The 144,179-nt window shown below is 51.0% G+C and overlaps 2 protein-coding genes and 1 long non-coding RNA gene across 3 annotated transcripts in view; 1 reads left to right on the top strand and 2 right to left on the bottom strand.

Annotated features, from left to right (window-relative positions):
• Positions 1-10,882: 10,882 nt before the first annotated feature.
• Positions 10,883-16,175, top strand: LOC140723748 (uncharacterized). Its single transcript, XR_012097957.1, has 4 exons — positions 10,883-10,992; positions 13,147-13,311; positions 15,744-15,886; positions 16,071-16,175. It is a non-coding gene; the product is annotated as an uncharacterized lncRNA (long non-coding RNA).
• Positions 16,176-33,730: 17,555 nt separating this feature from the next.
• Positions 33,731-94,790, bottom strand: LOC140723755 (NACHT, LRR and PYD domains-containing protein 3-like). Its single transcript, XM_073038297.1, has 15 exons — positions 94,458-94,790; positions 53,738-53,941; positions 52,529-52,760; positions 50,584-50,787; positions 46,597-46,693; positions 43,847-44,278; positions 43,105-43,271; positions 40,767-40,938; positions 40,607-40,672; positions 37,291-39,028; positions 35,445-35,531; positions 35,119-35,289; positions 34,793-34,963; positions 34,470-34,637; positions 33,731-34,307 (listed from the first exon to the last, which is right to left on the bottom strand). The coding sequence occupies exons 5-15, from the start codon at positions 46,604-46,606 to the stop codon at positions 34,220-34,222; spliced, it is 3,270 nt and encodes a 1,089-aa protein (XP_072894398.1). The 5' UTR covers positions 46,607-46,693; positions 50,584-50,787; positions 52,529-52,760; positions 53,738-53,941; positions 94,458-94,790; the 3' UTR covers positions 33,731-34,219.
• A 34,347-nt stretch (positions 94,791-129,137) lies between these two features.
• LOC140723743 (C-type lectin domain family 9 member A-like) overlaps positions 129,138-144,179 on the bottom strand; it is a 29,022-nt gene continuing 13,980 nt past the window's right edge. The window contains exons 4-8 of the mRNA XM_073038288.1: positions 142,670-142,786; positions 139,396-139,500; positions 136,055-136,197; positions 135,635-135,699; positions 129,138-130,100 (exon numbers count right to left, since the gene is read on the bottom strand). Of these exons, the coding sequence (XP_072894389.1) occupies positions 129,908-130,100; positions 135,635-135,699; positions 136,055-136,197; positions 139,396-139,500; positions 142,670-142,786 (623 nt within the window). The 3' untranslated portion in view covers positions 129,138-129,907. The remainder of the gene's footprint in view (positions 130,101-135,634; positions 135,700-136,054; positions 136,198-139,395; positions 139,501-142,669; positions 142,787-144,179) is intronic.

Raw genomic sequence — 144,179 nt, 5'->3', positions numbered from 1 at the left:
CGCGACCACAGCCGGGAATGTAGAGAGGGCGTCTAGTTCTGTTGGTAAAAACGAAATCAAGTCGTAAGAAAGAGATGACATCGAGGCAGCAGACACAAAATGCTGGAAGAACTCAGCAGACCGGGCAGCATCTATGGTGAAGAATACAGACGACGTTTCGGGCCGAGTCCTTCCAGCAGTGACCTGGGGTCGCTAGGTGTTGAATCATGGAGGGCACGGATATTGAAATGCTCGGGAAAAAAACATCTGATCGGAATTGTATACAGACACACAAAGAGGGGTCAGGATCCGGCCTACAAAATACAACAGGACACGGGAAATGCCAAAAGGGCAATGTCGCAATCGTCATGGGGGCGACAGTATGCGGGTAGATTAGGAAACTCCGGTCGGTGCTGGATTCCAGGAGGGGTTTTTCCAGAGGGCCTACAATCTGGCTTTTAGAGCAGCTCGCGGCTGAGGCCAACTGGGTATCGGGTATTCTGGACTGGGTGTTGGTCAGTCAACCGTGTCTGATTGGAGAGCTGGAGGGAAAAGAACACTCGGGGGCGAGTGATTATAACATCAAAAGTTTCATCCTTAAATTTGAGTAGAAGAGGCTCAGCTCCAATGTATCAGTGCTACAGTGGGGGGAAATACAGATGTCTGAGGGAACAGTTGGCCAGAATCGGATGGAGAAGAGCCCTGGCAGGGATGACAGCACATCAGCAATGGCTGGAATTTCTGGAAGCAATTCAGAAGGAACAGGATATGTACATTCGAAAGAGGAAGATCTATTCTCAAGGAAGGCTGGCACAATCGTGGCTAACAGACGAAGTCAAAGACCACATGAAAGTTAAAGAGAGGGCATATATTGGAAGAAATTTTTCTTGGGAAGTTGGGCGACTGAGAAGCGTTTAAAAACTAACCTAACGTAATTTAAAAAGAAACTAAAGAGTTAAAGATGGGATAGGAAATTAAGCTAGACAATAATTTTAAAGAGAATGCCTGAAGTTTCTTCAGATGGATGAAACGGAACGAGGTGGGGAGGTGGGCGTAGGACCGCTGGAAGATGATGCTCGACAGTTCGTAATGGTGAGAAAGAAACAACAGATGGAATGACACGAGTCTTCACTGTGGCAGACACGACCAGTAGGATGGAAGTTATAGGTGTCAGGGTGCCTGAAGTGAGAGAAGTTACCATCACTGGACAGAAGGTTCTTGCGATACTGAAAGGTCTGAAGTTAGTTGAGCCAGCTGGAGTTGGTGCTCTACACGCCTGGGCTCTGAGGTGGCTGAGGAGATCGTGGAGGCATTAGTAATGACCTTTCAATAATCATTAGATTCTGCAATGGTTCCTGAAGATTGGAAATTGTGAATGATACTCGTTTCTTCAAGAACAGGTAAATGCAGAAGAAAGGAAACTCTAAGCCAGTTAGTCTGAGCTCAGCGGTTGGGAAGGCATTAGAGACCATTGTTAAGGAAACTCTGGGCCAGTTAGTCTGAGCTCAGCGGTTGGGAAGGTATTAGAGACCATTGTTAAGGAAACTCTGGGCCAGTTAGTCTGAGCTCAGCGTTTGGGAAGGTATTAGAGTCCATTGTTAAGGAAACTCTAGCCCAGTTAGACTGAGCTCAGCGTTTGGGAAGACATTAGAGTCCATTTTTAAGGATGAGGTCGCAGGGTATTTGGAGGCATATGGGAAAATCGGCCAGAGTTTCTTTGAGGGGAAAAGCTGCCTGATAAATCTGCTGTGATTTTTGATGAAATAACATGCAGATCCGCAAAGGAGAATCGTTTAATGTCGTGTTCTTTGGATTGTCAGAAGGCCTTTGACAAGGTGCTTAACAAGCTACGAGCTCATGGTATTGCAGTGAAAATTCAAGCATGTATAAAGCTGTGGCTATTTGGCAGGGGGCGAAGAGTGGGAATAAAGGGAAACGTTTTTTTTATCTGATTGACTGCCGGTGACTCATCCTGTTCCACTGGGGTCTGTGTTGATACTTTCCACATTCTGTGTCAATCAGTTGGATAATAGAATTGTTGGCTTTGTTGCAAAGATTGCAAACTACAGGAAGATAAATGGAGGGGCAGGCAGTTATAAGGAGGTAGAGAGTCTACAGATGGAATCGGACAAATTAGGAGAATGGTCAAAGAAATGGCAGATGAATACAGTTTTGGGAAATAAAAGGCCACGCATGTTGGCAGAAGAAATGAAAACGTAGACAATTCCGTAACTGTACAAAATAGGGAAAATACAAACGGAGGCTGACACTGACAGGGACTTGGGAGACCTTGTGAGGATTCCCTGAAGGTTAATTTGCATGTTGAGTCTGTGATCAGGAAGTCCAATGCCACGTGAGCATTTATTTCCAGGGAAATTTAACGCAAGGATTTCACGTTCTGAACTCATAAAGCAATGCTGAGGCGTCACGGGCAGTATTGAGACCAGACCTGGGCCGCTTATTTTACCAAGGCTGTGCGGAAACTGGAGAGGGTTTTAAAGGGGGTGCACAGAAATTATCCCGGGATGTAAAGGATTGTCATATGAAGAGCGTATGGTGGCTCTGGGTCGGTATTCAAAGGAATTCAGAAGGATGAGGGGTGACCTCATTGAAACCTCTCGAATGGTGAAAGGTTTTGCTAGAGTGGATGTGTAGTGGATTTGCCGTGCGCTGGGAGAGTCAAAGACAAGAAGATACAGCCTCAGAATAGAGGGACGGCCTTCATTCACGTCCTATCCCTCTGAGTTACACTGAGTACAGGCTCAGAGCCATGAAATGTTCTCCATTTGACAAGCCATTCAATCCCGGAATCATTCTTGTGAACCGCCTTTGAACCGTCTCCGATGTAAACACATCCTTTCCTCGATCAGGGTCTAGAAACCGCCAACATCGCTCCGAATGAGGCCTCACCAGTGTCTTATAAAGTTTCAATTTTTCAAACTTATTTATATATTCTGGACGACCCGAAATGTATGATTTCATCACAATCGCCTTCTTTTCCGCAAATTCAATCTAAAAGTTAACCTTAAAGGAGTCATGCACGAGGTCTCCCAAATCAAAGATATTTCAGTTTTCTCTCCATTTAGATCCAGTCTGATGGTTGACACAGGTCTGCAGATCCCTATTGGGAAATCATAGAGGACTGACACCTTGGGAGGGTTCACACACCTGAAGGACGTTCTGACGTTGTGCCTGAAACAGAGATGACAGAAGACGAGGTGTCTACTCATCCCTGCCCTCTCTTTCACCACTGATCATCTCCATGAGCTCCTGACTCCTCTGTCGTCTCCGTCACACTCTCCCTCCCCTAAACTCCTCCTAACTCAGTCACCCCTTTGCTCCACTGCACCCTTCTGCCTCATTCCCGACCTCCACGACACAACTCTCTGTTTGCTCGTACCGCTCCATCACCAAATGCCCTCCAGATCTCTGGCGGCAACCCGGCCCTTCTTCTACAAATCTCCCTCTCTCTGTTCACGTGATTTTCCAGGAGGATTGGGGAGTTTTGACGCCTAGTCTTACATCATTTTCTACTCGATATCGGTCCCTCGTTTCTGAGCCTCTCCACAGTTCTGTGTAGATAGGCCGATTATTTGGTTCCTGTCGTGTGTGCAATGTCACCAACCCGGTCCCGACCACTGCTCGCCTCTCCTTCCTTCCTCTTCCTTCTGCAACACAACAGCTATCAGACACACACAGACACAGACGCGCAGTCTCCGAGGCAGACACACGAGTCAAGACTTCTGCAACGGCCAGAGGTAGGGAGATGGTGGGGAAGGGAGGAATTGTGAGGAGGAGAGAAGGAGCGGGTGAGGGCTGAGGGTGGGAGTTGAGAGATACGGAGGGCGGGTGGTGAGGGAAGAGGGGAGAGAGGGACGAGTAGGGGAGAGGGAAGAAGGAAATGTGTGGTGGTGGAAAGGGGAAGCGAAAGAGGGTGTGGAGGGAAGGGAACGAGAAATGAAGCAGACGGAGTGAACGGGTGAGGAGGGCGGGTATTGGGGGAATAGGAGAAGGTGAGAAACGGCTGCGTGTGCCGAGTTAAGAAGCACAAAACCCTTCCCCACTCTCGAAAAGTCGGAAGGGGAAAGTGTAGTGGGATATGTGGAAGGAGAGCGAGTGGGATTAGGAGAGAAAAGGGGAATGGGAGAGAGAAAGGAAAGGAAGAAAGAAAGGAGAGAGTGATAAAAGCAGGAAGGTGAGAGCGGGAGAATGAGAGAGAGATGGAGTGAGAGTGAGATGGATTGAGAGAGAGAGAGAGAGAGAGAGAGAGAGAGAGAGAGAGAGAGAGAGAGAGAGAGAGAGAGAGAGAGAGAGAGAGAGAGAGAGAGAGAGAGAGAGAGAGAGAGAGAGGGAGAGAATGCCGTGCGATTAGGGAAGATAGAGGACAAGAAAGTCGAGTGTGTGCTGGGGTGTGTCCTTTGGCCAGTCACTCTCCAGATCTCTCTCCTCCCTCTATTTCTCATCACCCCGCCCCGCCACTCTCATCTCACTCAACCACACTCTCTCACACACACACACAATCTCTCTCCTCCCCGCACTTCCTCTCTCATCTCTGTCCCTCTCTTTATCGGCTATTCATCAGGTGTTAGTGGACCACGGTGTCCCACTACGGGTTTCCTGTCCCGAAGGTCCCATCCCTTTCAGGAGATCAGAGACTCGACAGGATGGACGAGAGCGAGACCTACGAGAACATGCGGATCACAGGAACGGACCCACAAGCTCCTTTGGGAGGTGAGTAGTGCAGAGAAAGCGAGACAGGTTACCGCTGTTTCTGACCCCGGGAGTATGAGATAGGATAGCGTGGACGGAGCTACTCTCCATGGCTAACCCCGGGGATGTGGAGTGGTCGGTCGGTGCTGAGGGCGCTTTACTCGGTTTCTGACCCCAGGAGCTCATGACCAGTCTCTGTGAAGGGAGTTTTAAAGCTGATTTATACTCTGCGTAGTAGCCGAAAGCGTAGCCTTTGTAAGTGGCCTGCGCCGTTGTGAACTCTGTGAATATCTGTGCCTTGGTATGTTGGCGTCTCTCTGCAATTCACCAGTAAAACGCTAGATGGCGGTGTGGTTTCTATGCCTCCCAGCCACTGATCCGGGATCTGTGAAGGGACAGTTTTGAGGGAGCTGCACTGTGTTTCTGTCTAAGAAATGTGTGATAGGGCTGTGTGGAGAGAGTTTCTCTCTGTGCCTCAACCGTGAGTGTGTTGTATGAAGGTGTGGAGGGAGATTCACTCTGCGTCTGACCCCGGGAATGTGTGGTGTGACGGTGAGGAGGAAGCATCTCCCAGATTCTCACTCTCAGATGCTCTGTCCCCAGCTGAACCGGATGTATCGTACGTGCAAATGAATATCACGGCCACCTCGGCGCCCCGGGTTCGGAGAGATGGAGGTCAGTTTCACCTTTGTTGGTTTGACTGTGTTTAGGTGACGTGTCGGTTCCTTTCGAGAGATCTCAGGGCAAAGGTACAGTTGGCCCCGATAATTCGCCGCTGCAGAATACGTCAGAGGGAATTCGTGATATAGACCATGCTGAGGGAGCTCTGTGGGAGGGTCGGTGTGGAGGGAGCTCTGTGGGAGGGTCGGTGTGGAGGCAGTGCTGTGGGAGGGTCGGTGTGGAGGCAGTGCTGTGGGAGGGTCGGTGTGGAGTGAGCTCTGTGGGAGGGTCGGTGTGGACGGAGCTCTGTGGGAGGGTCGGTGTGGAGGCAGTGCTGTGGGAGGGTCGGTGTGGAGGGGGCTCTGTGGGAGGGTCGGTGTGGAGTGGGCTCTGTGGGAGGGTCGGTGTGGAGGTAGTGCTGTAGGATGGGGTGTGGAGGGGGCTCTGTGGGAGGGTCGGTGTGGAGGCAGTGCTGTGGGATGGGGTGTGGAGGGGGCTCTGTGGGAGGGTCGGTGTGGAGGGGGCTCTGTGGGAGGGTCGGTGTGGAGGTAGCTCTTCGGGAGGGTCGGTGTGGAGGCAGTGCTGTGGGAGGGTCGGTGTGGAGGGAGCTCTGTGGGAGGGTCGGTGTGGAGGGGGCTCTGTGGGAGGGTCGGTGTGGAGGGAGCTCTGTGGGAGGGTCGGTGTGGAGGTAGTGCTGTGGGATGGGGTGTGGAGGGGGCACTGTGGGAGGGTCGGTGTGGAGGCAGTGCTGTGGGATGGGGTGAGGAGGCAGTGCTGTGGGAGGGTCGGTGTGGATGGTGCATCGTGAGGGGATGTGTGGACAGAGCCCTGTGGGATGGGGTAAGGAGGCAGTGCTGTGGGAGGGTCGGAGTGGATGGTGCATCGTGAGGGAATGTGTGGACAGAGCCCTGTGGGATGGGGTGAGGAGGCACTGCTGTGGGAGGGTCGGAGAGGATGGTGCATCGTGAGGGGATGTGTGGACAGAGCCCTGTGGGATGGGGTGTGGAGGGAGCTCTGCGGGAGGGTCGGTGTGGAGGGAGCTCTGCGGGAGGGTCGGTGTGGAGGGGTGTCTGTGGGAGGGTCGGTGTGGATGGTGCCTTCGTGAGGGGATGTGTGGACAGAGCCCTGTGGGATGGGGTGAGGAGGCAGTGCTGTGGGAGGGTCGGTGTGGATGGTGCATCGTGAGGGGATGTGTGGACAGAGCCCTGTGGGATGGGGTGAGGAGGCAGTGCTGTGGGAGGGTCGGTGTGGATGGTGCTTTCGTGAGGGGATGTGTGGACAGAGCCCTGTGGGATGGGGTGAGGAGGCAGTGCTGTATGAGGGTCGGTGTGGATTCTGCCTTCGTGAGGTGATGTGTGGACAGAGCCCTGTGGGATGGGGTGAGGAGGCAGTGCTGTGGGAGGGTCGGTGTGGATTCTGCCTTCGTGAGGGGATGAGTGGACAGAGCCCTGTGGGATGGGGTGAGGAGGCAGTGCTGTGGGAGGGTCGGTGTGGATGGTGCCTTGGTGAGGGGATGTGTGGACAGAGCCCTGTGGGATGGGGTGATGAGGCAGTGCTGTGGGAGGGTCGGTGTGGATGGTGCATCGTGAGGGGATGTGTGGAGAGAGCCCTGTGGGATGGGGTGAGGAGGCATTGCTGTGGGAGGGTCGGTGTGGAGGGAGCTCTGCGGGAGGGTCGGTGTGGAGGGTGCTCTGTGGGAGGGTCGGTGTGGAGGGGTGTCTGTGGGATGGTCGGTGTGGAGGGTGCCTTCGTGAGGGGATGTGTGGACAGAGCCCTGTGGGATGGGGTGAGGAGGCAGTGCTGTGGGAGGGTCGGTGTGGATGGTGCCTTGGTGAGGGGATGTGTGGACAGAGCCCTGTGGGATGGGGTGAGGAGGCAGTGCTGTGGGAGGGTCGGTGTGGAGGGTGCATCGTGAGGGGATGTGTGGACTGAGCCCTGTGGGATGGGGTGAGGAGGCAGTGCTGTGGGAGGGTCGGTGTGGACGGTGCCTTCGTGAGGGGATGTGTGGACAGAGCCCTTTGGGATGGGATGATGAGGGAGCTCTGTGGGAGGGTCGGTGTGGAAGGGGTGCACTTGGACGTACGGTGAGCATTCAGCACATTGGAACCGGGGGGCGGTGTTTGGTGTGGTTGGTGCCTTCGTGAGGGGATGTGTGGACAGAGCCCTGTGGGATGGGGTGAGGAGGCAGTGTTGTGGGAGGGGGCGCTAAGGAGGGGATTCTCTGGGAGGCGTAGAGTGGTGGGTGAGGCGTGGAATTCGGTGAGGAGGATTTGCTGTGGGAGTGGTCGCTGAGGGGTAAAGGACATTGAGGAGGGAGCACGGTGGGGAGCACGGAGCGGAGGGCACTCCGTGGGAGGGCTCGAAGAGGAGGGACCTCTGTGGGAGGGTCGATAAAAACGAAACAGCATTGGAGGGGTGGTGATGAGGGAGGGCCACGGAAGGAGCGGAAAGGAGGCAGCGCTGTAGAAAATTTGAACGAATCTCTCAACTTTCGAACCACCTTTTTCTCTCTGATCTCTCCGTCTCCCTCTCTCTCTCCTCCTTTCCGCGCTTTCTCTCCCTTATTCCACTCCCTTTTCTCCTCTCATCTGCCTTCCAACACCCTCCCCCGCACACATCTTTCATTCCCCTCTCAACTTCTCCATCTTTTCCAGCTCTTTCACCCACTTCCCTCCCTTGCCCCTCTCTCTGCTCACTCACTCTAATTTCGCACATCTATCCAAAATACCTATATCTCTCTCTATCGGGATCTCTCCCCATGCCCTTCCCCCTCTCCTCTTCCAACCTATTCCCCTTCTCCCCAATTTCAACCTCACTCCCCTTACCTCACTTGCCCAACTCTCCAAACTCGCACCTCTTTCACACTCCCCCTTTCTCCCTTCCTCAGCCTCGCACTCTCCTTCGCACTCTTTCCCTCATTCAATGCTCATTCTCTCACCTCCGGCTATCTCCGCCCCCCTGTCAAACTGTTCACTCCCCTTCGCCCCATTTTCCGCATCTCCCGCTCCGCAAGCTCTTCTCTCTATCTGTCCCTTCTCCTTTTCCCCTCTCTCACAATCTCTCTTTCTAATCCTCTGTTCCTTACCCTCTCGGTATCCCACTTTTCTTCTACACTCACTCTCCTACCTCCCTCTGCTCTCTTTGCTTTCTCTCGTCCCTCTCCCTCCCCTCACTCTTACCCTCTACCTCCGCTCTCTCTTCCTCTGCCACTCTCTCCGTCTCCGCTAAATATTCTCATTCCAATTCTCTCTCTCCTATATTCCCGCTCATTGCCTCTATCGCTCACCACTGTCTCCTCTTCTCTATCCATCTATCATCCTCTCCCCCCCCCGTGTTCCCCGTTCCCTCACATTCTTTATCCCTGACTCTCATCCTTCCCCCTTTTACTTAACCCACACTTCCCCTACTCTCCTTTCGCCTTTCTCCGCCCCCTCTCTCTGTCCTCACTCCTCTTTCTATTACCTTCTCTCTATTCCTCCCTCGCTTTGGGTTCCAGGCGGACTGAGCTCCACCTACGCAGAGGTGAACTTTCCGAACGACTAGCCCGTCATCGATGAGGATCAGGCTCCTCCCATTGCCGCGGGACCCCGTGAGCTGCCAACCAATGCCCAAACAGGTCAGAGTTCACAATTATGACGTCACTATGGACAGATCATACGTTATATGCAGACCTGTGTGTGTTTTTGTAAATGCTGCAAATTTCTCTCCTTCATCCACTTTCCTAGCATCTCGTTCCACATACCGACCACCATTTGGGTACAAAAATTAGTCACTTGGGTGCCCAATTAAATTTCTTTCCTCTCTCACCTTCGCCGTGTACGCTCTGGTCCGTGACTGTAGCTGATGTGACCCACATGGTTTTGTACACCTCTGTAAGGTCACCCGTACGCTCCAACGAACAAAGCCCCTCTGTGAGGTCACCCGTACACTCCAACGAACAAAGCCCCTCTGTGAGGTCACCTGTAAACTCCAACGAACAAAGCCCCTCTGTGAGATCACCCGTACACTCCAACGAACAAAGCCCCTCTGTGAGGTCACTCCTAGGATCCAAGGAATCAAGTCCTGAACTGCCCGACATCACTTCATAACTCAGTCCCTCGAGCTCGGGCAACATCCTGGTAAATCTCCCTCTGCACTCTTTCCAGCTCAGTTACATCTTTCCGCAAGCAGGGCGAACCAAGACTGAGCACCGAAATCCGAGTGCCTCCTCGCCGACGTCTTGTACAACTGGGATGTGACCTCCCGACTCCCGTACTCAGTGTCCTGACTGATAAAGGCAAACGTGTCGAACATCTTCTTCACCAGCCTGTCGACCTGTGACTCCCGTCCTCCTACAGACTCCTTCATTCCTCAAAGCTCCCTGTCCTCCAGCAATCTTCACGTCGTCTGCAAACTGCAACCGGCGTATTAATTCAAGCATCCAAGTCTTTGACAGAATAGAAGAATAATCGGTCACAACAAGACCCTGTGGAATAACACAGGACACCGTCAGCCAACATGTAAAACCTACAGCACAACACAGTCCCTTCGGCCCACAAAGATGTGCCGAACATGTCCCTACAATAGAAATTACTAGACTTCCCGTTCGCCCTCTGTTTTTCTAAGTTCCATGTACTTGTCCAGAAGTCTCTTAAAAGCCTCTATTTCTGTGTGGGGTATCTATCCATGTTTCTATAAAAGACCCGAGGGTATCTTACCCTAAATGAGATACAACGTTGGGAAAAAGTATGCGTGCACACATTAGTGGGAGAAATGAACGGGCGGACGATTGTTTAGATGGACAGAAAATTCAAAATGCAGAAGTGCAAAGGGACTTGGATACCCTGAAGGTCAGTCTCCAGTTTGAGTCGGGGGTGGGGAAGGCGAGTGCAATGTTGGCATTGATTTCTAGAGGTACAGAATATAAGAACAGGGATGTGATGTTGAGGCACTCGGAAACCACACTTGGAGTATTCTCTGCGGTTTGGGACTCCTTATGGATGTGCTGACATTGGAGAGGTTTCAGGGAAGATTCACCAGAATGGTTCCAGGAATGAGAACGCTACTCTATGAGGAACATCTGGAGCTTTTGGGCTGTATTCCCTGGAGTTCAGGAGACAGTGTGGGGGGGGGGGGGGGATCTCACAGAAACTTTCCGATTGTTAAAAGTCATGAACAGATTGGATATAGTTAGTTATTTCCGTGATAGGGGAGTCTAGGACCAGAGGTCACGACTTCAGGATTGAAGATGGTCCATTTAGAACAGAGATGCAGCTAAATTACGTGTTAGTCAGAGACTGGTAAAGCTGTGGAATTTGTTGCCACAAGCGGCTGTGGAGGCCAAATCAGTTGGTGCATTTAAGGCAGAGATCGATAGTTTCTTGATTAGCCGGGATATCGAAGGGTATTTGCAGTATGCAGGGGGAGTGGGGATGACGGAAGAATTGGTTCAACCCATGATTAAATGGCGGGGCAGAATTGAATAACCGAATGGCCTACTTCTGCTACCATATCTTATGCTCTCATGGTCTTGTGGTCTCTCCACAGCTGTGCATGAACAGCAGCCGAAAGTGAAGATCGGAAATGTACCGTTCCGTCAGATCTGCCTACTCTGTCTAGTTATAGGCGTCTTCCTCGTGATAGTGGCCGGTCTCTCGATCCATGGTGAGTGGAATGGTCTCCCGGTGGAGTCAGACCATAAATAAAGAGAGTGGAAGGAATTGTTAACTGTGATAAAAACACTGCATTTACCGCAACAAAATCAAGACTCGTCCTGAAACGCCATTCACTATAACATCAACAACGCTGTCAGCGTCATGACGTTCAACGATACACAAATACACTCCTACCGCGACACTGACACGACAATCGCCGTCACACACACACACACACACACACACACACACACACACACACACACACACACACACACACACACACACACACACACACGTGGCTGTCACACTAACCGCAACTTACCCCTCGCTGTAACATCGACATGTCCCTGACCGTGTCACTGATAAATCCCTCAAGCGACACCGACACAAACCTCACAGTGACACCGACACGCTATTCACCGTGACACTGAGACACCGTGACACCTTCACGCTCCTCAGCGTGATCCGCTCCGCACCGCATCGTGAAAAAGACTCAGAGACAGTATCGCTCCTCAGCATAAAAACCGATGCACCGCTCGCTCAGGCAATTCCCCACACCTCACCCTGACACAGGCAAACCCCTTAACATGATTACCGACACCTAAATTCACAATGACTGCGACATAGTACACTCTGTGACACGGACACACACCTCACCGTGACCCTCTCACACCCACCGTGGCCATGACATGTCTCTCACCGTGACACAGACATACCCCGCTCTATGAGACCAGCACACCCCACACCATGACACAGATACTCCACCCACGGTGACACCACAAGCCCCCCACACAGACATTTTCCTCGACTTGACATCGAGATACACTTCATTGTGATCCGGCACACCTCTCGCCGGGGCACAGAATCTCCTCACAGTTTCCTCACACGCCCCTCACAGCAAATCGGACATGTAACATCAGCATCTTCACCGGGACATTGATATACACCCTAGTGTGACACAGACACGTCCCTCACAGCAAATCGGATATGTCCAGCCTGATACTGACGCAGACCCCCATTGTAACATCAACAACATCTTCACAGGGACATTGATACACACCCTAGTGTGACACAGACACGGCCCTCACAACAAATCGGACATGTCCAGCATGATACTGACGCAGTCCCCCATTGTAACATCAACATCTTCATCGGGACATTGATATACACCCTAGTGTGACACAGACACGTCCCTCACAGCAAATCGGACATGTCCAGCATGATACTGACACAGACCCCCATTGTAACATCAACATCTTCACCGGGACATTGATACACACCCTAGTGTGACACAGACACGCCCCTCAAGGTGGAGCCGACGCCTCTCACTGTGCCATCAGCACCTCCTTCACTGTGACACCCTTCACCGTGACACTGACACAACAAAATAATAATGGTGCATTGCTCCCTCATGTCGATAGGGTGGTGAAGAAAGCTTTTGGTATGCTGGCCTTTATAAATCAGAGCATTCAGTATAGGAGTTGGGCTGTAATGTTAAAATTGTACAAGTCATTGGTGAGGCCAAATTTGAGTATTGTGTACTGTTCTGGTCCCCGAATTATAGGAAATATGTCAACAAAATAGAGAGAGTATAGAGAAGATTTACTAGATTGTTACCTGGGTTTCAGCACCTGAGTTATAGGGAAAGGCTGAACAAGTTAGGTCTTCATTCCTTGGAGCGTATAAGGTAGAGGGGGGACTTGATAGAGGTATTTAAAATTATGAGGGGGATAGACAGAGTTGACGTGGATAGTTTTTTTTTCCATTGAGAGTAGGGGAGATTCAAACAAGAGGACATGAGTTGAGACTTAGGGGGCAAAAGTTAAGGGGCAACACGATTTTTTTTTTTTACTCAGCGACTGGTTGCTGTGTGGAATGAGCTTCCAGTAGAAGTGGTAGAGGCATGTTCGGTATTGTCATTTAAAGTAAAATTGGATAGGTATGTGGACAGGAAAGGAATGGAGGGTTATGGGCTGAGTGCAGTGCGGTGGAAATAGGTGTGAGTAAGCGTTGGGAACGGACTAGAAGGGCCGAGATAGCCTGTTTCCGTGCTGTAATTGTTATATTGTTACATGGTTATAATCTCCGTGACCCGTTCGGTAGCGTGACGCTGACTCACGTGTCACTTCAAACGCTAAACTTCCTTTACCATCTCTCTCAGTATCACAGATTCGTCAGTCTAAGGAAACCTACCACCGTAACTACCATGAGTTAAACTCAACCCTTCAATCCAAGCTTTCTACGCTCAACTCTAATCTGTCCGACCTTAAACAAATGCACAGCTATCTCCGTCACCAGTTCTGTGAATTGTTGACCAGCAGAAGAGGTGAGGCATCATCCCCCTCTTTCACCCACTCCTCATCACAGGGAAGGCATGGAGAGAGAAAGCGTCACTCTGTGCTTGATATTGGGAGGTGGGAAGAGATGGTATGGAGGGTGATTCACTCTATGTCTGACAGCCGGAGTGTGTGATGGGGCCGTGGAGAGAGAGATTCACATTGTGCCTGATCAAGCTGTGTGTGATTGGTCTTTGTAGAGGATCTAAATTCTGTTGTCTGACCCCGGGAGTTTGTGAGGGGCGGTGTTGAGGGAGCTTTCCTCTGTGTATGACCCCGGGAGTGTGTGAGGGGCGGTGCTGAGGGAGCTTTACTCTGTGTCTGACCCCGGGCGTGTGTGAGGGGCGGTGTGCAAGGAGTAGCACTCAGAATCTGACCCCGGAAGAGTGTGACAGGGCGGTGTGCAGGAAATTTCACCACGTCTGACCGCTGGAATGAGTGTCTGTGTCTGACTCCGAGAGTGTTTGATGGGATATTGCAGATGGAAGCTTCACTCCACGTCTGACCCCGGGCGTTTATAAAAGGCAGTGTGCACGGAGCTTCACTCCACGTCTGACCCCGGGCGTTTATAAAAGGCAGTGTGCACGGAGCTTCACTCCACGTCTGACCCCGGGCGTTTATAAAAGGCAGTGTGCACGGAGCTTCACTCCACGTCTGACCCCGGGCGTTTATAAAAGGCAATGTGCACGGAGCTTCACTCCACGTCTGACCCCGGGCGTTTATAAAAGGCAGTGTGCATGGAGCTTCACTCCACGTCTGACCCCGGGCGTTTATAAACGGCAGTGTGCATGGAGCTTCACTCCACGTCTGACCCCGGGCGTTTATATAAGGCGGTGTGCATGGAGCTTCACTCCACGTCTGACCCCGGGCGTTTATAAAAGGCAGTGTGCACGGAGCTTCACTCCACGTCTGACCCCGGGCGTTTATAAAAGGCAGTGTGCACGGAGCTTCACTCCACGTCTGACCCCGGGCGTTTATAAAAGGCAGTGTGCACGGAGCTTCACTCCACGTCTGACCTCTGGCGTTTATAAAAAGCAGTGTGCACGGAGCTTCACTCCACGTCTGACCCCGGGCGTTTATAAAAGGCAGTGTGCACGGAGCTTCACTCCACGTCTGACCCCGGGCGTTTATAAAAGGCAATGTGCACGGAGCTTCACTCCACGTCTGACCCCGGGCGTTTATAAAAGGCAGTGTGCATGGAGCTTCACTCCACGTCTGACCCCGGGCGTTTATAAAAGTCAGTGTGCATGGAACTTCACTCCACGTCTGACCCCGGGCGTTTATAAAAGGCATTGTGCATGGAGCTTCACTCCACGTCTGACCCCGGGCGTCTATAAAAGGCAGTGTGCACGGAGCCTCACTCCACATCTGACCGCCGGAGTGTATAAAAGGCAGTGTGCACGGAGCCTCACTCCACATCTGACCGCCGGAGTGTATAAAAGGCAGTGTGCACGGAGCTTCACTCCACGTCTGACCTCTGGCGTTTATAAAAGGCAGTGTGCACGGAGCTTCACTCCACGTCTGACCTCTGGCGTTTATAAAAAGCAGTGTGCACGGAGCTTCACTCCACGTCTGACGCCTGGAGTGTGTGATGGGTCCGTGGAGAGAGAGATTCAATCTGCGTCTGGCCATGTTAGTGTGTGATCGGACGGTGCAGGGCTCTTAAATCTGTGTCTCACCCCGTATATGTATGATGCGACTCTGTGTTTGACACAGTGTGCGTGTGATGAGAAGCTAGGTCGGGAATGGGGGTGGGTGAGAGTTTGGGGTCGTGTGTGTGTCTGACACATGGAACGGTGACGCATGCCTGGAGAGGAGAAATGACAGAGGTATACAAGATATTAAGTGGAATAAATAGAGTGGGTATCCAGCGCCACTTCCCCAGGGCACCACTGCTCAACACAAGAGGACATGGCTTTAAGGTAAGGGGAGGGAAGTTCAAGGAAGATATTAGAGGAAGGTTTTACACTCAGAGAGCTGTTGGTGCGTGGAATGCACTGCCTGAGTTAGTGGTGGAGACAGATACACTAATGGAATTTAAGAGACTATCCGACAGGTACATGGAGGAAATTATGGTGGTGGGGGGGGGGGGGGTTATATGAGAGGCAGGGTATAAGTGTCGGCACAACATTGTGGGCCACAGGGCCTCTACTGTGCTGTACTATTCTATGTTCTATTCACTCTGTGACTTGACCCCAGGAGTGTGTGATGGATGGTGTGGAGGGAACCTCACTGTGTCTGATCCTTGTTAATTTACGATGGGACGTTGCGGAGTGATATTCACTCTGCGCCTGACTTCAGTGCGCGTGATGGGGCTGCGTGGAGGGAATTTCGCTCTGTGTGTGATCCCCGGTGTGTGTGATGGGGAAGTGTGAAGGGAGTTTCACTCTTTGTGTCACTGTTCTTTGTCCCTGATTTTCAGAGCAAACGTGTTCCAAGAACTGGGTCACAAATAAAGACCGGAGTTATTACGTATCCACGATAGAAACATCTTTCCAAAAAGCGATTCAAGAATGTTCAAACCGTTATTCAAGGCTGCTGGAAATCAATTCAAGGGATGAAGCGGTATGTGTCACAGTACGAAAAGCTCCCACAGTAACACAGGAATCATTACACACTCGAGGGATCCGACACAGAGTGAATCTCCCTCCACACCGTCCCATCACAGATTCCGGTTATAATCTATAGAGAGAAGGTACGTAGATCGTTTTCATTTCTTAGCATTAATCAAGTAAATTTACCTTCCCAGCTCTTTGTATCCCACAATCTTCTGGACAACGACTCTGGATTCTGGATTGAAAAATGCGAAAACGGGTGAGATTATCACTAATCTGTGGGGTGAAAATTGGTTATTGACGTAGTCCTGACGGGAGAAAATGGGATTAGTTTACGGACTGAAGTAGTTTTGTCGTAAAAGGGAGGGGCATTGAGATTTGTTTGTAGACTGTACGTTGGTAGGGGTTAGCGTGGTACAATGGGAACATTTTGGGGAAGGACACTGCAGTGGGAATATTTCGGAAACTGCCAGGGGTAGTGGGGAGTGATCAGTGACAGAGATTATTTTGGCCCTGACCCATGTGAGTGATTACAGCGCGGTGCAGTGGGATCATTTTGGAGATAGTTGCCGGGCTGTGATGAAGGGAGCAACAGTGGGAATAGTTTAGTGAAAGACACGGATCTGAGGGGTGAGAGTAGGACAACTGGAGTAGTTTGGAGACCGATGCAGGGCGGTGGCACACAGTGGGGTTAACGGAATTAGTTTGCGAACTGAGGCAAGGATATGGGGGAGAGGGTGCCAGTGGTATAAGTCTGGAGGCGTACCAGAGGCGATGGGGAGAGCGCGGTGTAGTGGGATATGTCGGGAGACAGACACGAAGGTCTGGGTAGAGGATGGGGCAACGAGATGAACCTGGAACCACACAGGGCTGAGGAAAGAGTGTGGAACAGTGGGATTCATTTCGGGACAGCCATAGGTCTGTGGGGAAACTATGGGACCGTGGGGTTTGTTCGGGGACTGAAATAGATCGGGGGGGAGGGTGGGCCTGTTCGATTCGTAGGGGCACTGAAAGGGGACTGTGGTGAGAAAGCGGTTCGGTGGGTTTAGTTTGGGGGCTACGGGGCTGTGGGGATACATCGGGTCAGTACAATTAGTTAGGGAACTGACGCAGGATTGTGGGGAGACATTGGGACCGTGGTATTTTTCTGGGTACCGGCCCGGGGCTGTGGGGAGAGAGTGGTTGAGTGGGATGAGTTTGGGAATCGAAAGGGGACTGTGGTGAGAAAGCGGTTCGGTGGGATTAGTTTGGGGGATACGGGGCTGTGGGGAAACATCGGGTCAGTACGATTAGTTAGGGAACTGACTCAGGATTGTGGGGAGACATTGGGTTAGTACGATTAGTTAGGGAACTGACTCAGGATTGTGGGGAGACATTGGGTCAGTACGATTAGTTAGGGAATTGACTCAGGATTGTGGGGAGACATTTGGTCAGTACAATTAGTTAGGGAACTGACTCAGGATTGTGGGGAGACATTGGGACCGTGGTATTTTCTGGGTACCGGTACGGAGCTCTGGGGAGAGAGTGGTTGAGTGGGATGATTTTGGGGACTCACACAGGCAATTTGGAGAGATCGAAATAATGGGATTTGCTTGGGGGCGGTCTCCGCTCGGGTTCTCTACTGCAGCTGTTTTGTTTTTTTTCTCTGATGGAATTGTTTAACACTCCTGGATAGGAATGTGGGCCACAGTCTCCTGTACAAGGGGTCCTCTGAATCGCCCGTCTGCAGTCAGTGCGTAAGGAGTAACCCTTGTGATGGTAATTGGAGTTTCATCTGCGAGAGGTCGGCAACTTTGTTCCCGGATGTTCCTGAAAAGATCCAGGATCTCTGTCAACAGCCAGTGGAGTCGACATGAATCAAGTGACTACCCCCATTTTCTCCTTCTCTCCCCTTCACTCTCACTCCTAAATCCTGTCAAATTCCCTCCCCACCCTCTCTGCCCCTCCCTCCTACTCCATCTCCTCCTCTTGTCGCCATCATATTCTCCGCACCAGACACCGACATACCCCTCTCGCCGTCTATCCCCTTCGTTCTCGCCATTCCCCCCGTCCCGCTCTTCCCCGCTCCCTCTACCCCTCAGCTCCCCTTATTCCCTGGAACTTTCTCCGCCCGCACTTTCTCTGCTCCCTCTGGACTCTTCTTTCACCTCTCTCCCTTTCCCTCCTCAGGAACTCTCTACCTCCACTTCCCGTTTAATCTAAACCCTCTGTCTCCCTGATCTCTCACTCTCTTTCTGTTTTCCACTCACTCTCACCTCAATCCTGTGCCGCCTGGTTCTCGATAACCCAACCCTGGGTGAAGGTCTGTGCTCATTCCCTCTGTCTGTGCCCCTCTCGTGTTTATGGAACTCTGTAAGGTTATAACTCCGCTCCAGGGAAGAAAGTCCCAACCTTCCCTCCCTCCCACCATAACTCAGTCCTCCGAGTTCAGGCAATATCCCCGTAGATCTCCCTGTACAATATATCCAGTTCACTTGCATTTTTCCTAAAGCAGGGCGGCCTCACCGACATCTTGTACCACGGCAACGTGACCTCCCGACTCCTGTACTCAGTGTGACTGGTGAAGACCAGCGTGCCAAGTGTCTTGTCCACCCTACCGGATGTTTTCCAGCGGAATCGCTATTTCAATTATTATCTGAAACTTATATAACCTGGAATTTGTTATTTTGCAGCATCGATCCGGCGCAAAGATGTAGAATCAATGTAAATTGCAAAAAAATAAATAAAATAAAAACCTGAAAAATTTGGAGGTGGTGCACATCCGTTGGAAAACGTGGTGCTGGAGGGCAAGGAGGTGTTTCCGAAGCGTTGAGTGTTCAGGCTTCTCTACCTCCTGCCCGATGGTGGTATTGAGCAGAGTGCTTGTCCCGGGGTGAGGGGCCTCGCTGATGGATGCCCCCTTCTCGAGGCATCGCATCTTGAAGATGTCCTCGATGCTGAGGAAGGTGGTGCCTTTGACGCTGGTTGAGTCTCCATTCCTCTGCACCCTCCGGTGACTCTGTCCCTTGCGAGGTTTATGCAACTCTGTAAATTTACAACTACTGTCGAGGGAATAAAGTCTCAACCTTCCCTCCCTCCCACCATAACTCACTCCTCTGGGTTTCGGCCATATCCCCGCAGCCTCCACACCAGACGGCGATGCTACAAGTCTGAATGCTCCCAACGTCCATCTGTAAACATTTCCTGGTATTCAGTAAAAGGCAAAATCTTCTCAATTTCCTGACGTTGCAACACCTTCTGTAATCAGAGAGCTATGGGTGACGGTGAAGGGAAGTGTAGATTATGGTCTGGAATACTCTCAGACTCAGAGTAGAAATGAACAAGACGACGGTGACAGAAATCAAAGATTAGATCACAATCTGTAGCGTTGGAAATGCTAATACAGCACGAGCTCTTTAACTGCTGCCAGACAATAATTGGCAGTCGGAGCCTTAAAGGGAAAATGACAGCTAACTACACTCCTTGAAATGGAGGTTCCGAATCTTGGATGCCTGCCGATGAAGACACTTTCTTCGTGTTTACATGCCCAATGTAGATCCTCTGAGATGCTGACACTCAGCAACACAGGAACTTCAAATACGATCATAGGATAGAGAGGCAGAATTAAGCTCTTTGGCCCATCGGGTCTGCTCCGCCATTTCATGATGGCCGAACCATTTCCCTCTCAGCCCCGATCTCCTGCCGTCTCCCTGTATCCCGACATGACCTGACTAATCAAGATTCTCTCAACCTTTTCCTTAAATATTAAACGTTAACCTTCACAGTCTGCTGTGGCAACAGATTCCATAGGTCCATCCCAGTAAGGCGAAAGAAATTCTCCTAATCTGCATTATAAAATGACGTCCCACTATTTTATGTGCGCCCACTGGCCTTAGACTCTCCCAGCAGAGGGAAACCTCTCTCGAAATCTACTTTACCGAGGCTTATAAGCATTTAATCGGTTTCAACAACACTAAGCACCACCCTCCCACCTCCTCACGCTCCATCATTCTTCAGTCTCAGCCATGAAACTCCCCTGGTTTGATAACCGTTTCAATCCCGGAATCATTTCCGTGAACTTCCTTTCAACCCTCCCCAATGCAAACACATCCGGCCGGATTAGGTAAAGGACCCGGAACTGCTTACAATCTTCCGTGAGACCTCACCAGTGCTTTATAAAGCCTCAACTTTACATCCCTGCTTTTGTATTCTAATCCTCTCGATATGAATGCTACATTGCATTTGGCTTCCTCGCCACCGACACCCCCTGCAAATTCATCTTCAGCGAATCCAGCACAAGGACTCCCAAGTTTCTTTGTATCTCAAGTGTTTGAATTCTCTCTCCATTTATAAAACAGTCTGTGTCTTTATTTCCACCACCAAAGTGCATGACCATACACATCCCGACACTGTGATCCATCCGCCGCTTCTTTCCCCATTCTCTCAATCTCTCTGGAACATTTTGTAGCCTCTCTGCTTCCTCAGCACTATCTGTAGATCGGGGATTTCACTGCCGATCTGCACTGACTGAGGTTTCCCGATGAGGAGGACAGCTGCCCGGTGTTGTATTGTCCAGGTGGTCCAGTGACCAGTGGGGAGCGAACAGGGTCGTATCGGATGTAGACCTATTGTGCTCATCGTCAGGGTGCAGCGTGTCCACGTCCTTGCTGGAGAAGAGGTTAACTCTGGGTATGACCCGACTCTCAAAGCGCTTAATCACAGCATTGTGAGTGTCACTGGGCAAGTGTAGTTGAGGAAGCTCACCCCACCCTTCTCGGGCATGGTGTCAATGTCGGCATTTTCAAGTGGGGGGAAATTTCGTCTGCAGCAGTGAGGGATTGAAGATGTCCTCGGAAATTCCCGGTCCACTCTACAGTCCTCCTCATCTCCGTCACCTTATCCCTCACCTACACCCCTCCCCGTCTCCGTCACCTTATCCCTCATCTACACCCCTCCCCATCTCCGTCACCTTATCCCTCATCTACACCCCTCCCCATCTCCGTCACCTTCACCCTCATCTACACCCCTCCCCATCTCCGTCACCTTCACCCTCATCTACACCCCTCCCCGTCCCCGTCAATTGAATTAAATTGAGGTTATTACATCCATGCTTCATATACATGAGGAGTAAAAATCTTTAGGTTACGTCTAAATATGGAATGTGCAATTTATAGCAATTTGTAATAAACATTGTGTACAACAGGACAGTCAATATAAATTGGAAATTCAGTTGTATCAGCGTGAATTAATCAGTCTGACGGCCTGACGGAAGACGCTCTCACGGGTCATGTTGGTCCTGTGTTTTTGTTGCTGTGCTACACGTTCTCAGATGGTAGCAGCTGGAAGGGTTGGTTGTTGGGGTGACTCGGGTCCCCGAGAATCCATCACGCCCCTTTTACACACCTGCCTCTGTCAATGTTCTGAATCGTGGGAAGTTCACATCTACAGATGCGCTGGGCTGTCAACACCGCTCTCTGAAGAGTCCTGCGATTGAGAGAAATACGGTTCCCATACCAGGCAGTGATGTATCCACTCAGGATGCTCCCTATTGTGTCCCTGTGGAAAGTGCTAATGTTTTGGGGACCCAGACCAGGCAGTGATGCATCCACTTAGGATGCTCCCTATTGTGTCCCTGTGGAAAGGTCTAATGATTTGGGGACCCATAACAAACTTCGTCTACTGTCTGAGGTGAAAGAGGTGCTGTTGTGCATTTTTCACCACACAGCTGGGATGTACAGTCCGCGTTAGATCCTCGGTGATGCGAATGCGAGGAACCTAAAGCTGGTCACCCTCTCTACCGAAATCCATTGATGTCAATAGAGCTCAGCCTGTCTCCAGTCCTCTTATAGTCCACAAACAGCCCCTTTGTTTTTGCGACATTGTGGGATCTACACCCCTCCGCTTGCCTCTGCCATTCCCTCTCTCCCCAATGCCCATTTTCCGTTGTCGACCTCATTTCCAACAGCCCCAACGTCTCCGTTACTACCCACTCCCACCCAAACACCTCCTTCTCTGTGATCACAGGGAATTGTGGGGAGAATGGGGGAGAGCTGACGTCCCGTGTTACACTTCCTCCTCACCATCTGATATCGATCTCTCGGGCTGAGCCTCTTTGAGTTTCTATGTGGACCAAGGATTGCGTGATTGGACGGTGCGGACGAAGCGCCACCTGGTGTCTGACCCCGGGAGTATGTGCTGGGTCGGTGTGGAGGGAGCTGCACACCGAATTGGACCCTATTAAATGTGTGATATTTCAGTTGCAGGGACCTTAACCCTGTGCTTGACCTTGGGAGGTGTGTTTGAACCGTCAGATTTCCGTCAGGAGCAAATTCTGTGGGAAGGGGAGAGAGAGGGAAGAGAGAAAGTTGTGTTGAAAGGATAGGGGAGAAAGGAAGAGGAGAGATATTCAGAGACGGCTCAGTAAGGAGTACAGTGAGATGGAAAGGCAGAGGGATAGAGAGAGTAGAGAGACGGAACGAGCTGGAGAGGGAGAGAACAGGATAGTCAACAGGTGATAGCAGGAGTTTGAGAGAGAGGACATAGAGATATAGGGAGAGGAAGTTGGTTGAAAAAGATATATAGGGACGGTGAGAAAGAGAAGGGTGTAGGTTGGAGGGAGAGGGAGTGGAGAGGGAGTGGTGTTTGTTGAAAACCCTTCTGAGTTTCTCTGAAGCTCCAGCTTCGTTTGGCAAGACTCTGTTTTTCCGTTCGCTTTGCTCCCACCGGCTGTCTGCTGGGCTGACGTCACTGCTGTTTATTTTTGTTGTTGCTGTCTTGACGAAGGGCCAGTACGGGTGGTCGCACGCCTTCAAGGTGTCTCTCAAATACCTGCGCTCCCTGTCTTTAGCTGTAATATTTGTGGGCTGACACTCGGCGCCGTGATGTCGTGTTCTGATAACCAACAATTATGTTCTAATGGGTGATCAGAGTCAAACCGTAGATGGTGATCCGTCTGTGCTGGTTTCCTGTAAACTTCAATATCCAGATGTCCATTTCCTTTGATAAGGACTCCACAGTCTAAAAAAGGCAGTCCATTGTTCTCGACGCGTCCGGTGTAAATTTAATGTTTTCATCCACCTAGCTGATGTGTTCTGTGAATGCTTTTGCGTCATGGAGTTTGAGGTTAACCCTATAACAATTACAGCATGGAAACAGGCCATCTCGGTCCTTCTAGTCCGTGCCGAACGCTTAATCTCACCTGATCCCACTGACCTGCACTCAGCCCATAACCCTCCATTCCTTTCCTGTCCATATACCTATTGATTTTTTCATGACAATATCGAACCTTCATCTATCATTTCTACTGGAAGCTCGTTCCACACAGCTACCACATTCTGAGTAAAGAAATTCCCCCTTCTGTTACCCCTAAACTTTTGCGCCCTAACTCTCAAATCATGTCCTCATGTCCACTTGTTTGAATCTCTGCAACTCTCAATGGAAAAAGCCTATCCATATCAACTCCATCTATCCCCATAATTTTAAATACCTCTATCAAGTCCCCCCTGAACCTTCTACGCTCCAAAGAATAAAGACCTAATTTGTTCAACCTTTCTCTGTAACTGAGATGCAGAAAACCAGGTAACAAATCCACGTCAGCGTAGAAGCTTGACCCAGGTTTCATCACCATTCCTGAGCCAATGACCGTGGAATGTTCCAGTTCCCTTGGCTTGCTAATGTCTGATAAAGATAGCGAGGGTCAGATATTGTGTGTGTGTGTGTGTGGGGGGGGGGGGGATAGAGATGTTACAGTTATATTACGGTGTGGGCAGAATGCAGAGAGTTATAGAGTCCGAAAGGGGGAGATAGAGCTGTTACGGTGAGGGGGGAGAATAGACAGAGAGGGTGAGATAGAGAGAGATAAACACGGCGTAGCGGGTAGGGAGGCAGGAGACAGAGACACGGAGTAAAGAGTGAGGATAGAAAGGGAGAAGGGAGGTAAAGCGAGCGAGGAGGGAGAGAGAGATGCAGAGGAGCCGGAAGGCGGGTAGGGAATTGCGGAGGGAGGAGGCGGGGACTCCACTCTGGCCCTCACCTTTCCGAGTGCCGGGATGTACTTGTCCTGGTTTTGTGAGTCTTCACGGAGAGACAGAGACACAGTCAGACACGGCAAGAGAAGGGGGGAGGGTCAGGGTTACTCACGCACCTGGGTGATTGTCCCGGGGCCGCGGTTTCTCATGGAAAGAAGGGATGAGCCGGAGCAGTGGAAGCGTCCGATGATCAAACCAGGAACCGCCGGGGCGATGTAAATCTCCAGGACCATGGAGGGTCTGTAATAGTGACACAAATCCCTCCGACAGTCCCTCCAATTCCACCTCCTTGCTCCTGTCCTCTCTCTCTACTCCCCTCCCTCCTCACTCCCCTCGCTCAAATTATTTCCTCTCTCTCCCGCTCATTCGAGAAATCTCTCCCTCCATCGTCATTCTCTCTCCTTCACTCCTCCCTTCCATGAGCCCCTCTTCACCCTTCCCGCTCTCCCTTTCGTCCTTCTTCTCCTCTCCGTTCCACACATTCCGTCTCTTATTCTCTCTCTTTCACCCGTTTGCTCGCCCTTTCTTTACTCCCTCTGTCTCTCAGTCCCTCTCCAACACTCACTAATCTCACGTTTGCCGTCTCCATCTCGCACTTTCCTAGGTCACGCCTCACACTCCTCCTTCTCTCACCCTCTCTAACCAGACTGCCCCCTGTTACCCACTTCTCTCTCTCTGGCAAAACCAATCTCTCTCCCTCCCCCCTATCTCCCCACTCTCACTATTCATTGGCCCGCCACCCTCGACTCACTGGATCACCCTCCTCCACAAACTCTCTCCTCCCCCTGCTCTCTTTATCAGCTGCTCATCCGGTGTTTGTTTGTGTCGTTCTGATCCCCGTATCAACACGGGCTTCCTCTGACAACGGTTACTTCCCATCGCTGAGCTCAGAGACGCAGAGGATCCTCGACAGGAGGACTGAGCGATGCTTCCATGAATGCAAAGTTCGTCAAGATGGAATCGCGGTCTCCTTCCAGAGGTGAGTGGGGCAGAAGGATGAAGGGAGAGAGCCCCATTACGTGTCTGATCACGTCTGCGTTTGATCGGATAGGTGGAGGGAGATTCGCTCTCTGTCTGAATCCTGGAGTGTTTGCTGGAACGCTGTGGACGGAGCTTTACTCTGTGTCGGAATTCCGAAAGAGTGTGATGAGACGTTGTGGAGGGAGATTCACTCTGTGTCTGACCCCGTGAGTGTGTGATGAGACGGTGTGGAGGGAGATTCACTCTGTGTCTGACCCCGTGAGTGATTCCTGGAACGGTGTGGAGGGAGATTCACTCTGTGCCTGACACCAGAAACATCTGATGGAACTGTGTGGAGGGAGATTCACTCTGTGTCTGACCACGGGGGTGGGTGATGGAAAGGTGTGGAGGGAGATTCACTCCGTGTCTGAACCGGGGTTGTATAATGGGACGGCGTGGAGGGAGATTCACTCTGTGTCTGAACCCCAAAGTGTGTGATGGGACGGTGTGGAGGGAGATTTCTTCTGTGTCTGACCCCGGGAGTGTGTGATGGGACGGTGTGGAGGGAGATTCCTTCTGTGGTCTGACCCTGGGAGTGTTTGCTGGAACGGTGTGGAGGAGATTCACTCTGTGTTTGACCCCGGGAGTGTGTGATGTGACAGTGTGGAGGTAAAATCACTCTGTGTCTGACCCCGGGGTGTGTGATGGGACGGTGTGGAGAGAGATTCACTCTTTGTCTGACCCCCGGAGTGTGTGATGGGACGGTGTGGAGGGAGATTCACTCTGTGTCTGTCCCCGTTAGTGTGTGATTGGACCTTGTGGAGGGAGATTCACTCTGTGTCTGAACCCCTGGAGTGTGTGATGGGACGGTGTGGAGGGAGATTCACTCTGTGTCTGACCCCGGGAGTTTGCGATGGGACTGTGTGGAGGGAGATTCACTCTGTGCCTGTCCCCGTGAGTGTGTGATTGGACGGTGTGGAGGGAGATTCACTCTATGCTTGATCCCGGGAGTTTGTGATGGGGCGGTCTGGAGGGAGATTCCTTCTGTGTCTGACCCCGGGAGTCTGTGATGGGACGGTGGATAGGGAGATTCACTCTGAGTCTCACCCCCGGCGTGTGTGTATGGGCATTGATGAGGTTCTCCGTGTCACTCTTTCTGTCTCACTCTCTCTCCCTGTGCCAGTCCGGACAATCCCCACCTGCTCCCTCTCTACACGTCCATCATTTCCAAAGATACGTTCTCTTTTCCCCGCGCATCTGACTTACAATGGAGAGTGTGACCGATCCCGATTGCGATGATGAAAATGGTGACGATGACGTACCTGTCCTGCGGGGGCGCCTTTCCAGGAAACGGAACAGTGGGCCGCTTTGTTATCGGATATCCGTCAGGTGCGAGTTCAGTGCGGGCGAAAGAGATTGGGAAGAGAGAAAGGATGAGAGTGAGGATGCTGGAGAAAGGGAGAGGGCAGAGTGAAAGAGAGGGCTGAGTGAAAAGCACATTGAGAAAGATACGGATAGTGAGAGAGTGTGTAGAGTGCAGAAGCGAGCTGGTCAGAGGAGTGAAATTGAAGCAGGCTTGGGACATTCATGGAGGATAGAGAGAGGGGTTAGTGACGGGGAGGCAGAGAACGAATCGTATAATAAGTTTAGACCGAGAGAAACGGTCTCAAATTGAGTGGGAAGGCAGGAAGCTTGAGAAAGTGAGAATGGGAGAGGGAGGAGAGCGGTGAAAGGAAGGAGGATGCGGATAGGAATGGTGTTGGAGAGAGAGAGAGAGTGGGGAAAGGGCTCATGGGCAGGGTTAGAGAGGGGGGGATAGAGGCGTAAAAGAGAGTCGGGGGAGAGAGGAATATGGGGAGAGAGATGACGAATGGTGGTCGTAGAGGGAGAAAGGAGACGATAGAGACGGTGATGATGGCGAGAAGGGTAATATGGAGGGGGAAGAGAAAGTTGGAGACGGTTGTAGAGCGAGGGTCTGTGACAGATGCAGATGTACCTGTGGGGGAGAGACAGGAAGTGAAACGGATAGGGAATCCGTGGCTGGCGGCCACGGAAAGAGAGTGAGAGACAGGGAGGAAGAAGCGTGAGGACGGAGAGGGGAGGAACCGTGAGATGGAAAAGATCGGATAGGGAGAGGGAGGCAGAGTGGGAAAAAAACTTCTGATTTAAATCGAGAGGAGAGTGAGACAGCGAGGGTGGAAGAAGAGGTAGGGCAGACGATGTTGTTGTAGTGAGTAGAAGAGTGAGGTTCCGTGGAATCGACTCTATCCCTTACCTTGTCGTGCGCCGCCATCTGCCAGGATATTTCCGTCCGGATTTTCCGAGCCTTCACAGAGAGGCAGAGACCCACAGTCAGAGACGGCAGGAGTGGAGGACAGGGTGACGAGGCAGAACTCTCCCAGTTGTTAGCCAACCCGCAACCCTCGTCACTTCGAACATCCCCCTCTCACCACTCTACCCCGTCTGTCTCTAACTTCTCTTTGAGAATCTTCTCCTCCTTCTGAGCGTGGGACCCACGAGGCAGGGGGAAGAGATATTCTTGCCTTTATTGTTCAACCCCACCTGCACCCTCTACTCCACTCCTGATGTTGATCCGAAGCTCCAACCTGTCCGCACGATAACTCGACAACGATCCCTCCCCACTCTCACCCGGTTCTTATCTCCTTCTGTCCCGTTGCTGATTGCCTCCCCCTCTCGAAACATTAATTCCCTCTCACGCATCTCCTCTCTCCACTTCACTCCCATGAACCTACCGCTCTCACATATCGCTTGCATGTCCCTCCCTCCCCCTCTCTCCATTCCCTCATCCTCTGCACCACCATTCGTCCCTCTATTGCAAAACTCGCCACTTGCTCTCCTCGCCTCTCCACAAAGAACAGCAGAGGACAATCGGAAACTCATCCTAACGCCGAGATACAAGTGAAAGGAGGTGCGCCGGGCGGAGGGAGTGGGTGGGTGGGGTCCCTCTGTCTGAGGTGAAGGGAGGGTGGGAGGGATGGATGCAACGGTGGGGAGATATGTGTAGGGAGAGAAAGGGAGTGATGAGGGAGAGTGGGGCAGAGGTAGAGGGAGGGGTGGGGTAAAGGGAGAGGGAGAGAGGAGTGTGGGGAGTGGGAAGTGGGACAGGAAGAGAATGGCGAACGGCTGAGATATGTACAGTGGGAGGAAGCGGAAAGGGGAGGTTAGGGAAAGGGAAATGAGTGAAAGAGGTGACGTAAGGTAGCGGTGGAGTAGGGAGGGAGGTTGAGGTACAGCAGGAGGGAGAAAGAGAAGAGGGAGAGAGGATCGTGCGGAGTGGAAAAGCGGATACAGAGGGCGGGATGGAGGGCAGGAGCGATATTGGGAGGGTTGAGAGAGAGGCGAGAAGTGTGGGGAAGGAAAGAAGCAGGGGAGTAGGATGTGGGAGAAATGGAGGGGTGTGGTGGGGCGAGAAGGTGAAGGCGACAGAGGGAGGGAGACAGATGAGGGAGGGGACCAAGGGGACGGAGGCAAGTGGTGGGGCAAGGAGGGGACAAAGCAGATTTTGGAGGTGGAGGAGAGAGAAGGGGAGGTGAATATAAGTGTGGGTGAGCGAGTGGGAGGGAGGAATGAGGTCACGGGATCACTCATTTTCCGCCACCTCCGTGAATCATTCCCGCATCCCCCGAATTAGCGCGACGCCGTAGGCATCCTCTCCCGTTCTTCGGTGCGGCAGAGGGATTGCCCGATAGAGGACCGGTATGGACGTTCCCTCTCCTCCTCTTTATCCTCTTCCCCACTCGTCCCCCTCTAATCTCCGTCTTCCCCGCTCTGACCCCTTCACGGCCTCTCTGGCGCTCTGTTCCTCGCCTTCACGGTCCTGTGTGAAAGGCGGCCGATCCTGTAGAGGGACATCGGGAGATGAAGGGGGTGAGAAAGGAGGTGGAGCGTATAAGGTGGAGGAAACTCGTCCTTGGAATCGAGGCTCCTGGGGAAGTCCGGAAAAGCTGCCTGGCCTCCTCAATTCCACTCGTCCTCCTGCCCCGGAGGGAGGTGACTGCCCACCAGCGTGGAGCGATGCCCGTGTGGACAAGACGGCGTGGAGCTCCCTCATCACAGCGCTCCGGAGGGGAGGCTCCTACGGAGTGGGCGGGTCCCAGCTCGATATCGGGAACTGTGGAGAGCGGAGTAGAGAGGGAGGGATGGAGGGGAACGTAGGAAGGTTGTGAGAGAGAGATGGCAGGGTGCTACGATCGACGTAAATTGGAGGATGACGGAGGAGAAAGAGGAAACGGGAAGGAAGAGGTGAAGGGAAGGCGGACAGGAGTGGGGAAGGGAAGGTAGCTGTGGGAGAGGGTGTTGAGGTGAGGGAACTGGAGAGGTTGGGAGGTGGTGGGGAGGAAGGGAAGGCAAGGAGGGGAGAAATTGCAGATACGGGCGATGTTGGGAGAGGAGAGAGAGAGAGGGAGATTGGCAGACGAAGGTGGGTGGGAGTGGGCAAAAGGGAATGAGGAAAGACGTGTTGCAAAAGAAGGGGGAGGATTGTATGGAGGAGTAACGAAGGGAGGGAGGGATAGAGGGCGAAGGAAGAGAGGTGGAGGTCGGGCAATTAGAAGAAGGGAGAGAGATATCGTGAGACAGCTGGAAATCCCGGGCTAAACGTTAGCCAATTTACAAACCCCCCCTCCCCCCCACCCTCGGAAATGCGGGGAGCTGTGGTCGGGATGCAAGGGTGGTTCGGCCTCACTCTCCGCCACCTCCGTGAATCATTCCCGCAACCCCCGGATCAGCGCGACTCTGTAAGCATCCTCTCCCGTTCTACGGTGCGCCAGAGGGATTACCCGATAGAGGACCGGCATGGAAGTACCCTCTCCTCCTCCTTTTCCTCTTCCCCACTCGACACCTCTAATCTTCGTCTCCGCTGTGACCCCTTCACGACTTCTCTGGCGCTCTCTTCCTTGCTCTCTCCCTCCATCGTCTACATTCCTTCTCCCTCACCCCTCCCTTTGCAGCACTCCGCTTTCCTCTCCGTAACAATCTCTCTCCCCTTCCTATCCTCCTCTCCGCACTTCTCAATTCATCTCTCTCTCTCTTCCTCACGTTAAACGCGCCCACATTTCTCTCTCTCTCCCAATCTCCTCCCCCTCTATTTCTCTACCCATCTTCCTCATCCCCTCCCGTTTTCTCATCTCCATCATTATCCCTTCACTCCTACCTCTCTCCCATCACTTCCCTCAACCCCCGCAGTCCACTGCCACCCACTGCCACCCCTCTCTCCATCCCCCTCTTTCTCCTCACTCTCACTACTCTTCCCACCGCCACTCTTACCTCTGTCGACCACCCTCTAGTACACTCTCAATCCCTCACCACGGCACCTCCCCACCCCCAGCTCTCGGTTCCTCTTTATCAGCTGCTCAACTCGTGTTTGTTGGCGTCGGTCTGACTCCCTTGTCAACACAGGCTTCCTCTGACAACGGTTGCTTCCCCTTCCTGAGCTCAGAGACGCAGATAATCCTCGACAGAATGGACGACAGCGAGACTTACAAGAATAAGAAACCCACTAAAAATGCCGCACGGGCTGCATCCCAAGGTGAGTGGGGCAGAAAGACGGAGGGAGGGAGTTTCAATCTGAGACTGACTCCGAAAGCGTGTGATGAACAGTATGGATGGAAACCCTTCTGCGTTCGACCACGGGGGTTTGTGATGGCGCAGTGGGGAGGGAGATTCACTCTGAGTCTGCGATATCTACCAAAGCCCCCTCGTCTCTGTCACACCCCCTCCCTCCCCAAACGCCTCCCTCGCCGGTACCCACCACAGCCCCCTCGTCTCTGTCACACCCTCTCCCTCCCCAAACGCCTCCCTCTCTGTGTTGACAGGGATTTGTGGAGAGAATGGGGGAGAGTTGAATTCTGGAGTTAGACTCCCCCCTTCAACCGCAAATCAATCTCTCAGTTCTGAGCTTATACTGAATGGCCAGAGAGGACAGTCGGCAGAGAGGGAGAGTCGCTGTTTCATAATACCTCACTGTGTTACCGGACCGAGCAGAAGGTGCTGCACTCTGTGTCAGATCCTGGGAACGAGTAATGGGACGGTGTGGAGGGAGATTCACTCTGTGTCTGACCCCCGAGTGAGTGTGATGGGACGGTGTGGAGGGAGATTCACTCTGTGTCTGACCCCGGGAGTGTGTGATGAGACGGTGAGGAGGGAGATTCACGCTGTGTCTGACCCCGGGAGTGTGTGATGGGAAGGTGCGGAGGGAGATTTACTCTGTGTCTGACCCCGGGAGTGTGTGATGGGACGGTGTTAAGGGATATTCACTCTGTGTCTGTCCCCGGGAGTGTGTGATGGGGCGGTGTGGAGGGAGATTCACTCTGTGTCTGACCCCGGGAGTGTGTGATGGAACGGTGTGGAGGGAGATTCACTCTGTGTCTGACCCCGGGAGTGTGTGATGAGACGGTGTGGAGGGAGATTCACTCTGTGTCTGACCCAGGGAGAGTGTGATGGGACGGTGCGGAGGGAGATTCACTCCGTGTCTGACGCCGGGAATGTGTGATGGGACGGTGCGGAGGGAGACTCACTCTGTGTCTGACCCCGGGAGTGTGTGATGGGAAGGTGTGGAGGGAGATTCAATCTGTGTCTGACTGCGGGATTGTCTGATGGGACGGTGTGGAAGTAGATTCACTCACTGTCTGACCCCGGGAGTGTGTGATGGGCCGGTGCGTAGGGAGATTCACTCTGTGTCTGACCACAGGAGTGTGTGATGGGGCGGTGCGGAGGGAGATTCATTCTGTATCTGACCCCTGGAGTGTGTGATGTGACAGTGTGGAGGGAGATTCACTCTGTGTCTGAATGCGGGATTGTCTGATGGGACGGTGTGGAAGTAGATTCACTCTGTGTCTGACCCCGGGAGTGTGTGATGGGACGGTGCGGAGGGAGATTCATTCTGTGTCTGACGAATGGAGTGTGTGATGTGACAGTGTGGAGGGAGTTTCACTCTGTGTCTGACCAAAGGAGTGTGTGATGGGACGGTGTGGAGGGAGATTTACTCACTGTCTGACCCAGGGAGTGTGTGATGGGACAGTGTGGAGGGAGATTCACTCTGTGTCTGACCCCGGTAGTGTGTGATGGGACGGTGCGGAGGGAGATTCACTCTGTGTCTGAACCCGGGAGTGTGTGATGGGATGGTGTGGAGGGAGATTCACTCTGTGTCTGACTCCGGGAGTGTGTGATGGGACGGTGTGGAGGGAGATTCACTCTGTTTCTGACCCCGGTAGTGTGTGATGGGACGGTGCGGAGGGAGATTCACTCGGAGTCTGACAACGGGAGTGTGTGATGGGACGGTGCGGAGGTTGATTCACTCTGTGTCTTAACCCGGGAGTGTGTGATGGGACGGTGCGGAGGGAGATTCACTCTGTGTCTGACACCGGGGGTGTGTGATGTGACGGTGCAGAGGGAGATTCACTCTGTGTCTGACCCCGGTAGTGTGTGATGGGACGGTCCGGAGGGAGGTTCACTCTGTGTCTGACCCCGGGAGTGTGTGATGGGACGGTGTGGAGGGAGATTCACTCTGTGTCTGACAGCGGGAGTGTGTGATGGGACGGTGCGGAGGCAGATTCACTCTGTGTCTGACCCCGGGAGTGTGTGATGGGACGGTGCGGATGGAGGTTCACTCTCTGTCTGACCCCGGGAGTGTGTGATGGAACTGTGCGGTGGGAGATTCACTCTGTGTCTGAACCCGGGAGTGTGTGATGGGACGGTGCGAAGGGAGATTCACTCTGTGTCTGACCCCGGGATTGTGTGTTGGGACGGTGTGTAGTGAGATTCACTCTGTGTCTGACACCGGGCGTGTGTGATGGGACGGTGCGGAGGGAGATTCTCTCTCTGTCTGACACCGGGAGTGTGTGATGGGACGGTGTGGAGGGAGATTCATGGGACGGTGTGGAGAGAGATTTACTCTGTGTCTGACCCCGTGAGTGTGTGATGGGACGGTGCGGAGGGAGATTCACTCTGTGTCTGACCCCGGGAGTGTGTGATGGGACGGTGCGGAGGGAGATTCACTCTGTGTCTGACTCCGGGAGTGTGTGATGGGACGGTGTGGAGGGAGATTCACTGTGTTTCTGTCTCCGGGAGTGTGTGATGGGTCGGTGTGGAGGGAGATTCATTCTGTGTCTGACGAATGGAGTGTGTGATGGGATGGTGTGGAGGGGGCTTCACTCTGTGTTTCACGCCGGTATTCCATCCTCCATCCGTCTCGTACTCGGGACCTCAGTGACTCACGTCTGATATTCGAGCCGATATTAACTGTCTGCGGGGTACAGGAGGGGGACGGTTAGCCAGGAAGGGGGTTAATTTGAGACGAGATCCTGGGCACCCAGACACTGCCAGACCGACCTCCCTCAGCCTGGAGCTGAGACGCTACTGTGTCGGTGTGAGGAGCTCCGACCCACTGTTCCAGTGCACAGGGTGCGGGGGGCAGCAGAAACCTCAAACAAACTCAAGTCCGACACCAAGGCAGGAAGTTACAGCGGTTTATTGATTTCATCATGATAAATGCAAATTAAACAGTATGTGAGCTGCTGACTTGCGGGAATAAATTAGCTGTTGTAGCGATGTACTACATACAGAGCGAGAGACAACGGCACGCAGTCGGTAAGTCTGTTCCAGACTAGTTTATTCAAACTTCGCGGCGCTGGATTTTAATCCCTGGTTCCCGCCCTGTCCGGGCGGAAATGACGTCAGAGGTGCTCCTTTGCGCTGGCGATTTGTGAGCCGGCGCGCCTGCGCAGAAAGTGGGTCGCCAAACTGTTCCCGGACTCACTCACAGTCACGCAGAATTAACTGACCGGTGACAACGGGTGACAGGTGGATTAATCAGTCCCGTTCCTCACCGTCATTCTGCATCGCCTAAGCGATACTTATAAAATCACACTTCAGGGCCGTGTCCGGGATCGCTGCATATCCAGGGTCACTGCCGAAATATTTCTCTGTTGAACATCATTATATCGGCCAGACTGCCGAATGCACCGTCCTCTGCAAAGGGAGCAAAAGGATTCTATCCCTGGATAATCACACCCCGGGACACCGGTGTCCCTGACTGAGCCGCGGCCCCCCGGGCTCCTCCTGTCTGTGTAATGCCCCGGGGTGTCACGCGGGAGAGTCTCGAACCCGCACATCCGGCGGAAGCTGCGCCGCTGGACAACAGGCGGAAATACGTCACTGCGGGAACGCTTCCGATATCACCGAGCTCGATCCCGGAGCCAGTTCCGTTAAAACCGTTGCGAAGTCCCCCCGGCGCGTGGCCATTACAGGTAAGGGCGGGATTTAAAGGGTAGGGGGGAGTTAAAGGGGAGAGGGAGTTAAAGGGGAGAGCAGGGAATCGGCTCCATCCCGCGGGCGGGGATGTTGACACATTCAGATGTTCACACGATCACTGTCAGTCCGCGTCTGACTTCCCGCAGAGATCTCAGATCCTTCTCCCCGGTCTGACTGAACCGATTCCCGTCCAGCCTGAAACAGATGGGAGAATGAAGATGGAATAAACATTACACAACAGTGTCAGTAACAGGGGACTGGGGTTAATGCTTCAACAACACTCACAGACAAATATCACCAGAAAACCCGCGGATCCGCTGACATTTTATCACATTGAACATTAACACAAACACTCACTCGATCCAATTCAGATTCGGGCAGGTCAGTATGAGGCGGCGGAGAGCGGGGACAGATCGGTCTGTCAGCGAGTTTAATCCCAGATCCAGCCCCGTAAGTGATGGGTTTGTACTGAGAGCGGAGGCGAGATCGTCGGTCCCAGAATCTGTGAGACTGACATCGTTCAGCCTGGAGATGAGAGAGAGAGAGGGTGAAGGACACAGAGAGACAGGAGACGGTACAGATCCCCAGTGTTTATCAATAACACAATTATTGATCACATTAATGTTCAGTGTCAGACACCCAGTGACTGTAAACACAATCTCCCACAGTCTGGTACTTACCGCAGTTTCTGTATTTTACACTCCGGGTTCCTCAGAGCCTCAGACACCAGTTTCACTCCTGAATCTCCCAGTTTATTATTACTCAGGTCCAGCTCCGTCAGTGTTGGGTTTGTACTGAGAGAGGAGGCGAGATTCTCGGCCCCAGAATCTGTGAGACCGACCCGGTTCAGCCTGGAGATGAGAGAGAGTGAGGGTGAAGGATACAGAGAGACAGGAGACGGTACAAATCCCCAGTGTTTATCAGTAACACAGCTACTGATCACAATAATGTTCAGTGTCAGACACCCAGTGACTGTAAACACAACCTCCCACAGTCTGGTACTTACTCCAGTTTCTGTACTTTACACTCCGTGTTCCCCAGAGCCGAAAACACCAGTTTCACCCCTGAATCTCCCAGTGTATTATTACTCAGGTCCAGCTCTGTCAGTGATGGGTTTGTACTGAGAGCGGAGGCGAGATCCTCGGCCCCAGAATCTGTGAGACCGACATCCCTCAGCCTGGAGGTGAGAGAGAGTGAGGGTCAAGGACACAGAGAGACAGGAGACGGTACAGATTCCCAGTGTTTATCAGTAACACAATTATTGATAACATTAATGTTCAGTGTCAGACACCCAGTGACTGTAAACACAATCTCCCAAGGTCTGGTACTTACCACAGTTTCTGTATTTTACACTCGGGGTTTCCCAGAGCCATAGACACCAGTTTCACTCCTGAATCTCCCAGGTCATTGAAACCAAGTCTAAACACAAACAGACAATTTGATGAACAAAGTGATTCAAACCGTGGGTCTGGGTCTGAGGGGATTTCTCTCACGCGGATATTTCAGGAAACATTAAACCCTTCAGTAAATCACCGATTGGATTTCGCATCACTGTCAATGTCCCTCACTGCCCAGCTCCAGGGTATTCACCCAATGTCAGTAATTTAGTCTGTTGCTGTGACCCTGTGAACTCACATATTCCGTCTCATTCACCATTGGCTAGAAAAGTGTTACTGATCACAGAGTGTCAGAAGGGGCAGGGTTGAAGGGGATATAGTCCCGCAGTGAGGAAGCTTTTTGAATCGGGAAATGACGATGGGAGATGGAGGAAGAGACCCCACCTGAGTGAACGGGTGGAAAGACACAAGTGGAAAGGAATGGGGGAAAGAGATCCCACAGGAGAAATGCGGATGGTGACAAGAGATCCCACAGGAGGAAGGGAATGGGGAAAAGTGATCCCAAAGGAGGAAGGGGGTGGGGAAAAGGGATCCCACAGGAGGAAGATGTGGAAGAGAGATCCCACAGGAGGAAGGGGATGGGGGAGAGAGATCCCACAGGAGGAAGAGGAATGGGGAAAAGAGATCCCACAGGAGAAAGAGGGATGGAGAAGTGAGATCCTATAGGAGGAAGTGGAATGGGGAAGAGAGATCCCATAGGAGGAATGGGGATGGGGAAGAGAGATCCAACAGGAGGAAGTGGATTTAGGAAGATATATCGCACAGGAAGAAGAGGGATGGGGAAGTGAGATCCCACAGAAGGAAGGGGGTTAGGGAAGAGAGATCCCACAGGAGGACGGCGGATGAGGAAGGGAGATCCCACAGGAGAAAGGGGGACGGGGTAGAGAGATCCCGCAGGAAGAAGGGGGATGCGGAACAGAGATCCCACAGGGGAAAGGCGGGTGGGGAAGAGAGATCCCACAGGAGAAAGGGGGATGGGGTAGAGAGATCCCGCAGGAGGAAGGGGATGAGGAAGCGGGATCCCATAGGAGGAAGGGGAATGGCGTGTGAGATCCTACAGGAGGAAGGGGAATGGGGAAGAGAAATCACAAAGGAGAAAGTGGATTTGGGAAGATATATCGCAGAGGAAGAAGGGGCATAGGGAAGAGAGATCCACGGGAGGAAGGGTGATGGGGAAGAGAGATCCCTCAGGAGGAAGGGGGATAGGGAAAAGAGATCCCACAGGAGGAAGGGAATGGGGAAAAGAGATCCGACACGAGAAAGGGGGATGGGGTAGAGAGATCCCACATGAGGAAGGGGGATGGAGAAAAGAGATCCCACAGGAGGAAGGCAATGGGGAAAAGAGATCCCACAGGAGGAAAGGTGATGGGGAAGAGAGATCCCTCAGGAGGAAGGGGGATGGAGAAACGGGATCCCACAGGAGGAAGGGGAATGGGGAAGATAATTCACACAGGAGGAAGTGGATTTGGGAAGATATATCGCACAGGAACAAGGGGGATGGGGATGAGTGATCCCACAGCAGGTACGGGGGTGTGGAAGTGAAATTTAACAAGAGGAAGGGTAATGGGTAAGAGAAATCCCACAGGAAAACGGGGGATGGGGAAGAGAGATCCCACAGGAAGAGGGGGGATGGGGAAGAGTGATCGCACAGGAAGAAGAGAGGTGGCATTTGTCACAATTCATCTCAATCTGATTTACTGCAGTTTTACCCAAATCCGTTTACTTTGAAACAGCACAAGGGAACAGTTTCACAGTTCAGAGTGAGAGATGAAACAAGTTACTTCAACTCCTGGCACTTGTGCAGCCCGGGTCCCAGCCGCTGGAGTCCTTCACATTGGATGTGGCAGTTCCACAGGTCGAGCTCTTTTATTGTATCAGAGAGTCCGATGACATGAGACAGTACCGCGCAGTCAATAGGGGTCAGTGGCAATTCACGTAATGAAAGTGTTTTCATAGACCCCAGTGCGGCCTGAGCCAGATCACGATTCTGAGACTCAAACAGGTAGTGCAATGTGTTCAGGAGGCTCCTTTTACTATCTTCACTCCTCGTGTTTCCACTCTGGCGTTTAACCTCCTCCTTCACCCAGTCAATCACCCCGCAGGTTGTTTGATGAGGAAATGGACCGAGAAACTCCTCCAGTCCCCGAGCTGTCATTGGGTTGGAGAGACCAGCAACGAAACGGAGAAATACCTCAAATCGTCCATCTTCCGTCTTGTGGGCTTCAGTGAGGAATTTCAGGATATCCTCGGGATGTACAGTCAGGAATTGTGCGACTGCAGCTACAAACTCTTGGATGGTGAGGTGTGGGAATGTGTACACCACGCTCCGGGCAGAATCCTCTCTCTCCAAAAGCTCCAGCAGGAACCCGGACAGGAACTGGGAAGGCTGCAGATTGTAATTGATCAAATCTCCATCTGTAAACACAATCTTCTTCTCGGACACTCCTCTGTAGGCCATCTGACCAACCCTGTGTAACACATCACGGGGGCTCTCAATCTCACGGCCGTGGTTTTTCAGGATATTGTAAATATAGTAGGAGTACAGTTGAGTGACGGTCTTGGGAACTCGCTGCGGGTCCCTGACTCTTTGTGTGAAGAAGGGGCCCAGTGTTAGAGCGAGGATCCAGCAGTAGGAGGGGTTGTAGCTCATGGTGTACAGGATCTCGTTCTCCTGCACGTGTTTGAAAACAGCTGCTGCCACCATCTGATCTTCAAAATGCCTGATGAAATATTCCTTCCGTTCCTCACCAACAAATCCCAGGATTTCAGCCCAGACACCGATCTTCGCTTTTTCCAAGAAATGTAACACAGTGGGGCGGGTGGTCACCAGCACTGAACACCCTGGGAGCAGCTTGCCCTGGATTAAACTGTACACTATGTCAGACACTTCACACCACCACTCGGGATCTGGGCACTGGTGCTTGGGTTCTGTATCTCTCCGACTGTCCGCAAAATCGATTCTGTGCTTGAATTCATCCAAGCCATCGAATATAAACAGCAATCCCTCTGGGTTCTTCCAGACCTCTCTCAGGATATTCCCAAAGTAAGGATACTGATCCAGAATCAGTTCCCTCAGGTTTATTCTGCAGTTGATAGAGTTTAAATCCCGGAATTTGAAACTGAAGACAAACTGGAACTGTTGGAATATTTTCCCGGCGGCCCAGTCATAAACAATCTTTTGTACCATTGTTGTTTTCCCGATTCCTGGCACTCCGGCTACTGCTGCGGAACTGCCAGATTTGGATTTACTCCGGGAAAAACTGCTGTGGAATAGCTGTGCAGTCTGTATTTTTTCTAACGCTCCACAGAGATGTTGCTCTCTATAATCCTCGTGGTCTCTGCCTCTTGCCAGCAGCTCGTGTTCCACCAGTCTCCGATCTCGAAGAGTAGAAATGACGGTGAGCTTTGTGTATCGATCATCCAGCTGGAAAACCTTCACCTTCTCCCTCATCAGGATCGTGTTCACTCTCAGTGTTTCAGTTTGTGCCCGCAGAGTCTCCTTGTGTTTCTGTTGAATATCTTCATGGGAACAAAAACATATTCAAAATGTTAACTAGCTCAACTGACAAAGAACTTTATAACTACATTTCAATATTCAGTGTTTGAGATTATATGAATTAATTCAATGCTTCGATGGATATTAGGACAGAAAGTAAAATTCTGTTCACAGACACAGGAACTAACAGCGATGGTTGTCTCAGAAAAATGTCCAATCCTCATATTCTGACACTAATTAATGATTAAGGTGAACATTCCCCTGATATCCTATTGCAATCCTGACTGCACTTCAGTTACAATATTTCACTATATTTAAAGCATTGTTTGCATCATTAACAGACGATGTTATTGCTGACCTGGTGTGGAAATATGGAGAGCAGGACACTGTGCATTTTGGCAAAGCTACACACTGGGGAGTCACAGGTGTCCACTGCAAACACCAATGGTGTCAAAACAGGAACAGAACATGCGGGAAATGGGGGTTTCTTTACTTAGAGATGTTCCTGATTTCGAAGAGCGTCAGCATTCAGAGAAGGCAGGATAATGGGGTTAAGAAAAATTGCAAAGCAAATTCACTGAGCTGAATGGCTTAATTATCTTCCTAAGTCTTATGGTTTTAGGGAGCATCTAGAGTATTGTGTTCACTTCTGATTGTCCAGCACTGGGAATGATTGGAGAGGGTGCAGAACAGGTTCACCAGGATGTTGCTTGGATTCGGTGCCATGTGAGGCAAGTAGAGGTTTGAGAAACTTGGATTGTTTATTCTGGAGTTAGAATAGAGATCTGCCTGATGTTTATAAGATTGAGAGATAAGATTTTGGGTCGAGAGCCTGTATTTTGCTTTCAACTTGGGATTGATGGCTCATACCAGAGGGCATTTGGTTATGGTGAAATGGGGTAAATTTAGAGTACATGTGGGCAGATTTTTCACAGGGTGGTGTGTACCTGGAATTTACAGCCTGGGTCGTGTTGGAGGCAACTATGTTATAGATGCTCCAAGAGATACGTGAATGTGCAGGAAATGCGAGGGTATGGTCAATAGCATAAGAGAGGATAACAAAGTGTTTCTTTTGTTCTTTCCCAGATATATAAAGAGTAAAAAAGTAGAGGGTTGATATCGAACCGCTGGAAAATGAAGTTGTAGATTTAGTAACGGGTGCAAAAGGAAAGGTCAGACATACTCTGTGGAAGTCACTAGCAGAATTCCAAATTGTAAAGAGCATCAGCGGACAGAATTGAGTGCAGCTGCTATTACGAAGGAGAAGGTGCTTCGGAATCTGAAAGGTCTGAAGAGAGAAACGTCACCTGGACTGGGTCATACAGTGTGTCAGGAGCCTGTCTGGGGTGTGTGGGGATTTCCAGAGCGTTAGGACCCGGAGTGGAGGGTTCAGAGACACAAGGACTGGATTAATACATCAACAGCTGGAACAGCTGGAAAAATACGCTTTACAATGTTCAGGCTGCAACGAGAGATGATCTGAATTGTAACCTGAAACCAGAGATCGGCGAATGATTGATGGTGGATTTTCGTTCCCAGATTCTGCCAAGTCACAGTCTAACATTTGAGATGTGGTTTGAACTGAGCATTTCATCACTCACCTGTCAGTTCAGTGGGTAACTCAGACAACCCTTGTGCGATGTTCATGTATTCCTCTGGGTCAGGACCTGTTTAAATCAAAAAAAGAGTTCATGAAAACAGAACTAAAATAATTGCAACCATTTAATGTGCCTTTGGGTTCAGTGCGTGTTTTTAACATACCGAGCTCCTGTATTTCCCTCAGTATCCTGTCCAACTTCGGTAACTCAGTCCTCCACATCACAAAGGATTCCCACATCGCCCTCCGGGCCCGGGAGCCTTTGCCCATCACCAAACTGAGGAAGAGTCTGGAGCTCTCTGTCCGGTTTCCCTTCTCTGTCAGTTCAGTGACTTTCTAGAAAAGCAAACAATTAATTTATTGTGGAGTAGATGGACAGACATGGCGAATCTCACAGATTAATATTCATCCTGGATTAATGAGCTGAGGTGAATTTGACCGACGGTCCTGATAAGATGCAAAATTAATTTTAGACTGAATGCCTGTTCAACAGTCCAGATATGCAGCCCTTGCACTTATGTCATACAACGATATGACTATTACAGCACAGTAACACAGTCCGTGCCGAGCGCTTACTCTCACCTAGTTCCATCTACCTGCACTCAGCCCATAACCCTCCATTCCCTTCCTGTCTATGTACATATCCATTTTTTAAAATGACAATATTGAACCTGTCTTTGCCACTTCTACTGTAAGCTCATTCCACACAGTTACCACTCTCTGAGTAAAGAAGTTCCCCCTCGTGTTACCCCTTAACTTTTGCCCCCAACTCTCAACTCATGTCCATTTGTTTGAATCTCGCCTACTCTCAATGGAAAAAGCCTATCCATATCAACACTATCCCCTCATAATTTTAAATGCCTCTATCAAATGCCCCCCCCCTGAAACTTCAACGCTGTAAAGAATAAAGACTTAACTTGTTCAACCTTTCTCTGTACTTAGGTGCTGAGACCCAGGTAACATTCTAGTAAATCTCCTCTGTACACTCTATATTTTGTTGACATCTTTATGAATAATTCGGTGGCCAGAACTGTACACAATACTCCAAATTTGGCCTTACAAATGCCTTGTACAATTTATCTTTACTTCCCAACTCCTGCACTCAATGCTCTGATTTAAAAAGGCCAGCATACCAAAAGCTTTCTTCACCACCCTATCCACATGAGATTCCACCTTCAGGGAACTATGCACCATTATTACTAGTTCACTGTGTTATACTGCACTCTTCAACGCCCTACTATTTACCATGTGTGTCCTATTTTGATTAGTACTACAAAAATAAAGCACCTCAAACTTATCAGCATTAAACTCAATCTGCAAACTTTCAGCCCACTCTTCTAACTGTCCTAAATCTCTCTGTAAGATTTGAAAACTACTTCATTTTCCACAACGCCACCTATCTTAGTATCATCTGTATACTTAGTAATCCAATGTACCACCCCATCATCCAGATCATTAATGTATATGACAAACAACATTGGACCCAGTACAGATCCCTGAGGCACACCACTAGTCAACGGCCTCCAACCTGACAAACAGTTATCCACCACTACTCTCTGGCATCTCCCATCCAGCCACTGTTGAATCCATTTATTACTTCAATATTAATACCTAACGATTGAACCTTCCTAACTAACCTTCCGTGCGGAACCTTGTCAAAGGTCTGACTGAGGTCCGGTACACTGATAAATACAGCAGGTGTGAGAGGAGAAGGTGACTCTGAACCTGCAGTTCCCAGTGCTCCCCACCTGAACAGCCGAAACAGATCTACTGAAGACAAAGGTCTGACTGAGGTCCGGTACACTGATAAATACAGCAGGTGTGAGAGGAGAAGGTGACTCTGAACCTGCAGTTCCCAGTGCTCCCCACCTGAACAGCTGAAACAGATCTACTGAAGACAAAGGTCTGACTGAGGTCCGGTACACTGATAAATACAGCAGGTGTGAGAGGAGAAGGTGACTCTGAACCTGCAGTTCCCAGTGCTCCCCACCTGAACAGCCGAAACAGATCTACTGAAGACAAAGGTCTGACTGAGGTCCGGTACACTGATAAATACAGCAGGTGTGAGAGGAGAAGGTGACTCTGAACCTGCAGTTCCCAGTGCTCCCCACCTGAACAGCCGAAACAGATCTACTGAAGACAAAGGTCTGACTGAGGTCCGGTACACGGATAAATACAGCAGGTGTGAGAGGAGAAGGTGACTCTGAACCTGCAGTTCCCAGTGCTCCCCACCTGAACAGCTGAAACAGATCTACTGAAGACAAAGGTCTGACTGAGGTCCGGCACACTGATAAATACAGCAGGTGTGAGAGGAGAAGGTGACTCTGAACCTGCAGTTCCCAGTGCTCCCCACCTGAACAGCTGAAACAGATCTACTGAAGAGAAGTCAGAGATCAAAGTCTTTAATGCCAGGTAGAACTCCTAGCAAGTACAGGAGATTAATATTGATCACTATTCCCTTTGATACCAGAAGTTCAGTGACAATACTCTAAATACACTCACCTCATTTTCTTCTCTACTGAAATGTCCCTCCTTTGTCAACATCCAACCGAGTCGTTCAACTTTCTCTTCAATTGCATGTTTCAGTCTCTCCCTGTAGAACTTTGTCAGTTGGTACAGTCGATACTCGCCCCCCTCTGCCAGGAGGTCGGAGATTGTAAACTCTGGCTCTGCGAATATAAAATGGGAATGTAGTCACAAACTCAAATATCGCTTGTCTCCACTGCTTCACCAAACTCAACAAACCAGTCATCTCTTGAACCTCAATGTTTACCTGCTTTCAGCTGGAAACACGTATTTTGCCCTAATCTCCAACACTGGCCTTAAAAAACCGACCCATCAATGCGCTGTGCTAGACGTTCCCAGAAGGAACCCATTCACCAGAAACCTGTCTCTCCCACGGTCCCTCCCACTCACCGATTTCAGTTTAAAATGGGCAATATATGTTGGGACTGTCAATGATAGTCGCTTCCCAGAGATACTCTCTCTATCCTGTCGAATACATTTCCCATAACTCATATCCTGGACATACTCTCTGATCCGGATAGCTGCATTTCCTCCGATACACATCCTGGAAATCCTCAGAACAGGTAGGACATTTCCTGTAGTGCGGTAACCGGTGCCACACTACACTGCATGCACCACGACCACACTTTCCCCTCTCTGACCAACCCTCCAACAAGGAATCACATTTACCCACTTCCCACCTCATTCTGCGAACACATCACCCTCATGCTTCACTCACCCACTCCCTGTTGGGCACTTGACAATTCCGTGTTTAATGAGCTTCCGAGCTGACAGGCAGTCGCTTCACTTGTGCCGGTTCCAGGGTCCTGCTCAGTGTCTCTGACGTCACTGTCTCTGGGCTGACAGGCAGTCGCCTCACTTGTGCCGGTTCCAGGGTCCTGCTCAGTGTCTCTGACATCACTGTCTCTGGGCTGACAGGCAGTCGCCTCACTTGTGCTGGGTCCAGGGTCCTGCTCAGTGTCTCTGACGTCACTGTCTCTGGGCTGAATTTGCTCCTCCTCCTCTGCGGCCGGACCGCATTCCATTGGGACATTGCTCTCAATCTGACCCTGCTTTGGAACCTTGCTTCCCGTGTCCCGATCATCTTCCCCCGATGAGCTGCCTGGTAAAAGCCTCTTGAGTACTTTCTGTACCCGATTTAATTTCCCACCTGCAGTAAATGATGAATTGCAGGTTTAGAGTGATTTATGCTCGAACAAGGATTCACAACGGGTGTCTGCAATGGGGCCGGGACTCCGGCTGACCGGATTTGGAGTGAGACTGAGCTGGTGAATGTGAACCACACATCCTGCCAGGTGACCATCCCCGTAAGCCAGTGAGTGGACACATCGACTCCCAGAAAAAGAACTGGGTAGACACAGTAATACTGATATGCATTTGTTGAACACACCAATAACCAGCGGTTATTAATGGAACGGCATCAGCAGATACCGGGAATTATCACTGGGATTATCTCCCACAGACATAAATCTCCCTGGATCACAAACTGTCCAGTCACCTGTATCACTCACAGACAAGCCACTGGATTACTCGTAGTCCGATCTTCCAGATCAAACGTTCTCCGGTTGCTTTGTCACACACTGTCTTGTCCCCTGGGTCAAAGACTGACCTCTGCCTTGAGATGGACAACGTCCAGTCCCCTGGGTTACAGATTGAACATAACCTTGAAGCCCATGATGCCTGGTCCCCTGGGTCCCATCCCGTCTCCTGAATAATAATTGTCATGTAGCAACTATACAATTCATTGGCAAAGGGAGAGTCGTGCGTGCAGTTCCAGTAGCTAAACAAAATCTCACTGAGAGAACTTTGCATTTGCTAAGGATGCAGTTGCTAACAATCTACAGGATGGATGTGATTCAGCTGGGAAGAGTGTCGGGGAGATTCACAAGTACGTTACCGGATGGGTTTGTTTGTTATCCAGTTCGGCTGGGACAGTTTGTCCCGGAACACGGGAGCTTGAAGGGTAAACTTGCACACGTAAAACAGAATCAGAATCAGGTTTATTATCACCGGCATGTGACGTGAAATTTGTTAACTTAGCAGCAGCAGTTCAATGCAATAGGTAATCTAGCAGAGAAAAAAATAATAATGAATATTTTTTTTAAAAAAAAGTAAACAAGTAAACCAATTACGTATATTGAATAGATTTTTTTTTAAATGTGCAAAAACAGAAAGACTGTGTATTTTGAACAAAGTTAGGTAGTGTCCAAAGATTCAATGTCCATTTAGGAATGGGATGGCAGAGAGGACGAATCTGTTCCTGAATCGCTGAGTGTGTGCATTCAGGCTTCTGTACCTCCTCCCTGATGGTAACAGTGAGAAAAGGGCATGCCCTGGGTGCTGGACGTCCTTAATAATGGACGCTGCCTTTCTGAGACACCGCTCCCTGAAGATCTACAACTTCCGGCAGCTTCTCTCGGTCCTGTGCAGTAGCCCCTCCATACCAGACAGTGACAAACCGATGCAGACCACAAATGAAGTGTCTCCTGATCCTCAGCCATTTCCAAGGCTAGCAATGTTCTCGGCTCGGCTACAGAAAACAGAGTTCGGAAAACTCCCCTCATCTACTTTGCGCAGCGAGGGGGGAGTTGAGAGCTGCCCTGACAAAACATGAAATGTTGTATTATCGCACAATCTTTGAAATCCACGAAATGCTCTTGTCACCTGCCTCTGAATTTTGTAAATGAAAGTTGAAGATGTCTTTCACCTCTAAACAGGCCCTGATGTGCAACAAACCCTGAACCTAGATAATGTTGTAGGGGTGGAACTGGACTCTCTGACGGTGGTGTCTGAAAAGAGGATGCGGTCCAAGTTGCATGCCATCTTGGAAAATACTCCCCTCCACTCCATAATGTACTGGTTAGGCACAGGAGTACATTCAGCCAGAGACTCATTCCACCGAGATGCAACACTGAGCGTCATAGGAAGTCATTCCTGCCTGTGGCCATCAAACTTTACAACTCCTCCCTCGGAGTGTCAGACACCCTGAGCCAATAGGCGGGTCCTGGACTTATTTCCACTTGGCATGATTAACTTATTATTATATATGGTTTTATATTGCTATATTTCTACACTATCCGTGGTTGGTGCGACTGTAACGAAATCCAATTTCCCTCGGGATCAATAAAGTATGTCCGTCTGTCTGTAGACTTTTACATAACAAACAACACCGCTGTCACATTCCTGTTTGTGTTTCACTCTCAACCTGCTGATTCAGGGTCTCCGGCTCCTTTCACTCAGGTGAAGCTTTGCCTGGTGAGTGGAGTCATTCGACCATTACTGGTGTCAGGTCCCTGCGCTGGAACTGTTGGACCGATCCATTACACAAATCACTTTACCAGTGGGATCAATGACACTGCTTGATGAAACTTTTTCTCTGCCCTGTTAGCGCCTGTGTAAGCTTCTTCATCTGAACTATTGTGCACCAACAGGGCAGAAGTTTAGTTATAAAGGTCCAGGTGAACATACCTGTAGCCATTCTGATTCTGACTGATGGTTGTTGATTGTCGTCGTCTTGTTTACACTCTGATCCCGGTGCAGGACAGCTCCACTTGCTGGTGATGCCCTGAATTAAACACAACAAGCAGACAGTGAGTCAGAGAGAGTTGGATTACTTTGCAAATGTGACAGTACAGCCATTCACTGTATCAGAGCCGCAGTTCGCATCAACTCCCAAACCATGTCTGTATGTCTGTCCAGTGATATTTAGAGCATCCTTCCGATAGAGGCACAGAGAAACAGAGCACAGATACTGACCCTTCAGCCCATCGAGACAATGCTGACCACAGTGTACACTGAGATGGTCCTAATTTTCTAAGTTGGGCCCGTTTTCCTCCTGGCCTCTTCCTTCCATCTTCACATCCCAACTGCTTCTGGAATTATATAATTGTGTCTACCTCATCCACTTCCTCTGGCAGTTCCCGCCACATAATCACCAGCCTCTGCATGAAACCGTTGCTGCTCGGGTTGGTTTTGGAATCTATTTCCCATCCTCTGCCCATTTAGATCCCCTATAAGCGACGATAATATTCACCGTGAGTACCATCTACTAATTGTCTGTCATCGGTGAAATTTCTGGTCAAGCCTTGTGCACTTGCATTCTGATCATTGCTATCAAATAATGAAAATCAAATGTCCCAACCTGTAGCCTCGCGGTACACCACTAGTTACCCGCCTCCACTCTGAGGAGAAACCTTCATCCACCACTCTTTGCTTGCTAGCTGCAAGGCAACTTTTGAACCCAACTAGCTGTGTCTCTGTACCGCATGGGATGTTATCTTCCAGACCAAGCTGTCATGAGGCAGCTTGCCAATGTACAATACCCACTCCCCCACACTCATTGACAATCATCTTCAAAAATGTTAAAAAAGTATTGTTGAACACAACTTTCCATGCACAATGCCATGGTGACTCATGATCGGTCTTTGTTGAACTATGTAGATATTCTGTGTGTGACTGGTACATATTGTGGAAAATTGTCTCCGGCACCTCACTTTTTTTGCTTATTTCGGGTTACCAGGCAAGGTTGTCCTCTTAGTCCATTATTATTTGATATTGCGCTGGAACCTTTGGCAATTGCTATTAGAGAATCACCTAACATTTTTGGCATTAATCGCGGGATGGATATCCGTAAGTTATCATAATATGCAGACAACTTGTTATTATACATTTCTGATCCTGAGAAATCCATTACTGCAGTTATATCATTGTTGGCTCAGTTTAGTAATTCTTCCGGGTATAAATTGAATCTTAATAAGAGTGAATTGTTCCCCCTAAATAGGCAGGTTCCAATTTACAGAAATTTGCATTTTAAATTAGTTACTGTTTATTTTATATACTTAGAGATTAAAATTACAAGAAAAAGCATAGGATTTTTTTAAGGTTAATTTTTTACCCTTAATTGATCACATTAAATATTTGTTTACAAAATGTTCACCATTGTCTTTATCATTGATAAGTCGGATTAATGGTTTTAAGGTGATTTTTTACCTATGTTCTTATATATATTTCAAGCGGTACCAATTTTTATTCTGAAATCTTTTTTTGACAATGTTCATTGAAAAATTTCTTCATGTATTTCTGGCAGAATAAAAATTCTAGGTTAGGTAAAAGACATTTACAGAAGTTAAAAAAGGACGGTGGATTGGCATTGCCAAATTTTAGATTTTATTGCTGGGCAATTAATATCCCATATTTGATATACTGGTCAGCGACAGTTCGCCGGTTGAAAGTCCGATAGTCCGCACACATGCGTACCCTTCTCATCTTCTTCCGGGCCACTACTATGGGGGACGCATAGGGGCTTCGAGACTCAGTGATGATTCCAGTTTCCTTCAACTTGCACAAGTGTTGCTGCACGTCTTCCACATCTGCAGGGGCCAGTCGCCGTGACCTCTCTCTGAACGGGGTGTCCTCAGTCACTCGAATGATATGGCGAGTGCTCTTGGAGCAACCCACATCGAATTCGCCAAGAGAAAAAACATCTTCCAGCTTCAAAGTCTTCTCCGCCAGCCTGCGTTTCTGCTCCGGCGACACAGGAGAATCCCCAAAGTTAAAGGCCTCAGCGGTCAGCTTTCCTCTGTTTTCCAATCCATCCCCCTCGTGGGCCTCACAGGGGCGTTAGACATTACCGTCACCGGGAACAAATGCGCCAGCGGGATCCCTCTCTTAAAGGTGATTTCTCCTGCCGTAGTGTTCCTGACACTGACGGCCATCCGTCTCGCAGGTACCACCGCTGGCCTCTGCACTTCGGGCCTCACCAGCACCCCCGCCGGAAATCGTGTCTCCCCCTCGAGATCGTGCGGGGCGTCTACTATCAGGGCTTCGCCCGCCGGCACTCCGGGGAATCTGAGGGTCCCCATCACTAGTGCCACCTCCCCTGCCGTATCACTTTAGACCTCCCTTGCGTACACCACACCGACACTCGTTTGCACTCAGGATCCAGCTCGAAACACCGCTTGAAACACTGGGTGTACCGAGAGGGTCTCCAGAAAGTTCTCCAGCGCCTTCTCCTTACCGGCTCCCAGGAGCCGTTCACAAGAGGGGAATTAGTCCCCAGCAGAAGGGCAGAGCGACACCTGTTTCCACCGGGTCCGGACAAACCAACACCGGCGTCTCAATGGCTTCAGACACTCCCTCATCGCCCTCCGAGAATTCCAATCTCACTGACAGGTACACGGATAATCACTGTCTCTTACACCCGAAATCTCCAGTGCCTCAAATGGGGTTACTGACAAGTGCTTTAGATATTTGTTGTAGAACGGCCGGTGCAATAAGGTAACCTGACATCCTGTGTCGAGGATGGCTTTTGCGTAAACTCCCTCTATCGGTAGGCCCACGCTTGGGCTTTCGCTGGTCCCCTGGCTGATTTCTAGCAATGTGTTCCTCCAGAGACCCCAGTCCGTTCCCTCACTGAGTCTCTCCTAAGTTTCCCGACTCCTCTCCGTTCTTATTCGCCCGGGAGCTTGCCTACCTCGGGACGTCTTGTCTCTCACAATCCCTCCGAAAGTGTCCCCCTTCGCCACAGCTGTAGCACACCCCTGACTGTTCACATTCCCGCCGGAAATGCCCCTCTTTCCCACAGTTATAGCACACGCTACCAGTCGCCCCTCCTCTCCCGGGACGCCCGCCACTACCAGCCCACTGCGCTGGTCGTCCCCCGAAGGCTTACTCTCCCTGTCCATCCCCTCAAACAGGGGTCCCTACTCCCCTGGGACCCCTTGGGTTTCTCGGACCTCAAACCGGCCAGCACTTCCTGCAACGTTGAGGATCGCCCCCGGTGGCCCGACCCCATTTACGGCCCAACGCGCTCTCTTCCTTCCTGTACTACAGTAAACAATGTTACAGTAATTCTGGAGTTCGACATTTACTATCTGGAGTCAGATCTTTACCGGAAATATACCAAAAATCGGCTACTCAGCCCATCCATCGTTCTGCCCCGTACAATAAAATCATGGCTTTCGCACCGTAATGTCGCCTGCCGCCTGTCTCTTTCTGTAACCGGTCAGCCCCCCAACCCCTTTTCCCACCACCGCCCCCACACCCGCTGTTCACTGTGTGCCGTGGCCTTGAACAGAGTCAAAATCTTTGCTTCTACAGGATGTCGAGCGGATCCGTTGGAAGCACCCAGAATAAACACAGTCTCAAAGGAAAAGATAACATGAATTCATCTGAAATGCCAAGTTTTCGAAACGGGAAACGTGTTGTCCTAACAGAGTTTTGACACACTTGCTTTGAAATCGGAACCCTTGGTTTCAGATCCGTTTTTAATCGTGGCAGAAGCTGTGAAAAATCTCAGTAATGCTGACAAGAAAGTGTAGGATCACAAATCATATCGCCGCCGGAAGGGGGTTAAAATGGAGCGAATAAGTTATTGATCACCGATGCAAAACACAGATCATGGATCGATTTGAAATAAAGATCGGAAACAAATATCAGAAGCTGAATTATTCTCACCTGAATTCGCTAAGAATATTCAGTCTCCGTGTGGATATATTTTCAAGTCGTTTTCTTCCAACTTCATAGCAGAGAATCGGGCGAGGAGCCGGTGCTGCTGTTCTGTGAGACTCACAGCGCGACTTTCTGTGCGCAAGCTGCTGCCCGTCCGCAGGACGGATTCCGAGACGCAGACATTCCTCGGATCAGGGAGCGGCGTTTCTGCTGAAAACAAATCCAAACGGTTCAACATTCCTCCCCTCCCTTCAACTGTCAGCAAAGCAGGCTTAATGTTGTAGTCAAATCTTACTGTACCAGGGGGATATCAATAAGACTCGGTGACAGAGGAGAGAAAGTTCCCCAGTGTCAGCAATCTGAATGCCGACTTGTCACAATTGTTATCAGACTTTGTGAGTTTCCAGTATTCTAATTTATCTCAACCCTTAATCATCTGTGGATTTAATATCTTTCTTTCTAAGAAAAATAAAAATAATGGAATTAGCCGATCTGCCGCATTCTTAACTGAGACAATCCAAACAGTAAAATCTCACGTTTTCTCTGTTGTTTTGAGTAGTTAGTTTTAGTGTGTGTGTGTGTCTGTGTGTGTGTGTGTGTGTGTGTGTGTGTGTGTGTGTGTGTGTGAGTGAGTGTGTGTGAGTGTGTGTGCGTGTGTGTGTGAGTCTGTGTGTGTGTGACTGTGTGTGTGTGTGTGTGTGTGTGAGTGTGTGTGTGAGTCTGTGTGTGTGTCTGTGTGTGTGACTGTGTGTGTGTGTCTGTGTGTCTGTGTGAGTGTGTGTGTGTGTGTGAGTGTCTGTGTGTCTGTGTGAGTCTGTGTGTGTGTGTGACTGTGTGTGTGTGTCTGTGGGTGTGAGTGTGTGTGTGTCTGTGTGTGTATGTGTGTGTGACTGTGTGTGTGTGTCTGTGTGTGTGAGTGTGTGTGTGAGTGTGTGTGTCTGAGTCTGTGTGAGTGTGTGTCTGTGTGAGTGTATGTGTGTGTGTGTGTGACGGTGTGTGTGTCTGTGTGTGTGTCTGTGTGAGTGTGTGTGTGTGTGAGTGTGTGAGTGTGTGTGTGAGTCTGTGTGTGTGTGTGACTGTGTGTGTGTGTGTGTCAGTGTGTGTGTGAGTCTGTGTGTGTGTCTGTGTGTGTGACTGTGTGTGTGTGTCTGTGTGTGAGTGTGTGTGTCTGTGTGTGTGTGTCTGTGTGTCTGTGTGAGTGTGTGTGTGCGTGAGTGTGTGTGTGTGTGAGTCTGTGTGTGTGACTGTGTGTGTGTCTGTGTGTGTGAGTGTGTGTGTGTCTGTGTGTGTATGTGTGTGTGACTGTGTGTGTGTGAGTGTGTGTGTCTGAGTATGTGTGAGTGTGTGTCTGTGTGAGTGTATGTGTGTGTGTGTGTGTCTGTGTGTGTGTGTGACGGTCTGTGTGTCTGTGTGTGTGAGTGTGTGTGTCTGTGTGTGTGTGTGTCTGTGTGTGTGTGTGTGAGTGTATGTGTGTGTGTGTGTCTGTGTGTGTGTGTGTGTGTGTGTATGTGTGTGTGTGTGTCTGTGTGTGTGAGAGTGTATGTGTGTGTGTGTGTGTGTGTGTGTGTGTGTGTGTGTGAATGTGTGTGTGTGACGGAGAGAGAGATAGAGATGAGAGGGAGAGGGAGGGAGAGAGAGAGAGAGAGAGAGAGAGAGAGAGAGAGAGAGAGAGAGAGAGAGAGAGAGAGAGAGATCAGAGACGGAACCCAGCCCCGTGGGACATTTCGGATGTCACTGTCGGTGTGTAACGTTCTACAGTACTGACTCAGTAGAAACCAACAGGACAATGTTTTGATTGAAGGTAATGACATCGCTTCTCCTAATCCGTTTGCTCAGTGATTAATTCGTTAACTTGAACATTTCAGAGCTGCTTCCAGCCATTGAAATCCCTCCCGGTCCGAACCCCGCTGTGAACGCTCCCTGGTTCTGAGGAATTGGAGACAACACTTACTGCGATGTTGAAACCGGACGGAGTTCAGTGTGGTCCCGGGTGAGCGGTGTGCTCACCATGTACAGAGATTTCAGTCTAAGCTGCTCCCTCCGAGGCTATTTGTTTATACAGTGTCCGTCGGGCATTACAGATACACTGGTCCGATTGAGCTGGAATAAGCGTACATGGCCGCAGTTCTGGTGCGCGCACCCTCGGCGGCCCGGGGTATGTCCGACAGCGGGGGGAGACGGAACTGCGGGCAAATAGAGGAAACACAGACAGGAATATCAAAGGCCGCGTTAACCGTCTCTCGCGGACGCAGGTAGGTTCTGTGTGAACTTCCGCGTAGGTCAAACAATTTCCCTCCTTGCAGTTCCATCACAACCAATGAGGCGGAGGTTCTTTGTTTAATTCAGCCAATCCCAGACCGAGGATCTGATCCATCTCGGGTTCTAGGAGGTTCTGAGCTCCACCCTGTGTGAGAACGGGGCTTCCCAGCTCAGGACGAGTTTCAACTCGAACATCCCTCACCTGTCCCGATGCAGGGCGTCGCCTTCTGCCTTCAATGTTTGTTTTTATTTCGGCGACAGGTACTTTATATATGTGATGGTTCGTAATTGTTATATAGTTTTCCAGTAACTCTGGAGTCAGATCTTTACTGTCAATATACCACGCAGAAATCGGCCACTCGGCCCATCCAGCCTTCTGCCCCGTACAATAAAATCATGGTTTTCGCTCCGTAATGCAGCCTGCCGCCTGTCTCTTTCTGTAACCGGTCAGCCCGCCCACCCCCCTTTTCCCAGCACCGCCCCCACCCCCGCTGTTTACTGTGTGCCGTGGCCTTGAACAGAATCAAAATCTTTGCTTCTACAGGATGTCGAGCGGATCAGTTGGAAGCACCCACAATAAACACAGTCTGAAAGGGAAAGATAACATGCATTCATCTGAAATGACAAGCTTTGGAAGCGGGAAACGTGTTGTCCAAACAGATTTTTCACACGCTTGCTTTGAAATCGGAACCCTTGGTTTCAGATCTGTTTTTAATCGTGGCATAAGCTGTGGAAAATCTCAGTAATGCTGACAAGGAAGTGTAGGATCACAAATGATATCGCCGCCGGAAGAGGGTTAAAATGGTGCGAATGAGTTATTGATCACCGATGCAAAACGCAAATCATGCATCGATTTGAAATAAAGATCGGAAACAAATATCAGAAGCTGAATTATTCTCACCTTAATTCGCTAAGAATATTCAGTCTCCGTGTGGATATATTTTCAAGTCGTTTTCTTCCAACTTCATAGCAGAGAATCGGGCGAGGAGCCGGTGCTGCTGTTCTGTGAGACTCACAGCGCGACTTTCTGTGTGCAAGCTGCTGCCCGTCCGCAGGACGGATTCCGACACGCAGACATTCCTCGGATCAGGGAGCGGCGTTTCTGCTGAAAACAAATCCAAACGGTTCAACATTCCTCCCCTCCCTTCAACTGTCAGCAAAGCAGGCTGAATATTGTAGTCAAATCTTACTGTTCCAGGGGGATATCAATAAAACACCGTGACAGAGGAGAGAAAGTTCTCCCGTGTCAGCAATCTGAATGCCGACTTGTCACAATTGCTATCACACTTTGTGAGTTTCCAGTATTCTAATTTATCTCAACAACTAATCATCTGTGGCTTTAATATCCTTTTTCAGAAAAAAATTATTTGAAAGAACCGATCAGCCGCATTCTTAACTGAGACTATCCAAACAGTAAAATCTCACGGTTTCTCTGTTATCTCTGTAATTTTGAGTAGTTAGTTTTATTGTGTGTGTGTGTGTGTGTGCGCGCGCGCGTGCGTGTGTGTGTCTGTGTGTGTGTGTATGAGCGAGAGCGAGAGAGAGAGAGATCAGAGACAGAGAGAGAGAGAGAACAGAGAGAGAAAGAGAGAGAGAGAGAGAGAGAGAGAGAGAGAGAGAGAGAGAGAGAGAGAGAGAGAGAGAGAGAGAGAGAGATCAGAGACGGAACCCTGTCCCGTGGGACATGTCGGATATCACTGTCGGTGTGAAACGTTCTACAGTACTGACTCAGTAGAAACCAACAGGACAATGTTTTGATTGAAGGTAATGACGTCGCTTCTCCTAATCCGTTTGCTCAGTAATTAATTCGTTAACTTGAACATTTCAGAGCTCCTTCCTGCCATTGAATTCCCTCCCGGTCCGAACCCCGCTGTGAACGCTCCCTGGTTCTGAAGAATCGGAGACAACACTTACTGCGATGTTGAAACCGGACGGAGTTCAGTGCGGTCCCGGGTGAGCGGTGTGCTCACCATGTACAGAGATTTCAGTCGAAGCTGCTACCTCCGAGGCTATTTGTTTATACAGTGTCCGTCGGGCATTACAGATACACTGGTCCGATTGAGCTGGAATAAGCGTACATGGCCGCATTTCTGGTGCGCGCACCCTCGGCGGCCCGGGGTATGTCCGGCAGCGGGGGGAGATGGAACTGGGGGCAAATGGAGGAACCACAGACAGGAATATCAAAGGCTGCGTTAACCGTCTCTCGCGGACGCGGGTAGGTTCTGTCTGAACTTCCGCGTAGGTCAAACAATTTCCCTCCTTGCAGTTCCATCACAACCAATGGGACGGAGGTTCTTTGTTTAATTCAGCGAATCCCAGTCCGAGGATTTGATCCATCTCGGGTTCTGGAAGGTTCTGAGCTCCACCCTGTGTGAGAATGAAGCTTCCCAGCTCAGGACGAGTTTCAACTCGAACATCCCTCACCTGTCCGGGTGCAGGGAGTCGCCTTTCTGCTGAAGTCAAACAAACACGTTCGACAATTTGCCCCCACAGGATTTCTGAAAGTCTTCAGTCATATATTTTCCGAGAGCTTCGCGATTCCGGAGAGTTTTTGACATTGGTAACATTAAAAAATTATTAATTTCCCATTCGCGCAGCTGTCGCCACAAGAAACCTGTGGCCCACGGTTGACATCAATTCACAAGGAACGGTTGTTGATCCACATCTTGTCAGACACATTCGTGGAGATTCTCCCTGTTAAAAGTCACCTATTGCGTTCGGCTCGAAGTTTGCTGAGGGAGCGGGTGATGGACAGATTACAAATGGGCCTGGAGGGACTGACACACGGAGGAGTGCAAACACCCTGGGGACTGGGGTGTACATCACTCATAGTAGATGTTGGTTTTACAATTCATGTCGGAAAATATCTCCCGGCAGAAGTTTAGATTGACTTCCGGGAGAGAGGAAAGCGAGGGGAAAGTGAGGATGGTAAGGAGGGATGGTTGAGGATGGTGAGGAGGGATGGTTGAGGATGGTGAGGAGGGATGGTTGAGGCTGGTGAGGAGGGATTGTTGAGGATGGTGAGGAGGGATGGTTGAGGATGGTGAGGAGGGATGGTTGAGGATGGTGAGGAGGGATTGTTGAGGATGGTGAGGAGGGATGGTTGAGGCTGGTGAGGAGGGATGGTTGAGGATGGTAAGGAGGGATGGTTGAGGATGGTGAGGAGGGATGGTTGAGGATGGTGAGGAGGGATGGTTGAGGATGGTAAGGAGAGATGGTTGAGGATGGTGAGGAGGGATGGTTGAGGATGGTAAGGGGGGATGGTTGAGGATGGTGAGGAGGGATTGTTGAGGATGGTGAGGAGGGATTGTTGAGGATGGTGAGGAGGGATGGTTGAGGATGGTGAGGAGGGATAGTTGAGGATGGTGAGGAGGGATGGTTGAGGCTGGTGAGGAGGGAATGTTGAGTATGGTGAGGAGGGATGGTTGAGGATGGTGAGGAGGGATGGTTGAGGATGGTAAGGAGGGATGGTTGAGGATGGTGAGGAGGGATTGTTGAGGATGGTGAGGAGGGATGGTTGAGGCTGGTGAGGAGGGAATGTTGAGTATGGTGAGGAGGGATGGTTGAGGATGGTGAGGAGGGATGGTTGAGGATGGTAAGGAGGGATGGTTGAGGATGGTGAGGAGGGATTGTTGAGGATGGTGAGGAGCGATGGTTGAGGATGGTTAGGATTGAATGAACGGCGAGAGGAGTGAGCGGATAATGAGCTTTAGGCTGCTACGTATTCGACGACGTCGGATGGTCGGGCGGCAACTGTACCGAGCACAAAATGGCCGCCACCCATGATGAGGTGGACGGCAATAAGGTCGGAGCGAGGGCACAGGGAGCTGCGGGGATCAGGAGTGACGGGACTGGGAGAGTTGGCCAGTGATTCACTCAATACTGGCGGAACGGGGAATGGGGTGGTGAGGTTGTGGGAAATTGCGAAATTGCCGCCCGCTGAGGATAAGATGGATCACGAATAAGGGAATGGGAGAGAGAGCTCTGAGTGACGGGATAGCGAGGCTTCACTGCCCTTCATAATTTAAAACACTTCTGTAAGGTCGCTGCTCAGTTTCCTACATTCCAGGGAGTAAAGACATAGAGTGGCATCCTCTCCCCAGCACTGAGGCCTTCTGGCCCTGACAACACACTCGCAAATCTTCCCCGCACTATTTCCACTTTAATCAAGCCTTTTCAAACATAGTAGCTAGAACTATACTTTGTCCTGCAAACACAGTCTCGCCAAAGACTTTTACAAAGGCTCCATAGTGGTTAACACAACTCTTTACAGTTGGAACTACCCGGTTTCAACTTTTGAAAGTTTTTGAGAGTTTGCAGGTTCTCACCGTGATCACATGGGTTTCCTCCGGCTGATCCGCTTTCACCACAGTCTGAAGACGTGCAGGCGGGCAGCTTGTAAATTGTCCTTTGACAAGATTAGGGTTAATTCAGGGGACTTACTGGGCAGCGCGGCTCATGCTATCTCAAAGAGAATAGTGTCCCAACTCCTGCACTCAGTACCCTGACTGCTGAAGGACAGCGTGGCAAACACCCCTTCACAGCCCCGTGTCGCCGCAGTGAGTGAACTCATCAGTCCCTCTGGTCTCTGACAATCTCAGACCAGGAGCTCCCAACTCCTGCACTCAGTACCCTGACTGCTGAAGGACAGCGTGGCAAACACCCCTTCACAGCCCCGTGTCGCCTCATCGAGTGAACCCATCAGTCCCTCTGGTCTCTGACAATCTCAGACCAGGAGCTCCCAACTCCTGCACTCAGTACCCTGACTGCTGAAGGACAGCGTGGCAAACACCCCTTCACAGCCCCGTGTCGCCGCATCGAGTGAACTCATCAGTCCCTCTGGTCTCTGACAATCTCAGACCAGGAGCTCCCAACTCCTGCACTCAGTACCCTGACTGCTGAAGGACAGCGTGGCAAACACCCCTTCACAGCCCCATGTCGCCGCAGTGAGTGAACTCATCAGTCCCTCTGGTCTCTGACAATCTCAGACCAGGAGCTCCCAACTCCTGCACTCAGTACCCTGACTGCTGAAGGACAGCGTGACAAACACCCCTTCACAGCCCCGTGTCGCCGCATTGAGTGAACTCATCAGTCCCTCTGGTCTCTGACAATCTCAGACCAGGAGCCCCCAACTCCTGCACTCAGTACCCTGACTGCTGAAGGACAGCGTGGCAAACACCCCTTCACAGCCGCGTGTCGCCGCATCGAGTGTACTCATCAGTCCCTCTGGTCTCTGACAATCTCAGACCAGGAGCTCCCAACTCCTGCACTCAGTACCCTGACTGTTGAAGGACAGCGTGGCAAACACCCCTTCACAGCCCCGTGTCGCCGCATCGAGTGAACTCCTCAGTCCCTCTGGTCTCTGACAATATCAGACCAGGAGCTCCCAACTCCTGCACTCAGTACTCTGACTGCTGAAGGACAGCGTGGCAAACACTCCTTCACAGCCCCGTGTCGCCGCATCGAGTGAACTCATCAGTCCCTCTGGTCTCTGACAATCTCAGACCAGGAGCCCCCAACTCCTGCACTCAGTATCCTGACTGCTGAAGGACAGCGTGGCAAACACCCCTTCACAGCACCGTGTCGACGCAGTGAGTGAACTCATCAGTCCCTCTGGTCTCTGACAATCTCAGACCAGGAGCTCCCAACTCCTGCACTCAGTACCCTGACTGTTGAAGGACAGCGTGGCAAACACCCCTTCACAGCCCCGTGTCGCCGCATTGAGTGAACTCATCAGTCCCTGTGGTCTCTGACAATCTCAGACCAGGAGCTCCCAACTCCTGCACTCAGTACCCTGACTGCTGAAGGACAGCGTGGAAAACACCCCTTCACAGCCCCGTGTCGCCGCATCGAGTGAACTCATCAGTCCCTGTGGTCTCTGACAATCTCAGACCAGGAGCTCCCAACTCCTGCACTCAGTACCCTGTCTACTGAAGGACCTCGTGGCCAACACTACTTCACAGCCCCGTGTCGCCGCATTGAGTGAACTCATCAGTCCCTCTGGTCTCTGACAATCTCAGACCAGGAGCTCCCAACTCCTGCACTCAGTACCCTGACTGCTGAAGGACAGCGTGGTAAACACCCCTTCACAGCCCCGTGTCGCCGCATTGAGTAAACTCATCAGTCCCTCTGGTCTCTGACAATCTCAGACCAGGAGCTCCCAACTCCTGCACTCAGTACCCTGACTGATGAAGGACATCGTGGCAAACACCCCTTCACAGCCCCGTGTCGCCGCATTGAGTGAACTCATCAGTCCCTCTGGTCTCTGACAATCTCAGACCAGGAGCTCCCAACTCCTGCACTCAGTACCCTGACTGCTGAAGGACAGCGTGGTAAACACACCTTCACAGCCCCGTGTCGCCGCATTGAGTAAACTCATCAGTCCCTCTGGTCTCTGACAATCTCAGACCAGGAGCTCCCAACTCCTGCACTCAGTACCCTGACTGATGAAGGACATCGTGGCAAACACCCCTTCACAGCCCCGTGTCGCCGCATCGAGTGAACTCATCAGTCCCTCTGGTCTCTGACAATCTCAGACCAGGAGCTCCCAACTCCTGCACTCAGTACCCTGACTGTTGAAGGACAGCGTGGCAAACACCCCTTCACAGCCCCGTGTCGCCGCATTGAGTGAACTCATCAGTCCCTCTGGTCTCTGACAATCTCAGACCAGGAGCTCCCAACTCCTGCACTCAGTACCCTGACTGCTGAAGGACAGCGTGGAAAACACCCCTTCACAGCCCCGTGTCGCCGCATCGAGTGAACCCATCAGTCCCTCTGGTCTCTGACAATCTCAGACCAGGAGCTCCCAACTCCTGCACTCAGTACCCTGACTGCTGAAGGACAGCGTGGAAAACACCCCTTCACAGCCCCGTGTCGCCGCATCGAGTGAACTCATCAGTCCCTCTGGTCTCTGACAATCTCAGACCAGGAGCTCCCAACTCCTGCACTCAGTACCCTGACTGCTGAAGGACAGCGTGGCAAACACCCCTTCACAGCCCCGTGTCGCCGCATCGAGTGAACTCATCAGTCCCTCTGGTCTCTGACAATCTCAGACCAGGAGCTCCCAACTCCTGCACTCAGTACCCTGACTGCTGAAGGACAGCGTGGCAAACACCCCTTCACAGCCCCGTGTCGCCGCATTGAGGGAACTCATCAGTCCCTCTGGTCTCTGACAATCTCAGACCAGGAGCTCCCAACTCCTGCACTCAGTACCCTGACTGCTGAAGGACAGCGTGGCAAACACCCCTTCACAGCCCCGTGTCGCCGCATTGTGTGAACTCATCAGTCCCTCTGGTCTCTGACAATCTCAGACCAGGAGCTCCCAACTCCTGCACTCAGTACCCTGACTGCTGAAGGAGAGCGTGGCAAACACCCCTTCACAGCCCCGTGTCGCCTCATCGAGTGAACCCACCAGTCCATCTGGTCTCTGACAATCTCAGACCAGGAGCTCCCAACTCCTGCACTCAGTACCCTGACTGCTGAAGGACAGCGTGGCAAACACCCCTTCACAGCCCCGTGTCGCCGCATCGAGTGAACTCATCAGTCCCTCTGGTCTTTGACAATCTCAGACCAGGAGCCCCCAACTCCTGCACTCAGTACCCTGACTGCTGAAGGACAGCGTGGCAAATACCCCTTCACAGCCGCGTGTCGCCGCATCGAGTGTACTCATCAGTCCCACTGGTCTCTGACAATCTCAGACCAGGAGCTCCCAACTCCTGCACTCAGTACCCTGACTGTTGAAGGACAGCGTGGCAAACACCCCTTCACAGCCCCGTGTCGCCGCATCGAGTGAACTCCTCAGTCCCTCTGGTCTCTGACAATCTCAGACCAGGAGCTCCCAACTCCTGCACTCAGTACTCTGACTGCTGAAGGACAGCGTGGCAAACACTCCTTCACAGCCCCGTGTCGCCGCATCGAGTGAACTCATCAGTCCCTCTGGTCTCTGACAATCTCAGACCAGGAGCCCCCAACTCCTGCACTCAGTACCCTGACTGCTGAAGGACAGCGTGGCAAACACCCCTTCACAGCACCGTGTCGACGCAGTGAGTGAACTCATCAGTCCCTCTGGTCTCTGACAATCTCAGACCAGGAGCTCCCAACTCCTGCACTCAGTACCCTGACTGTTGAAGGACAGCGTGGCAAACACCCCTTCACAGCCCCGTGTCGCCGCATTGAGTGAACTCATCAGTCCCTGTGGTCTCTGACAATCTCAGACCAGGAGCTCCCAACTCCTGCACTCAGTACCCTGACTGCTGAAGGGCAGCGTGGAAAACACCCCTTCACAGCCCCGTGTCGCCGCATCGAGTGAACTCATCAGTCCCTGTGGTCTCTGACAATCTCAGACAAGGAGCTCCCAACTCCTGCACTCAGTGCCCTGACTGCTGAAGGACAGCGTGGCAAACACTCCTTCACAGCCCCGTGTCGCCGCATCGAGTGAACTCATCAGTCCCTGTGGTCTCTGACAATCTCAGACCAGGAGCTCCCAACTCCTGCACTCAGTACCCTGACTACTGAAGGACAGCGTGGCAAACACCCCTTCACAGCCCCGTGTCGCCGCATCGAGTGAACTCCTCAGTCCCTCTGGTCTCTTACAATCTCAGACCAGGAGCTCCCAACTCCTGCACTCAGTACCCTGACTGCTGAAGGACAGCGTGGTAAACAAACCTTCACAGCCCCGTGTCGCCGCATTGAGTAAACTCATCAGTCCCTCTGGTCTCTGACAATCTCAGACCAGGAGCTCCCAACTCCTGCACTCAGTACCCTGACTGCTGAAGGACAGCGTGGTAAACACCCCTTCACAGCCCCGTGTCGCCGCATTGAGTAAACTCATCAGTCCCTCTGGTCTCTGACAATCTCAGACCAGGAGCTCCCAACTCCTGCACTCAGTACCCTGACTGATGAAGGACATCGTGGCAAACACCCCTTCACAGCCCCGTGTCGCCGCATCGAGTGAACTCATCAGTCCCTCTGGACTCTGACAATCTCAGACCAGGAGCTCCCAACTCCTGCACTCAGTACCCTGACTGTTGAAGGACAGCGTGGCAAACACCCCTTCACAGCCCCGTGTCGCCGCATTGAGTGAACTCATCAGTCCCTCTGTTCTCTGACAATCTCAGACCAGGAGCTCCCAACTCCTGCACTCAGTACCCTGACTGCTGAAGGACAGCGTGGAAAACACCCCTTCACAGCCCCGTGTCGCCGCATCGAGTGAACTCATCAGTCCCTCTGGTCTCTGACAATCTCAGACCAGGAGCTCCCAACTCCTGCACTCAGTACCCTGACTGCTGAAGGACAGCGTGGCAAACACCCCTTCACAGCCCCGTGTCGCCGCATTGAGTGAACTCATCAGTCCCTCTGGTCTCTGACAATCTCAGACCAGGAGCTCCCAACTCCGGCACTCAGTACCCTGACTGCTGAAGGACAGCGTGGCAAACACCCCTTCACAGCCCCGTGTCGCCGCAGTGAGTGAACCCATCAGTCCCTCTGGTCTCTGACAATCTCAGACCAGGAGCTCCCAACTCCGGCACTCAGTACCCTGACTGCTGAAGGACAGCGTGGCAAACAACTCTTCACAGCCCAATGTCGCTGCATCGAGGAAACTCATCAGTCCCTCTGGTCCCTGACAATCTCAGACCAGGAGCCCCCAACTCCTGCAATCAGTGCCCTGACTGCAGAAGGTCAGCGTGGCAAACACCCCTTCACAGCCCCGTGTGGCCGCATCGAGTGAACTCATCTGTCCCTCTGGTCCCTGACAATCTCAGATCAGTAGCTCCCAACTCCTGCACTCAGTACCCTGACTGCTGAAGGACAGCGTGGCAAACACTACTTCACAGCCCCGTGTCGCCGCATTGAGTGAACTCATCAGTCCCTCTGGTCTCTGACAATCTCAGACCAGGAGCTCCCAACTCCTGCACTCAGTACCCTGACTGCTGAAGGACAGCGTGGCAAACACCCCTTCACAGCCCCGTGTCGCCGCATCGAGTGAACTCATCAGTCCCTCTGGTCTCTGACAATCTCAGACCAGGAGCTCCCAACTCCTGCACTCAGTACCCTGACTGCTGAAGGACAGCGTGGCAAACACCCCTTCACAGCCCCGTGTCGCCGCATCGAGGGAACTCATCAGTCCCTCTGGTCTCTGACAATCTCAGACCAGGAGCTCCCAACTCCTGCACTCAGTACCCTGACTGCTGAAGGACAGCGTGGCAAACACCCCTTCACAGCCCCGTGTCGCCGCATCGAGGGAACTCATCAGTCCCTCTGGTCTCTGACAATCTCAGACCAGGAGCTCCCAACTCCTGCACTCAGTACCCTGACTGCTGAAGGACAGCATGGCAAACACCCCTTCACAGCCCCGTGTGGCCGCATGGAGTGAACTCATCAGTCCCTCTGGTCCCTGACAATCTCAGACCAGGAGCTCCCAACTCCTGCACTCAGTACCCTGACTGCTGAAGGACAGCGTGGCAAACACTACTTCACAGCCCCGTGTCGCCGCATCGAGTGAACTCATCAGTCCCTCTGGTCTCTGACAATCTCAGACCAGGAGCTCCCAACTCCTGCACTCAGTACCCTGACTGCTGAAGGACAGCGTGGTAAACAAACCTTCACAGCCCCGTGTCGCCGCATTCAGTAAACACATCAGTCTCTCTGGTCTCTGACAATCTCAGACCAGGAGCTCCCAACTCCTGCACTCAGTACCCTGACTGCTGAAGGACAGCGTGGTAAACACCCCTTCACAGCCCCGTGTCGCCGCATTGAGTAAACTCATCAGTCCCTCTGGTCTCTGACAATCTCAGACCAGGAGCTCCCAACTCCTGCACTCAGTACCCTGACTGATGAAGGACATCGTGGCAAACACCCCTTCACAGCCCCGTGTCGCCGCATCGAGTGAACTCATCAGTCCCTCTGGTCTCTGACAATCTCAGACCAGGACCTCCCAACTCCTGCACTCAGTACCCTGACTGTTGAAGGACAGCGTGGCAAACACCCCTTCACAGCCCCGTGTCGCCGCATTGAGTGAACTCATCAGTCCCTCTGTTCTCTGACAATCTCAGACCAGGAGCTCCCAACTCCTGCACTCAGTACCCTGACTGCTGAAGGACAGCGTGGAAAACACCCCTTCACAGCCCCGTGTCGCCGCATCGAGTGAACTCATCAGTCCCTCTGGTCTCTGACAATCTCAGACCAGGAGCTCCCAACTCCTGCACTCAGTACCCTGACTGCTGAAGGACAGCGTGACAAACACCCCTTCACAGCCCCGTGTCGCCACATCGAGTGAACTCATCAGTCCCTCTGGTCTCTGACAATCTCAGACCAGGAGCTCCCAACTCCTGCACTCAGTACCCTGACTGCTGAAGGACAGCGTGGCAAACACCCCTTCACAGCCCCGTGTCGCCGCATTGAGTGAACTCATCAGTCCCTCTGGTCTCTGACAATCTCAGACCAGGAGCTCCCAACTCCGGCACTCAGTACCCTGACTGCTGAAGGACAGCGTGGCAAACACCCCTTCACAGCCCCGTGTCGCCGCAGTGAGTGACCCCATCAGTCCCTCTGGTCTCTGACAATCTCAGACCAGGAGCTCCCAACTCCGGCACTCAGTACCCTGACTGCTGAAGGACAGCGTGGCAAACACCTCTTCACAGCCCAATGTCGCTGCATCGAGGAAACTCATCAGTCCCTCTGGTCCCTGACAATCTCAGACCAGGAGCCCCCAACTCCTGCACTCAGTGCCCTGACTGCAGAAGGTCAGCGTGGCAAACAACCCTTCATAGGCCCGTGTGGCCGCATCGAGTGAACTCATCTGTCCCTCTGGTCCCTGACAATCTCAGATCAGTAGCTCCCAACTCCTGCACTCAGTACCCTGACTGCTGAAGGACAGCGTGGCAAACACCCCTTCACAGCCCCGTGTCGCCTCATCGAGTGAACCCATCAGTCCCTCTGGTCTCTGACAATCTCAGACCAGGAGCTCCCAACTCCTGCACTCAGTACCCTGACTGCTGAAGGACAGCGTGGCAAACACCCCTTCACAGCCCCGTGTCGCCGCATTGAGTGAACCCATCAGTCCCTCTGATCTCTGACAATCTCAGACCAGGAGCTCCCAACTCCTGCACTCAGTACCCTGACTGCTGAAGGACAGCGTGGCAAACACCCCTTCACAGCCCCGTGTCGCCTCATCGAGTGAACCCATCAGTCCCTCTGGTCTCTGACAATCTCAGACCAGGAGCTCCCAACTCCTGCACTCAGTACCCTGACTGCTGAAGGACAGCGTGGCAAACACCCCTTCACAGCCCCGTGTCGCCGCATTGAGTGAACTCATCAGTCCCTCTGGTCTCTGACAATCTCAGACCAGGAGCTCCCAACTCCTGCACTCAGTACCCTGACTGCTGAAGGACAGCGTGGAAAACACCCCTTCACAGCCCCGTGTCGCCGCATCGAGTGAACTCATCAGTCCCTCTGGTCTCTGACAATCTCAGACCAGGAGCTCCCAACTCCTGCACTCAGTACCCTGACTGCTGAAGGACAGCGTGACAAACACCCCTTCACAGCCCCGTGTCGCCACATCGAGTGAACTCATCAGTCCCTCTGGTCTCTGACAATCTCAGACCAGGAGCTCCCAACTCCTGCACTCAGTACCCTGACTGCTGAAGGACAGCGTGGCAAACACCCCTTCACAGCCCCGTGTCGCCGCATTGAGTGAACTCATCAGTCCCTCTGGTCTCTGACAATCTCAGACCAGGAGCTCCCAACTCCGGCACTCAGTACCCTGACTGCTGAAGGACAGCGTGGCAAACACCCCTTCACAGCCCCGTGTCGCCGCAGTGAGTGAACCCATCAGTCCCTCTGGTCTCTGACAATCTCAGACCAGGAGCTCCCAACACCGGCACTCAGTACCCTGACTGCTGAAGGACAGCGTGGCAAACAACTCTTCACAGCCCAATGTCGCTGCATCGAGGAAACTCATCAGTCCCTCTGGTCCCTGACAATCTCAGACCAGGAGCCCCCAACTCCTGCACTCAGTGCCCTGACTGCAGAAGGTCAGCGTGGCAAACACCCCTTCACAGCCCCGTGTGGCCGCATCGAGTGAACTCATCTGTCCCTCTGGTCCCTGACAATCTCAGATCAGTAGCTCCCAACTCCTGCACTCAGTACCCTGACTGCTGAAGGACAGCGTGGCAAACACTACTTCACAGCCCCGTGTCGCCGCATTGAGTGAACTCATCAGTCCCTCTGGTCTCTGACAATCTCAGACCAGGAGCTCCCAACTCCTGCACTCAGTACCCTGACTGCTGAAGGACAGCGTGGCAAACACCCCTTCACAGCCCCGTGTCGCCGCATCGAGTGAACTCATCAGTCCCTGTGGTCTCTGACAATCTCAGACCAGGAGCTCCCAACTCCTGCACTCAGTACCCTGACTGCTGAAGGACAGCGTGGTAAACAAACCTTCACAGCCCCGTGTCGCCGCATTGAGTAAACACATCAGTCCCTCTGGTCTCTGACAATCTCAGACCAGGAGCTCCCAACTCCTGCACTCAGTACCCTGACTGCTGAAGGACAGCGTGGTAAACACCCCTTCACAGCCCCGTGTCGCCGCATTGAGTAAACTCATCAGTCCCTCTGGTCTCTGACAATCTCAGACCAGGAGCTCCCAACTCCTGCACTCAGTACCCTGACTGCTGAAGGACAGCGTGGTAAACACCCCTTCACAGCCCCGTGTCGCCGCATCGAGTGAACTCATCAGTCCCTCTGGTCTCTGACAATCTCAGACCAGGAGCTCCCAACTCCTGCACTCAGTACCCTGACTGTTGAAGGACAGCGTGGCAAACACCCCTTCACAGCCCCGTGTCGCCGCATTGAGTGAACTCATCAGTCCCTCTGTTCTCTGACAATCTCAGACCAGGAGCTCCCAACTCCTGCACTCAGTACCCTGACTGCTGAAGGACAGCGTGGAAAACACCCCTTCACAGCCCCGTGTCGCCGCATCGAGTGAACTCATCAGTCCCTCTGGTCTCTGACAATCTCAGACCAGGAGCTCCCAACTCCTGCACTCAGTACCCTGACTGCTGAAGGACAGCGTGACAAACACCCCTTCACAGCCCCGTGTCGCCACATCGAGTGAACTCATCAGTCCCTCTGGTCTCTGACAATCTCAGACCAGGAGCTCCCAACTCCTGCACTCAGTACCCTGACTGCTGAAGGACAGCGTGGCAAACACCCCTTCACAGCCCCGTGTCGCCGCATTGAGTGAACTCATCAGTCCCTCTGGTCTCTGACAATCTCAGACCAGGAGCTCCCAACTCCTGCACTCAGTACCCTGACTGCTGAAGGACAGCGTGGCAAACACCCCTTCACAGCCCCGTGTCGCCGCAGTGAGTGAACCCATCAGTCCCTCTGGTCTCTGACAATCTCAGACCAGGAGCTCCCAACTCCGGCACTCAGTACCCTGACTGCTGAAGGACAGCGTGGCAAACACCTCTTCACAGCCCAATGTCGCTGCATCGAGGAAACTCATCAGTCCCTCTGGTCCCTGACAATCTCAGACCAGGAGCCCCCAACTCCTGCACTCAGTGCCCTGACTGCAGAAGGTCAGCGTGGCAAACACCCCTTCATAGGCCCGTGTGGCCGCATCGAGTGAACTCATCTGTCCCTCTGGTCCCTGACAATCTCAGATCAGTAGCTCCCAACTCCTGCACTCAGTACCCTGACTGCTGAAGGACAGCGTGGCAAACACCCCTTCACAGCCCCGTGTCGCCTCATCGAGTGAACCCATCAGTCCCTCTGGTCTCTGACAATCTCAGACCAGGAGCTCCCAACTCCTGCACTCAGTACCCTGACTGCTGAAGGACAGCGTGGCAAACACCCCTTCACAGCCCCGTGTCGCCGCATTGAGTGAACCCATCAGTCCCTCTGATCTCTGACAATCTCAGACCAGGAGCTCCCAACTCCTGCACTCAGTACCCTGACTGCTGAAGGACAGCGTGGCAAACACCCCTTCACAGCCCCGTGTCGCCGCATCGAGTGAACTCATCAGTCCCTCTGGTCTCTGACAATCTCAGACCAGGAGCTCCCAACTCCTGCACTCAGTACCCTGACTGCTGAAGGACAGCGTGGCAAACACCCCTTCACAGCCCCGTGTCGCCTCATCGAGTGAACCCATCAGTCCCTCTGGTCTCTGACAATCTCAGACCAGGAGCTCCCAACTCCTGCACTCAGTACCCTGACTGCTGAAGGACAGCGTGGCAAACACCCCTTCACAGCCCCGTGTCGCCGCATTGAGTGAACTCATCAGTCCCTCTGGTCTCTGACAATCTCAGACCAGGAGCTCCCAACTCCTGCACTCAGTACCCTGACTGCTGAAGGAGAGCGTGGCAAACACCCCTTCACAGCCCCGTGTCGCCTCATCGAGTGAACCCATCAGTCCCTCTGGTCTCTGACAATCTCAGACCAGGAGCTCCCAACTCCTGCACTCAGTACCCTGACTGCTGAAGGACAGCGTGGCAAACACCCCTTCACAGCCCCGTGTCGCCGCATCGAGTGAACTCATCAGTCCCTGTGGTCTCTGACAATCTCAGACCAGGAGCTCCCAACTCCTGCACTCAGTACCCTGACTGCTGAAGGACAGCGTGGCAAACACCCCTTCACAGCACCATGTCGCCGCAGTGAGTGAACTCATCAGTCCCTCTGGTCTCTGACAATCTCAGACCAGGAGCTCCCAACTCCTGCACTCAGTACCCTGACTGCTGAAGGACAGCGTGACAAACACCCCTTCACAGCCCCGTGTCGCCGCATTGAGTGAACTCATCAGTCCCTCTGGTCTCTGACAATCTCAGACCAGGAGCCCCCAACTCCTGCACTCAGTACCCTGACTGCTGAAGGACAGCGTGGCAAACACCCCTTCACAGCCGCGTGTCGCCGCATCGAGTGTACTCATCAGTCCCACTGGTCTCTGACAATCTCAGACCAGAGGTCCCAACTCCTGCACTCAGTACCCTGACTGTTGAAGGACAGCGTGGCAAACACCCCTTCACAGCCCCGTGTCGCCGCATCGAGTGAACTCCTCAGTCCCTCTGGTCTCTGACAATATCAGACCAGGAGCTCCCAACTCCTGCACTCAGTACTCTGACTGCTGAAGGACAGCGTGGCAAACACTCCTTCACAGCCCCGTGTCGCCGCATCGAGTGAACTCATCAGTCCCTCTGGTCTCTGACAATCTCAGACCAGGAGCCCCCAACTCCTGCACTCAGTACCCTGACTGCTGAAGGACAGCGTGGCAAACACCCCTTCACAGCACCGTGTCGACGCAGTGAGTGAACTCATCAGTCCCTCTGGTCTCTGACAATCTCAGACCAGGAGCTCCCAACTCCTGCACTCAGTACCCTGACTGTTGAAGGACAGCGTGGCAAACACCCCTTCACAGCCCCGTGTCGCCGCATTGAGTGAACTCATCAGTCCCTGTGGTCTCTGACAATCTCAGACCAGGAGCTCCCAACTCCTGCACTCAGTACCCTGACTGCTGAAGGACAGCGTGGTAAACACCCCTTCACAGCCCCGTGTCGCCGCATTGAGTAAACTCATCAGTCCCTCTGGTCTCTGACAATCTCTGACCAGGAGCTCCCAACTCCTGCACTCAGTACCCTGACTGCTGATGGACAGCGTGGTAAACACCCCTTCACAGCCCCGTGTCGCCGCATTGAGTAAACTCATCAGTCCCTCTGGTCTCTGACAATCTCAGACCAGGAGCTCCCAACTCCTGCACTCAGTACCCTGACTGATGAAGGACATCGTGGCAAACACCCCTTCACAGCCCCGTGTCGCCGCATCGAGTGAACTCATCAGTCCCTCTGGTCTCTGACAATCTCAGACCAGGAGCTCCCAACTCCTGCACTCAGTACCCTGACTGTTGAAGGACAGCGTGGCAAACACCCCTTCACAGCCCCGTGTCGCCGCATTGAGTGAACTCATCAGTCCCTCTGGTCTCTGACAATCTCAGACCAGGAGCTCCCAACTCCTGCACTCAGTACCCTGACTGCTGAAGGACAGCGTGGAAAACACCCCTTCACAGCCCCGTGTCGCCGCATCGAGTGAACTCATCAGTCCCTCTGGTCTCTGACAATCTCAGACCAGGAGCTCCCAACTCCTGCACTCAGTACCCTGACTGCTGAAGGACAGCGTGACAAACACCCCTTCACAGCCCAGTGTCGCCACATCGAGTGAACTCATCAGTCCCTCTGGTCTCTGACAATCTCAGACCAGGAGCTCCCAACTCCTGCACTCAGTACCCTGACTGCTGAAGGACAGCGTGGCAAACACCCCTTCACAGCCCCGTGTCGCCGCATTGAGTGAACTCATCAGTCCCTCTGGTCTCTTACAATCTCAGACCAGGAGCTCCCAACTCCGGCACTCAGTACCCTGACTGCTGAAGGACAGCGTGGCAAACACCCCTTCACAGCCCCGTGTCGCCGCAGTGAGTGAACCCATCAGTCCCTCTGGTCTCTGACAATCTCAGACGAGGAGCTCCCAACTCCGGCACTCAGTACCCTGACTGCTGAAGGACAGCGTGGCAAACACCTCTTCACAGCCCAATGTCGCTGCATCGAGGAAACTCATCAGTCACTCTGGTCCCTGGCAATCTCAGACCAGGAGCCCCCAACTCCTGCACTCAGTGCCCTGACTGCAGAAGGTCAGCGTGGCAAACACCCCTTCACAGCCCCGTGTGGCCGCATCGAGTGAACTCATCTGTCCCTCTGGTCCCTGACAATCTCAGATCAGTAGCTCCCAACTCCTGCACTCAGTACCCTGACTGCTGAAGGACAGCGTGGCAAACACCACTTCACAGCCCCGAGTCGCCTCATCGAGTGAACCCATCAGTCCCTCTGGTCTCTGACAATCTCAGACCAGGTGCTCCCAACTCCTGCACTCAGTACCCTGACTGCTGAAGGACAGCGTGGCAAACACCCCTTCACAGCCCCGTGTCGCCGCATTGAGTGAACCCATCAGTCCCTCTGATCTCTGACAATCTCAGACCAGGAGCTCCCAACTCCTGCACTCAGTACCCTGACTGCTGAAGGACAGCGTGGCAAACACCCCTTCACAGCCGCGTGTCGCCGCATCGAGTGTACTCATCAGTCCCTCTGGTCTCTGACAATCTCAGACCAGGAGCTCCCAACTCCTGCACTCAGTACCCTGACTGTTGAAGGACAGCGTGGCAAACACCCCTTCACAGCCCCGTGTCGCCGCATCGAGTGAACTCCTCAGTCCCTCTGGTCTCTGACAATATCAGATCAGTAGCTCCCAACTCCTGCACTCAGTACCCTGACTGCTGAAGGACAGCGTGGCAAACACCCCTTCACAGCCCCGTGTCGCCTCATCGAGTGAACCCATCAGTCCCTCTGGTCTCTGACAATCTCAGACCAGGAGCTCCCAACTCCTGCACTCAGTACCCTGACTGCTGAAGGACAGCGTGGCAAACACCCCTTCACAGCCCCGTGTCGCCGCATTGAGTGAACCCATCAGTCCCTCTGGTCTCTGACAATCTCAGACCAGGAGCTCCCAACTCCTGCACTCAGTACCCTGACTGCTGAAGGACAGCGTGACAAACACCCCTTCACAGCCCCGTGTCGCGGCAGCGAGTGAACTCATCAGTCCCTCTGGTCTCTGACAATCTCAGACCAGGAGCTCCCAACTCCTGCACTCAGTACCCTGACTGATGAAGGACAGCGTGGCAAACACCCCTTCACAGCCCCGTGTCGCCGCATTGAGTGAACTCATCAGTCCCTCTGGTCTCTGACAATCTCAGACCAGGAGCTCCCAACTCCTGCACTCAGTACCCTGACTGCTGAAGGACAGCGTGGCAAACACCCCTTCACAGCCGCGTGTCGCCGCATCGAGTGTACTCATCAGTCCCACTGGTCTCTGACAATCTCAGACCAGGAGCTCCCAACTCCTGCACTCAGTACCCTGACTGTTGAAGGACAGCGTGGCAAACACCCCTTCACAGCCCCGTGTCGCCGCATCGAGTGAACTCCTCAGTCCCTCTGGTCTCTGACAATATCAGACCAGGAGCTCCCAACTCCTGCACTCAGTACTCTGACTGATGAAGGACATCGTGGCAAACACTCCTTCACAGCCCCGTGTCGCCGCATCGAGTGAACTCATCAGTCCCTCTGGTCTCTGACAATCTCAGACCAGGAGCTCCCAACTCCTGCACTCAGTGCCCTGACTGTTGAAGGACAGCGTGGAAAACACCCATTCATAGCCCCGTGTCGCCGCAGTGAGTGAACCCATCAGTCCCTCTGGTCTCTGACAATCTCAGACCAGGAGCTCCCAACTCCGGCACTCAGTACCCTGACTGCTGAAGGACAGCGTGGCAAACACCTCTTCACAGCCCAATGTCGCTGCATCGAGGAAACTCATCAGTTCCTCTGGTCCCTGACAATCTCAGACCAGGAGCCCCCAACTCCTGCACTCAGTGCCCTGACTGCAGAAGGTCAGCGTGGCAAACACCCCTTCATAGGCCCGTGTGGCCGCATCGAGTGAACTCATCTGTCCCTCTGGTCCCTGACAATCTCAGATCAGTAGCTCCCAACTCCTGCACTCAGTACCCTGACTGCTGAAGGACAGCGTGGCAAACACCCCTTCACAGCCCCGTGTCGCCTCATCGAGTGAACCCATCAGTCCCTCTGGTCTCTGACAATCTCAGACCAGGAGCTCCCAACTCCTGCACTCAGTACCCTGACTGCTGAAGGACAGCGTGGCAAACACCCCTTCACAGCCCCGTGTCGCCGCATTGAGTGAACCCATCAGTCCCTCTGATCTCTGACAATCTCAGACCAGGAGCTCCCAACTCCTGCACTCAGTACCCTGACTGCTGAAGGACAGCGTGGCAAACACCCCTTCACAGCCCCGTGTCGCCGCATCGAGTGAACTCATCAGTCCCTCTGGTCTCTGACAATCTCAGACCAGGAGCTCCCAACTCCTGCACTCAGTACCCTGACTGCTGAAGGACAGCGTGGCAAACACCCCTTCACAGCCCCGTGTCGCCTCATCGAGTGAACCCATCAGTCCCTCTGGTCTCTGACAATCTCAGACCAGGAGCTCCCAACTCCTGCACTCAGTACCCTGACTGCTGAAGGACAGCGTGGCAAACACCCCTTCACAGCCCTGTGTCGCCGCATTGAGTGAACTCATCAGTCCCTCTGGTCTCTGACAATCTCAGACCAGGAGCTCCCAACTCCTGCACTCAGTACCCTGACTGCTGAAGGAGAGCGTGGCAAACACCCCTTCACAGCCCCGTGTCGCCTCATCGAGTGAACCCATCAGTCCCTCTGGTCTCTGACAATCTCAGACCAGGAGCTCCCAACTCCTGCACTCAGTACCCTGACTGCTGAAGGACAGCGTGGCAAACACCCCTTCACAGCCCCGTGTCGCCGCATCGAGTGAACTCATCAGTCCCTCTGGTCTCTGACAATCTCAGACCAGGAGCTCCCAACTCCTGCACTCAGTACCCTGACTGCTGAAGGACAGCGTGGCAAACACCCCTTCACAGCCCCATGTCGCCGCAGTGAGTGAACTCATCAGTCCCTCTGGTCTCTGACAATCTCAGACCAGGAGCTCCCAACTCCTGCACTCAGTACCCTGACTGCTGAAGGACAGCGTGACAAACACCCCTTCACAGCCCCGTGTCGCCGCATTGAGTGAACTCATCAGTCCCTCTGGTCTCTGACAATCTCAGACCAGGAGCCCCCAACTCCTGCACTCAGTACCCTGACTGCTGAAGGACAGCGTGGCAAACACCCCTTCACAGCCGCGTGTCGCCGCATCGAGTGTACTCATCAGTCCCACTGGTCTCTGACAATCTCAGACCAGAGGTCCCAACTCCTGCACTCAGTACCCTGACTGTTGAAGGACAGCGTGGCAAACACCCCTTCACAGCCCCGTGTCGCCGCATCTAGTGAACTCCTCAGTCCCTCTGGTCTCTGACAATATCAGACCAGGAGCTCCCAACTCCTGCACTCAGTACTCTGACTGCTGAAGGACAGCGTGGCAAACACTCCTTCACAGCCCCGTGTCGCCGCATCGACTGAACTCATCAGTCCCTCTGGTCTCTGACAATCTCAGACCAGGAGCCCCCAACTCCTGCACTCAGTACCCTGACTGCTGAAGGACAGCGTGGCAAACACCCCTTCACAGCACCGTGTCGACGCAGTGAGTGAACTCATCAGTCCCTGTGGTCTCTGACAATCTCAGACCAGGAGCTCCCAACTCCTGCACTCAGTACCCTGACTGCTGAAGGACAGCGTGGCAAACACCCCTTCACAGCCCCGTGTCTCCGCATTGAGTGAACTCATCAGTCCCTCTGGTCTCTGACAATCTCAGACCAGGAGCTCCCAACTCCTGCACTCAGTACCCTGACTGCTGAAGGACAGCGTGACAAACACCCCTTCACAGCCCCGTGTCGCCGCATTGAGTGAACTCATCAGTCCCTCTGGTCTGTGACAATCTCAGACCAGGAGCTCCCAACTCCTGCACTCAGTACCCTGACTGCTGAAGGACAGCGTGGTAAACACCCCTTCACAGCCCCGTGTCGCCGCATTGAGTAAACTCATCAGTCCCTCTGGTCTCTGACAATCTCTGACCAGGAGTTCCCAACTCCTGCACTCAGTACCCTGACTGCTGATGGACAGCGTGGTAAACACCCCTTCACAGCCCCGTGTCGCCGCATTGAGTAAACTCATCAGTCCCTCTGGTCTCTGACAATCTCAGACCAGGAGCTCCCAACTCCTGCACTCAGTACCCTGACTGATGAAGGACATCGTGGCAAACACCCCTTCACAGCCCCGTGTCGCCGCATCGAGTGAACTCATCAGTCCCTCTGGTCTCTGACAATCTCAGACCAGGAGCTCCCAACTCCTGCACTCAGTACCCTGACTGTTGAAGGACAGCGTGGCAAACACCCCTTCACAGCCCCGTGTCGCCGCATTGAGTGAACTCATCAGTCCCTCTGGTCTCTGACAATCTCAGACCAGGAGCTCCCAACTCCTGCACTCAGTACCCTGACTGCTGAAGGACAGCGTGGAAAACACCCCTTCACAGCCCCGTGTCGCCGCATCGAGTGAACTCATCAGTCCCTCTGGTCTCTGACAATCTCAGACCAGGAGCTCCCAACTCCTGCACTCAGTACCCTGACTGCTGAAGGACAGCGTGACAAACACCCCTTCACAGCCCAGTGTCGCCACATCGAGTGAACTCATCAGTCCCTCTGGTCTCTGACAATCTCAGACCAGGAGCTCCCAACTCCTGCACTCAGTACCCTGACTGCTGAAGGACAGCGTGGCAAACACCCCTTCACAGCCCCGTGTCGCCGCATTGAGTGAACTCATCAGTCCCTCTGGTCTCTTACAATCTCAGACCAGGAGCTCCCAACTCCGGCACTCAGTACCCTGACTGCTGAAGGACAGCGTGGCAAACACCCCTTCACAGCCCCGTGTCGCCGCAGTGAGTGAACCCATCAGTCCCTCTGGTCTCTGACAATCTCAGACGAGGAGCTCCCAACTCCGGCACTCAGTACCCTGACTGCTGAAGGACAGCGTGGCAAACACCTCTTCACAGCCCAATGTCGCTGCATCGAGGAAACTCATCAGTCCCTCTGGTCCCTGGCAATCTCAGACCAGGAGCCCCCAACTCCTGCACTCAGTGCCCTGACTGCAGAAGGTCAGCGTGGCAAACACCCCTTCACAGCCCCGTGTGGCCGCATCGAGTGAACTCATCTGTCCCTCTGGTCCCTGACAATCTCAGATCAGTAGCTCCCAACTCCTGCACTCAGTACCCTGACTGCTGAAGGACAGCGTGGCAAACACCACTTCACAGCCCCGAGTCGCCTCATCGAGTGAACCCATCAGTCCCTCTGGTCTCTGACAATCTCAGACCAGGTGCTCCCAACTCCTGCACTCAGTACCCTGACTGCTGAAGGACAGCGTGGCAAACACCCCTTCACAGCCCCGTGTCGCCGCATTGAGTGAACCCATCAGTCCCTCTGATCTCTGACAATCTCAGACCAGGAGCTCCCAACTCCTGCACTCAGTACCCTGACTGCTGAAGGACAGCGTGGCAAACACCCCTTCACAGCCGCGTGTCGCCGCATCGAGTGTACTCATCAGTCCCTCTGGTCTCTGACAATCTCAGACCAGGAGCTCCCAACTCCTGCACTCAGTACCCTGACTGTTGAAGGACAGCGTGGCAAACACCCCTTCACAGCCCCGTGTCGCCGCATCGAGTGAACTCCTCAGTCCCTCTGGTCTCTGACAATATCAGATCAGTAGCTCCCAACTCCTGCACTCAGTACCCTGACTGCTGAAGGACAGCGTGGCAAACACCCCTTCACAGCCCCGTGTCGCCTCATCGAGTGAACCCATCAGTCCCTCTGGTCTCTGACAATCTCAGACCAGGAGCTCCCAACTCCTGCACTCAGTACCCTGACTGCTGAAGGACAGCGTGGCAAACACCCCTTCACAGCCCCGTGTCGCCGCATTGAGTGAACCCATCAGTCCCTCTGGTCTCTGACAATCTCAGACCAGGAGCTCCCAACTCCTGCACTCAGTACCCTGACTGCTGAAGGACAGCGTGACAAACACCCCTTCACAGCCCCGTGTCGCGGCAGCGAGTGAACTCATCAGTCCCTCTGGTCTCTGACAATCTCAGACCAGGAGCTCCCAACTCCTGCACTCAGTACCCTGACTGATGAAGGACAGCGTGGCAAACACCCCTTCACAGCCCCGTGTCGCCGCATTGAGTGAACTCATCAGTCCCTCTGGTCTCTGACAATCTCAGACCAGGAGCTCCCAACTCCTGCACTCAGTACCCTGACTGCTGAAGGACAGCGTGGCAAACACCCCTTCACAGCCGCGTGTCGCCGCATCGAGTGTACTCATCAGTCCCACTGGTCTCTGACAATCTCAGACCAGGAGCTCCCAACTCCTGCACTCAGTACCCTGACTGTTGAAGGACAGCGTGGCAAACACCCCTTCACAGCCCCGTGTCGCCGCATCGAGTGAACTCCTCAGTCCCTCTGGTCTCTGACAATATCAGACCAGGAGCTCCCAACTCCTGCACTCAGTACTCTGACTGATGAAGGACATCGTGGCAAACACTCCTTCACAGCCCCGTGTCGCCGCATCGAGTGAACTCATCAGTCCCTCTGGTCTCTGACAATCTCAGACCAGGAGCTCCCAACTCCTGCACTCAGTGCCCTGACTGTTGAAGGACAGCGTGGAAAACACCCATTCACAGCCCCGTGTCGCCGCAGTGAGTGAACCCATCAGTCCCTCTGGTCTCTGACAATCTCAGACCAGGAGATCCCAACTCCGGCACTCAGTACCCTGACTGCTGAAGGACAGCGTGGCAAACACCTCTTCACAGCCCAATGTCGCTGCATCGAGGAAACTCATCAGTTCCTCTGGTCCCTGACAATCTCAGACCAGGAGCCCCCAACTCCTGCACTCAGTGCCCTGACTGCAGAAGGTCAGCGTGGCAAACACCCCTTCATAGGCCCGTGTGGCCGCATCGAGTGAACTCATCTGTCCCTCTGGTCCCTGACAATCTCAGATCAGTAGCTCCCAACTCCTGCACTCAGTACCCTGACTGCTGAAGGACAGCGTGGCAAACACCCCTTCACAGCCCCGTGTCGCCTCATCGAGTGAACCCATCAGTCCCTCTGGTCTCTGACAATCTCAGACCAGGAGCTCCCAACTCCTGCACTCAGTACCCTGACTGCTGAAGGACAGCGTGGCAAACACCCCTTCACAGCCCCGTGTCGCCGCATTGAGTGAACCCATCAGTCCCTCTGATCTCTGACAATCTCAGACCAGGAGCTCCCAACTCCTGCACTCAGTACCCTGACTGCTGAAGGACAGCGTGGCAAACACCCCTTCACAGCCCCGTGTCGCCGCATCGATTGAACTCATCAGTCCCTCTGGTCTCTGACAATCTCAGACCAGGAGCTCCCAACTCCTGCACTCAGTACCCTGACTGCTGAAGGACAGCGTGGCAAACACCCCTTCACAGCCCCGTGTCGCCTCATCGAGTGAACCCATCAGTCCCTCTGGTCTCTGACAATCTCAGACCAGGAGCTCCCAACTCCTGCACTCAGTACCCTGACTGCTGAAGGACAGCGTGGCAAACACCCCTTCACAGCCCTGTGTCGCCGCATTGAGTGAACTCATCAGTCCCTCTGGTCTCTGACAATCTCAGACCAGGAGCTCCCAACTCCTGCACTCAGTACCCTGACTGCTGAAGGAGAGCGTGGCAAACACCCCTTCACAGCCCCGTGTCGCCTCATCGAGTGAACCCATCAGTCCCTCTGGTCTCTGACAATCTCAGACCAGGAGCTCCCAACTCCTGCACTCAGTACCCTGACTGCTGAAGGACAGCGTGGCAAACACCCCTTCACAGCCCCGTGTCGCCGCATCGAGTGAACTCATCAGTCCCTCTGGTCTCTGACAATCTCAGACCAGGAGCTCCCAACTCCTGCACTCAGTACCCTGACTGCTGAAGGACAGCGTGGCAAACACCCCTTCACAGCCCCATGTCGCCGCAGTGAGTGAACTCATCAGTCCCTCTGGTCTCTGACAATCTCAGACCAGGAGCTCCCAACTCCTGCACTCAGTACCCTGACTGCTGAAGGACAGCGTGACAAACACCCCTTCACAGCCCCGTGTCGCCGCATTGAGTGAACTCATCAGTCCCTCTGGTCTCTGACAATCTCAGACCAGGAGCCCCCAACTCCTGCACTCAGTACCCTGACTGCTGAAGGACAGCGTGGCAAACACCCCTTCACAGCCGCGTGTCGCCGCATCGAGTGTACTCATCAGTCCCACTGGTCTCTGACAATCTCAGACCAGAGGTCCCAACTCCTGCACTCAGTACCCTGACTGTTGAAGGACAGCGTGGCAAACACCCCTTCACAGCCCCGTGTCGCCGCATCTAGTGAACTCCTCAGTCCCTCTGGTCTCTGACAATATCAGACCAGGAGCTCCCAACTCCTGCACTCAGTACTCTGACTGCTGAAGGACAGCGTGGCAAACACTCCTTCACAGCCCCGTGTCGCCGCATCGACTGAACTCATCAGTCCCTCTGGTCTCTGACAATCTCAGACCAGGAGCCCCCAACTCCTGCACTCAGTACCCTGACTGCTGAAGGACAGCGTGGCAAACACCCCTTCACAGCACCGTGTCGACGCAGTGAGTGAACTCATCAGTCCCTCTGGTCTCTGACAATCTCAGACCAGGAGCTCCCAACTCCTGCACTCAGTACCCTGACTGTTGAAGGACAGCGTGGCAAACACCCCTTCACAGCCCCGTGTCGCCGCATTGAGTGAACTCATCAGTCCCTGTGGTCTCTGACAATCTCAGACCAGGAGCTCCCAACTCCTGCACTCAGTACCCTGACTGCTGAAGGACAGCGTGGAAAACACCCCTTCACAGCCCCGTGTCGCCGCATTGAGTGAACTCATCAGTCCCTCTGGTCTCTGACAATCTCAGACCAGGAGCTCCCAATTCCTGCACTCAGTACCCTGTCTACTGAAGGACATCGTGGCAAACACCCCTTCACAGCCCCGTGTCGCCGCATCGAGTGAACTCATCAGTCCCTCTGGTCTCTGACAATCTCAGACCAGGAGCTCCCAACTCCTGCACTCAGTACCCTGACTGTTGAAGGACAGCGTGGCAAACACCCCTTCACAGCCCCGTGTCGCCGCATTGAGTGAACTCATCAGTCCCTCTGGTCTCTGACAATCTCAGACCAGGAGCTCCCAACTCCTGCACTCAGTACCCTGACTGCTGAAGGACAGCGTGGAAAACACCCCTTCACAGCCCCGTGTCACCGCATCGAGTGAACTCATCAGTCACTCTGGTCTCTGACAATCTCAGACCAGGAGCTCCCAACTCCTGCACTCAGTACCCTGACTGCTGAAGGACAGCGTGACAAACACCCCTTCACAGCCCCGTGTCGCCACATCGAGTGAACTCATCAGTCCCTCTGGTCTCTGACAATCTCAGACCAGGAGCTCCCAACTCCTGCACTCAGTACCCTGACTGCTGAAGGACAGCGTGGCAAACACCCCTTCACAGCCCCGTGTCGCCGCATTGAGTGAACTCATCAGTCCCTCTGGTCTCTTACAATCTCAGACCAGGAGCTCCCAACTCCGGCACTCAGTACCCTGACTGCTGAAGGACAGCGTGGCAAACACCCCTTCACAGCCCCGTGTCGCCGCAGTGAGTGAACCCATCAGTCCCTCTGGTCTCTGACAATCTCAGACGAGGAGCTCCCAACTCCGGCACTCAGTACCCTGACTGCTGAAGGACAGCGTGGCAAACACCTCTTCACAGCCCAATGTCGCTGCATCGAGGAAACTCATCAGTCCCTCTGGTCCCTGGCAATCTCAGACCAGGAGCCCCCAACTCCTGCACTCAGTGCCCTGACTGCAGAAGGTCAGCGTGGCAAACACCCCTTCACAGCCCCGTGTGGCCGCATCGAGTGAACTCATCTGTCCCTCTGGTCCCTGACAATCTCAGATCAGTAGCTCCCAACTCCTGCACTCAGTACCCTGACTGCTGAAGGACAGCGTGGCAAACACCACTTCACAGCCCCGTGTCGCCTCATCGAGTGAACCCATCAGTCCCTCTGGTCTCTGACAATCTCAGACCAGGAGCTCCCAACTCCTGCACTCAGTACCCTGACTGCTGAAGGACAGCGTGGCAAACACCCCTTCACAGCCCCGTGTCGCCGCATTGAGTGAACCCATCAGTCCCTCTGGTCTCTGACAATCTCAGACCAGGAGCTCCCAACTCCTGCACTCAGTACCCTGACTGCTGAAGGACAGCGTGACAAACACCCCTTCACAGCCCCGTGTCGCGGCAGCGAGTGAACTCATCAGTCCCTCTGGTCTCTGACAATCTCAGACCAGGAGCTCCCAACTCCTGCACTCAGTACCCTGACTGATGAAGGACAGCGTGGCAAACACCCCTTCACAGCCCCGTGTCGCCGCATTGAGTGAACTCATCAGTCCCTCTGGTCTCTGACAATCTCAGACCAGGAGCTCCCAACTCCTGCACTCAGTACCCTGACTGCTGAAGGACAGCGTGGCAAACACCCCTTCACAGCCGCGTGTCGCCGCATCGAGTGTACTCATCAGTCCCACTGGTCTCTGACAATCTCAGACCAGGAGCTCCCAACTCCTGCACTCAGTACCCTGACTGTTGAAGGACAGCGTGGCAAACACCCCTTCACAGCCCCGTGTCGCCGCATCGAGTGAACTCCTCAGTCCCTCTGGTCTCTGACAATATCAGACCAGGAGCTCCCAACTCCTGCACTCAGTACTCTGACTGATGAAGGACATCGTGGCAAACACTCCTTCACAGCCCCGTGTCGCCGCACCGAGTGAACTCATCAGTCCCTCTGGTCTCTGACAATCTCAGACCAGGAGCTCCCAACTCCTGCACTCAGTGCCCTGACTGTTGAAGGACAGCGTGGAAAACACCCATTCACAGCCCCGTGTCGCCGCATCGAGTGAACTCATCAGTCCCTCTGGTCTCTGACAATCTCAGACCAGGAGCTCCCAACTCCTGCACTCAGTACCCTGACTACTGAAGGACAGCGTGGCAAACACCCCTTCACAGCCCCGTGTCGTCGCATCGAGTGAACTCATCAGTCCCTCTGGTCTCTGACAATCTCAGACCAGGAGCTCCCAACTCCTGCACTCAGTACCCTGACTGATGAAGGACAGCGTGGCAAACACTCCTTCACAGCCCCGTGTCGCCGCATCGAGTGAACTCATCAGTCCCTCTGGTCTCTGACAATCTCAGACCAGGAGCTCCCAACTCCTGCACTCAGTACCCTGACTGTTGAAGGACAGCGTGGCAAACACTCCTTCACAGCACCGTGTCGCCGCAGTGAGTGAACTCATCAGTCCCTCTGGTCTCTGACAATCTCAGACCAGGAGCTCCCAACTCCTGCACTCAGTACCCTGACTGATGAAGGACATCGTGGCAAACACCCCTTCACAGCCCCGTGTCGCCGCATCGAGTGAACTCATCAGTCCCTCTGGTCTCTGACAATCTCAGACCAGGAGCTCCGAACTCCTGCACTCAGTACCCTGACTGTTGAAGGATAGCGTGGCAAACACCCCTTCACAGCCCCGTGTCGCCGCATTGAGTGAACTCATCAGTCCCTCTGGTCTCTGACAATCTCAGACCAGGAGCTCCGAACTCCTGCACTCAGTACCCTGACTGCTGAAGGACAGCGTGGCAAACACCCCTTCACAGCCCCGTGTCGCCGCATTGAGTGAACTCATCAGTCCATCTGGTCCCTGACAATCTCAGACCAGGAGCTCCCAACTCCTGCACTCAGTACCCTGACTGCTGAAGGACAGCGTGGCAAACACCCCTTCACAGCCCCGTGTCGCCGCATCGAGTGAACTCATCAGTCCCTCTGGTCTCTGACAATCTGAGACCAGGAGCTCCCAACTCCTGCACTCAGTACCCTGACTGATGAAGGACAGCGTGGCAAACACCCCTTCACAGCCCCGTGTCACCGCATCGAGTGAACCCATCAGTCCCTCTGGTCTCTGACAATCTCAGACCAGGAGCTCCCAACTCCGGCACTCAGTACCCTGACTGCTGAAGGACAGCGTGGCAAACACCTCTTCACAGCCCAATGTCGCTGCATCGAGTAAACTCATCAGTCCCTCTGGTCCCTGACAATCTCAGACCAGGAGCCCCCAACTCCTGCAGTCAGTACCCTGACTGATGAAGGACAGCGTGGCAAACACCCCTTCACAGCCCCGTGTCGCCGCATTGAGTGTACTCATCAGTCCCTCTGGTCTCTGACAATCTCAGACCAGGAGCCCCCAACTCCTGCACTCAGTACCCTGACTGCTGAAGGACAGCGTGGCAAATACCCCTTCACAGCCGCGTGTCGCCGCATCGAGTGAACTCCTCAGTCCCTCTGGTCTCTGACAATCTCAGACCAGGAGCTCGCAACTCCAGCACTCAGTACCCTGACTGTTGAAGGACAGCGTGGCAAACACCCCTTCACAGCCCCGTGTCGCCGCATCGAGTGAACTCCTCAGTCCCTCTGGTCTCTGACAATATCAGACCAGGAGCTCCCAACTCCTGCACTCAGTACTCTGACTGATGAAGGACATCGTGGCAAACACTCCTTCACAGCCCCGTGTCGCCGCATCGAGTGAACTCATCAGTCCCTCTGGTCTCTGACAATCTCAGACCAGGAGCCCCCAACTCCTGCACTCAGTACCCTGACTGCTGAAGGACAGCGTTGCAAACACCCCTTCACAGCACCTTGTCGACGCAGTGAGTGAACTCATCAGTCCCTCTGGTCTCTGACAATCTCAGACCAGGAGCTCCCAACTCCTGCACTCAGTACCCTGACTGCTGAAGGACAGCGTGGCCAATACCCCTTCACAGCCCCGTGTCGCCGCATTGAGTGAACTCATCAGTCCCTGTGGTCTCTGACAATCTCAGACCAGGAGCTCCCAACTCCTGCACTCAGTACCCTGACTGCTGAAGGACAGCGTGGAAAACACCCCTTCACAGCCCCGTGTCGCCGCATCGAGTGAACTCATCAGTCCCTGTGGTCTCTGACAATCTCAGACCAGGAGCTCCCAACTCCTGCACTCAGTACCCTGACTGCTGAAGGACAGCGTGGCAAACACTACTTCACAGCCCCGTGTCGCCGCATTGAGTGAACTCATCAGTCCCTCTGGTCTCTGACAATCTCAGACCAGGAGCTCCCAACTCCTGCACTCAGTACCCTGACTGCTGAAGGACAGCGTGGTAAACACCCCTTCACAGCCCCGTGTCGCCGCATGGAGTGAACTCATCAGTCCCTCTGGTCCCTGACAATCTCAGACCAGGAGCTCCCAACTCCTGCACTCAGTACCCTGACTGCTGAAGGACAGCGTGGCAAACACCCCTTCACAGCCCCGTGTCGCCGCAGTGAGTGAACTCATCAGTCCCTCTGGTCCCTGACAATCTCAGACCAGGAGCTCCCAACTCCTGCACTCAGTGCCCTGACTGCTGAAGGACAGCGTGGCAAACACCCCTTCACAGCCCCGTGTTGCCGCATCGAGTGAACTCATCAGTCCCTCTGGTCTCTGACAATCTCAGACCAGGAGCTCCCAACTCCTGCACTCAGTGCCCTGACTGCTGAAGGAGAGCGTGGCAAACACCCCTTCACAGCCCCGTGTCGCCACATGGAGTGAACTCATCAGTCCCTCTGGTCCCTGACAATCTCAGACCAGGAGCTCCCAACTCCTGCACTCAGTACCCTGACTGCTGAAGGACAGCGTGGCAAACACCCCTTCACAGCCCCGTGTCGCCGCAGTGAGTGAACTCATCAGTCCCTCTGGTCTGTGACAATCTCAGACCAGGAGCTCCCAACTCCTGCACTCAGTACCCTGACTGCTGAAGGACAGCGTGGTAAACACCCCTTCACAGCCCCGTGTCGCCGCATGGAGTGAACTCATCAGTCCCTCTGGTCCCTGACAATCTCAGACCAGGAGCTCCCAACTCCTGCACTCAGTACCCTGTCTACTGAAGGACAGCGTGGCAAACACCCCTTCACAGCCCCGTGTCGCCGCATTGAGTGAACTCATCAGTCCCTCTGGTCTCTGACAATCTCAGACCAGGAGCTCCCAACTCCTGCACTCAGTACCCTGACTGCTGAAGGACAGCGTGGTAAACACCCCTTCACAGCCCCGTGTCGCCGCAGTGAGTGAACTCATCAGTCCCTCTGGTCTCTGACAATCTCAGACCAGGAGCTCCCAACTCCTGCACTCAGTACCCTGACTGATGAAGGACATCGTGGTAAACACCCCTTCACAGCCCCGTGTCGCCGCAGTGAGTGAACTCATCAGTCCCTCTGGTCTCTGACAATCTCAGACCAGGAGCTCCCAACTCCTGCACTCAGTACCCTGACTGCTGAAGGACAGCGTGGTAAACACCCCTTCACAGCCCCGTGTCGCCGCAGTGAGTGAACTCATCAGTCCCTCTGGTCCCTGACAATCTCAGACCAGGAGCTCCCAACTCCTGCACTCAGTACCCTGACTGATGAAGGACATCGTGGTAAACACCCCTTCACAGCCCCGTGTCGCCGCATTGAGTAAACTCATCAGTCCCTCTGGTCTCTGACAATCTCTGACCAGGAGCTCCCAACTCCTGCACTCAGTACCCTGACTGCTGATGGACAGCGTGGTAAACACCCCTTCACAGCCCCGTGTCGCCGCATTGAGTAAACTCATCAGTCCCTCTGGTCTCTGACAATCTCAGACCAGGAGCTCCCAACTCCTGCACTCAGTACCCTGACTGATGAAGGACATCGTGGCAAACACCCCTTCACAGCCCCGTGTCGCCGCATCGAGTGAACTCATCAGTCCCTCTGGTCTCTGACAATCTCAGACCAGGAGCTCCCAACTCCTGCACTCAGTACCCTGACTGTTGAAGGACAGCGTGGCAAACACCCCTTCACAGCCCCGTGTCGCCGCATTGAGTGAACTCATCAGTCCCTCTGGTCTCTGACAATCTCAGACCAGGAGCTCCCAACTCCTGCACTCAGTACCCTGACTGCTGAAGGACAGCGTGGAAAACACCCCTTCACAGCCCCGTGTCGCCGCATCGAGTGAACTCATCAGTCCCTCTGGTCTCTGACAATCTCAGACCAGGAGCTCCCAACTCCTGCACTCAGTACCCTGACTGCTGAAGGACAGCGTGACAAACACCCCTTCACAGCCCCGTGTCGCCACATCGAGTGAACTCATCAGTCCCTCTGGTCTCTGACAATCTCAGACCAGGAGCTCCCAACTCCTGCACTCAGTACCCTGACTGCTGAAGGACAGCGTGGCAAACACCCCTTCACAGCCCCGTGTCGCCGCATTGAGTGAACTCATCAGTCCCTCTGGTCTCTTACAATCTCAGACCAGGAGCTCCCAACTCCGGCACTCAGTACCCTGACTGCTGAAGGACAGCGTGGCAAACACCCCTTCACAGCCACGTGTCGCCGCAGTGAGTGAACCCATCAGTCCCTCTGGTCTCTGACAATCTCAGACGAGGAGCTCCCAACTCCGGCACTCAGTACCCTGACTGCTGAAGGACAGCGTGGCAAACACCTCTTCACAGCCCAATGTCGCTGCATCGAGGAAACTCATCAGTCCCTCTGGTCCCTGGCAATCTCAGACCAGGAGCCCCCAACTCCTGCACTCAGTGCCCTGACTGCAGAAGGTCAGCGTGGCAAACACCCCTTCACAGCCCCGTGTGGCCGCATCGAGTGAACTCATCTGTCCCTCTGGTCCCTGACAATCTCAGATCAGTAGCTCCCAACTCCTGCACTCAGTACCCTGACTGCTGAAGGACAGCGTGGCAAACACCACTTCACAGCCCCGTGTCGCCTCATCGAGTGAACCCATCAGTCCCTCTGGTCTCTGACAATCTCAGACCAGGAGCTCCCAACTCCTGCACTCAGTACCCTGACTGCTGAAGGACAGCGTGGCAAACACCCCTTCACAGCCCCGTGTCGCCGCATTGAGTGAACCCATCAGTCCCTCTGGTCTCTGACAATCTCAGACCAGGAGCTCCCAACTCCTGCACTCAGTACCCTGACTGCTGAAGGACAGCGTGACAAACACCCCTTCACAGCCCCGTGTCGCGGCAGCGAGTGAACTCATCAGTCCCTCTGGTCTCTGACAATCTCAGACCAGGAGCTCCCAACTCCTGCACTCAGTACCCTGACTGATGAAGGACAGCGTGGCAAACACCCCTTCACAGCCCCGTGTCGCCGCATTGAGTGAACTCATCAGTCCCTCTGGTCTCTGACAATCTCAGACCAGGAGCTCCCAACTCCTGCACTCAGTACCCTGACTGCTGAAGGACAGCGTGGCAAACACCCCTTCACAGCCGCGTGTCGCCGCATCGAGTGTACTCATCAGTCCCACTGGTCTCTGACAATCTCAGACCAGGAGCTCCCAACTCCTGCACTCAGTACCCTGACTGTTGAAGGACAGCGTGGCAAACACCCCTTCACAGCCCCGTGTCGCCGCATCGAGTGAACTCCTCAGTCCCTCTGGTCTCTGACAATATCAGACCAGGAGCTCCCAACTCCTGCACTCAGTACTCTGACTGATGAAGGACATCGTGGCAAACACTCCTTCACAGCCCCGTGTCGCCGCATCGAGTGAACTCATCAGTCCCTCTGGTCTCTGACAATCTCAGACCAGGAGCTCCCAACTCCTGCACTCAGTGCCCTGACTGTTGAAGGACAGCGTGGAAAACACCCATTCACAGCCCCGTGTCGCCGCATCGAGTGAACTCATCAGTCCCTCTGGTCTCTGACAATCTCAGACCAGGAGCTCCCAACTCCTGCACTCAGTACCCTGACTACTGAAGGACAGCGTGGCAAACACCCCTTCACAGCCCCGTGTCGTCGCATCGAGTGAACTCATCAGTCCCTCTGGTCTCTGACAATCTCAGACCAGGAGCTCCCAACTCCTGCACTCAGTACCCTGACTGATGAAGGACAGCGTGGCAAACACTCCTTCACAGCCCCGTGTCGCCGCATCGAGTGAACTCATCAGTCCCTCTGGTCTCTGACAATCTCAGACCAGGAGCTCCCAACTCCTGCACTCAGTACCCTGACTGTTGAAGGACAGCGTGGCAAACACTCCTTAACAGCACCGTGTCGCCGCAGTGAGTGAACTCATCAGTCCCTCTGGTCTCTGACAATCTCAGACCAGGAGCTCCCAAATCCTGCACTCAGTACCCTGACTGCTGAAGGACAGCGTGGTAAACACCCCTTTACAGCCCCGTGTCGCCGCATTGAGTAAACTCATCAGTCCCTCTGGTCTCTGACAATCTCAGACCAGGAGCTCCCAACTCCTGCACTCAGTACCCTGACTGATGAAGGACATCGTGGCAAACACCCCTTCACAGCCCCGTGTCGCCGCATCGAGTGAACTCATCAGTCCCTCTGGTCTCTGACAATCTCAGACCAGGAGCTCCCAACTCCTGCACTCAGTACCCTGACTGTTGAAGGATAGCGTGGCAAACACCCCTTCACAGCCCCGTGTCGCCGCATTGAGTGAACTCATCAGTCCCTCTTGTCTCTGACAATCTCAGACCAGGAGCTCCGAACTGCTGCACTCAGTACCCTGACTGCTGAAGGACAGCGTGGCAAACACCCCTTCACAGCCCCGTGTCGCCGCATTGAGTGAACTCATCAGTCCATCTGGTCCCTGACAATCTCAGACCAGGAGCTCCCAACTCCTGCACTCAGTACCCTGACTGCTGAAGGACAGCGTGGCAAACACCCCTTCACAGCCCCGTGTCGCCGCATCGAGTGAACTCATCAGTCCCTCTGGTCTCTGACAATCTGAGACCAGGAGCTCCCAACTCCTGCACTCAGTACCCTGACTGATGAAGGACAGCGTGGCAAACACCCCTTCACAGCCCCGTGTCACCGCATCGAGTGAAGTCATCAGTCCCTCTGGTCTCTGACAATCTCAGACCAGGAGCTCCCAACTCCGGCACTCAGTACCCTGACTGCTGAAGGACAGCGTGGCAAACACCTCTTCACAGCCCAATGTCGCTGCATCGAGTAAACTCATCAGTCCCTCTGGTCCCTGACAATCTCAGACCAGGAGCCCCCAACTCCTGCAGTCAGTACCCTGACTGATGAAGGACAGCGTGGCAAACACCCCTTCACAGCCCCGTGTTGCCGCATTGAGTGTACTCATCAGTCCCTCTGGTCTCTGACAATCTCAGACCAGGAGCCCCCAACTCCTGCACTCAGTACCCTGACTGCTGAAGGACAGCGTGGCAAATACCCCTTCACAGCCGCGTGTCGCCGCATCGAGTGAACTCCTCAGTCCCTCTGGTCTCTGACAATCTCAGACCAGGAGCTCGCAACTCCAGCACTCAGTACCCTGACTGTTGAAGGACAGCGTGGCAAACACCCCTTCACAGCCCCGTGTCGCCGCATCGAGTGAACTCCTCAGTCCCTCTGGTCTCTGACAATATCAGACCAGGAGCTCCCAACTCCTGCACTCAGTACTCTGACTGATGAAGGACATCGTGGCAAACACTCCTTCACAGCCCCGTGTCGCCGCATCGAGTGAACTCATCAGTCCCTCTGGTCTCTGACAATCTCAGACCAGGAGCCCCCAACTCCTGCACTCAGTACCCTGACTGCTGAAGGACAGCGTTGCAAACACCCCTTCACAGCACCTTGTCGACGCAGTGAGTGAACTCATCAGTCCCTCTGGTCTCTGACAATCTCAGACCAGGAGCTCCCAACTCCTGCACTCAGTACCCTGACTGCTGAAGGACAGCGTGGCCAATACCCCTTCACAGCCCCGTGTCGCCGCATTGAGTGAACTCATCAGTCCCTGTGGTCTCTGACAATCTCAGACCAGGAGCTCCCAACTCCTGCACTCAGTACCCTGACTGCTGAAGGACAGCGTGGAAAACACCCCTTCACAGCCCCGTGTCGCCGCATCGAGTGAACTCATCAGTCCCTGTGGTCTCTGACAATCTCAGACCAGGAGCTGCCAACTCCTGCACTCAGTACCCTGACTACTGAAGGACAGCGTGGCCAACACTCCTTCACAGCCCCGTGTCGCCGCATGGAGTGAACTCATCAGTCCCTCTGGTCTCTGACATTCTCAGACCAGGAGCTCCCAACTCCTGCACTCAGTACCCTGACTGCTGAAGGACAGCGTGGTAAACACCCCTTCACAGCCCCGTGTCGCCGCATGGAGTGAACTCATCAGTCCCTCTGGTCCCTGACAATCTCAGACCAGGAGCTCCCAACTCCTGCACTCAGTACCCTGACTGCTGAAGGACAGCGTGGCAAACACCCCTTCACAGCCCCGTGTCGCCGCAGTGAGTGAACTCATCAGTCCCTCTGGTCCCTGACAATCTCAGACCAGGAGCTCCCAACTCCTGCACTCAGTGCCCTGACTGCTGAAGGACAGCGTGGCAAACACCCCTTCACAGCCCCGTGTTGCCGCATCGAGTGAACTCATCAGTCCCTCTGGTCTCTGACAATCTCAGACCAGGAGCTCCCAACTCCTGCACTCAGTGCCCTGACTGCTGAAGGAGAGCGTGGCAAACACCCCTTCACAGCCCCGTGTCGCCACATGGAGTGAACTCATCAGTCCCTCTGGTCCCTGACAATCTCAGACCAGGAGCTCCCAACTCCTGCACTCAGTACCCTGACTGCTGAAGGACAGCGTGGCAAACACCCCTTCACAGCCCCGTGTCGCCGCAGTGAGTGAACTCATCAGTCCCTCTGGTCTGTGACAATCTCAGACCAGGAGCTCCCAACTCCTGCACTCAGTACCCTGACTGCTGAAGGACAGCGTGGTAAACACCCCTTCACAGCCCCGTGTCGCCGCATGGAGTGAACTCATCAGTCCCTCTGGTCCCTGACAATCTCAGACCAGGAGCTCCCAACTCCTGCACTCAGTACCCTGACTGCTGAAGGACAGCGTGGCAAACACCCCTTCACAGCCCCGTGTCGCCGCAGTGAGTGAACTCATCAGTCCCTCTGGTCCCTGACAATCTCAGACCAGGAGCTCCCAACTCCTGCACTCAGTGCCCTGACTGCTGAAGGACAGCGTGGCAAACACCCCTTCACAGCCCCGTGTTGCCGCATCGAGTGAACTCATCAGTCCCTCTGGTCTCTGACAATCTCAGACCAGGAGCTCCCAACTCCTGCACTCAGTGCCCTGACTGCTGAAGGACAGCGTGGCAAACACCCCTTCACAGCCCCGTGTCGCCGCATTGAGTGAACTCATCAGTCCCTCTGGTCTGTGACAATCTCAGACCAGGAGCTCCCAACTCCTGCACTCAGTACCCTGACTGCTGAAGGACAGCGTGGCAAACACCCCTTCACAGCCCCGTGTCGCCGCATCGAGGGAACTCATCAGTCCCTCTGGTCTCTGACAATCTCAGACCAGGAGCTCCTTGTTGCAATATTCAGAATGAAACTGAAGACCATCAGGAAAAGCTACGGACCAGAAGTTTGATGTTGATCGCAGCCCTCAAGAACATGATGTGGAAGTGAAGAACAGATTCATGGATTAAACTTGGTGGAGAGAACGCCGGAAGAACTATGGACAGAAATAAAGATCATTATACAAGAGGTGCCAACAAAAAGTATTGCAAACACAAAGGAGGCCGGGAAAGCAAATTGGCTTTCTGCGGAGGCTGAGCAGTGAAGAGACGTGAAGGCCAATGGAGATTGGAACAAATACCTCCAACTGATCACAAAGTTCAAGAAGATATCAAGGAAAGATACGGAAACTTCCTCAAAGGAGCGATGCAAAGAAGCTGAAGAAGCCAACATTAGAGGAAAAATAAAACAAGAGATCTATTCAAGAAGATTTCAGAAATTAAAGGAACATTTTATGCAAGAATGAGTATAGGAAAAGACAAAAAAATGAAGGACTATATCGAAGCAAAGATATCAAAAAGAAATGGCAGGAGTACATAGAAGAATTGTACAGGAAATATCCCAATAGCAAATACACCTGCAGTGACTTCCTCATCGATCTAGAGCCAGATATTCTGGAAAGTGAAGTCGAATTGAAAACTTTGCCAATAATAAGGCTGCAGGATGAAACAGGAGTTCAGCTGAATTGTTTAAAACGTTAAAAGTTATGCTGTAAAAGTGCTGCGTGCAATTTGCATGCAATCTGGTAAACGTAAAAATGGCCTTTAGACTGGAAAAAAAGAACAGTTTATATCCCAATTTCCAAGAAGGGAAATGTAAAGGAATGTCATATTTCCAACAATTTCACAAATCTCACATGCGAGCAAGGTATTGCTAAAGATCATGCAAGCAAGCCTCCAGCAATACACGGAACGACAACTGCTGGATGTACAAGCTGGTTTTAGAAGAGGTAGAGGTAGTTGCGCTGTGCTCCAAATTGCTAACTTACACTGGATAACAGAGAAATCGAGAGAATTCCAGAAAAGTATTTATCTGCGTTTTATTGAATATTTTAAAGCCTTCAACAGTGTGGACCACATAAACTGTGGCAAATCCTTAAAGAAAAGGGGCTACCTCGACATCTGATCTGCCTTATGAGAAACTTGTACGAAGATCAAGAAGCAACAGTTAGAACTGACCACGGAACAACAAACTGGTTCAGGATTGGGAAATGAGTGCAAGAAGATGCATACGGCCACCCTGCTTGTTTTATTCCTATTCTGAACACATCATGAACAATGCTGGCAACGAGGACTCAAAGTGTTGGAATCAACAGACAGACAGACAGACATACTTTAATGACCACGAGGGAAAAAGGGTTTCGTTGCAGTCGCACCAACCAAGAATAGAGTAGAAATATAGCAATATAGAAACCATAAATAATTAAATAACAGTAAGTGGAATAAGTGGAATTAGTCCAGGGCCAGCCTATGGGCTCAGGGTGCCGGACACTCCGAGGGAGGAATTGTAAAATTGCCGGATGAAACATTAACAACCTCAGACATGCGGGTGATGCGACTCCAATGGCTGAAAGTGAGAAGGATCCGTGGAAGCTTCTAATGAACGTGAAAGAAGAGAGTGGAAAAGTTGACTTGTTCCTCAATATTAAGTATACCGGCCAGCCCTTTCAACTTCGTGGTAATAAGTGGAAAGGAAGCGGAAACAGTAACAGATTTTGTCGGTTCAAAGATTTCTATGGATGGTAACTGCAGCCACGAAATTAAAAAGCTCTTGTTTCCGGACAGGACAGCAATGAGCAATTTAGATAAAATTCAGAAGCGCAGAGACACAACATCGTCTACGAAGAACCATAGAGTCGGGTCTATGGTATTTCCAGTTGCGATGTGTGGCTGTGAGAGCTGGACTGTTAGTGAGGCTGAATACAAAATAATCGACGACTTTGAACTTGAATGCTGAAGGAAAGTGTTAAGAGTTCATTAGACAGCAAGAAGATCGGACAAGCCAATACTTGAAGAAATGGAGCCAGACTGCTGACGAGGAGGCTTGAAAAGCTCAAATGAGTTGGCCACGTGTGGTGCGCGCGAGGGCAGTGGGCGCGGCGGTGAGCTGGTGCGCGTGGAGCAGTGGAGACTGTGGAGTCAGTAACGGGGAACGAGGAGCGCGTCCCTCGGTCCAGGACCGTGCTGGCTAGCTCACTGAATTTGTCAAAATTTCGACACGTTAATACAGCTGGGGCACACATTTAACACACAAAGCTGAACGCAATTTTTTTTCCAGTCAACGCAAGAAAACACATAATTGGACCACCCCGCCCCTCGAAACTGCTGTGCAGATAATGAGATCACGGCTGAACTGATGTAACATTGCATTACCTATGCCTCCATGTGCATCCCTGCAACACGTCAAGCCCGTTGTTTATCAAAAATCTCGGCCTTCAACAGAATTATGGTCTTTGCTTCCACTGGCCATTGAGGAGAAGAGTTCAAAACACCCTCAATCGACACAGGAACAATAGATGTGTTGGTCTGAAATAGGAAATTCCGGAAACAGAGCAGATGCTTGCTGTTTTCATCTCGCACCCTTGCTCAGAAACTGGTGGGGGCTGATCTTAAACTTCACCTGACCGGTGGAAAATGTCACTCGTGCAAACAGAAAACAGCAGGAATACAAAGAGCACCAGCAGCAGAAGTAGCTTAGAAAACACAAATATCTCCTTGTTCGCTGATCCAAAGCACAGACAACTGGTTAGTTGGAAATAAATATTGGAAATAAATATCACAAGTTGAATTGTTCTCAAGTTAATTCCCCAAGAACATTCTGACAATGTGGGTACTGTGGGCCGTTTCTGTGGGCCCCACCCACCGCCCCACACGGAACTTTCGTAACCATGGCAACAGACAGAATGCTGGGAGGAACTCAGCAGGTTAGGCAGCATCTATGGATATGTGTAAACAGACGACATTGCGGAACCAGACCTTTAATCAGGACTGGAGTGGAAAGGGTAAGAGGGCAGATGATTGACTGATTTGGAAGGTGGGGCTTGTTGTTCTGTGAGACTCGGTGCTCAGGGTCTGTGTGTAAGCGGCTGCCCGTCAGTGCGCGTTCCTCAGAACAGGGAGCGGCCGTTCCGCTGAAATCCAATCCAACCGGTTCGACAGGACACTGTGGTTCAGATGTGAAGGCAGTTTAATATTGTATTTAACCATTTCTGCTGCTGGGAAGAGCGGTGGAACCAATGGCGCGATGTAAAAACACTACCTGTGGCCTCCAAGGTGACTGGACTGTTTCTCCACAGATGCTGCCTGGCCTGCAGAGTTCCTCCAGCATTGTGTGCGTGTTTCCCGGATTTCCAGCATCTGCTGTTTTCTCTTGTTCGAGAGAGATCGGTGACGGGTCGCTGCCCCGTGGGATATTTCATATGTTTCTACCAGGGTGAAAGATTCCTTCTGCTCTCACTCAGTAGTACCCAGCTCGCTTCTCTTAATCCATTTGGACAATTGACTCGTTAGCACGAACACGTCAGGACTCCCTTCTCCCACTAAATTCACTCCCGATCTCGAACAAAGCCGAACCTCGCTGAATAATTGTGCAGAAAAATAGACAACACTTACCTCTGATATCGTAACCGGTTGGTGTTCAGTGTGGTCCCGGAAAAACAGTCTGATATCCGGGTGTGACGGACAATGGTCCTGGAACCGGTTTGTTCTCCCTGTACGGAGAGTTGAGTCTATGCTGCTGCTCCCGAGGACACCCGGCTGTGAGTCCGTCGCTCAATACAGATGGACAGGGCCGGGTGAGCCGGTAGAGCGGGACTGCCGCGGTCCGGGTCACACTAACTCTCACCGGCTCAGGACGGGTCTGACTGCGGGAGGAGGCGGGAGTGGGATCAATGCAGCAACCCTAAAGAGGAAAACAAACAGGCTGCGTTAAACTTTCTGTCCGGGTTTCCGTGTAGATCGCTCCTTTTTCTTTCATCGCAACCAGTGGGGCGGAGTTTCTCTGTTTAACCCAGCCAGTCCCAGGCTAAGAATTTGATCCAGCCCGGGTTCTGGGAGGGGCTGATCTTCCGCCCCCTGTGTGTAAACAGGACTGCCCGGTGTAGGTAGTTTCAGCTCCAACGTCACTCACCTGTTCAGGTGCGGGGAGCCGCCTTTCTGCCGAAATTAATCCAATCACCTCCGACTATATATATTCACACTCAACTGTAACACATCTGGTCAAAGATTTCCTCAGCGCCTCTCGATTCAGGGGAATTGATTTACTCTAACATTAGAGATTATTGCAGTTCCATGCGGACAACTATTATTACAAGGAACCCCCTCGCCCACGGTTAACAGCGGGTTTCTTTTCACAAGCAATGTTTGTTGGTTCACACCCCGCCGGTAATACCTGTGGAATTGGTTTCCGGCCATTCCAAATGGACAGACGTTTTCCTGGGAAAGGTCTCCTGGACCGGTTTATTTAAAAAAAAATCCTTGAAGAATATTTTCAAGCCAACTGCAGATTGTTCGAGTTTGAGATAAACATAAGGTGCTGGAAACTCGCGGCAAACAGGACAACAACTGTAACTGGTAATGTTGCGCGTTCGGGACCCTGGGTAAATCATGTTAGAGATTATCTCGCTCTTCCCTGCAGCAGAAAGGGTTAAGTACGATATTGAAGTGACTTTCTTTGCGCCTGCAGGAGGGTGTTTCTTTCTTCAGACCCGGCTGCATTTGATTTCTGGAGAGGGGCCGCTCCCTGTTCTGAGGAATGTGCGTGAACAGGCAGCAGCTCACACACAGGCCCTGAGCACTGAGTTTCACAAAACAACAACCCGAACCTTCAAATCAATCCATAATCAGTCCTCTTCCCCCTTCATTTCCAATTTCACTGATGGGTCTCTGCTTGAAGCATCGACATTGTCCAGTTCCATAGATGCTGATCCCTACATCCCCAATCTTGGCGTTATCTGTAAATCTGCTGATCCAGTTGACCACGTTATCATCCAGAGTGTTGGTTTTGATGACAAAGAACAGGCGAGCCGGCGCTGATCCCGGCAGCGCTCTGTTGTTCACAGGCCTCCACTCAGAGAGCTGACCATCTACGACCACATCGCGGCTTCTCCCACCAAACCACTGTCCAGTTCAATTTACTGCCTTATTTTGAGTGTCCAGCAACTGAAACCTTTTGACTAAGCTCCCAAGTGGAACCTTGGCAAATGTCTTGCTAAAGTCCACGTCGGCAGCATCCACTGTCTTGTCTTTTATAAGAACGCTGAGGCTCGACCTACCAGGCACAACGCCATGCTGACCATCCCGGATCAGTCAAAGTCTATCCACATAGTCACAGATCTGATCCCTTACAATAGCTTTCAATGACTTTCCCACTACTTACATCAGGATTCCCGGCCTCCAATTTCCTGGTTTATTTTTGGAGGTTTTCTGAAGCAGTGGATCCAGTCCTCCGCTCTCTCACATGTCGCAATGGATAATTTAAAGATCTCTGCTCGGGCCCTGCAATTTCTGCACTTGCCTCCAGACCATGCAGGGGAGGACCTGGTCAGGTCCTGGAGATTCATCGTCCCTAATGTGCTTTGGCAGCAAATAACTCCTCCTCTCTAATCTGTGTGGGGTCCATCAAGTCATTTTACAGTATGGGCGTCCTTGTGCATATGAGAAAAATTAAATTCACCTCCCATCACAAAGTATGTTTCTACAACGCACTGCAATCTCTCCGCAAATCTGCTCCACTAAATCCCACAGACTGTTGGGCTGTCTGTAATATAGCCCCATTAATGTGGTCGTATCTTTCTTATTCCTCAGTTCTGCCCATAAAGCCTCACCAGAGAGGTTATCCAGTCTTTCCTGACTGAGCACTGCCGGGACATTTCCCTGCCACCCCTCCCCCATTTCAAACAATGGAAACCCAGAGCAGCCAGTCCTGCCCCTCCTGCAACCAAGCCTCACCAATGGCTACAATGTCATAATTCCACGTGTTGATCCATGCCCTGAGACCATCGGCCTTTCCTTCAATACTTCTGGCACTGAAAGGTACGAAGCTCAGAACATTAGTCGCACCGTGGTTAACCTGCGATTCCTGACTTTGTCTGTGGTGCTAACAACATCTGTCTGAGAAACCTGGATAAGTACATGGATGGTAGGGGATGGAGAGCAGGTCAATGGGGCTTAGCAGACTAATAGTTTGACAGGGAGACCGGGAACCCTGCACAGCAAAACGCAAGGAGTTTGATATAATGACTGTAAATTATGCACGGTAAAGCTCCCGGATTGGGATATGGTGATTGATAACAGCGCTTAACGAGATAGAGAGACTGGGAATCGTGTTTGGTAATAGTCCCCATGTGTGCTACGGAGATTGGGAACCGTGCATGGTAAAACACCCGCTCGGGGATGGAGACGGGGAACAGTGGGCGGCAAAACTCCCCATGAGGAATCGCGAGACAGGGAACCGTAACCTCACTGTGGATTTGTTCAGTGATGTGTGATAGTCCATGAGTGACATCCTTGTCTCTGTGAATAAATAAATAGTTTGTCTAATAATTCTGACCAGACTCAGTGCCTCTCTCACTCATCCATGTCTCTTTCACTCTGGTCTCTTCTATATCCCTCTCCCTCTCCCCTCCTAACTCACAACCATTCACCCTCACCCCTGCTTGCTCGCCATCCGCTCGTACTCACCCTGCTTTCTGCACCACACACCTTCAGTCCTACCTCGAACCCCTTCCTCACCCCTCTTTCATTGGCGGCATTCTCACTCACCCATTTTTCTTCGCCGCCCATCTCAGTCACCCTTCATCTTCACTGCATAGTCCACACCGCACACGCCTGTCAGCCATCTTACTCATCCCTCTCTCCTCACCTCCCCAATCACTCAGCCCTTCGTGCTCACTACCCTGTCCGTCACCCATCCCACCACACCCCCACGTACTCAATACTCCTCCCTTACTCCCTCTCACCCCACAATCCTCAGCTCCTCTCTCTAACTCACACAATGTCACTCCATCTTCACTCCTATCCCTCACACTCTCCCTTGAGCTCACATATTCCCTTCCTCCCTCCGCTCTATCTCCCCCTCTCACCCATTTCTTTCAATCTCCATACCTCACTATCCTTCTCACTCAACCATTCACCAACCGCCCACTCCATTGCTCTCCCTTTATCTCTCCCCCTCTCCAGCTCTCTCTCCCATCTATCTCCCTCTCCCTCCCCTTTTCTCTCTAACCCTCCCCCCTCTGAGTTTCTGTCTCCCTGCTGTCTCCCCTTACACTCACTTTCATCTTCATCCTGTTCACACCTCACTCTGCTCCTGCCCCTCACCCTCACCTCGACAGCACTGAAAGGATTCGGGGAATCTGTAACTGGGAACGCGGCTGGTTCCAGCTCCGAGGTGATGTCCTTCACATTAAGGGAAGTCGCGATTGGGAGAGCCATGGGCTGATTTATTTAAAAGATCTTTGGAGATTATTTTAACCCAACTGCAGATGATGCGAGTCTGAGGTAAACACAAGATGCTGGAAAGTTGCAGCAAACAGGGCAGTAACTGTAAATGGTAGCGTCACGGGTTCGAGAACCTAGGTAATGTTCTTTAAAACACGTTAAAGTTTCTAACACTCTACCCTGCGGCTGAAATGGTTAAATACAATATATAAAGTGACCTTGTTCACACCCGAAGGAGAGCGAATTGTTAAACTGATTAGATTTTAATTCAGAAAAGAGCCCTTCCCTGTTCTGAGGAATGTGCCCGGGCCAGCAGAGCGGGAACGCAGACCCTGAGCTCAGAACAACAACCCGCTTCGTCCAGGTCAATGATCTGGTCTCTTCCCCCTTCCTTTCCAATTCCACAGAGGGATCTCGGCCCGAAACATCAAATTATTATTCAGTTTCATAGATGCTACTTGACCTGCTGAGTTCCTCCAGCATCTTGAGTGTGTTCCATGGGTACGAAAGATCGGCGAGAGGGAGCGTGTGGTGCAGTGGGACGGGCAGTGTGAACCGACTTCAAGCAATCCTGAACTGTTGGAATATTCTTGGGGAATTAGGTGTGAATAATTCAACTTTTGATGTTTATTCTGGGCCATCATTTAATCAGACTGTTGTCTGCATTATGGATCGGAGATCAAGGAGTCAAAGAGTCGTAGAACAGAACAGCACAGAAACAGCGCTTCGGCCGAGGAATTTAAACTGCCTAATCTCACCGGTCTGAGTGTGAGCCACAGTCCACCATACCCCAACCCACCAAATGATCGCTTAAGCAGCGACATCGTGTGCGCATGCACTATCTTTGCTGGCCGCTCCTTCCATAACCGTCTGAGCGAAGAAGTTTCCACTCATGTTCCTCTTAAACTTTTCATCTTTCACCCTTCACCCATGACCTCTGATTGCAATCCCAGTGGAAAAAGCTTGCTTGGACTTACCCTACCCATATGCCTCATAGTTTTCATAATATCCTCTCTATCTGTCCTTTAACTCAGGTCACCCAGACCCGGCAACATCCAAATAACTACAGTCTCATGTAGATTGTTGCTTTCGATGACGAAGACCAACCGAGCCAGCGCTGATCTCTGCAGCTTTTCACTAGTCACAGGCCTCCAGTCAGAGAGGTAACCAGATGTTGCTACTCTCCGGTTTCTCCCACCAAGACAATGTCTCACCCAGTTTACTGAATGCCTTGTGACTGGACCGTCTTGAGAGTCCACCCATGCGAGACCTTGGCAATTCCTTTCTAAATTCGATGAAGAATATCTCCACTGGCTTGACTTCATCAACTTTTGTGGTAGCACCCTCAAAAGTATCTATAAGATAGCAGAGGCAAGACCAACCACTTACGACGCCATGCTGACTATCCATAATCCGTCAATGTCCATCAAATAATTCATATATCCTATCCCTTAGAATAGCTCCCAATATCTTTCCCACTACTGATATCAGACTCACCTGCCTATAACATTCTCACAGAGCTTTAGACCTTTTCTGAAACAGATGATCCGCTCTAATCCACATAGGATCCAGGAACTCACGACATATACACACTCTGTATCCTTGTCCCGAGTAAATTCAGATGCAGGAAATCCATTTCTTCCATCTCTTCATCTCCCCATTCTCCTTTGGCTGCATGTATGGTTTACTGTTCTGATCCTTCAGAGGACCAATACTGTCCCTTGCAATCCTTTTGTTCTGATCTGTATAATCCGTTAGTACTGGCCTTCACCCAAAGCGTTCATTTAGCACACTTGATTTCTTTCTAAGTGTTAACTTGCATTTCGTACACTCAATCATTACCTATCTGCCCATAACTACTGTGGTGGGTATGGTAAAATCTGTGGTACTGTATAGGTATGGTATAATACTGCGGTAAAATCATCCTTTTATCGCGTAACCAGAGACTCAACATCTCTCTCAAAAAAAAAAGATTCCTCAAACCACTTACCTTTTATTCTGATAGGCACATATATACTTCATACTCTCAAAATGTTACCTTTGAATGTCTCCCGCTTATTAGAAAGCCTTTGCCAGAAAAAAGGTCTGTCCTTTCCACAGTGTAATTTCTGATACCATCAAAATTTTCCTTTCCAAATTCTAATCTCAACCCACGCAGATACCCTTTTCCATATTTGCTTTCAATCTGGTGGCATTGTGATCACGAGATGCAAACAGTACCCCTACACACCCCTCTCTCCTTGCCGCCCACCTCACTCATTCCTCTCTCCTTGCCGCCCACCTCACTCGCCCCTCTCTCCTTGCCGCCCACCTCACTCATTCCTCTCTCCTATGCTTCCCAATCACTCACCATTCTTGCTCACTGCAGTTCTCTGTCACCCTTCCCACTCGCCCGCCTCGTCCACAACCCTTCCTCTCCGTCACCCGACCCTCCTCTTACCCCTCTCCAACTTCTACACTCTCATCCTGCCCCTACTCCGCCTGCTCACTCCATTAATCCGCACTCTCCTCCTTTCCATCAGCCTCTCCCTCCCCCTTACACTCAAGGTTACAGGAAACATTTAAAAATTACTGACAACGGTAACTGGGAACATAGCCAAGTTAATGTTGCAGTAAGGAATGCCACGGACTAACTATTTGAAGGGATCCTGAAAAAAGCTTGTAGAACACTTGCAGATGATGCGAGTCCGAGGGGAACGTGAAATGCTGGAAACTCGCAGCAAACACTCGCAACACGGTAACGGGTAACGTTGCGGGTTCGAGACCCCAGGTTCTTAAGACAAATTAATGGTTCTATCGGCCTTCCCTGCAGCAGAAATTGTTAAGTACATTATAAAAGTGAATGATTTCACACCTGAATGACAGTGAGTTGTTGAACCGGTTGGATTTGGTTTCAGTAGAAAGGCCGCTCCCTGTTCCGAGGAATGTGCGAGTCCAGCGGATGAAAACACACAGACCCTGAGCTCCGAGTTTCACAGAACAACCACCCGCATCTTCTAAATCAGTCCATGATCTGCCGTCTTCACTCTTCCTTTTCAGTTCCCCACTGAAAGTCTTGGCCCGAAAGTTCGACTTATTTATCAGTTTCAAAGATGCTACCGTTCCTGTTGAGTTCCTCCACAATTTTGTGCGTTACCATGGTTACGAAGATCAGCGTGTGGTGTAGCAAGAAGTGGCAGCTTGAAAAGACTTCAGAACATATACTAGTTCTTAGAATATTATTGGGGAATATAAGCCGTGAAAAATTAAATTTCTGCTAACTTTTTCTGATCTTTGTTTAATCAACCCGTTTCCTCTGTTTTGAATCAGAGATCATGGAGACATAGGAACGTAGACGGGACTTGAGAAACTGAGTTACACGAGATAGATAGATAGATAGATAGATAGATAGATAGATAGATAGATAGATAGATAGATAGATAGATAGATAGATAGATAGATAGATAGATAGATAGATAGATAGATAGATAGATAGATACTTTATTCATCCCCATGGGGAAATTCAACTTTTTTTCCAATGTCCCATACACTTGTTGTAGCAAAACTAATTACATACAATACTTAACTCAGTAAAAAATATGATATGCATCTAAATCACTATCTCAAAAAGCATTAATAATAGCTTTTAAAAAGTTCTTAAGTCCTGGCAGTTGAATTGTAAAGCCTAATGGCATTGGGGAGTATTGACCTCTTCATCCTGTCTGAGGAGCATTGCATCGATAGTAACCTGTCGCTGAAACTGCTTCTCTGTCTCTGGATGGTGCTATGTAGAGGATGTTCAGAGTTTTCCATAATTGACCGTAGCCACGACGAGGATGAATAGGTTAGGACTTTATTCCCTGGAGCGTAGGAGAAAGAGGAGTGATTTGACAGAAGCGTATAAAATTATGATGGGTGTAGATAGAATGAACGCAACCAGGCTTTTTCCACTGAGGCCAGGGAGAAAAATAAAACAGAGGTCATGAGTTAAGGATGAAGGGGCAAAAGTTTAAAGGGAACGTGGGGGGGGGGGGCTTCTTCACGCAGACAGTGGTGGGAGTGTGGAATGAGCTGCCAGATGAAGTAGTGAAAGCGGGCTCACGTTTGACATTTAAGAAAAACTTGGACAGGTATATGGATTAGAGGGGTTTGGAGGGATATGGCCCAGGTGCAGATCAGTGGGACTAGGCAACAACATGTTTCGGCACAGCCAAGAAGGGTCAAAAGGCCTGTTTCTGTGCTGTAATGTTCTGTGGTTCAAGAACCAGGCCTTTCGGCTCAGCCACTTAAACTGCTTCATTCCTTCGAACTGTACCGGGCCAAAGCCCTCCGTTTCCCTTCCATCCAAACTATCTCTTCATGTTGAAATCGAACTCGCATGGACATGTGTAGCTGGCAGCTCGTTCCACACTCTCACAACCCGCCTAGTGAAGATGGTTCCTTTCATGGTCTTTAACCTTTTCATCTTCAACCCTTAACCCATGACCTCTTGCTTGTAGCTCCACACAACCTCAGTGGAAACCGACTGCTTGCATTTATGCTATCAACACCCCTCATTTTGATCTTCTTCACCTCTGTGAGATCTTCTTCATTCAGAGGAATGCAATTCGAATCTATTCAAGAAATGCTTAAATACAATATTAAAGTGATTTTGTTCAGAGTCGAATGAGAGCGAATCGTCGAACAGGCTGGATTTGGTTTCAGCAGAAAGGTCGCTCCCTGTTCTGAAGAATGTGCAGGGCCAGACAGCTACTGACACACATACCTGAGCCCCGATTCTCACAGAAAAACAACCCGCATGTTCCAAATCAATTCATCATCTGGCCTCTTCCCAGATCGGCGAGAGGGAGCGGTTGGAGCAGTGGGCGGGGCAGTTTGTAACCACCTCGAAACATACCCAAAAATATCCGCGAATTTTCTTCGTGAATTTAGGTGGAAAAATTCAACTTCTGATATTTACTTCTGTGTGATCAACCTATGGTCTGTGGCGAATCAGCGAGCAAGGAATCAAAGAGTCAGAGATAAAGTGCCAGAGAAAAGTACAGCACAGAATTAGGCCCTTCGGCCGAGCCCTTTAAACTGCCTACTCCCATCGACCTGTACCGGGACCATGCCGAACATACCCCTCCCTTCTAAACTATCTCTTAAACGTCGAGATCGAGCTCACATAAACCACTCGTTCCGGCAGCTCATCCCACACTCTCATCACCCTCTGAGTGAAGAAGTTTCACATCGTCCCCCTTTATGTCTGCACCTTACACCGTAACCAAACACGCCTGGTTGTAGTCCAGCCCCATATGAGCGGACCAGACCTATCTTTTATGCATATTTACTTTGAGTCTAATGGCATTCGGATCACTGACTGGAAAGTGTCCCCTACGCAAACGTCTCTCATCGGATCTCTCTCGTTTCCTAAAAACAGATCAAGTATCGCGCACTCTCACGTTTCTGACTTCCAGGGTCTGATGTACTAAACTATCCGGAACAAATTCGACAAACTCTACTCTCCCCAGTCCTTTTACAGTGTGGGATTCCCAGTCAAAATCTGGAAAGTTAAAATCACCTCTCATCACCTTTTGTTTCTTTCAACAGTTTGCGATCTCTACTAATTCATTCGTCGAAAACCTTTGGACAGGGAACACCTCACTAGGTGAGTTCTCCAGTGATCTGGCAGTCTGGTTCGCATTCCCCTGGTTATTAAAATTACACCCCCCCCCCCATACCTGGCGTGCAGCACTAACATACCTTGTCGCTGGGACATTACTCTCCTTTCAGTTCAGATGCAAGCCGTCTTTTCTGCACCAGTCCCACCGTCACTGAACCTATTCCAAGATATAACAAACGACTCCCCTGTATAATCCTCTATTTCAATTTCATTCATGTGTCGCCTAAACTCCCGTAATCTTTCAGCCAAGTACTCCAGCTCTGGCAGCATGTGCGAAGCCCGGAGCATTCTCTGTGTAAGCAAAAGGAAAATAAAAAGCCTTACATCGGAAATCCGCTCTACAATTTCCTCCAGTTACCTTAATGTTATATCCCTCGTATTATCCATTTATGTCAGGCATGGATTAATGGCCGGCAAAACATTGTCGGCCGAAGGGCCTGTACTGTGCTGTATTGTCCTATCCTCTATGATCATCATGACTGGATACAAAGAACACCCTGCAAAAACCTCTGACACCTGACTTGTTTCATGCCCTGGTTGGAGATTAAGCGTTGTTCTCTCTCGTTGGGACTTCTACGTACTTATTACGGAATCTTCCCTGAACATGTTTGACAAACTCTGTCCCACTGGTCCTGTTTCAGTATGGGACTCAGTCAACAGGTGGAAAGCTGAAATCACCTCCGAACACAATCTTACTTTTCCTGCAACAGTCAGCGATCTCTCGACAGATTTTTTCCTCTTCATCCAGCGGACTGTTGTCTGGTCTATAATGTAGCCCCATGATCACCGTCATACATTTCTTATTCCTCATTTCCACCGATAAAGCCTCACCGAGACGAGTTCTCTTCTCTGTTCTGACTGTGAACTGCGTGACATTTTCTCAGCACTGTAATGTCACCCCTGCTCCTGTAATTCCTTCCGCTTCTCGTGTCTAAAAATAGGGAACACCGAAATATCGTGATTTCCTGCTTGCGCCTCCTACACCCAATTCTCAATAATGTCTACAATGTCATACTTCAATGTGTTCATTCATTCCCTGAGCTCAAATGTGTTTCTTTAAAGCTTCCTGCCTTGAAATATCTGCAGGTCAGGGCACCAGTCACATCATGTTCAACCTTTTGATTCTTGCCGTTTTCTGGGACGGCCTCACTAGGGCGGGTAGTGCTATTATTCCTTAATTTAATTGCAAAATCCCTGATCTCACTTTGCAGAACCACCTTCCCATGCATGCCGATTTCATTGGTACCTCTATGGACCAGGATTCGTGCTGCTCACTCACCCACATGAGAATCATAGAGAATGAATGGTGTGCTGAGAAAACAGGACGGAAGGGGAGGGGAGTACAGGCCAGAGAAATGGGTCAGATTCAGCTTTTGGAGCAGAACGTGTAAGTTGCCATTTTCCTGCTCCCTATCTCTGATTGGACTGTTTAAAAGCCGAAACCCACTGACCCAACACGAGGAGTCAGAAACAGAGCGAGAATCCCTCCATACAATCCCATCACACACTCCTGGTAACATACACTGAGTAACGCTCCCTCCGCAACGATCCATCACGCACTGCCGGGATTAACACAGAGTGCAGCGCCCTCCGCACTGTACCAGCACTCACTCCGGGGTCATACACAGAGTGCAACGCCCTCCACACTGTACCAGCACTCACTCCGGGATTAGACACAGAGTGCAGCGCCCTCCGCACTGTACCAGCACTCACTCCGGGATTAGACACAGAGTGCAGCGCCCTCCACACTGTACCAGCATACACTCCGGGATTAGACACAGAGTGCAGCGCCCTCCACACTGTACCAGCACTCACTCCGGGGTCATACACAGAGTGCAGCGCCCTCCACACTGTACCAGCACTCATTCCGGGATTAGACACAGAGTGCAGCGCCCTCCACACTGTACCAGCACTCACTCCGGGGTCATACACAGAGTGAAGCTCCGTCCACACCGTCGCATCACAAACTTCCAGGGTCACATAAACAGCAACGCTCCCCAAATATTATCCCATCACACTCCTGGGGTCAGACATGTGAAGTACCTCCCGCACCATTGCAGCACACTCTACTAGAATTCGAAAATAGTACGAAACCCTCTCCCTCCTCCGGTCTCCCTACTCACCAACACCCAGCCTTTCTGCTTTCCAGTAGTCTTGAATTGTGTGTGTCTCTCGGAGATGGTGTGTGTGTGTGTGAGCGGATTGTGTGCTGCCGGAAGAGGAAGGAAGGGGAGGAGAGAGGAGGCCAAGGAAAGGGTGGTGAAGTTGCAGACACTGATGCAAGTTGTGTGGAACCATTCGATCGGCCTGTGCCTGTCAAGTTGTGGAAAGGCTCAGATCCTGGTGATAGATATCCTGTGTAACGGGGGAGGTGTAACTCCAGACGCCAACTCTCCCACATACTCCCCAGAATTACCCGTGACAGAGTTCGCTCGGCAAAAGACAGAAGTGCCCGGAGGCTCAAGGTGTGTGTGTGTGTGTGTGTGTGTGTGTGTGTGTGTGTGTGTGTGTGTGTGTGTGTGTGTGTGTGTGTGTGTGTGTGTGTGTGTGTGTGTGTGTGTGTGTGTATGTGTGAGTGTGTGTGTGTGTGTGTGTGTGTACATAAAGCGTGAATGTATTTTACTGATATCCTGCATATGAATGCTATCTTTCTATTTTATGCATAACACGTACCGTTGACTGCAGAAGGCAGAAGGTTACATACACCATAGCCAAATACATTTGAACTCAGTTTTTTTTTACAATTCCTGACATTTAATCCTAGAAAACATTCCCTTCCTTAGGTCTGTTAGGATCACTACTTTATTTTAAGAATGTGAAATGTCAGAATAATAGTAGAGAGTATTATTTATTTCGCCTTTTATTTCTTTCACCACTTTCCCAGTGGGCCAGATGTTTACATACACTTTGTTAGTATTTGGTAGCATTGCCTTTAAATAGTTTCACTGGGGTGAAACTTTTTGTGTAGTCTTCCACCGGCTTCTCACAATAAGTTGTTATTTTGTTCCATTCCTCCAGACAGAGCTGGTGTAACTGAGTCAGGTTTGTAGGCCCCATGCCTCGCACACAATCTTCAGTTCTGCCCACAAATTTTCTATCGGACTGAGGTCAGTGTTTTGTGATGTCCACTCGAATAACTTGACTTTGTTGTCCTGAATCAATTTTGCCACAACTTTGCAGACATGCTTGATGTCATTGTCCATTTGGAAGACCCATTTTCCACCAAGATTTAACTCCCTGGCTGATGTCTTAAGATGTTGCTTCAATATATCCACATAATTTTCCTTCCTCGTGATGCCATATATTTTGTGAAGTTCACCAGTCCCTCCTGTAGCAAAGCACCCCCACAACATGATGCTGTCACCCCCATGCCTAACGTTTGGGATGGTGTTCTTCAGCTTGCAAGTCTCACCCTTTATCCTCCAAACATTACGATGGTCATTATGGCCAAATAATTCAATTTTTCTTTCATAATACCACAGGACATTTCTCCAAAAAGTAAGTTCTTTGTCCCCACGTGCATTTGCAAACAGAAACCTGGATTTTAATGGCGGTTTTGGAGCGGTGGCTTCTTCCTTGTTGAGCATCCTTTCAGATTACGTCGTTTTACTTTGGATATAGACACTTGTCTACCTGTTTCCTCCACCATCTTCACAAGGTCTTTTGCTGTTCTAGGATTGAATTGCACTTTTTGCGCCGAAGTACTTTAATCTGCAGGAGACAGAATGCGTCTCCTTCCTGAGCGGTATGACAGCTGCATGGTCCCATGGTGTTTATACTTGCCTTCGACTGTTTGTTCAGATGATCGAGGGACCTTCAGGCGTTTGGAATCAGACTTGTGGAGGTCCACATTTCGATTCTGACGTCTTGACTGCTTTGTTTTGTTGTTTGTAAACTTCTGACCCACTGGAATTGTGATATAGTCAATTAATAGTGAAATAATCTGTCTGTAAACAATTGCTGGAAGAGTTACACATGTCATGCACAAAGCAAATGTTTTCAACGTTTCGCCTAAACTCTAGTATGCGAATATGAAATCTGTAGAGTGTTTAAACAATAAGTTTTAATGACTTCACCCGAGGTGTATGTAAACATGTAACCGACTGGGAATGTGATGAAAGAAATAAGAGCTGAAATAAATCACTCTCTCTACCATTATTCTGACATTCCGCATTCTTAAAAAAGGGTAGTGATCCTAGCAGTCTTAATACAAGTAATATTTCCTAGGAGTAAATGTCAGGAGTTGTGAAAAACTGAGTCTAAATACATTTGGCTAAGGTGTACGTGAACTTGTGACTTAAACTGTGTGCTTTGTGCCGTGTGTGACTGTTTCTATTGTGCTTAGCTGCTTGATCCTGGCTGTATTCCTGGGCATTTCTGTGTGACAGAGTTATAATTAAACACATTGAGTTGAAACGAAATGAAATGAAACCGCCTCGTCGGTAGAGGTCGCACATTCCGTGGAAGAGAGTACAGTGATTCACATATATGAAGACGTCTTTCCAACCCTAACTCTTTAGCCACATGTTAAACTGAATGTTCTTTATGATTTTGGGCATGCCTGCACATACATAATTTGCAGAACCGGCTCACTCTTCCTTCCTATATCCTGGTGCCAAGATCATAGAAACATGGAAACATAGAATTCCTACAGTACAGTACAGGCCTTTCGGCCCACAAAGCTGTGCCGAACATGTCCTTATCTTAGATCTGCCTAGGATTTACCCATAGACCTCTATTATACCAGCTCCTTGTACCTATCCAGGAGTATCACTAAAGGCCCTATCATTTCCGCCGCCGGCGGCCCATTCCACGCACTCACCACTCTTTGCGTACAACAATGATCCTGAGTCCACCTCTGTACCTATTTCCAAGCACCAGAAAACAATGTTCTTTTGTGCTCACCATTTCAGCCCTCTGATAAAGCCTCTGTCTATCCACACGATGAATGGCCTTCATTATCTTGCACACCTCTATCAGTTCACCACTCATCCTCCGTCGCTCCAAGGAGAAAAAGTCGCGTTCATTTCAATCTCATAAGGCATTCTCCCCAATCCGGGCCACAGCGTTGTAAATCTGGGTACCACATGCCATCGAGAAATCTCCTTCTCTTCCACAGTACCTCTTTTCTGTTCCTCTAACAAAGAACACTCTATCGATAAAGCTCACCACATCTCACCCCATTCCTTTCTGAGCCATAGAACCATAGTCAGTGCCAGAGACCTGACCGGTGAGACTTTACCCTGACTGGTCATTTGCACCTCTCTCCTCCCATCCAGAAGTATCCAAGTGCGTTATCTGTAATTGAGCGGGTTGGCAACAAGGGGTCTCAGCACTGTTTCTGGAGGTTTAACCCTTTTCACCTACTTTCCTGTCACCCAGTTTCCTATATCCTACACCTTGGGTGTAAATACATCTCTATATGTCCTCCCTATCACACCCTCAGCTTCCCGAATGATCCCGAGTTCATCCAGTTCCATTTCCAACTCTGTAACGCAGAGTGCTAGAAGGTTCAGCTGGATGACCTTCTTACAGGTGAAGTTGTCGGGGACTCTGGAGGTCTCCATGCCTACCCACAACCCGCAAGGCAAGCAGTCAACTCTCCTGCCAGGCATGCTTACTGCTCCTTCAAACTGCAATTATAAACGAAACAATAAATAAACTGAGAAGAAATCTACCAACAGTTTTTTTTTGGGCTTGCTCTGACCCCAGACTCTCCTCCTTATCGCATCAAATTGATAGCTCTCTGTTTTTCACTCAGATTACTCTAACAATGGCTGCTACGATTGCCCACCCCGTTACTCCGAGGTAAGGCCACTCTGCTCCGGTTCATCACACGGATACAGATTCAAACAATGAATGAAATTTACCCCACACTTCCCCATCACAGAGACCAGGGGTCAGGCACAGATTGAAGCTCCCTCCCCCCGGTCCTTTCACACACTCCGGGGTTCAGAAGCTGCTTTCCTCTCACCACCCCCAGCCCTCCTCCGTTCTGGTAGTCCTTCATTGTGTGTCTGTCTCGGAGACTGCGCTGTGTTTCTGTTCAGATGGTGAGCAGTGAAGAGCAGAGAAGTGGAAGAGGTTGACGGGGAGGGAGTAGGGACGTGGCGTTGAGATAATGATCAGTGGGAGAAAGTGGTATGGAACCGCAAGACCGGCCTGTCCACACAGAGCAGTGAACAGGATCGGAACCCAGAGATCGACATCCGGAGGAGGGGTTTAGGTATTGTAACACCAGACTTCACCTCTCCCCTTCCTCCCCAGAATTCCAGATGATCCACACATAGGAATGTAGAAGAACGAGAGGGTTGATGGAACTGTGGAGAGTGTAGCAGATGGAGCGGGTCAGGGAGACGGGAGGAGGAGATCTGTTAAGGAAGAGATAACGGAGAAGGCAATGAGTGCAGTGAACGGAGGGTTTGTAAAAGAAGATGGCGGTGCTGAAAATGAATGTTGGGAAGATCGATATCGGGTGTAGGGTGTGGGGGTGTGGTGGTGTGACACCAGACGTCACCTCTCCCTCATACTCCCACAATTGCCTGTGAACACAGAGAGGGAGGAGATTGGAGGGACAACGCATGTGGGATATTTTCGGGGATTGAGGAGGTAATGGAGCCAGGAAGTTCGGCGATTAGCGAGACGGGACGTGTGCAGGGCAGGGAATGGGTCACGGAGACGTGGTAGCCTGTAACGGAAGGGGGCTGAATGAAAGTGAATTGGTGTTGTGTAAGGAGTGTGTGACAGAGACAGGGAGTAGTGCAGGAGAAGGAGAGGTTGACGAAGACGGGTTCGGGTTTAAGTGATGGGGTGGGTCACGTGGACGGGGAGGGGCGTAGTGAATGTTCGGGATGACCCAGACGGAGAATGTTTGCAGGGTAGGGACTGAGTCACGGAGACGGGGTAGCTCGTAAGGAAGGGACGGGTGACGGAGACGGGAGTGACGTAGTGGAGGGATTATCTGACGTGGACAAGGAGTAGTGTAGGAGAGGGAGTGTTTAACGGAATCGATGAGGGGTTTTGTGCAGGGAGGTTTTTGTGCACACATCGAGGAAGTTTCCTTGTTGCAGTGCAGGGTCTGTCAGGGTGTGGGTGTGACGATGAGGGGCGTGTTCGTATGACGACGAGGGTTGTGTCGGTGACACAGAAACACTGTTTTTTTTCTGTTTCACTTTGAAGATTGTGTCGGTCTGTCTCTTTTTCACAGCCTCTGCCGTCTGTGAATTGGTCGTTCCCGCTGTTTTTCAATAAATCGTCGAGTTCCTTGTTCTCCCCAACCCCCGCTCTTCCCAACCGATGAACTCAAATCACTCTGCTCTTTCTACAGAGCAGAGAACGGAAAGCACACAACAGAGCAGAACCTTCTGTCCAAGAGTTGTGATATACCAATTAAACTGAATTCCTTCTGCCGACACAACATCCATCTCCCTCCATTCCCTGCACACCCATGTGTCTGTTAAAGTGCCACTTAAACGCCTTCTTGGATTTCCCTCCACCACCAGCGCTGCCAGCACGTTCCAATCACCCGCCAATTTGTGTGACAACTAATACACCGCTAGGATATTAGTTCCACTCCGGTTCAGGTGTAAACTGAGAGAGTTGCTCGATGTCGGAGAAAATGAAGGAGCTGCACAACGTGGGGCGGTGTGGTGCGGCCTCCAGTCAGGACTCTGTGCTGCCCCCCAGTGTTCGCTCGGCGGAAGAAAAGCTCTGCTGTTGTAGTTTGCATATTTCAGTGGCTTTTAAACTGCCCAGGACCTTAAGCTGCTTATATGTGTGTGTGTGTGTGTGTGTGTGTGTGTGTGTGTGTGTGTGTGTGTGTGTGTGTGTGTGTGTGTGTGTGTGTGTGTGTGTGTGTGTGTGCGTGTGTGTGTGTGTGTGTTTGTGCACGCACATAATGCACAAATATTGCACAAAAGTATTTTACTGATATCCTACATATGCTGTATGTCTTTCAATTTTATACATGTTAAGCGTCCTTTGCACCTCGTGTGACAGTAGGTACTGTGTTTGGCAGTTCTAGCGGTCATGTGTGATGGAATTGCATTTGAACTTAAAGTGAATTGAATTGAAATGAAAAGAAACCGTCTCGCCTGTAGAGGGCGAACATTCGGAGGAAGGGAGCCCACAGATACAGATGTCTGAAGACCTCGTTCCAACCCTACCTCTATAACCACATTTTATACTGAATGTTCTTTCTAATTTTGTCCAAACCTGCACATACTTAATTTTGGAGAACTTGCTGCCTTTTCCTACCGATATAGTGGTGACGATAACGACCGAATACCATCGAGGAATCTCGTTCTCGTCCACAGTACCTCTTTCCGTTCCCCTAACAAGGACAACCCTATCGATACAGCTCGCCAGATTTCACCCGCCTCCCTGCGGAGCCACAGAACCATAGTCAGTGCCAGAGTCCTGACCGGTGAGACTTTCCCCTGATTGGTCATTTGCACCTCTCTCCTCCCATCAGAAGTATACAAAATGGTCTACCTGTTATCGAGCAGCTGGGCCACAAGGGGTCTCTGCACTAGCTCTGGCTGTTTAACCCCTTTCATCTTCCTGTCTGTCGCCCAGTTTCCTGTATCCTACACACTGAGTGCAAATACAGCTCTATATATCCTCCCTATCACCCTCTCGGCTTCCTGAAAGATCCTGAGTTCATCCAGCTCCTGTTTCAACTCTGTAAAGCAGAGTATTAGAAGGTGCAGCTGGATGACCTTCTTACAGGTTAGATTGTCAGGAGCTCTTGAGGTCTGCCTGCCTTCGCACATCCCGCAAAGGATTATTGAACTCTCCTGCCAGACATTGCTACTGCTCTGACTTTGCGATTATAAAGAAAGAAACAATAATTAAACTGAAAACAAATCAACCAACAGTTCTGTGACCTCTCTCACCCGAGAATCTCCTCCTTGAAGATTCAAAGAGATAAACCCTCTGACTTCCACTCAAATCCAATTCCAGCCAGTTTTTCCCTCTTGTCTGGCTCATATCTCTCTCTCTCTCTCTCTCTCTCTCTCTCTCTCTCTCTCTCTCTCTCTCTCTCTCCTCTCTCTCTCCTCTCTCTCTCTCTCCTCTCTCTCTCTCTCTCTCTCTCACACACACACACACACACACACACACACACACACACACACACACACACACACACACACACACGTCTTATCATACACGCCCGGGGTCGGACACAGAGTGCATCTCCCTCCATACTGTCATAACACACACTTCCGGGGTCAAACACTGAGTAAAGCTCCCTCCACATTATCCCATCACACACTCTTGTGTTCAGACACAGTGAGGCTCCCTCCACACAGTCGCATCACACTCTCCTGAAGTTAGACACTGGTGACGCATTCTCCGAAACGTCCTATCGGACACACCCCGGGTTCAGACACAAATTGAAGCTCACTCCCCCTGGATCCCTTCAGAAACTCCGATATTGCGAAGCTCCTTCCCTCTCACCAATCCCCAAAACTTCGCCATTCCTGAAGTCTTGAATTGTGTGCCGGCCGTGAGAATATGCGTGCGTTTCTGTTCAGAGGATGTGCAGGGAACAGGAGAGATTTGGAAGTGGGGGTGGTTTTGGTGGGGGAACGGACGTGGTGTTCAAATATCAGTCACTGAGATGAAGTGTTGTCGAACCAAACGATCGGCCTGTTCACACAGAACAGTGCAGAGGCTCAGAACCGAGAGATCCGGAGGAAGGGGAGCTGGGTGGTGTAACACCAGACGTCACCTCTCCCCCTCCTCCCCATAATTCCATATAATCAGTGAGAGGGAGACGTGTAGAGGAGGGAGAGTGTTAATGGAACCGTGGAGGACCTGCAGGGGATAGAGCGGGTCAGGGAGACGGGGAGAGGAGTTGGGGAAGCAGGAGATAACGGAGACGGCACGGTGTGTAGGGGAAGGAGGGGTGATGGAGACAGGGTGTGTGGAAGAAGCTGGCGGTGTTGGAAACGGGGAGGGCTGTAGGGGAAGTCGTGGATAACGGTGACGAGGATGGTCGTCTGGGAAGGAGGGTTGATGACGAACAGGAGACTGAAATCTCAATGAACCAGGAACACTTTCCTCCCCTCCGCCAGCATTTTCGTGAACGCATCAGCACCACCTCCACATTTCTGCGGCATTTATTAGCTTTTTTGCATTTGACAGTAATTTTACATATTTGCGGCCTGCTGATTCTTCAAAAGAACAGATCTCAGGTGGTCAAAGTCACAGATAATAAAACAGACCGTGAATCCGGTAGAAAAAATGCGATACAGGTGGACAGGACATTTGCACGCTGGCCTTCATCAGTCAGGACACTGAGTACGGGGGTCGGAGGTCACGTTGCAGTTGCAGAGACGTCGGTCAGGCCGCACTTGGAGTATGGAGTTCAGTTCTGCTTGCCTTGCTCTAAGAGAAATCTCAACGAACTGGAAAGATTGCAGAGGGAGATTTCCGACGATGCTGCCGGGACAGGAGGGACTGAGTTATGGAGCGGGGTTGGGAATTCTGAGACATTTTCGGTGACCTGACAGAGGTATAGAAAACTACGAGGGACACAGATCAGGCGAATGCGTGCACTCTATTTCCCCGGGACTGGGGTATCGAGAACATTAACGCACATGATTGAGGTGAGAGTAGCTAAAGACAGAAGCAAGGGGCGAGTTGGGTTAGATTAAAGAGAGACAGTGGGATGGGGAGAGTGAGTAGAGACGGAGTAGCTAATCTTGGGAGAGACCGGAAACAGAAGTTGGAATTAGAGGCGAGGGAGGCAAGAAAGCGAGGTATGGAAAATGTGGATGATACAGAGGAGGGCGGGAGCGGAGAGGGATGAGCGACAGGATTTATACGGACGAGGTAAACAGAGGGCAAGATCGTGAGTAAGATGCGATGGAAAGAGAATAGGGTAAGGTGAGGGGCAGTGGCGCGGAAGGGATAGTGTGAGTGATTAAGAGGAATGGGAGAGAAAGAGGTGTTTATCATTTGTTACGTACCCGTGGGTAGAGACGGAGTAGAGAAGCGAGAGAGAGACCGAAATAGACGGCGAAGAGTTGGAGAAAAGGGAGACAAGAAAGCGGGGGGGGGGGGGGGGGGAGGGGGGGAAGGAAACTGCGGATGAACTAGAGGAGGCGGCAGTGAAGAGGCATGAGAGAGAGAGAGTTATGTGGGACGAGGGTAGAGGAGGGAGTGATGGCGAGTAAGAATGCGATAGAAGGAAAGAGGAGAATAGGGTTAGGGTGAGGCGCAGCGCGAATTGGGTAGTCGGTAAGAGCACTGGGCAGAAAGAGGGTGTTGCATTTGATTCACGTCTAACCCACTGGCCGCTGACAAACATCCTGGATCATTTCAGAAATGTCTGGGCACAAAGGTGCAGACGTCTCGCAGATGAAGCGGTGCTGATTACGATCGCAAGGGTAACGCGGATTGTCCCATTTACATTCGCTGATTTGAACCTTCCAGCGTTCATATGGTACACAACTTTCGTGGCCACTTCCTGTCAAGGAGGGTTAAACAATTTCAAAAGGAACTTTCCCTAAAATATGTGACGCTCCCTCACCATTGAACTGCGGAATAACCCAAAATCTCCAAAATCACTGATGCCCTCCCTCGCCGTTGACCTGTGTCACGCCAACATCTCCCACAACCCCACTTTCCCACCACAGCCCTGTGTCAGTCTCCAGAATACTCCTACTGACCCACTTTCTCCCTACAGCCCTGTGTAAATTCCCAAAGTAATATCATGTCTTACCCTCTCTCCACAGACCGGTGACAGACACCAGAATAATCCCAGTACCCCAGCGTCTCCCCACAGGCCCCAAAATACACCCCTAGCGCCACTCTCTCCGCAAGGACACATATCAGTCTCCAAAATGCTCACACTGCTTCACGCTCTCCACAGGCCTGCTTTATATCCCAGAGTACTCTGACCTCCCACTCTCACCCCGCAGATCAGTACCAGGTCAAAGTACACCGTAGGTTACAGGAGGATATAGACAGGCTGCAGAGCTGGCAGAAAAATGGCAGACGGAGTTCAATCCAGACGTGTGACGTGATGCATTTTGGAAGGACAAACCAGACTACTGAGTACATGGTTAATGGTCAGTTACATAGAGTGTGGATGAACAAAGGCTATTTGCTGTTCATAGCCATACATCCCTTATGGTCGCTGCACAGGTTGATAGGGTAGTTAAGAAGTCCTATGGATGGCAAGCTTCATTAACAGGGGGAATGAGTTCAAGATTAGACAGGTCATGTTGCAAATCGGTCATGTTGCAAATCTACAAATCTCTGGTGAGACCGCACTAGAGTATTGTGTTCAAAACCCTGCAGTGTATAACGGACACCTTCCTCCCTGACACCATAACCCACTTCATCTTCAAATCCCTCCGCGTTTCCCTCAAACCCTCACTCTCCTAAAATCCTCCCTGCCTGTCACATAGAACCTCCACAGCCGCCTCCCGTCTGTCACACCCTCCCCATATAAGCTACCCCGTGACCCATTCCCTTCCCCACGACCCTCCCTGTTTCCGTGAACATCTCCATCCCCGACAGCATACCACATCTCAGTCGCTTCACCCCATCCGCAGATCTCCATCCTGGTGTTTCACAGGGAATTCTGCCGGGAATGGGGTGGAGTTTACACCTGCTTCCCGCCACAGGTTATCGTTCTCTCGGTTCTGAGCCTGTCCACAGCTCTGAATATACAGGTTGATCGTGTGCACAAACAACACTTTCTCCAATTGCTACAATCGCACCATCTTTTCTCTAGCCTCCACTCTCCTCCTCTTCCTTCCACTTCCCTCAACACACCATTGGATCACACGCACTCACAGACATCGACACACACACACACACACACACACACACACACACACACACACTCACACACGCACGCACGCACGCACGCACGCACGTACGCACGCACGCACACACACACACACACACACACACACACACACACACACACACACACACACACACACACACACAGATAAGCTGCTTGAAACCCTGTGCACTCAATGCCACCGAAATCTACCACAACAGAGCTTGTCTTCTGCCGAGCGGACACGAGGGGGCAGCACAAACTCAATAGCTGGAGTCCGCGCCACACCGCCCGGGGTAGTGCAGATCCTTCATTTCCTCAGCCAGCGAGCAACTCTCTCAGTTTACTCCTGAATTGCAGTGAAACTAATATCCCAGTTTGAAAGTTGTATCATTAAAAAGGAAACACGAGTGCATCTGCAGATGCAAATCTGTTAGTTCAACCCACCAGTTTACCGCTGTTTCAGTCATGCTAATGTATATATGATTTAGGCTGGGTGGCGGCTTTAATAGTTAGGATAAACATCGCGGCGGTGCTCAGTTAGGAGAGACTGAAGAACTCTTCGAGGTGAGGCTTTGAATGTGCAACTGAGGAATAGGGAAGGTATGTATATATAATTCAGACAGAGGCGAGGCTTTAAAGGTGGAAGTGAGGAATGAGAGGGCATGAACTCATTCACGGGGCGACATTATCGACCACCGAACAGTCTGGGGATTTAGAGGAACAAACCTGTGGAGAGTTCGGAGTCTGTTGTAAGAGACATCAGGTTGTGACATTGGGTGAGTTTAACATTCTTGGTATTGACCGTGAGCCTCACACTGTGAAAGGATCTAAGGATAATATGTCAAATGCTTTCAGGTAAGCTTCCTACCACCGAGAGTGGGTAATAGTTGATCTCCAGCTACGGAATGGGACAAGGCAGGGAACAGAAGTTTGTACAGGGGACCACTTTGCATCTAGATATGGTAATGCCATTAGACAAGAGGTAACTCGGAGAGGATTGCTGTGAGCGCGGGTTTAGTTTCATATCGAGGTTTATAGCATTACGAGACGTATATAGAACAGATAGTGTGCATTTTTTCCTCGCAGGGTTGAAATATCCAATACCGGAGGGTCCGCATTAAGGTGAGAGGGTGTAAGTTCAAGGGAGATAAGTGTCGCAGGTTTTTGTTGTCACACTGATTGGCGGGTGATGGAACCCGCTGCCAGCGCTGGTGGTGGAGGGAGATCCATACAGGCGTTTAACTGACTCGTTAAAAACGCACGTGGGTGTGCCGGGAATGGAGGAAGAAGGACATGGTGTCGGCAGAAGGAATTCAGTTTAATTGGTACACAATAACCTTTGAACTGAAGCGTCTGTTCTGCTCTGTGGAAAGAGAAGGGAGTAATTTCTATTCATCGGATGGGAAGCGAGGCGGGATGCGTAGAACACGGAATTTGAAGATTTATCGACAAACAGAGGGAACAACCAATTCACGGACGGCCTAGGCTGTGAACAAGTCACACACTGACACCATCTTCACAGTGTTACTGAAAGACCTGTTACAGTGTTTAAGTGAAACCGACACAGACCTCGTCGTGACACGAACACACTGACAGAACCTGCTCGGCAACAAGGAAACCTCATGGTCTTGTCATAACGCCCTCCCACAGCAAAACCCCTCCACGACTCTGTCAAACACACGCTCACCTTAAATGTGTAATGGTTATCTGGCCAAGCAACTGCGTTTCGTGACGGTGGAGGGAAATTCGTTATGTGCCTGACCCAGGAAGTGTGAAATGGAACAGTGTAGAGGGAGCTTCACTCTGTGTTTGACCTCGGGAGTGTGTGATTGGACGGCGTGGAGGGAGATTCACCTTGAATCTGTCCCCGTGTGTGTGTGGTGGGACGATGTGGAGAAGCTTCACTCTCTGTCTGAAACCGAGAATGTGAAGCGACGTTTTGGTTGGAGCTTCCCCCTGTGTCTCACCCGGAGAATGTGTGATGGATCGTTGTGTCGGGAGTGTCACTCAGGGCATGATTCCACTTTGTGTCTGCTCCTTGTATTGTGTGATTGGAAGGCGTGGAGGGAGATTCACCTTGAATTTGTTCCCATGTATGTCTGTGGTGGGACGTGTGTGGAGAGACTTCACTCGGTCTGAAACCGAAAATGTGAAGCGACGTTTTCGATGGAGCGTCCCCCTGTGTCTCACCCGGAGAATGTGTGATGGATCGTTGTTGTCACTGAGGGCATGATTCCAAGTGTGTGTGGTGGGATTGCATGGAGGGAGCGTCGCTCTGTCTCTGACTCATAGACATAGGTCAGATAATTTGGCGTTTTAAACAGAGTCCAGTCAGAGACAGTGAGCAAGAAAATGGTGACTCACACCTTCTTCTCCAGAGTCTGCAATCTGAGAACCCTTTCTGTGGCCTCCACTCTCCTCCGCTGCCTTTCTCTTCCCTCAGCACACCCTTCCTTCTCTATAGCCTTTAAGAGGGTGTGTGAGCAGGCCAGAGAACCTGGTCCATATTGGTACCAACGACAATGTATAGGGAGGAGGTTCTGCAAAGTGAGGTCAGGGTTTTAGTATTTACATTGAAGGACAGGCCCACCACCCGTCCCATTGAGGCCAGACTTTGGGATATCATGCTGTTTAGCGCGTGGCTCAGGAGTTGGTGTTTTTAGGTGGGTTTCAACATTTGGGAACCTTGTGGTTTTTTTCCCCAAGGAAGTTAGGATCTGTACAGAGAGATGGAAGGCAGTTAACACCTAAGCTGGAGGGGAACTAATATTTGAGCTGAAAGATTTGCCGGGACTGTGCAAGGGAGCTTGGTGCAGACTTGTTGAACCCGAGTTGCAGGGGTTGGGGTTTAAAACTTGAGAGCAGGCAGCGAGTTGGTATGGAGTCAGATGTTGTAAAGAGCTCAGACAGAGGCAGGAATCAGAAGGTTGAGCATGATGCGACTGGTGTCCCGAGCTGCGTATGTTTCAATGCTGGAAGTTAAAGAAGGGGAGGTGAGCTCAGGGCACGAATCAACACTTTGAATTATTACATTGTAGCCATTATTGAGAATTGGTGGCAAGAGGGGAAAACGGGACAGCACAATGTGTGGAGATGAGGAATCAGAAATGTATGAGCATGTTCATGGGGCTGCATGAGAGACCAGACAGCAGTCCGCTGGATTAGAAGGAACAATTCAGGAGAGAGATCGCAGACTGTTGCAGGAAACATTTAGATTGTGATAGCAGGTGATTTCAGCTCCCCACGTATTGACTGAGTCCCATACAGCAAAAAGCCCAGCTGGGTGGAGTTTGTGAAAAATATTCAGGGCAGATTCCATAATGAGCACATAGAAGTCCAACGGGAGAAAAATTAATACATGATGTCCTACTTCGGAATGGGACACGGCAGGTGTCAGAGGTTTGTGCAGGGGGCACGTTTTGTATCTACTGATCATAACGCCATTTCTCTCAAGGTAATTATGGAAATGCATGGGGCCAGTACTCGGGATTAGACTCTCAGCTGGATCAAGGCCAAATTTGTTGGGATCAGAAAGGACTGGAATGTGTGGATTTGGACAAGCTGCGGTCTGGCAAATGTGCATTTGGTAATGTCGAACCCAAGCGCTGTTTTATCTCAGTGTCGAATGGAGCGGACTATACCGTGAGTAGCAGGAAGTGTTGAAGGTGAGAGGGAGTTATGCGTATAAGGCTGGGGAACACACACTGTAAATGGGTCTCTCGGTTCTAATGGCACAGGCCGGTCGTGTGGACCGACACCACTTGCTCTAAAGTTTGCAATCTTAACACTCTGTCTGTGGGCTCCACTCTACTGCCTTCCTCCCTCTTCCCCCAGAAAACCATCGGATCACACACATACACAATCCCCGAGGGACACACTCAATTCGGGACGAATGAAAGCCGAAGTGCTGGGTATTGATGAGAGGGGTGAGTGGGGGACGGAGGGAGTTTCACCTGTTTTTGACTCCGTTAGAGGCGATGGTTCGGTGTTGAATCAGACTCCAGACAGCGGCAGGGAACGAGAAAATGGGAACTCACGCATTCTGCGGTCTGCATGGAAAACGGTACTTTACCGAAGTGATGGGGTTTGAGCAGCGAACAATCACCGAACGGGATTCATCAGCAAGTGGAAACAAACACAAGGCAGCGGCAAGCGGAGCGGCCATTGTTGGAGAGGCAGTATCGGACTGGTTATTAGAGGCTTTATCACTTAGATGCTTCAGTTAGGAGAGATTTCAGCGAGAAAAGGCATCAAACTTCAAAAAATATTTTTGCAGTTTATGAATTGTTTCCTTCTCGATGATGCTTAATTCAGTGTGCGGACAACCGGACGTCATGGTCCATGTCCGGACCAATGACATCGGTATGAGCAGGGAGTTGGTTCTGCAAAGTGATGTCAGGGATTTGCCTGTGAATTTGATGCCTCGGTCCACTACCCGTCCCAGTGAGACCAGACTAGCGATAGGGTTGACTTTGTTAGGGTAACAGAGCAAAGGCTCTGCGGACGAGAACGTGGATTCCTCAATGTTATGAGGCCGTTAAATGTACCTGTATTGTAGGTAGAAGGAAAGAGGCCGTTCTGTATGTGCTGGGGTAGTCAAAAAAGTAGAAAGAACATACAATATAACAGGTGGATTAAGCGTTAGGTTCGGAACGAGGGTTTCAGATATGTGGATCATTGGGCTCGCATCCAAGGAAGTTGCGACCTCTACAGGTGAGATGATGTCATTTTATTTCAATTCAATTCCATTTAAGTTTATGACGTCAAAAAGTGAAAGGAATTAAAGGAGGAGGGGTGGACATTACAGGGCAGAGAAACTGTCACCGCAGTGCTCAGTCAGGACAGATATGGGAACTGGTCATAATCAGGCCCTTATGGGTAGAAATTGGGAATAAGAAATAAATGACCATGTTTCTCGTAATTTCTATGTCATTACGAGAGACACAGGTAGACCAGATAGCCGGTATACATTTTTTTCTGGAGCGGCATAGTCTGAGAGGAGAGCAGATAAAGGTCTGCATCATTTCGAGAGACAGATAGACGAGAGAACCGGTACATTTCTCCCCTAGGATGGAAATGTAAAATACCGCAGAGTTTAAGATGAGAGGGGGTATGCTTATAGGAGCTGTGATGGGCAAGGTCTTGCTTACACAAAGAGCGTGTGGGACTGGAATGTGCTGCCAGGGTTTGTGGGTGAGACAGATCGATAGAGGTGTTTGTGCTTCTTTGACGCGCGCGTGGATGTACAGGAAATGGAGGGAGATGGTGATTGTGTAGGCAGAAAGGATTTATTCAATTGGTTTAGCACAAGATTGCGGGCAGAAGGTTCTCCTTTGTTCTTTTGTTTCATTTCACTGCTCTGCGGGAGGGGAAGCGAGAGATCTGAACTCAGAGGGCGGGAAGAGCAGGTGTGAGGAAGATCAGGGAATATGACGATGGATTGACAAAGACAAGGAACGATGTTTCCACAGACGACATGGGCAGTGAACGGCCCACAGGTAGAGCCTGTTCAGACTCAAGCAGATGGCTCATCTGCTTTTTAACAGATACCTCATTAATTCTTCATGTTTTGCAGACAGGGAAGGGGGGAGTGAAACTAGGGTTGCAGGCGGATGGGAAGCAGAATGCCAGAACATTTAGTGGAGAGGTGTTGGGAGCGACATCTGTCCCACATCTCCGAGTCCACGACCAGGGGTGCGAATTCCAAGCAGGACCCAGGGATGCTCGTACACCCAGTTAGGTCCTCTCAGGCGGGGCATGAGTGCCGACTTCAAGTGACCGTGGAAGGGTTCCACTACTCCGTTCGACTGTGGGTGGTAGGCAGCAGTGTGGTGTAGCTGCATTCCCAACAGGCTGGCCACAGCCGATCACGGGCTGGAGGTGAACTGGGGCTCTGTCGGAGGTAATGTGGGCCGGTACCTGTGGAATTCTGAATTCCTTCTGCCGACACAACGTCCGTCTCCCTACATTCCCTGCACATCCACGTACGTGTTAAAGAGCCACTTAAACGCCTCTATGGATTTCCTCCACCATCAGCCTTGCCAGCACGTTCCAATCACCCGCCAATATCTGTGACATAAAACTTGCCAAATTCATCTCCCTTGAACAGAAGCTCTCTCACCTTAATGCAGGTCATCTCATATTAGACAATTCCAATCTGGGGGTAAAAGATACAAGATGTCTGGTCTCTTTGCGTCTCGTATTGTTATAAACCTCGAAAAGAAACTTAACTCGAGATTACACCTTTCCTTTTCCATAATTACATTGTATCTAATGGCATTGCCATCACTAGATGCAAAGTGGCCCCCGACACAAACTTCTGTCCCCTGGCTTGTCCTGTTCGACAGGATGAGATCAAGTATTGCACTCTGTCATTGGGACTTTCTATCTACTGATTAAGGAAACTGTCTTAACTGATTAAGAAATCTATCCCAGCGGTCCTTTCACAGTATGAGGCTCAAGGTCAATACCAAGAATGTTAAACTCACCCGATGTCACAACCTGATGTCTCTTACAACAGACTACAAGCTCCCCACAGATTTGCTCCTCTAACTGCACAGGACTGTTCGGTGGTCGATGATGTAGTCCCATGAACGAATTCACATCTTTCTTATTCCTCACTTCCACCTTTAATACCTCAACTCAGCCTAAATTATATGTGCTTTAGCAAGACTAAAACAACGGTACACTGGAAGGTTGAGCAAGCAAATCTGCGTCTTCTACAACCAAGTCTCACTATTGGCAAAACTACGGGGCTTCCAATTTTTGGCCCCTGGCCTGAGCTGATCTGCCTTTCGTACAATTCTTCCTGCTTTTAAATGGACGCAGCTGAGAACATGAGGCCCAGCGGCTCAACATTTTGCTTGCTGACTTTATCTGAATTCTTAACAACATCTGTCCCAACAATGAGTCTACAATCTGTTTAATCATTCTGGTTATCATCCCCCTGCATCTCTAGCTTAAACAGCACAACGACCCATCTTTTAATGGTAAACCTTCCCACTGGTACATTAATTCAGCTCCGGTTCAGGTGTAAACTGAGAGAGTTTCCATATGGCGGAGAAAAAGAAGGAGCTGCACAACGAGGGACGGTGTGGCGCGGCATCCAGGCAGGACTCTGTGCTGCCCCCCAGTGTTCGCTAGGCAGAAGACAAGCTCAGCTGTTGTAGCTTGTAGATTTCGGTGTCTTTTATAGTGCCTAGGACCTCAAGCTGCTTATGTATGAATATATTCGCGCGCGCGTGCTTGTGTGTGCGTCTACATAAAGCATGAAAGTAATTCATTGATATCCTACATATGTTTGCAAACTTTCTATTTCATACATATTATGTGTGCTTTGTGCCTCGTGTGACAGTTGGTCTTGTGTTTAGCAGCTTGGCCCTGGCAGTCATGTGTGATGGAATTGCAATTAAAATTAAATTGAATTGAATTGAAATGAAATGAATTCGTCTTGTCTGTAGAGGTCGCACCTTCCGAGGAAGAGAGCCCAGTAACTCACATATCTGAAGAGCTCGTTCCAAACCTAACTCTTTAGCCACATTTTAAACTGAATGTTCTTTCCAATTTTGCACACACCTGCAGATACATAAGTTTGGTGAACCGGATCCCTTTTCCTACCTATAAACTGGTGAGTATATTGACGGCATACCATCAAGAAATCTTTTTCTCGTCTAACATAACCTTCATTTCCCTTCCCCTAACAAAGAAAACAGTATCGATACAGCTCGCCACATCTCACCCCCTTCCCTGCTGAGCCACAGAACCATAGTCAGTGCCAGAGACCAGACCGGTGAGACTTTCCCCTGCTTGGTCATTTGTACCTCTCTCCTCCCATCCAGAAGTATCCTAAGTGGTGTATCTGTTATTGACCGGGTTGGCCACAAGGGGTCTCTGCACCGGCTTTGTCTTTTAATCCCTTTCACCCTCTTGTTTGTCACCCGGTTTCCTGCATCCTACACCTTGAGTGTTAATACTTCTTCATATGTCCTCCCTATCACCCCTCAGCTTTCCGAATGTTCCCGAGTTCCTCCATTTCCAGTTCCCACTCTGTAACGCCGAGTGATAGAAGGTGCAGCTGGAAGGCTTTCTTTCATCTCGCAAGAGGAGCATTCAATGCTCCTGCCAGGCATTGTTACTGTCACGACTGTGCGAGTGTAAAGAAGGAAACTATAATGAAACTGAAAAAAAAATCAAACAACAGTTTTTTATTACCTTCAGTCACTCAAGATGCAAAGAGGTAAACCCTCTGACTTCCACTCAAATCCAATTTTCCGCCACTCTTTTCGGGTTATAAGGCTCATCACACACACACACACACACACACACACACACACACACACACACACACACACACACACACACACACACACACACACACACACACACACACACACGCACGCACGCACGCACGCACGCACGCACACACACATTCAAGCACTGAGTGAAAATCTCACCACACCATCCCATCACACACTCCCGGGTTCAGGCACAAAGTGAAACTCTCTGCACACAGTCGCATCACAGACTCCTGATGTTAGACACTGGGTGACGCATTCTCCGGACAGTCCTATCGCGCACACACTGGTTCAGACACAATCTGAAGCTTACTCCCCCGGGTCGCTTCAGAAATTCCCATGTTCAGAAGCTCCTTCCCTATCACCAATTCCCAGAACTCCGCCGTTCCTGAAGTCTTGAATTGTGTGCCGGCTCGAAGAATGTGCGTGTGTTTCTGTTCAGAGGATGTACAGAGAACAGGAGAGAATTGGAAGTGGCAAACACGAGGAAATCTGGAAATTCAAACAACAAACACAAAAAGATGGTGGAACGCAGCAAGCCAGGCAGCAGCATTACCCGCTCAGCTTCCCGAATGATCCCGAGTTCATCTAGTTCCAGTTCCAACTCTGTTAAGCAGAGTGATAGACGGTGCAGCTGGATGACGTTCATACAGGTGAAGTTGTCAGCTACTCCAGAGGTCTCCATGCCTACCCACAACCCGCAACAGGAGCATGCAACACTCCCGCCAGGCATTGCTGCTGCTCCCACTGCGATTATAAAGAAGGAAATTATAATTAAACTGAAAACAAATCAAGAAACAGTTTTGTGCCTCTCTCATCCAAGACCCCCATCCTTGAAGATTCAAAGAGATAAACCCGCTGACTTCAACTCAAATCCAATTTCCCTCCACTCTTTCCCTCTAGTCCGGCTCAGCTCTCTCTCTCTCTCTCTCTCTCTCTCTCTCTCTCTCTCTCTCTCTCTCTCTCTCTCTCTCTCTCTCTCTCTCTCTCTCTCTCTCTCTCTCTCTCTCTCTCTCTCTCTCTCTCTCTCTCTCTCTCTCTCTCTCTCTCTCACACACACACACACACACATTCAAACACTGAGTGAATATCTCTCCACACCGTTCCATCACATATTCACTGGGTCAGACACTGAGTGATGCTCCTTCCACACAATCCCATTACGCACTTCCGTTATCAGACAAGAACTGAAGCTCCCTCCATACTGTCCCATCACACACTACCGTGGTCAGTCACAGAAAGAAGCTCCTTCCACACCGTCACATCACACATTCCCAAGGTCAGACACAGAGTGAAGCTCACTCCACACCTTCCCTCTGTGTGACAACAAAAACTTGCCAAACGCATCTCCTTTGAACGTCCCCCCTCTCACCTTAATGCAGGTACTCTGGTGTTAGTCATTACCCCCCCCCTCCCATGGGTAACAGATATAAGCTATCTGGGCTATTTGCGTCTCGTATTGTTCTACACCTCAAAGAGAAACTTAACTCGTGGTTACATCTATGCTTTTCCATAATTGCCTTGTATCTAATGGCATTACTATCACTACATGCAAAGTGTTCCCCTACACAAACTTCCGTCCCCGGCATGTCCTAATTGATAGGATGAGATCAGGTATTGCACTCTCTCATTGGGACATTAATCTACTGATTAAGGAAACTTTCTTAACTGATTAAGGAAACTATCCCAGTGGCTCTTTCACAGTGTGAGGCTCAAAGTCAATACCAGGAAAGTTAAACTCACCCGATGTCACAACCTGATGTCTCTTACAACAGACTCCGAACTCTCCACAGGTTTGTTCCTCTAAATCCCCAGACTGTTCGGTGGTCGATAATGTAGCCCCATGAACGAGTTCATACCTTTCTCATTCCTAATTTCCATCTTTAAAACCTCGCCTCAGCCTAAATTATATGTACATCAGCACGACTAAAACAGCGGTAAACTGGAAGGTTGAGCTTACAAACCTGCCACTCCAACAACCAACTCTTACTAATGACTAATCTATCATGCTTTCAGTAGTGGGCCCCTATCCTAAACTCATCTGCCTTTCGTACAATACTTACTGCTTTGAAATGGACGCAGCTCACAACTTGAGTCCCAGCGGGCTTAATATTTTGCTTGCTGACTTTATCTGAGGTCTTAACAACATCTGTCCCAACAATGAGTCTACAATCAGTTCAAACATTCTGGTTATTATCCCCCTGCAATTCTAGCTTAAACACCACAAATACCCTTTTTTTAATGGCAAACTTTCCCGCTGGGATATTAGTTTCACTCCAGATCAGGTGAGAGAATTGCAAGATGGCGGGGAAGATGAAGGAGTTGCACAATGTGGGCCGATATGGCACGGCCTCCAGGAATGACTCGGTGCTGCCCCCAGTGTTCGTTCGGCAGTAGACAAGCTCATTTGTTGTAGTTTTTGGATTTCGGTGACATTTAAAGTGCCTAGGACTTCAAGCTGCTTATTTATATACGTGCGTGCGTGCGGGATGACCTCCTTGCAGGTGAAGTTGGCACGGACACTGGAGGTCTCCATGCCTTCCCACATCTTACAAGAGGAGCATTCAACTCTCCTGCCAGGCATTGTTACTGTCATGATTGTGCGATAATAAAGAAAAAAAACGATAATCCAACTAAAAAAAAAACAACCAATAAAGTTGTGCCTTCTCTCACCCAAGACATATTCTCCTTGCAGATTCAAAAAGATAAACCCTCTTACTTCCACTCAAATCCAATTTCCTGGCACTCTTTCCCTCTACTTTTCCTCATCTCACTCACTCACACACACACACACACACACACACACACACACACACACACACACACACACACACACACACACACACACACACACACACACACACACACACACACACACACAGATACAAACACTGAATGGAAATCCCTCCATATCGTCCCATCCAACACTGATACGTTCAGTCAGAGACTGAGTCTCGCTCCACACCGTCTCATCATACACTCCCGGGGTCAGACATGGAGTGCATTTTCCTCTACACCGTCATAACACACACTCCCGGAGTCAGACAAGTACTGAGCCTCCCTCCACATTGTCCCATCACATATTCACAGGGTCAGTCACAGAGAGAAGGCCCTACACACCGTCACATCACACATTTCCGGTATTCGACACTGAGTGATGTTCTCTTGACAAAAACGCAGCACACATTCTCAGGGTCAGACACAGAGTGAAACTCTATCAACACCGTCGCATCACACTCTCCTGAAGTTAGACACTGGGTTTCGCTTTCTCTGGACCGTCCTATCGCACACACCCGGGTTCATACAGAAACTGAAGCTTACTCCCCAGGGTCCCTTCAGAAACTCCCATGTTCCGAAGCCTGTTCCCTTTCACCAATACCCAGAACTCCGAAGTTCCAGTAGTCTTGAATTGTGTGCCGGCTCGGAGAACGTGCGTGTGTTTGTGTTCAGAGGATGTGCAGGGAACAGGAGAGAATTGGTACGGGGATGGACATGGTGGTGAGATAGCAGTCACTGGGATGAAACGTTGTCGAACCAAACGATTGGCCTGTTCACACAGAGCAGTGCAGAGGCTCAAAACCGAGAGATCGATATCCGGTGGAAGGGGGCTGGGTGGTGTAACAACAGACGTCACCTCTCCCCCTCCTCCCCATAATTACATATAAACAGAGAGAGAGGGAGACGTGTGGAGGAGGGAGAGTGTTCATGGAATCGTGGAGGACCTGCAGGGGATGGAGCGGGTCAGTGAGAAGGAGAGCCGAATTTGTGAAGCTGGAGATAACGGAGACAGCACGGAGTGTTGGGGACGGAGGGGTCATGGAGACAGGGTGTGTGGAACAAGATAGCGGCGGCAGAAACGGGGAGGGCTGTTGCGGAAGTCGTGGATGACGGTGACGAGGATGGTCGGCTGAGAAGGAGGGTTGACGACGAACAGGAGACTGAAATCTCAATGAACCAGGAACACCTTCTTCCCCTCCGCCAGCATATTCTAGAACACATCAGCAACACCTCCACATTTTTGCGGCATTTATTAGCTTTTTGCATTTAACGTTAATTTTACATATATTGCGCTCTACTGATTTTTCAAAAGAACAAATCTCAGGTGGTCTAAGTCACAGATAATAAAACAGACCGTGAATCCGGTAGAAAAGATGCGATACAGGTGGACAGGACATTTGACACGCTGGCCTTCATCAGTCAGGACACTGAGTACGGGGGTCGGAGGTGACGTTGCAGTTGCAGATGACGTCGGTCACGCCGCACTTGGATTTTGGAGTTCAGTTCTGCTTCCCTTGCTCTAAGAGAAATCTCAACGAACTGGAAAGATTGCAGAGGGAGATTTCCGAGGATGCTGCCGGGACAGGAGGGTTATGGAGCAAGGTTGGGAATTCTGAAACTTTTTTCAGTGACATTACAGAGGTGTACAAAACCACGAGGGACACAGATCAGGCGAATGCGTGCACTCTATTTCCCCAGGACTGGGGTATCGAGACCATTAACGCACATGATTGAGGTGAGAGTAGCAAAAGATAGAAGTGTGGAGCGAGTTGGGTTTGATAAAAGGGAGACAGTGCGATGGGGAGAGAGGGTAGAGACAGAGTAGAGAATCGAGGGAGAGACCGGGAACAGAAGGGGTATTGGGAGGGAGGGAGGCAAGAAAGCGGGGTGATGAAAATGGGGATGAAACAGAGGAGGGGGGAGTGGGGAGGGATGAGAGTGAGACTTTATAGGGCCGAGGGTAAAGTGAGGACGAGATGGTGAGTAAGATTGCGATGGAAGACGAGGATAGGTTAAGGGTGAGGAACAGCGGTGCGGAAGGGGTAGTCTGAGTTGTTAAGTGAAATGGGGGAGAAAGAGGGTTTTATCATTATATTCAAGTCGGTCCCACTGGTTGTTGACAGAGATACTTGATCTTTTCAGAAATATCCGGGAAAAAACGTGCAGACTTCTCACAGATGAAGCGTGCACGAACCTGACTGCAATCTTTAACCTCAGTGTCATTTGTACATTTACCGCATTCGAAGTCTCCATCGTACATCCGGAACAGGACATTCGAAGCCACTTTCCTGTCAAAGAGGGGTAAACAATTTCAACACACCTCCAGCAGTCAGTCCCCAAAACCACTGATATCCTCCCTCGCAATTGACCTGTGGCACACCAACATCTCCCACAACCCCACTTTCCCAGCTCCGCCCTGTGTCATTCTCCAGAATACACCCACTGACCCACTCTCTCTCTCTCTGCAACACTGTGTCAGTCACCAAAGTAATCCCTTGCCCCAATCTCTACCGACAGATTGCTATCCGATATCAGAATAATAACAGTACCCAACCTTCTCCTCACAGGCCCGTGTCAGTCCCCAAAATATTCCCACAGCGCCAGTGTCTCCCAAAGCCCCATGTCAGTCCTCAAAATGCTCCCACTTCTTTACTGTCTCCCCACAGGCCTGTGTTTTCTTCCTAAGTACTCACACTCACCACTCCCACCACACAGATCAGTTTCAGTCCAAACTATACCCACTGCCTGACTCTCTCCCCACAGCCCCGTGCCGGTCCCCGAAATAATCCCACTGCTCAACCCTCTTCTTAGATAGCTGTGTCAATCACTAAACCATCTCCCGCTTCCCATGCTCTCCCCACGGACGTGTCTCAGTCCCCAGAGTACTCCCACTGAACCATTCTCTCCGCACAGATCTGTGTCTGCCCCCAAAGTACACCCCTCCCTCATTCTCCGCTCACAGACATGTGCCAGGCCCCAAAGTGCCCCCACTGTCTCACCCTTTCCCACAACCTGGGTCAGTTTCCAAAAGAACACCATAGCTCCACTCTCTCCCCATGGCCCCTAGTCCACAAAATACTTGGACTTCCCAGTCTCACCTCAAGTTCCCGTGCGAGTCCACACAATAATCCCAATGCCTAGTCTTTTTCCTAAAGATCTGTGTCAACCAGCAAAAGACTGACTTCGCCCTCTCTCCCCACAGCCCATGTCAGTTCTCACATTTGGAGAAGGAAGTCTGAGGATCAGAACGGGAGAGCGGTGGGAGCCATTTTGATTTTTTCTTCTTCTCATCGGAGTTCAGAGAGGCGGGACTGCGCAGGCGTGTGATGTTGGGCAGTGAGGCCGGGAAGAGTTGAAAGTAACACAGCTTTATACAGCGGGCAGCGTCGTTTTGCGGGCAGCGGAGTGAGCCGGGAGCAGAGTGAAGGCTTAAGGGTTTTGCCTCAACAGGGTTAGGAGGAAACCGGCGAGGCAAGGTAGGTGCAGTTTTTAATTTTCCCTGCTATTTGAGGAAAGGGGGGAATTATGAATGTGAGGGCAACTTGTTGTTCTCGGTGTTCGGATGTGGGAGGTCCTGGAGTCTCCCAGCCTCCGGGACGTCTACATCTGCGCCAGGTGCGCTGAGATGCAGCTCCTAAGGGATCGTGTTAGGGAACTGGAGCTGTCGCTCCATGATCTTCGTCTGGTCCGGGAGAGGAAGAAGATGATAGAGATGAGTTACAGGCAGGTGGTCACACCAGGGCCACGGGAGGCAGACAGGTGGGTCACGGTTAGTGGAGGGAAGGGGAAGAGTCAGGTACTAGAGAGTACCCCAGTGGCTGTACCCCTTCACAATAAGTACTCTAGTTTGAGTACTGTTGGGGGGGGGAGCAACATACCTGGGGGAAACGACAGTGGCCTTGCCACCGGCTCAAAGAGTCCGGCCTTGTAGATCAGAAGGGTAGGGAAAGGAAGAGGAAGACAGTATTAATAGGGCACTCGATAGTTAGAGGGTCAGTTAGGCGATTCTGTGGACGCAGTCAGGAGACCTGAATGGTAGTTTGCCTCCCTCGTGCCAGGGTGCGAGATGTTTCTGATCGCGACCAGGATATCCTGAAGTGGGATAGTGAGTAACCAGAGGTCGTGGTACATATCGGTACCAATGACATAGGTAGGAAAAGTGAAATCGTCCTGAAAGGCGAAGATAGGGAGAAAGGAAGGGAGTTGAGAAGAAGGACCGCAAAGGCAGGAATCTCGGGAAACCTGCCTGTGCCACGCGACAGTGACAGTAGGGATGGAATAAGTTGAAAGATAAATACGTGGCTGAAGTATTGGAGCAGGGGGAAGTGATTCAAGTTTCTGGATTACTGGGTCCTCATTTGGGGCAGGCGTGACCTGTACAAAAAGGACAGGTTACAGTTGAATCCTAGGGGGGCAAATATCCTGGCCGGGAGGTTTGCCAAGGCTCCCGGGGAGATTTTAAACTAGAATGGCTGGGGGTGGGAATCAATTTGCAGAATCTTAGAGAGAGGAGGTTAGTTCACAAATAGAGAAAGCTGGTAGACAGTCTGTGGGGAGGATAAGCAGGTGATAGAGAAGGGGAGCGCACAGACCAAAGATGTAGGGGAGAAGAAGAAAAAGTTAATAAAGTTGTTTGCACTGTTAGGGATAAACAGAGAGGAAGATGTAGAGAGTTTCTTAAATGCATCTGTTTTAATGCTAGCAGAATTGTAAGAAAGGTGGATGAGCTTATATTATGGATTGATACCTGGAAATATGATGTTGTAGCAATTAGTGAAAAATATTTGCAGGAGGCGTATGATTGGCATCTAAATATTCGTGCATTTCGTTGCTTCTGGTGTGATTGAATCGGAGGGGCAAGAGGGGGAGGTGTGGCACTGCTTGTCAAAGAAAATATTACAGAGGTGGCAAGGCAGGATAGACTAGAGGGTTCGTCTAGGGAGACTATCTGTGTGGAATTGAGTAATGGGAATGGTGTAGTAACAATTATAGACCACCTAATGGGGTGCCAGAATTGGAGCAACAAATTTGTAAGGAGATAGCAGGTATTTGTAGTGATTGTGGGAGATTTTAATTTTCCACACATAGCCTGGGAAGCCGATTCTGTTAAAGGGCTGGATGGTTTGGAGTTTGTAAAATGTGTGCTGGATATTTATTTTTGCAAGAAATACATAGAGGTACCAACTGGAGATGGGGCAGTGTTGGATCTCCTGATAGGGAATGAGATAGGTCTGGTGACCGAGCTATGATTTTGGGATCACTTCGCGTCCAGTGATCACAATAACATTAGTTTCAATATAATTATGGAGAAAGATAGAACTGGACACAGAGTTGAGATTTCTGATTGGAGAAAGGCTAACTTTGAAGAGATGCGAATGGATTTAAATGGAGTGGATTGGGATGATTTGTTTTATGGGAAGATCGTAATAGACAAATGAAGGCCATTGAAAGTTGAACATTTGATGGTACAGAATGTTTTATGTTCCTGTTAGGTTGAAAGGAAAGTTTAAAAGTTTGAGAGAGCCATGGTTTTCAAGGGATATTGGAAACCAGATTCGGAAAAAGAGAGAGATCTACAATAAGTATAGGCAGCATGGAGTAAATAAGGTGCTCGAAGAATATAAAGAATATTTAAAGAATCTTAAGAAAGAAGTTAGTAAGCTAATAGAATATATGAGGTTGTTTTGGCAAGTAAGGTGAAAATAAATACAAAGTGTTTCTGCTGTTATGTTTATAGCTAAAGGATAGTGAAGGATGAAGTTCGTCCCTTAGAGAATCAGTGTGGACAGCTATTTGTGGAGCCAAAAGAGATGGGGGAGATTTTGACCAATTTTTTTTCATCGTTATTCACTGAGGAGAAGATATTGAATTATAAAAATAAGGCAAACAACTGGGTTAGTTATGGAAGCTATGATGATTAAAGAAGAGTAAGTACTGGAGCTTTTAAAGAATAAAAATGTGGATAAGTCTCCGGGTCCAGATAAGTTAGTGTAGAAATAGCAGGGACTCTGAGAGAAATATTTCAAACATCATTCGAAAACGGGGATTGTGCCGGAGGATTGGCGTATTGCTCATGTGGTTCCATTGTTTAAATAGGAATCTAAGTGTAAACCTAGCAATTATCAGCGTGCAGGTTTGACGTCGGTGGTGGGTAAACTAATGGAAGATAGTCTTCGAGATGATATATATAATTATCTGGATAGACAGGGTCAGTTTAGAAGCAGTCAACATAGATTTGTGCTTGGAAGGTCATGTTTGACAAAACTTATTGAATTTTTTGAAGGGGTTACGAAGAAAGCTGAAGAGGGAAAAGCAGTGGGAATTGTCTATAAGGGCTTCAGTAAGGCCTTTGACAAGGTTCCACACGGAAGGTTAGTTAGGAAGGTTCAATTGTTAGGTATTAATATTGAAGTAGTAAAATGGATTCAACAGTGGCTGGATGGGAGATGCCAGAGAGTAGTGGTGGATAACTGTTTGTCAGGTTGGAGGCCGGTGACTAGTGGTGTGCCTCAGGGATCTGTACTGTGTCCCAATGTTGTTTGTCATATACATTAATGATCTGGTTGATGGGGTGGTAAATTGGATTAATAAATATGCAGACGATGCTAAGATAGGTGCCGTTGTAGACAATGAAGTTGGCTTTCAAATCTTGCAGAGAGATTTAGGCCAACAGAAGGAGTGTGCTGGAAGATGGCAGCTGGAATTTATGCTGATAAGAGTGAGGTGCGACATTTTGATAGGACTCATCAAAATAGGATATACATGGTAAATGGTAAGGCATTGAAGAATGCAGTAGAACAGAGTGATCTGCGAATAATGGTGCATAGTTCCCTGAAAGTGGAACCTCATGTGTTTAGGATGGTGAAGAAAGCTTTTGTCATGCTGACCTTTATAAATGAGAGCAAAGAGTATAGGAGTTGGGATGTAATGTCAAAATTGTACAATGCATTGGTGTGGCCAAATTTGGAGTTTTGTGTACAGTTCTGTCACCGAATTATAGGAAAGATGTCACCACAATATATGGAGTACAGAGGACATTTACTAGAATGTTACCTGTGTTTCAGCACCTAAGTTACAGAGAAAGGTTGAACAAGTTAAGTCTTTATTCTTTGGAGCGAAGAAAGGTGAGGGGGCACTTGATAGAGGTATTTAAAATTATGAAGGGGAAAGGTAGAGTTGACGTAGACAGGCATTTTCCATTGAGCGTATGGGAGATTCGAACAAGAGGACATGAGTTGACAGTTAACAGACAAAAGTTTAAGGACAACACTTGTTTACCCAGAGAGAGGTAGCTGTGTGGAACGAGCTTCCAGTAGAACTGGTAGAGGCAAGTTTGATTCTGTCATTTAAAAGAAAAATAGATTTTGGACAGGAATTGAATGGAGGGTTCTGAGCTGAGTGCAGGTAGGTGGAACTTAGTGAGACTAAGTTTTCGGCACGGACTAGCAGGGCCGGGATGGTCTGTTTCCGTGCTGTAATTGTTATATGGTTATATTAGTTTTACTGCACACTCTCTACCAACAGTCCGTGTCGATTCCGAAACAAATCCAATTGCCCATTCTCTCACCGCAGAACTTTCTCTCTCTCCAAAATGCCCCGATTTCCCACTCTCTCCACACAGCCCTTCTCAATCCGCCAATTCATACCAATGCCCACTCCCTTTAGCAACTCATGTGTGACCACAAACTAATCCCACTGCACACAACCTTCCCGCAGCCTGTGCCAGTCCCCAAAATAAATCCACTGCCCACTCGCTTCTCGCAGCCTGTATCAATCCGACGACCCACTTTCTCTCAGAAACATGCAAAATCCAAAATCTCACCCGTCCTTGCATTTTCCAATCCAATATGAACTGACTTGGTCGCGGACAGCTTTGACAACAAAATTCTGTGAAATTAAAATGCTATTATTAAGGATTGAATTCGAACAAAATTTAAAGAGCATCCCTTTCTGTCTGGCACCTGGAGAGTTTGAAGAGATGGTATTGAAGGAGATTAATTCTGTGTCTCACCACAGGAGAATGTGATGCCACGGTGTGGAGGTACCCTCACTCTGTGTCTGAACCCGGGAGTGTGTAATGAGACCGTATGTAGGGAACTCTCTGTGTACGACCACGGGAGTCTGTGATGTGACGATGTGGAGGGAGCTTCACTCTGTGTCTGACACCGGAATTGTGAGATCAAACGGTGTGGAGGGAGCTTCACTCTGGTGTTGATATACCTTCCGTCGATCTGACACGTACCTCTTCTTCTGCCGAATTTATATCCAGAAGTTTAGAATCAGAGTCCCAGCAATACAGCCTCGCTTTATCGTAGGGAAATTTCAACGTGGTTATAAAATAACAGCCGCCTTCATTTCTGATCCAGGACTGGGAACACTCTTGCTCTGGAAAATAGGAAGAAGGAACAATGAATCTCGCTGCGTACGGTCCATTACATCCGCTGTGAGTCAAACATAGAAAGAGAATCCCTCCTCACCGTCCCATCACACACACTTGGTCAAGTACAGAATGAAACCCACTCCTTACCGGTCCCCTGACACACTCCCGGATCAGACACAGAAAGAGGATCCCTCCTCACCGTCTCGTCACACATTCCCGGGTTCAGACACAGAGTGAATCTCCCTGCACACCGTCCCATCACACACTCCCGGGGTCAGACACAGAGTGAAACTCCCTCCATACCGTCCCATCACACACTCCCGTGGTCAGACACAGAGTGAATCTCCTTCCTCACCGTCTCATCACACACTCCCGTGGTCAGACACAGAGTGAAGCTCCCACCACACCGTCCGATCGCACAATCCCGGGGTCAGACCCACAGTGAAGCTCCCTCGACACCCTCCCATCACACATTCCCGGGTTCAGACACAGAAAGGAGCTCTCTCCACATCGTTCCATCACACACTTCCGGCGTCAGACACTTTGAAGCTTCCTCCACCCCGTCATATCGCATACCCCAGGGGGCAGACACTGCATGATTCTCCCTCCACACTGTCGCATCACACAATCCTTGGGTCGGTCACAGTAGTGCTCCCACCAGACCGTCCCAGCACACACTCCTGTCAGAAACAGAGTGAAGCTTCCTCCACACCGTCCAATCACATACTCCTGTGTTCAGATATAAGTGATGATCCCTCCATCACACGCACACTGTGTCATTCACAAAGTGAAGCTCCTTCCACATCATCCTGTCACAGTCGACAGATGTCAGACGCAGAGTGACACTCACTCCATACAGTCCCATCACACTCCCAGGGGTTTCACCCAGTGTGAGCTCCGTATTGCAATGTCCCATCAGACACTCCGGTAAAATATAGAGTGAAGTTCCCTCCTCAGTCTCCTGAGCTCATTCCTGGGTTTAGACACAGAGTGATGCTCCGTGCATAGCATCCCATCGCAAACACACTGTGTCAGACACAGAGTAAAGCTCACTCCAGACTGTCCCATCACACACTCCCGGGGTCAGACACAGGGTGAGACACCCTCGAAAGTGCCCCATTATACGTTCCCGGGGTCAAATACAAACTACCCTCTCACCCTTCTATCACACATTCCCGTCGTCAGAATCAAACTGAAGCTCGTTCACGCCGTCCCATCACACTCTCCTGCTGTCAGACTCAAATTGAAACTCCCGCCACGCCACCCAATTACACATTCGTGGGACCCCTGACCAGGTGTTGCTCCCTCAATTCCGCCCCATCACAATCTTCAGGAGTCAGTTAAAAGCTCCTTTCCGCCATAGTATCACAGAGATCCTGAGGGACAGACAGAAATAGAATTTCACTCCCTACCGTACCGTCACACACTCCCGGGTGAGACATATGAATTAGCTCCCTCCGCAAATTTCCAATCACGGAACCCGTTGCCAGACACTGAGGGACCCTCCTTTAGCACTGTCCCGTCACAGAATCCAGCATTAAACGTACAGTGGAAATCCCTTATACTATTACATCATGCACACCCGGGGTCAGACACAGAGTGAAGCTCTCTCTTGCTACGGCCCCATCACACACTCATGGATTCAGACTGCACGCTGCTTACTGTCAAATCACACGCTCTTACGGATAGACACAGAGTGAATCTCCCCCCACACCCTCCCACCACACACTCCCGAGATCAGATACAGAGTGAATCTCCCCCCAGACTCGCAATGAAACTACGTCGGCACCGTCCCATCACTGGCACCCGGTGTCAGTTATGGAGTGAAGGTCCCTGCAGACCATTCAATCGCACACATTCCTGATTGGTCAGACAGAAATTTGGGTTCAATCCACAATGTCACGTCACACTCTCTCAGGGATAGATGAAGAATGAAGCTATTGTCTGACGATCCCATTATACTCTCCCAGTGTCAAACACAGAGTATTTCTCCTACCACACTGTCCCATCACACACGACCGGGTCAGTCTCAGAGTGAAGCTTTCTCTCCACCACACTATCACACACTCCTTGGGTCAAACATGGAGTGAAGCTCACTGCATGCTCTCCCATCACGCAGACCTGCGGACCAAAACAGAGTGAGCCTCCCTCCACACTCCCCCAACACACTCCCCGTGGTCAGACAGGAAATGAAACACTCTCTGCACGATCCCGCCGCATACTCCCGTGGTCAGAAACAGTATGATGCTCTTTCTACCCGGTGACATCACACAACACAGAGGTCAGAGAACGAGCGAAGCTCCCTGCACATCATCCCAGCACACACTCCCGAGCCTATCACAGTGTACATCTCCCTCCTTACGCCCTCCATACATCACACATCTTCTGGCGAGTCACAGAGTGAAGCTCTCTCTCAACCGTCCCATCTGTGATCACACACAAAGCGAAGTTCAGCCCCGCTCTCCCATGGCACACTGACGGGTGCAGACTCGCTCCAGAACATCGAATCACACAATCCTGTGTCACATAGAATTAAAGTCCCTCTGCAGTGTCCTCTCACACAGTCCCGGAGTCAGACACAGACGCTTTCTCTCTACGATCCCATTACACACTCCGGGAGTCAGACACAGAGCGATGCTCCCTCAACACCATCCCATCACACCGTCCCAGATTCAGACACAGACGCTCTCTCTCTGCGATCCCATTACTCACTCCCGGATTCAGACACAGAGTGATGCCCCCGCTACACCGTCTCGTCGCACACTCCCGAATTCAGAGTGAAGCGCTCTCTCCCAGGTGCCATAACACACTTCAGCGGTCAGAGATGGGGTGAATCTTTCTGGGGACTGTCCCATCACAAAGTCCCGTTGTCAGACACACAGTGAAGCTGGATCAATACTGTCCCATCAGACACTCCCGCAGTGAGACATAGAGTGAAGTTGTAATGTTACGTCTCACAATCCAGAGTTCAGACACAGAGTGAATCCACCTCCACAACGTCCCATCACACTCTCCTAGATTCAGTGACAGAGGGAAACTCCCTCCACGCAGCCCCATCACACACTCACCAGGTCAAACACAGAGTGAATCATCCTCCATACCATCTCTTCACACACTCCCGATGTCAAGCACAGAGTGACGCTTCCTCTCTCTATGCCTGCCCTGTGATGAGGAGCGGGTGAAAGAGGGGGATGATGCCTCACCTCTTCTGCTGGTCAACAATTCACAGATTTGAGCCTTGGTTTCGTTGACGGATCTGTACTTCGTTTCCATCTCAGCGAACTGGTGACGGAGATCGCTGTGCATTCCTTTAAGAACGGACAGATTAGAGTTGAGCGCAGAAAGCTTGGATTGAAGGGTTGAGTTTAACTCATGGTAGTTTCGGTCGGAGGTGACCTTAGACTGACGAATCTGAGACACTGAGAGAGATGGTGAAGAATGTTTAGCGTTTACAGTGACACGTGAGTCAGCGTCACGCTACCGAACGGGTCACAGAGAGTGTTGTGTCAGTGTCACAGTGAATGTTGTCACAGTGAAGGATATGCTCTGGACACAGTGAGAGTTGTCGGCGCCAACTTGAGGGGCGTGTATATATCACGCTAGGGGGTATATCAATGTCCCGGTGAAGGTTTTGTTGTTACCATGGGGGTCTGCGTCAGTATCGTGCGGGGCATATCTGAGTTGCTGTGAGGAACGTGTCGCTGTCACTGTGATAGGAGTTTCCGTGCCCCGGCGGGAGGTGACAATGACGTGTCACGGTGTCATGGTGTGGGGTGAGCTGGTTGCAAAGAGAAGGGTATGTCAGTGCCACGGTGAGAGAAATGTCATTGCCACGGTGTGTGTGAGAGTGACACGCTGAGGTGTGCGTCGGTGCAACGGAGAGTTCAATGTCGATGTCATTGTGTCATTGTGAATTCAGTAGTCGGTATCTGTTAAGGGGTTTGCCTGTGTCAGGGTGAGGTGAGGGTAATTGCCTCAGTGAGCGGTGCATCGGTGTTATGTTGAGGAGTGATACTGTTTCGGTAAGTGGTGTTTCAGTGACGTGTGAGTCTTTGTCACGATGCGATGTGGAGCGGATCGCGCTGAGGTACGTGAAGGCGTCACGGTGTAACGGTACCTCAGTGTCACGTTGAAGAGCGTGTCGGTGTCACTGTGAGGTGTGTGTCGGTGTCGATTAAGAAATTTATCAATTAAACGTCAAGGGCTTGTCAATATTACAGAGAGGGGTACGTTGCTGTCAGTGTGACAGCCACGTGTGTGTCACGGTGATGGTGGCGTCAGTGTCGCGGTTAGGAGTGTATCAGAGTCTCGTTGAAGGTCGTGACTGTGCTACGGTAACAGCATTGTTGATGTTATGGTGAATGGCGTGTCGGTGTCAGCATGAGTCCTGATTGTGTTCCGGGAAAGGCCGTGTTTCATCACGGTTAGAAGTGTGTCCGTGTTATTGAACATAGAATAGTACAGCACAGTACAGGCCCACAATGTTGTTCCGACCCCTTAAACGCTGCCTCCCTTATAACCTGCCGCCTTAAACTCCTCAATATACCTGTCTCGTAGGCTCTTAAATATCACTAGTGTATCTGCCTGCACCACTGAGACAGGAAGTGCATTCCACTCACCAACCACTCTCTCAGTAAAAATAAACCTCTAATATCCCCCTGGAACATCCCACCCCTTACCTTAAACCCATGTCCTCTTGTTTTGAGCAGTGGTGACCTGGGGAAGAGGTGCTTGCTGTCCTCTCTATCTAATCCTCTTAATATCTTGTATATCTCTATCTTGTCTTGTCTTATCTTCCATCCCTCCAAAGAGTAAAGGCCTAGCTCCCTTAATCTCTGATTATAATGCATACTCTCTGAACCAGGCAGCATCCTGGTAAATCTCCTCTGCACACTTTCTAACGCTTCCACAACCTTCCTACAGTGAGGATATCAGAACGGGACACCAGTACTCCAAGTGTGGCCTAACCAGGGCTTTATGGAGCTGCATCATTACCTCGCGACTCATAAACTCTATCCCTCGACTTATGGAAGCTAACAAACATAATACTTTTAACTATCCTATCTACCTGTGAGGCAACTTTCAGGGATCTGTGGACATGTACCCCCAGTTCCCTCTGCTCCTCCACACTGCCAAGTATCCTGCCATTTACTTTGTACTCTCCCTTGGAGTTTTTCCTTCCAAAGTGTACCACCTCACGCCTCTCCGGGTTGAACTCCATCTGCCACCCGTCAGCCCACTTCTGCATCCCATCAAATTCTCTCTGCAATCTTCGACAGTCCTCTTCACTATCCACAACACCACCAACCTTTGTGTCGTCTCCAAACTTGCCAACCCGCCCTTCTATCTCCACATCCATGTCGTTAATAAAATCACGAAAAGCAGAGGGTCCAGAACCGATCCTTCTGGAACACCACTAGTCACGGCCCTCCAATCCGAATGTACTCACTCCACCACGACACTCTGCCTTCTGCAGGGAAGCCAATTGTGAATCCAACTGGCCAAGCTTCCCTGGATCCCATGCCTTCTGACTTTCTAAATAAGTTCTGCCGTGTGGAACTTTGTCAAATGCCTTACTAAATTCCATATATATCACATGCAACTGCTCTACCCTCATCTATATGCCTGGTCACCTCCTCAAAGAATTCTATCAGGTTTGTTAGACACGATCTGCCCTTCACAAAGACCTGCTGACTGTCCCTGTTCAGACCATGATCTCTAAATGCCCATAGGCTTTATCATAGAGAATCTTTTCCAACTGTTTTTCCACCACGGACGTAAGGCTTACTGGGTTATAATTACCCGGACTATCCCTACCTCCTTATTGAACAGGAGGGCAAAATGCGCCTCCGTCCAATCCTCCCGGATCATTCCCGTGGACAACGCGGACATAACGATCCTACCCAGAGGCTCAATAATCTCGGTTCTCCCCTCGTGAAGCAGCCTGGAGAATATTCTGTTGGGCTCCGGTGACTTATCCGTCTGAATGTATTTTATCAACTACAACATCTCCTCTCCCCTAATATCAACATACTCCAGAACATCAAACTCCCTCATATTGTCCTCACCGTCATCAAGTTCCCTCTCATTGGTGAATACCGACGAGTATTCATTGAGGACCTCGCTCAGTTCCACAGTCTCCAGGTACATCTTCCCACCTTTATCTCTAATCGCTCCTGCCTTCACTCCTGTCATCCTATTGTTCTTCACATAATTGAAGAATACCTTGGGGTTTTCCTTTACCCTACTCGACACGGACTTCTCTTTCTCCCTTCTTTCTGTCCACAGCCTTTATTTCTAATCTACTTTCCTCAATAGACCCATCTGATCCTTGCTTCCTAAACCTCATGTATGCTGCCTTCTTCCATCGGTGTTACGGTAAATCGGGTGTTAATTTCACTGTTGTGTTTTACAATCTCTATATATTCCAGTCTCTTTGTTTCCGGTCTGACTCCATCCGGAGACCGTTCCACTCACCATGGATCGAGAGACCGGCCACAGTCACGATGAGGGCTGACGTAACAAGGCAGAGTAGGCAGATAAGGCGGTACGGTTTATTTCCGATCTTCACTTCCGACTCCCGTTCTGGCGCAGCTGTGTAGAGACCATACGACCATAATATCACAATAAATATTTATGAAGATAATAGGAGCTACTTAATGAATACTTTACTTCAGTATCTTAGTGATTGTAGTGATGACTTGCAGCAGACCGAAAAGCCTGAACATGTAGATGTTTAGAAAGAGGATGTAATGGAGCTTTGGAACGCATCAAATTGGATAAATCGCCGGTACTGGACGAAATATACTGCAGGCTACTGTGGGGGGAGAGAAAAGAGATTGCTGAGTCTTTGGCGTTGATCTTTGCATCATCAATGGAGACGTGGGAGGGTCCGGAGGATTGGAAGGTTGCGGATGCTGTTCCTTTATTCAAGAAAGGGAGAAGAGATAGCCCAGGAAATTATAGACCAGTTAGTCTTACCTCAGCTGTTGATAAGTTGATGGAGAAGATCCTGAGAGAAAGGATTTATGAACATTTGGAGAGGTATAATATGTTTAGGAGTTGTCAGCATGGCTTTGTAAACTGTAGATCGTGCCTTACGAGACTGATTGCATTTTTGTGGGGATGTGACCTAGCAGATTGATAAGGAAGAGCAGTTGATGTAGTGTATATGGATTTCAGCAAAGCATTTTATAAGGTACCCCATGCAAACCAAACTGAGAATGTAAGGAGTAATGGGATCCAGGGGATATTGCTTTGTGGATCCACAACTGGCTTGCCACAGAAGGCAAAGAGTGGTTGTAGACGGGTCATGTTCTGCGTGGAAGTCGGCCACCAGTGGAGTGTATCAGCGATCTGTTCTGGGACCCTTATTCTTCGTGACTTTTATAACTGAACTGGATGAAGATGTGGAGGGATGGGTTCGTACGTTTGCTGATGACGCAATGTTTGGGGTGTTGTGGATAGTGGGAAGGCTGTCAGAGGTTACAGCGGGACAATGACGAGATGCAAAATCGGGCTGAGAAGTGGTAGATGGAGTTCAAACAGTTAAGTGTAAAGTGGTTCATTTTCATAGGTCAAATACGATGGCAGTAGTATTAATGGTGAGACTCTTGGCAGTGTGAAGAATCAGAGGGATCTTGGGGTCCGAGCTCAAAGCAGTTGCGCAGGTTGACTCTGTGGTTAAGAAGGCGAATATGAAGGGTCCGCGATATCTCAGATCGAGTTCTCAGTATTCTCAAAAGGGAGGGTGAGCAGCCGGATGTCGTGGTCCATGTAGGGACCAATGACGTGGGTAGGAAGAGTGAGGAGATCATGAATGGGGAGTTTAGGGAGTAAGTGCCAAGTTAAAGGACAGGACCTCCACGATAGCAATCTCAGTATTGTTATCAGTGTCACATGCAGGTGCGTTTAGAAATAGTAAGTTAGTGCAGATCAACACGTGGCTGAATACATGGTACAGGAGGGAGGTCTTCAGATTTATAGA

This window comes from Hemitrygon akajei, unplaced genomic scaffold, assembly GCF_048418815.1.
Source record: "Hemitrygon akajei unplaced genomic scaffold, sHemAka1.3 Scf000132, whole genome shotgun sequence".
In the NCBI taxonomy this organism is placed as follows: domain Eukaryota; kingdom Metazoa; phylum Chordata; class Chondrichthyes; order Myliobatiformes; family Dasyatidae; genus Hemitrygon; species Hemitrygon akajei.
Note: the sequence above shows the minus strand (reverse complement) of the source record. Positions and strands in the feature narration are given on the sequence as shown.

What these genes read in the sequence shown, in the direction of transcription:
- LOC140723755 (XM_073038297.1), bottom strand. An exon ending in GTTACCCACTGAACTGACAG is followed by an intron (nt 39,029 to 40,606) that starts GTGAGTGATGAA and finishes GTTCCCATGAAG; the next exon opens with ATATTCAACAGAAACACAAG. An exon ending in CACAAGTGCCAGGAGTTGAA is followed by an intron (nt 35,532 to 37,290) that starts GTAACTTGTTTC and finishes GTTTGTGTTTAG; the next exon opens with ACTTGGTTTCAATGACCTGG.